Source organism: Barbus barbus (genome assembly GCF_936440315.1).
Source record: "Barbus barbus genome assembly, chromosome: 5".
Classification (NCBI taxonomy): Eukaryota; Metazoa; Chordata; class Actinopteri; order Cypriniformes; family Cyprinidae; genus Barbus; species Barbus barbus.
Genome location: NC_136733.1, coordinates 36572731 through 36716909, shown reverse-complemented (window position 1 = coordinate 36716909; position 144179 = coordinate 36572731). Strand labels below are relative to the sequence as shown.

General features: G+C 37.7%; 4 protein-coding genes across 7 annotated transcripts in view; 2 read left to right on the top strand and 2 right to left on the bottom strand.

Annotated features, from left to right (window-relative positions):
• LOC306869526 (carboxyl-terminal PDZ ligand of neuronal nitric oxide synthase protein-like) overlaps positions 1-31890 on the top strand; it is a gene marked incomplete at its 3' end in the record, with an annotated part of 33345 nt that extends 1455 nt beyond the window's left edge. Inside the window, exons 2-11 of the mRNA XM_079416282.1 lie at positions 1229-1300; positions 13402-13494; positions 13657-13715; positions 13811-13919; positions 14706-14859; positions 15044-15189; positions 18228-18383; positions 19657-19822; positions 20740-21031; positions 31347-31890. Of these exons, the coding sequence (XP_079272408.1) occupies positions 1229-1300; positions 13402-13494; positions 13657-13715; positions 13811-13919; positions 14706-14859; positions 15044-15189; positions 18228-18383; positions 19657-19822; positions 20740-21031; positions 31347-31890 (1791 nt within the window). The remainder of the gene's footprint in view (positions 1-1228; positions 1301-13401; positions 13495-13656; positions 13716-13810; positions 13920-14705; positions 14860-15043; positions 15190-18227; positions 18384-19656; positions 19823-20739; positions 21032-31346) is intronic.
• A 7221-nt stretch (positions 31891-39111) lies between these two features.
• Positions 39112-41117, bottom strand: LOC306869525 (membrane-spanning 4-domains subfamily A member 12-like; the record flags this gene model as incomplete). The annotated part of the gene is made up of 6 exons (XM_079416281.1): positions 39112-39120; positions 39290-39427; positions 39901-40038; positions 40547-40603; positions 40693-40812; positions 40950-41117. 6 exons carry the CDS (start codon positions 41115-41117, stop codon positions 39112-39114), a joined length of 630 nt encoding a protein of 209 aa, XP_079272407.1.
• Positions 41118-70173: 29056 nt separating this feature from the next.
• On the top strand, positions 70174-134867 carry LOC306869971 (GTPase-activating Rap/Ran-GAP domain-like protein 3; the record flags this gene model as incomplete). Of its 4 annotated transcripts, none has more annotated exons than XM_079416958.1 (31): positions 70174-70274; positions 86412-86481; positions 109523-109597; positions 111707-111806; positions 112943-113061; positions 113374-113438; positions 113554-113617; positions 113957-113983; positions 114123-114198; positions 114848-114946; positions 115048-115151; positions 117418-117526; positions 117696-117741; positions 118050-118156; positions 118582-118697; positions 119793-119897; positions 119995-120069; positions 120155-120269; positions 121206-121232; positions 121417-121521; positions 122180-122296; positions 123338-123513; positions 123657-123815; positions 124424-124490; positions 124566-124673; positions 124783-124901; positions 125720-125855; positions 126120-126179; positions 130041-130259; positions 130780-130897; positions 132673-134867. In XM_079416958.1, the coding sequence occupies 31 exons, from the start codon at positions 70174-70176 to the stop codon at positions 132821-132823; spliced, it is 3135 nt and encodes a 1044-aa protein (XP_079273084.1). In that variant the 3' UTR covers positions 132824-134867. The 4 variants fall into 4 exon arrangements, with proteins under 4 accessions (XP_079273084.1, XP_079273083.1, XP_079273086.1 ...); XM_079416957.1 differs by having other exon boundaries at positions 119775-119897; XM_079416960.1 differs by lacking the exon at positions 70174-70274 and adding an exon at positions 82038-82356.
• A 1881-nt stretch (positions 134868-136748) lies between these two features.
• LOC306869840 (prostaglandin E synthase-like) lies at positions 136749-141635 on the bottom strand. The gene is made up of 3 exons (XM_079416767.1): positions 141279-141635; positions 140936-141018; positions 136749-138417 (listed from the first exon to the last, which is right to left on the bottom strand). The coding sequence occupies exons 1-3, from the start codon at positions 141384-141386 to the stop codon at positions 138168-138170; spliced, it is 441 nt and encodes a 146-aa protein (XP_079272893.1). The 5' UTR covers positions 141387-141635; the 3' UTR covers positions 136749-138167.
• Positions 141636-144179: the final 2544 nt, after the last annotated feature.

The window sequence follows — 144179 nt, the reverse complement described above, 5'->3', positions numbered from 1 at the left end:
CTATGTTTACAAAACATAAACAAAATGTCCCAAATGGATCATTCTGTATCTATGACAATCACTGACAAAATATTACATATTTCTAAAAATGTGAATAGATCAGTGCCAGCTGCAAATAACATGCTTAATTAAGTATTAGGTTCAGTGTTTACAAACAACACAGTGTTCTTTCATGCTTGTAATGAACTGTTCTTAAACTATATGGAGATGTTGACCTTAAATACGTATCTCCAGCTTCCACAGTCTAAATCCAGCTGTAGAGGGACAGCACTACTGACAACAGTTCAGCAAAAATAGCAACTTATACAGCTGATTTAAGCTTTGAAAGACAAGACCGCAAGACTGCAGTCAGAATGTGTGACTGTGAATGTGAGTGGTTCTAGGTCTTGGCTTTCCAGCTTTGGCCAATACAATTCCTGGAAGATAATCCTGCATCACAAATTGGAGCTAAAATTACTCAGCGATAGGCTTCTGAGTGGTTCAGTATATACAAAGCTTTAGGTTTCCTGAGCTGTCTGCAAAATCTCTCTGGGAAAACACCAGTATTTATGACATACAGTATATGAGACAACAGACTGCAATATTTTTTAAATATGCAAGTGTCTGAGTATGTGGATGTGTTTAAGAAATTACTATGTTAAAAATAGACGGAGGGGACCTTAAAGGATGTCCTGGCTTTCATTAATGGGCACTAATTAAATTTTTATCAAGCGGTCATAACCAGGCAGTTTTATGCTGAACAGGACATTGATTGCTGTAGGCCTATTTAATCACAAGCAATATAGAAAACAGTAGAAAAGCATAAAAATGACTTTAGCTGGGTTTTCACAGCCAGGGTCACAAATGTAAGTTTGTCTTTTTATATTTGCATATTGTTGTTCTTGGCAATATTGATACATATTAATGTTTGATTTTAAGAACACTTATACCATTGTAAAATAAACAACTTTATATGGTCACCATTTGTCTGAATGTAGGCCTTGAAGCAAAACCAATTGAGAATCACAGATTTCGATGAACATTTAAGCATAAATAGAATTTGAGAAATGAGGCTGCCAGTGTCCTGCCAATGCAAAAGTAAGTTGGCACTCATTAACCTAGAAAGTGTGTTTGTGCAAATGAAGCTGCCTCATTAATTTTAGACTGGGTGATTCCTCTGTTGCAGTTAATAACAGAGTTTAAACAGAATGCTCTTCATCTAACACTGAAGCATGTGTTTCTTTTGCAGTATGTTGGCAGCTTGGATGTCCCAAGGCCCAACAGTCGAATGGAGATTGTCGCTGCTATGAGAAGAATCAGGGTAAGTTCTTCAGACACTTTCACTCACAGACACAGACTCTGAGTGCTGAGTAATCACTATTGATTGGCCCACAGCAGCTGTTTTTTCAGACTCGTCTTTTGCAGTGTAAGACTCATTAGCTGGGGGAAAAACAGCCTGTTCCTCTATATTTATCACATACATGCAGAGTCTACAAGTGTGTGCTTAGTTTGGGGTGTATCCTGATAGTATTTTTTCACCTGAGGTTTCATATTTCATGCTCTGCACATTGATAAAAGAGAGATCACACACACATACTCACAGACAGTGGGGCGCAGAAAGCCTTGTTGTGATCTCTGCGGGGTCTACAGCAAATGGAAATTGGAGATGACTGCCATTATTTTGGTTGATTGGTCAGTGTGTGTGTGTGTGTGTATCCTAGTTTTCTATATGTACTTGCCATGTACTCACACAGATCATCGTAGCTCAGACTGAAGGAAATTTCTAAGACAAATTAAGTTGGATTTGTTGCTTGATCACATGGAGCAGGAATTTGTATGTGTGTGTGCATGACTTGTTACCTTTAGAGTTTGTGACGGCCTGCCAGGAGATCAAAGTGCTTTAGCAGCAAGATTTTCATATGAGCTTTCTGTCCTGTATTAGTCTCTTCTCTTCTCTTCTCTTCTCTTCTCTTCTCTTCTCTTCTCTTCTCTTCTCTTCTCTTCTCTTCTCTTCTCTAAAAATATATTTCAAGGGTCTTAAAACTAATTTTATATATATAATGTTTTTTTTCTTTTTTTTTGATGAATTCCGCAATGCGAAAAATGTGGACAGATTTGTGGAATCCAGTCATAAAAATTGAATTTACAGTATAACACTGAATGTCACGGAACTTGCCAAATTTTGGATGATTAATTTGGATGATTAGCCGCAAAATACTATTTAATGATGAATCCTGCCATTCTCTCTCTGTGTGAATGAATGACGCAAATGCAGGGTTTCGTTTACTACACACATACTAAAGCATGTGTGACTCTCGCAGTGTTTTCAGCCTCTGCCGCCTCAATATATGAGTACATGAACACATGAACATAATCTCTAGAACTGCTCTGAGAGTCACTTCATGATCGTCGTATCATATAAACAGAGACACTTAAAGGTGCCATAGAATGCATTGATACAGTATTTTAAACTGTTCTCTGATATCTACATAGAAGGCACCCTGTAAAAAACATAAAAAAGTTGAGCCATCTTCAAATTTTAAGGCAACCAGCTTTTTGCAGATTTTTGAGTTCTCACAACTTATTTTTGTAGGAGATTCTCAACTTTTTGTTGTATAAACTTGAAAAAACTCAAAAATCTGCTGAAGCTGGTTGCCTTAAAATTTTAAGTTGGCTCAACTCTTTTTTTGTGGCTTAGGTAAGGGCAAATGGTGTTTGAGGCTCACGGTATGTCATCACGATATGTCACTCTTATTATTCAACTATGCCAAGGTAAATACAGTTTTCCATTCTATGGCACCTTTAAAGGGCTTCACAAGATCCCATCAAAATAAAAATTTGGTTTAATTTGAAGAAACTGTGACAGAAATATATTGCTTATTATGATATTACCACTGCTACTAATAAAATTATTATTTAAAAAAGTATTTTTTAAATTATATTTACCAGAATTCTTTACCATAAAAATGTGAATATACAACACAGTATTTCTAGAATTTTTTTTTTAATAAAATCAATTATTTAGAAATGCTTTTGATTATTACATTTTAATGAAATGATTCAAACTGAATCCAGAAAATGAATGGAAATTTTGTTTAAAAAAATTTTTAATAAATAATAAAACTGAATTTGAGCAACAAAAACAGTATTTCATAGGGCTTTCAAAAAATTAAATTTAAATTAATTAATAAAATTTAATTTTACCATTAAAAATGAGTCTAGAAAAATTAAAATGGAAAAAAACGGAACCCAGAAAAATTCAAACAGAAAAAAAAAATATTGTGCATTTCTTTCAATGTCTAGTGCATTATGGACTTGCTTGTGGGTCTAACATAGTGAGGAAAAAGTACATCTAAATAGGATCCACTGATAAAGTTGGTCTGGGCTTTCTAGGGGAATGTCAGTGTCAGTTTGTTTAATGTGTTTCACTGCTGATATTTTCTGGGTTAGCGGGTTCCCTCAGACACAAGTCTAGAATTCATGCCCTTGTTGTGTTAGATTCTGCTGAAAACAACAGTAAATAATTTGTACTGACCTTCTTTACAGCCTATTTCCTTTTCTCCTTTCTCTCTTTAGCATTTTCTCCACATGTTATTGAGAAACTGAGCTTTTATAACTGTCATCGGATGAAGTTTTGCATAGCAAGTCAGCTCTTTAAATCGAGCCCTGATGAGCAGCTTTTCTTTCGCACCTGCTGTGAATGTGTGAGTGTGTGTACATGAAACCACGAAGTAATACTTAAAAATAACTTAGTTTATGCAATGGAGAAGCGTTCCATGATGTGGCTTAATAGAAGCATGTCTGAATGAACAGTTGTTACAGCTCAAGGTTAAGTGTGAGTTAATGCATTTTACAGTATGACCAGAATCTTATATCATGATACACAAACACACATACACACACACATATATATATATGGTTATATTTATTTTGCACGAAATCAGAATTTTAGATTGATTTCTGAAGGATCATGACATCTTTCCTGCACGGAAGTTGTCCCTTGTCTTGACTTGTTTGGGACTCGTTCCGCTATATTTTTTTCACTTCTGTGTGTAAATGTTGGAAGGCAGTCCTGCCCAATTATAGGCATGCCACATGTGTTCTTGTGAGCAATATTCACACATTTCTACTGTTGTGCTGTGAACACATTCATACCATGGTGGTGATGGCGCAGTGGATAAGACACATGCCTTTGGTGTGAGAGACCCGGGTTCGAGTCCACTGTGACACCAATGTGTCCCTGAGCAAGACACTTAACCCCTAGTTGCTCCAGAGGCGTGCGACCTCTGACATATATAGCAATTGTAAGTCGCTTTGGATAAAAGCGTCAGCTAAATGAATAAATGTAAATGTAAATGTACCACCCAGACGTTGTGTAAGTGTGTGTGTGAGTATAAGAGGATATATTAATGCTGAAGATTGTGTCAATCTTTCACAGACACTTTCTGAGATCAGCCAGCATTGGGCAGCAGATACATAACTTGACAGCATTCTTTTTCTGTCAGTCCCTTTCTGTGATGATTGGGTTAAAGGTCAGCTCTCAGAATGTCTCTTAAGAATGCCAGTATCTGATTGACAGCTCCTTAGGTCTTGTGTTATCAGACCTAAAAATAACTGGAAAGTGGTCTGCTTCCAATGAAGGAAACAACACATAACCATGTCTGACTTTTGCAATTCATCTGAGGCCCTGTCCCTTTTTAACTTCTCTCTTTCCTTTGTTTACTCTTACATCCCATTACTATTTGGGAACACCATTTATTTCAGCCAAGGAATATTGTCATTAAAACTTTAACCCCCGGTTTCACAGACAAGGCTTAAGCTTAGTCCTAGACTAAAATGTAAGTCTGAGCTGTTTCAACTGAAATAAACTTGCACTGACTGATCTTAAAATATATCAGTGCCTTTGGTTTGTCTCAAGATGCACCCCAGTAATGTTTTTTTTCTAAGCATGTTTATAAAATTACTTAACTGTCGTAATCGAACTATGGCCTAATCCTGTGTCCATCTTTGTATCAAGAAACTGGAATATAAAGAATGACATTACCATTAGTTAAAAAAATAAATAAAATCACTTTAGTATAGGAACCAATTCTCAATAGCTTATTAGCATGCCTATTATTAACTTGTTTGCTATTTATTAATACTTATTGGGTACATATTCTGCATGACCACATTCTACATCCTAAACTTAACAACTACCTTACTAACTATTAATAAGCAGCAAATTAGGAGTTTACTGAGGCAAAAGGGATAGTTAATGGTTTGTTAATAGCGAGAATTGGACCTTAAAATAAAGTGTGACCAAAAATCATTTACACAATAATTTCAATAGCACACTGAGTTATGTTGTCCAGTTCAAGAGGTTATTAACTTGTGTCATACCTACTTTGATAACTTCATTTCTACATCTGCCGCTGTCAGTCTAGGATTTTATAGATGGATGGATGAGCAAATATAAGTATGACCGATTGGTTAAGTGGCAATGTTTTCATTTTGATTTCATTCGGTTCTAGTTTATCATCCCCCTTTTCTTATTTTAATATTACAGTGATGGTATTTTCCTTAAATCTGTTGAGCTATGATCCACCACACAAAAACTACACATCACTTCATGAAAAATCCTATCTTTTTTTGTTTGTTTGTTTGTTTGTTTTAAATAAATTTGCCATTAAAAATAATTTTAATGTCCCGGACAAAGTTGGTGTAAAATAATTTATAAATGTTTGTGTTCGACTGTGAAGCTGATGCTAATGGCAGTCTTACAAAACCATGAGAGAATGTGATAAAGAGGTCAGGAGGAGAGGAAAGGAAAGAGGAGGTGGTGAGGGTTAGGGAGTGGATGGTGTGTGTGTGTGTGTGTATGTGTGTGTGTGTCTAATGGGGAGGGGCTGATATGGGGCTACAGAGAGAATGAAAGGCTTCATTGTTGTGCCTTAGCCCAGGGACAGATGCAGTGTAATGGCCTACATGCACTAGCATCCATGAGCTCAACATCTCTCCCTCCAAACTGCAAGCTGTCAATATTTACATTTAAATCACATTAGATATGACATAAATGATTAACATCCTCGAGACAACCACATACATTTTAATGCATAGGGACACAGACTTTTCACTCCAAAGAATAAATGCACATAAACAGACTTAAAATGTTTGTAAGTCTTAATAAAAGGAAAGAACCCTTGAGTATATCCTCCGTCCCACTGCTCTCAGTCAGTGCACTCAGCAGGGTTCCTCCCTCTTTTGCTGCTTTTCTTCTATTCTCACACTCTCTTTCACTTCTTCGGACTATTTCTGTCAGTGTTAACCAGTTACGCAAGACCAGGACCCCCTTATCACCATGGCAACCCCCCAACTCTGCCGAAACATGTCCTGAAACTTTGAGGGTGTTTGAGCACCGAGCGCATTCGGCCAGACTCCTCCCACACAAACATGACACACTTTTAACATTCACCTGCACTCTCTGGCACTCTGTAACACACACACTCTATGTGAACTCCACTATCTGTTGGGTTTTAGTTTGTTTTGTGATTGGGAAAGCTGCCTCAGGGCTTGAGAAAAAGAAACTGACAGAGAGATGGTTGCTCTACTTTAGGGATATTGTATATCTCTCTCGCTTTTTAGGAGTGTCTCTCATTCCCTGTGTCTGTGCCTGTCATTTCTCGTCTTCTTGTGTTTCCCTCCATTCCTCCTTTATTCCCTGACCTACACTCTCTTTGCTTCTTCCTCTCATTTCTACTTTGTCACGGAAACCCATTTGGCCCAACCGAGGCCATTGTTTTTGTGAGTGTGTAAGAGAGAGCTGAAAGGAAATGTGTGTGAGCCTGGAATGGCCAATTAAGATGTCATTGCTGAGTATATTGAAAATGTCATCATAAATGTTTGTGAGAGTCATTTTAGGAAACAAAGGACTTTTTCACTTTAGAAAGGTGATTTTTAAAGCATATTTCTGTCAGATGTTAAATGACATTAGAAGAAATGAGTAAAAACGTCATATGAACGACTGAAGTGAAACATTTAAAACTAAAATAGCTCTGCTCCTCCAGTTGTCAAGGTTATCGGGTTAATATGAGTCATTTTATGAAAAGAATGACTTTCACTTTAGAAAGGTGATTTTTAAAGCTAATTTCTGTGAGATGTTAAATGACATTAGGATAAATGAGTATAAAAGTCATATGAACTTGACTGAAGCTAAACATTTACAACTTAAATGTGAACCCTGGACCACAAAACGAGTCTTACGTCGCTGGGGTATATTTGTAGCAATAGCCAAAAATACATTGTATGGGTCAAAATTATTGATTTTTCTTTTATGCCAAAAATCATTAGGATATTAAGTAAAGATCATGTTCCATGAAGATATTTTGTAAATTTCCTACTGTAAATATATCAAAACTTCATTTTTATTAGTAATATGCATGGCTAAGGACTTCATTTGGACAAATTTAAAGGCGATTTCCTCAATATTTTCAATTTTTTTGCACCCTCAGATTCCAGATTTTCACATAGCTGTATCTCGACCAAATATTGTCCTATCCTAACAAACCATTATATCAATGGAAAGCTTATTCATTCATTATTATTATTATTATTATTATATTTTATGTTTTAATATATATTTTAAAATATATTTTTTTGTGAAAATCATTATTTTAAAAAATCTGAAGTATTTAATGAATAGAAGAATCACATTTATTTGAAGTATGACTATTTTATTAAATGGCAAAAATGTATTTATGTCTTGTTTTGATCAATTCAAGTCACCCTTGCTGATTAAATGTATTCATTTCTTTCATAAAAACAAATCTTACTGACCCCAAACTTTTAAACCGTAGTTTATGACAGGTGTTATTCTTTAACAAAAATCTGCCCTTAATCTATAAAACTATAATCTTTTATATTTAATCTTCGCACAATGCATATGACTTGGACGCTTGAGTGTTGACATTGTTGTTCAAACACAAACGCAGACATGCACATGGGACAGATGGTGCTCTCATATGTGGCCCTGTTTTCTGAGTTGACCTTCTGTGTGGACACACGTCCAAACACTACATTAGACAGACAGAACGAGTCATTTTGAACTGTGCTCACACCTGTTACTGTGCTGTTTATACACATCAAGTCCAGGTCATTCACTGATGGGTCTGAAATTGTGACACTATGTTGATAAGGACTAAACGAATTGTTGGCTAATATGGATTTTTCAAAGCCCAGTTCTGACATCTACACAGGTGACAAAATCACAAAAGCATTTGTTTATCTATATAGAGGATTTTTTAAAGCACAAACCTCATTCAAGCACAAATTTAGTTAGTTTAGTAGTTTATAAATCTATACACGTCTTAATGTCGTATGCCGATATATATCTATAACTTTATCAAGACTCCAAAAGTTTGTGCAAACTTGAAACCTGACTGATGTTTTCCCAGCATGATTCGCACAGTATGACAGATGCGAGCATGTATCACATCTATAAAAGATGTCTTGTTGACAACAGCTTGTTGGAGAAAACCTGAATGCTCCATGTAACATTGCTCATGGTCTGTCTCTTTCACTGTTTCCCACACACACACACACACACACTGAAATATCAAGCCAATCTAGAGGGCCAGCAGCACAGTAAAGGTTATTAAATCCTACCCATGGGGTTCGTGACATCAACTCATTGGCCCTCGACCCACTCCCAGCAGGTAGCTCTGCCGACTCAGCTTCCAAGAAATGAGTTCGGAAGTCTGTTCAATGTTCCCTCTCTCCCTGTGTGTCGCTCAGTCTCTCTCGCTCACTTCCTCAAATACACGCTCTGTTAAAATGACACACACTCCCTATTGGTCTGAAGTCAAGCGGAAATCCCAATCAAGCAGAGAAACTAACTCGCTCTCAGCATCCCATGCAGGTCAAGGTCGTTTCCAATGGCAGCGTCTAATGGAAGTAATTCTTGCATCCCTAGTGCCAAAGGTGAAATTCCTAAGAGAAACAACAGACAACATTACAAATGCATCTCTTTTGTTGTGTGTGAAGGAAGCAGTTGCATAACAACAGACATTTTAAAAGTACTATATTTATTTAATAACCCATCTCACTTTTTTCCCTCTTTGTCTTGGGTTCTTCTGCCTTTCATTCAGTTGTTTCTCTCCGTTTACCAGCAAGTTACCATGTTGTCAATGAAAAGCTGCTGTTTGCAGATAAGTTATGTGATGTTGTATATTTGTTTTCTACATTCAGCTTACATTTTCATTTATCCTGAGTAGTGGTGTCATGATATTTGAATTTTATGATACCTTTTCAATACAATACCTTGAACAATATCCATATTCAGTACCATTAAAGTATTTGTGTATCGATACTTAGGATATTAAGTACTGAAACTTTACAAAATTCTCAAATATTTCACTATCTATTGAAAAATCTATATTTTCTATATTCTATATTAAATCTATATTTGTTCTATAAAATCTATATTTTTCTATAAATCTATAATTGCCGTCACATTTGGTCTTTAAATCAGATCAATTGCAAGTATGCTGTTATCAGATAGCTTCATATCAGGCTATTCAGTTATTTTGTTATTGTTTTAATTTATTTATGGTTTGGACAGTGACGTGATGATGTTGTCAAGATTGAACTGAATGACTGACAACTGAAACCTTGTTTGACATTACTCTGATGCACATTGAATTTGTAATGTCTTTGGGCGATCGTTGACAGGCAACCTCACAGGCCTACACCCTCCTTCCTGTCTTGCTCCTGCTGTTGTCTTAGTTTGTAGCACTAAAGGACTGTTGGGAAGATTTGGGTGAAAATAATCGACCCCCAAAGTAGTCAGTTTCCCCCAAAGTAGTCCCCAGTGTAGTCTTTTTTGACTATTCAGTTGCTGAGTAAATGCTTTTGATGGCTGTCTTAAAAAAACAAATGGAGATGTCACTTTTTGTAATTGTTTTCTCTTGTATGCTGGCATCTAAAATCACTTGCAAGCCGAGGGAGAGAGAGAGATCAGTAAGGAATGTCATTAAGTGCTGAGTGTGGCAGCTTTGTCAACTTTAAGCCCACAATGCAGATGCTTTTTAACAAAATGGAAATTAAACATAAAAGCAAAACATAATTATAGCAGATAATTATACCAAATTTGAAGTCTGACCCATTTGTTTTCTAGGGGATTTCTTCAGTTTTATTTTTATTATTATTATTATTATTATTATTATTATTATTTTATGACAACTGCAGCTTTCAAACTTTTCACTAAAATGTTTATGCACAGAGAACAATGGCTATGCAGTATGTCTTAAATATTTATATATGCACTTTGCACTTGAGCAATAAGAAAGTTCTTGCAGACTCCTTTTCTCCTTTAAAGAATGCTGACACAGAACGGTTTAGTTCGATTTTGACATCTTGCCTTTTTTGCACAAATGGAGCTAAAGTGGAGCAGGTTTAAGTGAATTGTTGTCATGGGGCAAGCAAAACCTCAAGGTGTTCAGTCATAAACTGTCACATGTGCTTAAGACATTAAGACGAGAATTACCACTTCCTCATAGGTGTTAGGCTATTAGTATTGATTTTTTAGGGTGATGAATGAACATAATCTCAAATATGATTTTTAATCTCTTTCTTTACTCATTGATTGGAATGCAAAATACTTGTATTTGCTGGATTAAAAATGCTAAATAAATGTATTAAAATAATCGTGTGCATGCTGTTTCACATGCTACTATTTTACAAATAGTGTGCCGTATGTAGTATACACTGGGGAGAATGAGCCTCACTACACTGTAAGAAAAAAAAAGTTGAGCCAACTTAAAATTTTAAGGCAACTTCAGCAGATTTTTGAGTTTTCTCAACTTGTTTTAAATTTATACAACAAAAAGTTGAGAGTCTCCTACAAAAATAAATTGAGATAACTCAAAAATCTGCTGAAGCTGGTTCCCTGAAAATTTTAAGTTGGCTCAACTTCTTTTTTGCAGTGTAGTATACTAGTATTAAATGTCACAATCAGAGACATTTATATGTATTTTGTAAAATCTAAAATCTAATTATGGGGGGATAATCCAGCATCACCTAGAGGTCTTGAGGCATGTGTATAAACATGCTGTACAGGAAAGGTGCATTAATATTTAGTGTGGCCTTTGGATGCTGACATCCACTGCTAATTATACTTAAGGTCGCATCATGCAGTCAGAAGCTGTTTAAAGACATGACAGGTTAAAGTGGTATCCAAGGAAAGTAGGTGAATGCAAGAAAGCAAGATACTGTATAGTAGAGAGTTACATTTATTTGCGTTCTGGTTTTATTAATTGATTTGTTATTATGGCGGGCCCTTACGTATTATTATCTTTCTCACTGTTTCATATGCACTATATGCCATGGAATAGATAGAGCTTATTTACGATGTCTTTTGTGTTTGGTGCAGTTTTGACTCTGGTCGTGTTAAGAGTAATATGAATGAGAAACCTTGAAGGCTGAATGGTCAATTGGTGTGGAGCATTTGACAAGTAGCCTTATTTTGTATTCACTCCCAGCCATGTCTTGTCCCTCGACTCCCAACTTCTTTCCTTTTGCTTTTATTTTGTTTGGTCTTGAGCTGTCCTTGGTCCTAAATGGCTGCATGCAATGCTAAGTAATGTGCATCTCCGGTCAGAGGCTATTCATTTCAGTGCTCTTGAAGGTCTGGTTGAAGTTAACTTTTTAGAAAGCTGTAGTGTAGTGTAAATATTGTCCCTCATGATTTTCCTAGTTAAATTATTAATATAAAATAAATAAGCAAAATATTAACCAGCAAAAGGGATGTGGCAGATTTAAGTTGAAATGTCTCTACTGTCTTTTTTTGGACATTTATTGTCTTTAGTTTGTGTTTAAACTTCTAATACAGAAGAAAAATCTGGAAAATAAAATAGAAAAAGGAATAATATTGTGCACTTCCTAAAGGAAATTCACAGTTTTTAACTATTTTAGTCAGTGGGACATTTCTAAACTTTTAACATCCGTTGTGCTCATTGAATTACTTCTAAATGCCTATATGTTGAAAATGAACATTTGTTCCTGTGAATATGAATTCTTTTCACTGTAATGCTTATCTTAAATTCTCCACCAACTGCAACTGTCACATAGCCCATTGGCAAGTTGAGCCATTACCATCGACTTAAATTGAATTTTCATTTTTGGGTGAACTATCCCTTTAAAAGATGCTATTGCCCAAAGCAAATTACAAATAGATGAGTAATTTAACACATGTGGTCTAAGTGAAAATAAGCATTTCTTCTCATTCTAATAGAGAGCCGTGATGGTGATTAACTCTGACAAGGTTGTTTAAAGTTTTAGCAACTTCAACACACTCAAGCTCTTCAGCAAGACTAAAAGTTTGTCATTTGCACACGTGGACAGACCTGTCATGTCCTTTTCCTGTAGTACATCTCATACAGTTTTTATATTTCCTCCATCGCTCCTTGTTTTCCTCTAGCCTACAAGAGATGGACAGATCAGCTTTCGGCGAATGAGTGTAACTCTTTCAGTTCAGGCCAGGACTTCAATAATGAATAGGAAGTCTTTCAGCAGAAATGATTCATATCCAACTCAACGAGTTTCAAAGAACACAAATACTCAAATAGTGCCAATCTGAATCATTCAGACTGAAGACATTTGGAAATAAATAATTCTTGGACACATTTCATGCAAAGTTGCAAGATTTTTTTTTTTTTTTTTTTTTTTTTACTTTATTCTGATCTTACAGAAGAACAGAGCTGATTCGAGTAGTTTGGTGCTCATAAATCAGCCTTATGCTCTAATAAGCACAACATGCAAAGCACATTCAAATATCTGCATCTCTCTGTCTGCTATCTTAAATATATATTTTTCAAGGAACTCCTTGCAGTGCATTCTAGGATTGTATTCTCAACACACAGTGCCTACGATACATAAACTGTAAACAATGCATAATACAATTTATGAGAGTGAGTCAGAGAGAGCGAGTCAAATGCTAGTATAGGCCAAGGTGGGAAACTTGAGATACAATTTTCAAATAAATAAGTGCTGTTATTTAACAAGGATGCATTAAATTGATCAAAAGTGACAGTAAAAACATTTATAATGCTCCAAAAGATTATGACACTAAAGCTGTAATGGCTGCTAAAAATTCAGTTTTGCCATCACAGGAATAAATTACATATAAGAAATCATAAAAGAAATCAGTCGCCAGTTTTTACATCAGTTTCAGCTCTTTAAGAAAGTTGCTGTTTATTGTAAATACTTCATTATATTATGTAATTTTAATTACACTCTCAGGGCAGGACTGATTGTTGATTCATCTATTTTCATAATTTAGCAGTTTAGGTGCTAATGAGTACTAACTGATTTAGAATCGGTCCCAGTACTTCAGTTTGATTGGTCATAGTCTCTCTATGCATTTAAATCACTGTTTTTTCCTTGCAGTATGAGTTCAAGGCAAAGAGCGTGAAGAAGAAGAAAGTGAGCATACAGGTTTCCGTAGATGGGGTCAAAGTGGTGATGCGCAAAAAACCCAAGGCATGTGTGATCTCATCAGCCCTACACCTCTGGCACGACACATACATATCATTATTCTGTATCAAAATTACAGTACTAGAATTTAGAAGTTAATATTTTTGTCTCATTCATTATGAGCATTTGCATTAGTGTCCCTGACATTTGCCTTGTTTTGACCTCAAGAGGAAAGAGTGGACATGGGATGAGATCAAGATGCTGGTTATGCACGACCCCATATACAGGTGAGATGCAGAAAATATAACAAAATAAATGGTATTTCGACCTGATGCATTAATGTTTAGCCTATGTTGACTTTTTCTTCTCCGTTTCCTCCAAGGATCTTCTATGTATCCCATGATTCTCAGGATCTGAAGATTTTCAGCTACATTGCTCGTGACGGATCCAGCAACTCGTTCAGATGCAATGTATTCAAGTCCAAAAAAAAGGTAGAGCAGTCTCTTTATTTACATAAAAGGAAAAAAACGGTCTCCTGTTACTCTCTTTCTCTCTGCCACATTGCCCCAGACCAAGGATAAATATCACGATGTATGCCATTTTTTCAGTCCATCTTATCCTTGAGCAACTTATGAAATGTGTAGAGGGTCTTAACCTTGATACTCTTCACATATTTGTCTCTGTTGTCTCTGCTCTTCTTGTCATTCTATGCCCTTTGCTTTCTTTCATGGAATTGTAGTAGCACAGCCCCCATAATGGAAAAATCTACATAAGAACAAAAAGCAGAAGAAAATGATGTTATATGATAAAATCAAGAAAATGTGTCAAAAAGCTATTTGGCAATACAGTTAAAAAAATATTTGGAAATAACCAATATAATATATATATAAATAATTTTTTTTTTTTTTTTTTTTTTTTTTTAGAAATATTTTGGTCAATGTATTGTAAAAAAAAAATATATATATATATACACACACACACACACATTAAATATATATATACATCATATAAATTCCACTATATATACACACGCATATGCCACAAATGTTATATATATATATATATATATATATATATATATAAGAACATTTATATTATGCGTGTATACACTATATTTCACTAACAGTTGTTATGCTAATAATATTATTTGTAATGAGTTTTGCACCCCACACATATTTTTAATTTTAGAATTATTAATCAAATGTAAAAATGAAGATTATTCATATAATGTATGCTATGTATATAAGATTCTAAATGTGATCTTTCTCCTCATTCAGAGTCAGGCCATGCGGATAGTGCGGACGGTCGGTCAGGCGTTTGAGGTGTGCCATAAGCTGAGTCTGCAGCACGCTGAGCAGAATGCAGATGAACAGCCAGACGGCCCTGCAGACGGCCAGAGCGATCAGTCTGGAGAAGAGCCCAGCCCTGATGGTGAGACCATGCCATCGCATCAGAGCATTAATGCCTATAAACACGTCATCATCGAGTAAATCAAATCTGTGGAGTACAGCATTTCTGTGGTCTATCTCGCGATGTTTGAACGTGTTGATCATTGTTGTATAACTGGTTTCTTGAAGTGTGCATCATATTCTTAAAATGCTGCTGTTGTTTACAGCTCGTCAGCTGACAGGGATGGAGCACGGTATGGATGATGTCCCTGGAACGGAGGCACATTCCACAAAGCTCAGTGAGCAGGCTATGGATGACATTCTTCAGAGTCTGTCAGAGCTCAACATGGCGAAACCTGGACAAACCCTTCAGGTGAGAGTGATCTGGAGTATGAGCATGACTGAGAAGCTCTTGCATCATTTCTCCCCACAGACGTCTGTCCAATATCGCTCGTCAGCTGGAAATAGGCTGTTTATAAATATAGAGGAAACCCCTTTCACCTCCTTTCTCTTCTGTTTTTCCCCCTTCAACTCAACCTTATTCCTCCTTCTGGGTATTCAGTGATACTGTTATGTTGCCCCAGGCCTGCAAACTATTTTCAAAATCTTTGCCTGACTTTAACCACTTAACTGTGTCTGAAGTGGAAATAATATCATACAGCCCCAGTCAGACAGGAATTTAATTTAGCCAGCAACACACAAAAATCTCTAGATTATTTAAGTTCCACTCACACAGCAGTTTCACAAACTTATACCAGCTAGAAATCATGCTGTTAGGTCAGGATAAGAAGATTTTATACCCCTTTTATTATTTTTTTTAGGATTATTTAATTTTAATTTCCCCTCAGATTTTCATTAGTGAAAAAAATAATAATCTTTATCATTATTCTCAGTGGTGATTATCATTTTTATACCTTATTTAAACCACTGTATTAGTGTAATAGAGCACATGTACTGTATTTTTACCTATCTTCTCAACAATGAGTGGGTCATTACTAGGTAGGCTGCTATACTACCGTTTAAAAGTTTGGGGTTGGTAAGATTTTTTAATATTTTTGAAAGATGTCTCTTATACTCACCAAGGCTACATTTATTTGATTAAATCTACAGTAAAACAGTAATATTGTCAAATATTATTTCAATGTAAAATATATTTTACTATATTTTGAAATGTAATTTATTCCTATGATGGAAAAGCTTATTTTTAGCAGTCATTACTCCAGTCTGTCACATGATCCTTCAGAAATCATTCAAATGGGATTTCTTATTATTATCAATGTTGAAAGCGGTAGTGCTTCTTAATATTTTTGTGGAAACCATGCTACTTTTTTCTGGATTCTTTGATGAATGCATTCTTGCTGAATAAAAGTATTAATTTCAAAACTAAATTTTACTGACCCAAAACTTTTGAACTATACTGTATTATTAAAGCAAATTAAAGCAAAAACATTCAAAAAAATGAAATGAAAGGCATTTAAACAAATGAATTCAACACATTTTGCCATATATAAATGCTTTTTATACCTTAAATAAGATATTATTATTATTATTATTATCCGTTAGTATTATTATGTGCATTACTACAGTAATGAGATTTAGGTGTGGTGGTTCTTACTTGTCATGAATTTAATAACATTTAAATGCAAACTGGCCAGTCAAGTTGATTTGGCTGCATGTCCGTGTTTTTACAAGTTCATATATCATATGAGAGTGCCATAAGGATTATTAAGTAAGTTCAAATTCAAAAATTGTTTGATGTTTGATATCTCTCCATCATTCATTACAGAAATTCCCAGTGCAGAAAGGCTGTCTAGCCTGAAAGCAGATAATGCATTCATTCATTTTTCATAATGCATTCCTGTGTTCCTTGTCTAGCAAACATGAAAGATCCAGTGGTGTTCCATTTGCTTTGTAGCTGATGTTCATGACAAATGTTGACAACATTCATTGTTGCAGCTTCCTTTTTTAAAAATGTAGTCATTAACAGTTATCTCTTTGCCATCCAACCTATGGAAGATATTTCAGTCTGCACAATGGAGATAATGGATAAGAAAAGATTGTTTTCATGAACGGTTTCATTTTGGCAGTCTTGCTTTTGCAGACGTGCCGCTACCTCCATCCTCTGTCTCTCCTCATTCTGATATAAACCTCCACCTCCTCCTGGTGGTTGATATCAGATATCACACAGAGAGAGGAATTATGTTGTTTTCTTTGCTGCTTTACAGTAATGATAATATCATGTTTGGTATCATGCATATTTTTACCCTAGGATCTTTCTGCTTCTTGATCCAAAACTTTGACACTACTTATGTTTTGAGACATATTTGTATTTATCTTATGGTTTGACGTGTTTGTCGCTTATGGTGGAGTGTTGTGATTTGTTTTGACAAACAGATACTTTACAGCACATGACATGTAAACTAAACTATAATGAGCAGTTTCTAAATTATAATGGACAAATTGATTGACTTGACTTGAAACTAGCACTGATTGATTTTTTTTTTTCATCCCCCATGACAATGGTCAAATTTATTTAGTTTAGCAACAGTCCAAAAATTATACACAAATAGTATAGCACAGTATGCCTTGATTAATAAAGAATATCCCAATTCATTTTGTTCAAAATTGCTTAATATTTCTGTAATATACAAAGTACCAATTCAAGGGAGCTGAATATGAAAATGATAGTTCACCCATCATCATTTACTACCCTCAGTTTGCTGAACACAGAGAAAACACATTTAGAAAACTGTGGTTAGCCAGTCAGTCTCTGGTCCCCATTGACTTATATAGTATTTTTTCCATACTCTGGAAATCAGTGGCTACCAGCAACTGTTTGGTTTATTATACAGCAAAGTAAATTACAGTAAATTGTGACAGAATTTTAATTTTGGGGCAAACTATTCTGAGAATAGTTAAAAACATAGTTATCTGTTTTCGCAAATGATGTCTTCAATTGTTAACATTAATTAAAATACAACTGATAACTGTTAGTAAATGTAGTACATCTGTATTGTAAAGTCCTACCCACAATATAATTAGGTGAGAAAGCAGAGAGTGTTTTGGTGTTCAAATCCCTAGAGCCATGTTTCTGTCTTAGTCCCTTTTATAACAGACTTAAAGCTACTTATAGAAAATTAGTTTCTCTCTCTCTGTGTGTGTGTGTGTGTGTGTGTGTGTGTTTTATATGTTCATCTAATGAAAGCACTTGAGGTGTCCTTTGTTCCTGTGGATCCTCATATTAAAGTGCTCTCCCAGTACAAACACACATGCCCACTAATTAACCCTATGCTTTCAAAGCCCATAGTCCTCATTTGTACACTGCATGATGTTTCAAATGAAAATGTTTCAGGGCCCAGTTTGTTAACGTTTGTTTTTTTCTTTCTCATATTCTCGTTCTTTATCTCTCAGTCTTTACAAGACCTGGAGGGTGTCTCTCGCTACACGTTATCTCCCAGCATCCCTTGCTCTCCTACTCTCACACCTTTGGCCACCCAATACCAACTGCAGTTACTCCAACAACAGCTGCTACAGCAGCAGCAACAAACACAGATCGCTGTTGCACAGGTAAGACATTGTTTGTACCCTTTTATAGCTCTAGGAGGCGCTGCAGCTTTATGAAATTTACAGCAGTTGATTCCGTATTTTCAAGTTGTTTCACAATCATCTGCTCTCCAGAGTACAGATCTATTCACCTACTCCAGCAATTTCAGAGCCACATTTCCTGCATATCCCTATTTATTTTTCTCTGTTGAAATGATTACTGATAGCCTTTGTCAAAAAAGCACTCACATACCCTGTAAGCCCAAATCATTCTCCATAACCATGATGAAGCAAAGATAAGTATAGGGGAGGCGGAACAAGATGCTGATAGAGGCAATCATCTCGCTGTTCATTTTTGTCATTCTGTCTGCGACTAATGATATTAGTTCTCATTTGGGAGATTGTATAGGGTTCAGATGCTGTTATGGTTATAATGTCCTGTCAGAGAGAGAGGAAGTTGATGTACTCTCAGCTCTGATTCAGCACAGTCATGCTACTGAATAGCAATAGCTTGGACAATGAGACTGACGTACAATCACCCCCCGCCCAGAGGAAAATTGTGTTATTCTTTCATATCTCAGGAGACTTAGTTCCTTTTGGGTGTCAGCCTTGTCTCAGATGTTTCTTAACAAATCAGACAAAATGAATTTGCATTGCAGAGTTTATATTTAAACTAAATTTGACATTTGAGTGTTTTGTTTTGTTTTGTTTTGTGTTTATTGGCAAATCTGAGCACGGTTTTTAATATTGTTGAGATCTTGTTTAAAAGTCTACAGCACTGGTTCTCTACCAGGGGGCCTCAGCACACTTGCAAGGGGGCTGCAAGACAACTTTAAATTATTTGAAATAAAACAAACATTTTAGAAACAGCTAAAAATTTAATCTAATATCATGTTTATTGTTTTAATTTGTTCCCTTAGCAAATGCCAGTTTTATTTTAGTATCAGGGTTGTCATGATTCTCAACCTGTATATACTGTACTGTAAGAGTGATGTGATGTCTAGACCTGGAAAAGTTAATAAACCACGAAGAACATTCAGTGAAGATAACAAAATAAAGCCATTGCAGGAAGCCACTTTAGAATCTTTGAAAATTACCAATTAATACAATAATATTTTAAAAGCTTAATATTTGTCATTACTACTGACATCCAAAGGAAGTTGGAGAATCAACTCTCTATACGACTCTGATTACCTGAACTAAGAGTGGTTTCACTCACTACAGTCTTCATCTCATAAGTTATGATAGCTTTCAGTAAGACTGGCATTACTCTTGATTGAGCGTATGTCTGCTATAGGTGCAGCTCCTGAAGGATCAGCTGGCCGCAGAGACGGCTGCCCGCATGGAGGCGCAGGCCAGAACTCACCAGCTGCTGCTGCAGAACCGAGACTTACTGCAGCATACAGCCCTGCTGGTGAAACACCTCAGCCAACTGGAGATCAGAGTCAGTGGAGCCACACAGAGTAAGACAGTCTCTCTACACTCGAAAACAAATTAAATATTTGAATATTTTGCAACAAACTTAAAACATATTTTATTTTAAATTAATAATCAATATGGTTCATAGTTTAATACTGTAGCATTGTTTATGATTTGGTTTACCAATATTGCTGTTGTTACTGTATTTTTGATAAAGTTTGGAATGGTAGTGTATATTAACAAGAATTTAAGCATGTCCTTTTTTAATAAAATGTACTTGCTTAATAAATGTATTAGGGATGTGGAACATTGTCATGCAGAATATGTGCTTTATAAGTACTAATAAACAGCCAATATGTTAATAATAAGCATGCTAATAAGCAACTAGTTAATAGTGAGAATTAGTATTTTTGTGATTTCTGAATATACCTTTTTACATCATACTGCTGTGATTCATCTCTTAGCTACTTGGTTTGGTTCATAGCTAAGAACGTTTTATAAAATATTTCTACAAAGAAAATGAATGGGAAATACTTCCAGAACCCAGGCTGCTGAAAAATTGGGTGGTCACTGTTAGGCTCTATTACAGTCATAGACACACATAATTTTTTGGCAGGCTGGGGTGTTATTGAGTTGGTTGGTGTACACTAATCTATTTCAGAGTTTAGTGCAGGAGTTTAATGGGTTTGATTCATCAGCACTGGGCTCCATGCCGACTTTCTCTTTCAGAGAGAGTGTGTGTATCTGTGTATGTGTGCATGCATATGCTTATGCCTGGTGGGATGATGGTGGTGTGCTTGCTGGATGGTATGACTGGTCATTTGGAGAGTTACTGAGAGTATACCACTATGCCCTTGAGTGTCTGTCACTGAAGGGCTACTGCACGGCCAGTCTCTCAACAGTAGATTTTTCAATTGTAAGCTTCATTTACATAAGCATTCATTTAATTTGTGTCTTCTAGAAGAAGAATCACCATGGAGTAGCGTGCCCCCTCGTTCTCTCTCTCTCAACATGAAGAACTTCTACACCCCTCACTCAGACCAGCCCGTCACCTCCACTCCAGCAGGACAGCCAGAAAACCCTCCTGTTTCCTCCCACGCTGAGTCCTACCTCAATCTGCTCAACCTTCGTGGTGCTTCCACCATTACAGCCAGTGGGAAGCCAGAGAGTGCGAGAAGTGAAGCGGGATTGGACACAGCAAGTAGGGAAGTTGCAAAGCTAGAAACACGGAATTCAACAGCACTTGATGAGAGGTAACGATGCAAGGCAATAGCACATAGACTTGTATACAAATAAATTAGTTTGAGTCTGGCAAAGATTTACAACTGAAATATATTTATATATATGACCCTGGACCACAAAACCAGTCTTTGGTTATACCATTGTATGGGTCAAAATAATTGATTTCTCTTTTATGCCAAGAAATCATTAGGTTATTAATTAAAGATCATGTTCCATGAAGATATTTTGTAAATTTCCTATCATTTTCCGACCCTCAGCTTGCAAATATTTCAATATATGTGTATATTATATATATCTGCAAGTTGAGGGTGGAAAATGATAGGAAATTTACAAATATATGTATATATACAGTCATGGCCAAAAATATCGGCACCCTTGGTAAATATGATCAAAGAAGGCTGTGAAAAATTAATCTGCATTGTTAATCCTTTTAATTTTTTATTTAAGAAATTCACAAAAATCTAACCTTTCATTGGATAATAAGAATTTAAAATGGGGGGAAATATCATTATGAAATTAATGTTTTTCTCAGATACACGTTGGACACAATTATTGGCATTCCTAGAAATTCTTATGAGTAAAATATCTCTGAAGTATATTGACATTCATATTCACAATTTTGATTATGAACATGACATTATCCAGCCATGGCTTCCTGTTTCCCAGAAATATAAATAGGAGGGAAAACAAAGCCCAAATTCCCTTAATCATCCATCGCAATGATAAAAACCAAATAATATATTTCTCATGTGCAGCAAAAGGTAATTGAGCTTCACAAATTAGTGAAGTGGCTTTAAGAAAAGAGCTAGACAAGTGAAAATACCCATTTCCACCATCAGGGTGGAATTAAGAATTTAATTAATCGATTAAATTAATCAATTAAGAATTTCCAATCAACATAAAATGTTACGAAACTGCCTGGAAGATGATGTGTGTCTATATCGTCCTAATGAGAAATAGAGTTTGAGTGGCTAAAGACTCTCCAAGGACCACAGCTGGAGAATTGCAGAAAATTGTTGAGTCTCTGGGTCAGAAAACCTTAAAACAAATTTGTCAAACAGCACCTACATCACCACATGTTGTTTGTGAGGGTTTCACAAAAAATTCTCCTAGCTCATCCAAAAACAAACTCCAGCATATTCAGTTATCAGACACAACTAGAACTTCAAATGGGACTGGCTTCTATGGTCAGATGAAACTAAAAAATGAGCTTTTTTGCAGCAAACACTCAAGATGGGTTTGATGAATGGGGATAAAAAGTACCCCATGTGTACAATGAAATATACTGCTGTTGTGGGCCTATATTTCTGCTGGAGGTCCTGGACATCTTGTTTAGACACATGGCATCATGGATTCTATCAAATACCAACAGATAAAAAATCAATAAGTGACTGACTCTGTTAGAAATCTTATAATGGGCCATGTTTGGATCTTCCAACCGGACAATAAGGGGGGGAAGTGGTGTGTGGCCAAGTATGGTGACCCATACTCAGAATTTGTGCTCTGCATTTAACCCATCCAAGTGTACAGTAGTGAACACACACCCAGTGCAGTGGGCAGCCAATGCTGCGGCGCCCGGGGAGCAGTTGAGGTTTCGGTGCCTTGCTCAAGGGTCGTGGTATTGAGGGTGGAGAGAGTGTTGGTCATTCACTCCCCCACCTACAATCCCTGCCGGACCTGAGACTCGAACCCACAACCTTCAGGTTACAAGTCCAACTCTCTATCCATTAGGCCTCGACACAAACCTCAAAGACAACTGGGCACAAAACCAAACTTCTGCTATGGCCATTCCAGTCCTCTGACCTGAACCCTATAGAAAATGAGTGGGGTGAACTGAAGAGAAGCACCACCAACATGGAGCTGTGAATCTAAAGGGTCTGGAGTGATTCTGGATGAAGGAATGGTCTCTGATCTCTTGTCAGGTGTTCTCTAACCTCATCAGGCATTATAGGAGAACATTTAGAGCTGTTAAACTGGCAAATGGAGGTTTCAAAAAGTATTGAATAAAAGGGTTCCGTTAATTGTGGCCAACATGTATTAGTGAGAAACATTTATTTCATAATGACATTTCCCCCCATTTTACATTCTTATTATCCAACGAAAGGTTAGATTTTTGTGAATTTTTTAAATAAAAGATTAAAAGGATTAAAGCTTACACTTTACTTGAAGGGGTGTGCATAAAACTGACACGACACCTTCATAATCATGACGTGTTTTTATGAAGGTTTTTTATGCATGTTTATGACAACTGTCATTAAGTGTCATTCGCTCAGTTATGTAATTTTTAATGCAAAGATGACATTGTTTGAGATGTCTTTGTTATGGGCTAGGGTTAGGGGTAATGGTAGGGGTAGGGGTAGGTCAAATAATGTCATCTTTGCATTAAAAATGACATCACTGAGCGAATGACACTTAATGACAGTTGTCATAAACATGCATAAAACCTCCTTCATATTCATGGCATGTGTCATGTCATGATTATGAAGGTGTCATGTCAGTGTTATGGACACCCCTTCAAGTAAAGTGTTACCAATTTTAACAATGCAGATTAATTTTCACAGCCTTCTTTGATCATATTTACGAAGGGTGCCGATATTTTTGGCCATGACTGTATATACGCACAAACTACTGTTCAAAACGTTTTATGAATACTTTATTCAGCTAGGATGCATTAATTGATCAAAAATCTAAAAAATCTATTGATATTTATATTCTTTACTGTCACAGTCGTTTTCAACAGTATTAATAATAACAATGTTTCTTGAGCACCAAAATTTGAATATTAGAATGATTTCTGAAGGATCATGTGACACTGAAGACTGGAGTAATTTTAAATTGTCATAATCTTTCACAATAATAATGTTTTTACTGCATTTTTGATTAAGTAAATATTTACCAATATAGCTGTTCTTACAGTATTTTGATACAAATTTGGAATGGTAGTGTATATTAACAAGAATTTAAGCATGTCTTTTTTTAAAGAAATGTATTTACTTAGTAAATGTATTAGGGATGTGGAATATGGCCATGCAGTAAATGCTGCCTTGGGGACCATTAGAGGCTTCTTTTAAAAACATAAAATATCTTACAAATCTCAAACTTTTCAACTGAAGTATAAAAGAAAAAGAATAAAAAGAACGTGACAGAAAGAGATAAGTGCAGAAAGGCAATGTTAGAGCATTTTTGATTGTGTTAAAAGTTTCCTATTTGGGTTGCTCCTTTCCGATCTGTAATTTAAATATACTGAAATCTGAGCTGCAACATCTGGACAGAATAATCTCAGCGTGTCAGTTTGGAACAGAGTACAGCAGCATCAAACAAACCAATAAATACAACAGAACTACAAAACCTTTCAGCCGTTATGGGTCTCAGACTCTCCAAAATGTTGAAAACACATTGAGCAGATGTTTATGTTTGTGAAGATTAGATTTTTTTACCACATTTGGCTGGTGTTTGGGGTTTCTAAAACTAGTTCACATAATCCCACCTCCTCTCTGACCCCCTCCTTTCCGCTCTCTTCCTTCTCCTCACTCCATACACAGGCAGCAGACCTGTCGGAATGGATATTGGTTGTGAGCAATGTAAACAAATCTAATGAAAGTGTATTAGAAGGCAGAGAGCAATCTTTCCACGCTGACTTTTGGCTGGCAAGTTTCCTTGAATAGTAATGGAAAATGTTGACCTTTGTTGGTTACTGCACATTCATCTCTCTCTCTCTGTGTATGGTTAGTGCTAGGTGTAAACAGTTGTTAAGCACACACCTACACCTACTTCTTCTGCTAGAGATGTTTTCTTGCTTTGATTGGTTAGTTATTTATCATAGATTGCTAAATTTTTATGTAACAAAAAGAGTGAAAGCATGCATGTGTTTTTGTGATTGTATGTGTATATGCTTGCTTTTCGATCTGCGTGTGTGTCTATAAATGTATTCAAGAGTATGTGTGTGTGTGTCTGGGAGAGTGATTTATTTGACAATTATCGTGTCCCTGTGGATAGCTGCAGTCTCTCACACACAGAAAACATTATTTTTCACACTTTATTAGAGCAATTTAGAGCTTGCAGAAAACCTCACACTTATGTACACACACACACACACACACACACACACAAGTAAAAACACTTACTGATTTATATACACTGACAACACACTCACAGGTCCAGGGAGAGACTCAAAAATATGCACACAGTCACTATAACACATACTCACATAATGAACAGTTTGTTGTGAAAATACATATATAATTATACAAATCATTTTTTTTAATTAGCATGTATTGTTTTTAGTATGCACTATAAGTGCATTATGGTTAAAAGGAAAGTTTAGTACTGAGCCCAATTGCATTATTTTTATTAAAGCAAAGAAAATGAAAACAAAACAAGATATAACAAGATCTCTGACTTATAATTCTTATAACACTTACCAAAATGAGCTCAGGTAAACAGCTACACTAGAAAAGGCCTGTAGGCTATATAAATAAATGGACTAGCAAGACACAGGTGGATATAATCAGGGCATGGACAGGAAATAGTTGTGGCTGTGCTCAGAATGAATGCTTATGCACTGCTTACATACTGTACAGTATAATAAAAATGATTATACTGTTAATGTGTTTACATGCCACTTTCATAATCAGAATATTAGTGCAGTGCAGTTCATTGGGGTCAGTATGATTTTTTTTTATTAAGAAATTAATACTTTTATTCAGCAAGGTCACATTAAATTGATCAAAAGTAACAGTAAAATAATTTCTAATGAAGAATTCTTATTTCAAATAAATGCTGCTTTTTACCTTCTATTAACTCAAGAATCTGGAAAAAAAATGTATCGGCAGTCGTTTTAACATTGATAGTAATAAGAAATATTTCTCGAGCAGCAAATCAATATATTAGAATGATTTCTGAAGGATTATGTAACACTAAAGACTGCTTAAAATTCAGCTTTGCCACAGGAATTAATTACATTATAGTATATAACATATTAACATAGAAAAAAGTTATTTTCAATTTTAATAATATTTAAACATTAACATCAAAACATGTTAAAAACATTTTTTTAAATGGCAGTACATTATTCTCTAGAGAGAGAGGTGAATTGACCCTTCTCAAAAACCCACCCTCCTTAGTTACTGTAGCTGTATTTAACTTAAAAACTCTCCTGTGTCACAGTCACAAAAAATGAGGAAGTAGAGCCACAAAGTAGAAACTGTCAGACAGGACTTGTGTCCTGTCGTGTGTGTCTGCTGGGGCTCAGTGTGTGTCCATCAGTGAGTCTTCACTGTGACTGTGGTTTTATGCACCTGCCCATCATTTGTTCATTTATTTGTCAGTCCTGGTGTTAATGTCAGCGTGAACTCTACATGAGATGGAATCTGTCCATCCCTCCTATGCCAGTCATAAGTGCCATTTTTTTCTTTATTGCTTTGAAACTCCTTGCATCTTGCTCCCCTCTGTTTGTGTCAGTGCTGTTCTTTTATCCCTTTCTACAAGCGCTGTTGCTGATTTATTATCTGCCTGTTCAGAAACTGTCTCCGCTGATCTCCGTGGGTCAGTGCGTACTAAGACAGCTTTCATGGCCTCAGAACTGCATGATATTGAGCTTGATTGTGTGTCTGTGTGTGTTTGAGTTGTTGTGAGAGGGTTGAATGCATGGATGTATTTAATGTCATGGATTAGTCTATTTGCTGTTGCACTGATCTTCCATAATCTCCACTCGCTGCTTGATTACTGCTACTTGGACTAATCACAAGTGTCTGTCTGTGTGTGTGTGTGTGTGTGTCTGTGAATGAGTTTATGTAAAGTTGGAATACAGTACATGACTTTTTCCCAGATTTGTGCCCCAATTATCAGTCTGGATACATCAACACTAGTTGCCAAAAATCAGTCTGCAGTCTGAGTTTACATGAAAATTGCATAGTGTATGATGATGGGCACAGATTCCAATTTATAAATTTTTTTAGACCGTGATTCCATCCAGTTAGAGCATATCAAAAATGTTTCATATTTTTTAAATTTTAGAACACTTTTCATTTGTAAATTGTCTCCTAGCAGTGAGGTGGATGTTTCTGTGTGAGTTTGGAACGATTTGGAAGTCTGGTAGTGTGTGATCCTTAATCGTTTAGCGTATTAGCACCGTTTTTTCCTCAGTTTCCATTTACACAGTTGGCAAATATATGATGCCCAAATTTGTTCATGTAGTGGTATTCCAGCCTGTAGGTCGAATTTATGGGAAAAATGTACACAAAAGTTAGCAAAAAAAATATTCCTAAATAAAGCAAATAATGTGCATTTGGCAGGATTGTACAAGGAAAATGATTGCAGTGTTGCAGTGTGAGTCAGATCAGATGATTTTCTAGATGGTTTTCTTAGGTGAAGAGGTTTGTGTGAGAGTTGAAGTTTGTTTTTCTCTGCTCAGGTGCACGTGTGAGGAGCCTCCCATTCTGATTATCCACTTCCTCCTGTAGCAGCCTTCTTCCTCCTCTCTAATCTTCTAACCCTCTCTGATGCTCTCTCTCCATCTCATGCCCTCACCTGACCTATCTTCCTTTGTCTGAAATTGCTGATTTTTGTTTCACTCCTCTCTTCTACACTTTACCAACCTCCTGTGAGTATAACAGTGATTGGATTGTACTTTATTTAATTACAATGGCATGCTAAATGAAGGATGATTACAGCTCTGTGTGTGTGTGTGCGTGCGTGCATGTGCACGCGCTCATATGTCCAGAATGATGAATTTACTCTGCGTGTTTGTGTGCCTCTGTGGTCAGGTTTTAACTACACTGTGCTAAAGCTGAAATCACCTTGTGAGGCCTCTAAAAGGAAACAATAAGGGATGCACTGAAATGCAAATATAATTGTATATATATATACAGTATATATATGTGTGTGTATGTGTGTGTGTCTATATAAAAACAATTATGTATGAAAACCATTGCATCTATGACACTTTGCTAATAGGTCTGTGTGTGTGTGTACTGTATGTTATGTCAGGGCTTGTATCATGTAATACACAGGCATACACTCTCATTAGCAAAGTAGATTTATGAATTAAAGTTAATAATATGTGTTTGTGCCCGCTTGCTGTCAAATGTCAACAGGGTTTAAATACTTTATTAGATACTTTATTATGCACATACGAGGACTTCAGACGCTAAATTTCCCTTCAAGAATAAAAATAGGATCTGTCTACACATACACACACATTACCATGATCAGGAGCAAGTCTAATGCTCTCCCTCAGGGAGCTTTTAATATATTTCATCTGATGAACACAATCTATCAGCAGCAGCCCCTATCCACAGCTCCTGTGCCTCCGCAACGGCTTAACAAGTGCAACATTGAATAATGAGATTTTGTATTATGTAAAGTAAATTAAGCTCATTCTTTATTGATGCTATGGCATTTTACACAAGACTTAAGGTTATATTATTAGACTTATTAAATGTCTGGTGTGACATTTCATCGCAAGAACTCCACTGCTATTCAACATATTCCATTATTTGCAAGCTTTATAAGGGCTCTTCACATTTACATACACACATATATAACAGCACATGTACTCTGAAAGTCATTGCAATACTAGGCAGGAGAGGTGTATATTAAGGGAAAAACTGAAAATGAAATTACTCAGACTTTTCGACACCCACAGGAAGATGAGTTAATATAAGATCCCCTGAGACGAGGAGATGGCAGGAGGCAGAGTGCTCTCTGGAAAGATGTGGAGGAGGATACGTGACCGCGTTTGGTCGGGGGGCCGGATAGAATTGCTGATGTGATCATATGCTAATTGGAGGAAAGAGAGAAAATGGAAAAGAAACTCCAGAAAGAAAATCTAATATCAAAAGGCTGTAGCTTTGTATGTGAAGTTATACTGAATGTGTTGGATTGTATGTGTATTTATTCATGTATCATTGAAGTATTAGGATTAGGGATTTGTCCAAACACCCAGCCTTGTTTGGCTGATTGAATAGAAAAGTGTATTTCTACTCACTCTAAGAGATCAGAATTTTGAAAAAGTAAAATAAAATTGCATAGAAAATGAAGGCAGCTCTTGAGCCATGTCTAGAGAACAGAACATCATATAAACTTAGGGGTAGGCTCTTTTAACTTGAAACAATAACCAATCACTGACCAGCCACCTAGCGACTGCATAGCAACACATGAAAAGGCACTTCATCCATCTTAGAAACTGCACTCCCACCCACGAGCATTGTGGCAACTTTTATGCAGGCAGAAATGTACGCATCTACCAGCCATGTGTTTAATGTATTTATTTACATTTTTGCACATCATGTAGCTTGCATGTGTTTGAATGTGTATGAGTGAAAGAAGAGATAGACAAGTCTTATGTTGTGCTTTCTCTGTCCCATGCTGAGTGACTGCATTGCAGTTATTTTTAGTAGAGCCATCAATACAAGAACCTGCAGCTCTGTTTCCCATTGTCATTCTCTCCCTCTCTTTTCTCTCTCCCCCTCTCTTTCTCTACTTAATTCACCCAGCAGGGGAACTGTGGGACAGAGATAAGTGCACACACGCACACACACAAGAACATGCAGAATAGAGGCTGTCTTAAAGAATTGTGTATGAGCTCTTTTTGATGATTCAGCAGCTGTTCACCACACAATCACATCTCCCTGCTGTGATTTCCCTACAGTTCTGACACAACGTCCTGACCTGACACACTATGATATGTGATAAAAGGCTTTCATCCATATATCAGCTGCGAATTATCTGAAATCATGACAAGCAATGGGATATTTGAACTGGGTTCTATTTCTACAGCGCTGTGCTGTGTAGCTCGGCCTACTGGAAATCTCATTGGTCTCAAATCCACATAACATGTTGCATAGCAGTAGTGGTGGGGAGTTTGATTCATTCATATTTTTTTGAATGGTTCACTAAAAACCATTTGATTCACTTATTTGTTTATTGAAATCTCTCGGCATGCCACTGAAAGATTAACTTTTATTAAGTTTATTAAGAAACACAGAGTCATATTATAGTTTATTAAAATTTGCATGCCTACAAAGAGACTCCACAATGCATAAATATAAGCATCATAAATGTTTTCCTCACAAATCAAATGACAAGCAGATCTGTTGTATTTATTTAATATATTGTCTTCTGCCTTCTGTTCATGACATTTATCAAGTTATTAAAAAGACAAGAAAATCCTAATATATAATATAATTAATTAAGTTAAATTTACCATGATCTTCAAATTCAAAAGTTTTCATGCCCCGGCTCTTAATGCATGGTTTTTCCTTCTGGAGCATCAGTGAGTGTTTGAACCTTCTGTAATAGAGTCCCTCGGTTGTCCTCAGTGTAGAAATATGAATCTCAAAACCATACAATCATTGCTGGAAAGGGTTCAAATACACAAAAATGCTGGAAAACCAAATAATTTGTGGGACCTGAAGGATTTTTCTGAAGAACAGCAGGCAGTTTAACTGTTCAGGACAAACAAGGGACTCATGAACAACTATCACTAAACAAAAAAAAAAAAAAAACACAGCTTTGGATCGTTCGGGTAACAACACAGTATTAAGGATCAAGGGGATGTAAACTTTTGAACGGGGTCATTTTTTATAAACTCAACTATTATTTTCTCTTGTGGACTATATGTAAAGATCTTTTATGTGAAATATCTTATTCAGGTCAGTACTAAATAAACAATAACATGCATTTTGTATGATCCCTCTTATTTTGGTAAAATAATTAACATTTTGCAGATTCTGAAAGGTGTATGTAAAGTTTTGACTTCAACTGTATGTATGCATGTGTATATATATATATATATATATATATATATTGTGTGTTTGTTTTGTTTTAATAGCAGCCTTAGATTTTAATCAGTGTTATTTTAGTACTATTGTAGTGTTTATTATTATTTTGAAATTGCTGTTAATTTTAGTGCATTTGTTATGTGCTTTTGTCATTTTCAAATTTTTATTTTAGCTTTAGTTTTAGTAATTTTACTTAAAATAAAATAAAAAATATTTGCAAAAACTATTTTTTTGAATTAAACAATTTAAGCAATTTTTTTATTTGTTTTTTTAAGCTGTTTTTAATAGTGTAGTTTTAGTTAACAATAACAACACCGCATTCATCATTTTTTTTTTGGTGTGAACAACACTGACTCACATGACACTAGCAATACGCCTCCGATGTTCAGTCAGGAAGCAGACTGAAAATGATTCTTTCATGTAAAATATTTTTCAGAAACACTGTTGCATTGTGGGATAAACGTACTGTAATTTTTATTCAATGATGTTACCCTGACAAGTCCATTGACTGACAAAATTTGCTTCTTTTTTTGTGTGTCTATAGGTATAAACAAACCATCCCTAAACTGGACCCTCCACCTCAGTCCCTGAACCGCAAGCGTTCAAACAGGACTCTCTCTCCGGGTGTCGAAGCGGAGTCAAGATCTTCAGCGGTAGCCACACCTGTAAATGGAAACATACTCACAAACGTGAACAGTAGCTCCTTGTTTCCTGACATCACGCTATGCTCCGTTTCACCTGGTGATTTCTATTCTCACACCAACGTTAACTGTGTGTCATGTTCAGCCAGCGAGGATTCTGGCGTGCGCTCGGATGACAAATCCCTTATATCCCCCCAATCCAGAGACGACCCCTCTGATGACCAGAGCTCTGCGTTCATCTCCACATCCAGTACCTGCAGCAGCTTACCTGAGGATCATCCAGTGGTGGATGGGGTGACTCCACCGCATTCTACCACACCGCTGGGATATGAGCAAACCATCCCGTTCTCTTCGCCTGTCAATGACACCTGCCTTCACATAAGCCTAAGCGAAGATGAGTTTCTAGAGGACGGCACATTTAATGTCGCCACCCCATGCAGGAGTTAGAATCCCAAGCAAAATAATAACAACAACTCCACAGTGTTGAACAAACATAATGAAGAAAGGAGGAATATTTGACAACTGAAGTTTGTGATATTAGCCACTAGCTCACACTGATGTTATGTTGCATATTATTTCACACACTTTTTTCGCTTCTTGTTTCGATCAATGACTCTCCATTTTTGTACCATGCCCTAAAATGATTTTATCTATAAAATTGCTGAAAGAATATTTTGTATGATACAGAGTAGACTACTATTGACAGATGGATAGAGTGTATTTTTTTAGATTGAAAATGAGTTATTTTTAGCAATGAACGAAGTGCATTGGCTCCCAGTAAGATGAATAGGAACTGATTCTGTTAGTGCTGCCGATGTGTTTTATAAGTTCAGTCTATTTTGTTTTTTATTATTATTAGCGCAAATTGATTTATATATAGTTTGAATGCTATTTGGATGCTAAAGAGCAGTTATGTAGCAAAGAAACGCAGAAGTATGTTAGCAAAAGAGACATGACTGGTGAGAAATAGATGAGAAACATGGAAATATAATATGAAGAAATTAAGGTGGAAAAAACTTCCTTGCAGGAATTCACAAACTGCGCACATTATATTTCATACAGTAAGCTGTGTGACTGAATAACTAAGTATGGCAGCTTGAATGGATTGATGACTGCAGACAAATAAGGGACTTGATTATGTCTAGACATCTTGAAGGGCTGAACCTCGCTGATTTTAATGCTTCACCAATCAAAGTAAAATTATCACCTTTTCTAGAGGGAAAGGCTGCAAAGAAAAAAAAGAAGGAAAGTAGAGGTGTTGCATTAACAATAAATGCAATAATTTTCACATCCTGTGAATGTGTACTCACTACACAGATCTCATTGCTTTTCTCAGTTAACTAGTGTCACCCTGTTGTCCTTATGATCCCTTCTTCAAATAAACCACCAGATTATCTACTTAATCTGGTGGTGGTCCTATTATGCCCCTTTTTACAAGATGTAAAATAAGTCTGATGTCCCCAGAGTGTATATGTGAAGTTTTAGCTCAATATACCCCACAGATAAATTTGTATAGCTTGTTAAAATTGCCACTTTTAGGGTGTGAGCCAAAACGCACTGTTTTGAGTGTGTTGCTTTAAATGCGAGTGAGCAGTTGCTCCCAGAGAAGAGGGCAGACCTTCAAGAGCATTAGCAGTGCTAGCCTTTGCAAATAAACATTCCACTATTAATACTAGTCTGTTATCTTTACAGAAAACGACTAGATTTCAAAGTCAGTCATCTGATTATACTGTGCATAATAAATTCAGTTTATGAATTACACAGACAGGAAGCACGGCGGGATAAAACATAGCTGGTCTCATGCTATCATAAACTTTATAAGTCCCACTTCTGATTATGAGCTCGACAACTTCAAGCGATCGACTCACATTGCTTTCATATGCAACTTTTAACTACCACATTCCTATTCCCAATCATTATGGTAGCATTTGAAGGCAGCATCAGTGAAAACAGACAGAGACAATGATAGCTTTAGCAATAAGCCTTACAGATTGACAAGAAGCTCTTTCAGAAAGGCAATTTGGAAAACAAACGCGTGATACTTGCTTTGTCTGGAGCTGGCGTTCGAGCACGAAGCGATGGTATTAATTCCTAAACATTTAGGGGACGTTACTGATTTTTTCCGGGATACTTCCTTCGAAAATTAAAATTAACCACAGTGTCCTCGGCTCAGATGGGAGGAGATTATGGTGACTCCTATGTTCATTAGTGCATCCCAAAACACAACACTTGTTTCACCTGGTGATTTCTATTCTCACACCAACGGTAACTGTGTCATGTTCAGCCAGCGAAGATTCTGGCGTGCGCTCGGATGACAAATCCCTTATATCCCCCCAAAAGGGGATATAAAAGCCTCTTTGGCACTGACATTGTATATATCTCCAGTAATGGCGGGCCGCAGCTTCTCACTCAGGGCTGTGTTTATGTTAATAGGGCAGAGTGCCTCACAAATGGGCAGGACTTTTTTCCCTCTGTGACGTGCACAGAGGGAGAATCTGTTTATGATTTATTGGTTTTATAAAAAAATGAGTTGGTGGATTTTTACCATTATAGGCTGGTTGTTTTCACACACTGCGGCCACACAACTGTGTTCAAACACCTTATAGAAGGGATTTTTGCATAATAGGTCCCCTTTAAAACAAAACTGAGCGTTCATAGTAAAGCAAGTCCAAGTGCTTCCGGTCATTCCCAGTTCTCAGAGTCAGTTCAACTCTCAGTGCTTTTTCTTAATATTTAAACAGTATCTCATCTAAATCAAACACACATGTATTAACTACAGATTATGGTCAGATTTATTTTAAACATACTGGAACACTCAGGACGTCTATGACCTAAAACTGTGAAATAAGCGTGCCAGTTATTGAAAAACAGTTGTTCATGTTTTCACATCGAGACAGAGCATTTCACAGAGCCGTGGATTTGTGTATCACACAAAAGCATAATGTATCAGCGTAAATAATGAAAAGAGGCGAATTAGAGGAGGGTTGCACAGAAGGAAGAACCGAAGGGATTCATGTCATTTTGAAAGCAATGGTGTGAGCTGGTGCTTTTAGCTGATACGGGTTAGCATGACAAGAAGGGAAGGAGAAAGGAAGAAGATGGAAGTAGAGGAAGGAGATGACAAAAGAAAAAATAAATGATGTTTTACATGTATTGTTCAAATTAAAATGAAGCAGTTGTGGCAATAAACAAAGTTGTGCAAAGTGGGTTATTCTTGCAGTTCAGTTCTTTTTTTCTCCAAAATATATTGTGTAAAATATTTTCCACAGACCAAGATAAATTAAATATTTAATATTACTAAATAATCCAATGCAAATTAAGCAGTGCAAAATAAAATAATCATAATTTTTTAATGGACAAAAGACTCACTGACAGCAGGTTTTCGTCTGATCAGTATTCATCTTTCTTCAACAATGTGATATTCTGGTCATTATATCTTCTTACATTCATGTTTGACATAATGGTTGGCCTTTTTCTTACTGTATCTGGCCCTCCTGACAAGTGGCTAATTTATGAGCTCAAGGGGGGAGAATTCAAGACGTCAAGTGATTTTTGACAGTCCATGATTTATCAAGTACCAGCTTCCACCATTTTACTCCTTTAGAGAAAAAAGCATGATCTTAGGCTGTATCCATGCTGTGGTGCCCAGAATGAAAATGACAGAATTAAATTAGTCTCCTGCTGTGGGACTCCCTGCTTCCCACTTCACTTACAACGGAAAGAAGGGAATCCCTTTTCTGCAGGATACTCATTTCACAAGAGACACAGGATATTCCTTTTACTTCATCCTCACCGAGAGAGGAAGAGGGCAGAGGGGGATGGTAATAAAGGATAAATGAAGGACATGGAGACTCTTTAGTCCAATCGATATTTAGGCTCATGTGAGCTGCAGTTCTGGGCCCTTGACTGCTACACTGAAGAAACTCTCCATACTCTCACAAAAAAAAAAGATGCACTGCTTCCTTATGATATTGTAATCTTCAAAATTCATTAATGTCTCTCTATATAGTATCATTTTTACAATACCTCAGAATATAAGCAAATATTAGATTGTTTTAAAGATTGCAAATGAGGTGTTATGTTTAGTATTTTTGTCACCTACTGAACATTCACACCTATATTTTATTTTCTCCAAACATATTAGGCTACTATGACTATATTTGATTATCATTCAACTCGTCCTACTGTCCACTTCATTTTCATTCATAACAGAATTATTGGATCTGTTGTGTCACAAAAATCTACTTGTCACACAGTTAAGGTTATTATGGAATGGCATGCAGAAAATCATATAATGACTTGATTTCATTGAAATAACTTTTCTGTCAATCACTGACTTAAGCCCTATTCAGACGGGAATAGTTTTCTAAACTAAATTTTTATCACCCGAGGTAGGCCTACTAGTATCTAAACAAATAAGTACTAGTACCTAATGAATTACTCAAATTCAAATTCAGATTCAAATCTGCGTTCGCTGGCTGGCGCTAAACAATAGACCTACCTGGTCTCAGAAGCGTTTTTAAAGCGCTGCCCATTATAACCAAAAACACAGCATTCTGTTGAGTTATGAATGCAATGACCAATCAGATGCGTTCAGATGAGTTATCGCTGAAACGCTGGTGTTTTGTTCACTCACTGGCTGACTGAATTCTGCTCTCCGGCAAGTTCTCGCATCAGAAACATTGTTGCAGATGTGTGTATGATGTAAGTAAGATATCCATTTCACAGTGTAAATAGCTTCAGAGGTTTTAAAGGGAGTTTTTGAGAGTGCTTAAACACTGGCTAGACTATAATCAGTGTAAATGTTCTTTGCTCTCTTTCTGTACTATGAAAGTATTATAATTAGTAGCGTACAATGTTTTTATTAAATTCACATTAAATACAAAGTCAGTTGTATTAAAAATTTCATGGCATGACACCCATAATAATAATAATAATTCATTACATTTATAGCGCTTTTCTAGGCACTCAAAGCGCTTTACATAGTAAGGGGGGTATCTCCTCGTCCACCACCAGTGTGCAGCACCCACCTGGATGATGCGACGGCAGCCATATTGCGCCAGAACGCCCACCACACACCAGCTTACTGGTGGAGAGGAGACAGAATGATGAAGCCAATCAGTAGATATGGGGATGGTTAGGAGGCCATGATGGTCAGAGGCCAATGGGCAAATTTGGCCAGGATACCGGGGTTACACCCCTACTCTTTTTCGAAGGACATTCTGGGATTTTTTATGACCACAGAGAGTCAGGACCTCGGTTTAACGTCTCATCCGAAGGACGGTGCTTTTTTACAGTATAGTGTCCCCATCACTATACTGGGGTGTTAGGACCCACACAGACTGCAGGGTGAGCACCCCCTGCTGGCCTCACTAACACCTCTTCCAGCAGCAACCTAGTTTTCCCAGGAGGTCTCCCATCCAGGTACTGACCAGGCTCAACCCTGCTTAGCTTCAGTAGGCAACCAGTCTTGGGCTACAGGGTGATATGGCTGCTGATGTATGGTGAAAAGACGGGTTTATACTGTATATGTAGTTAATAGATTACACTATTAGGCTACTTTGCCCATCACCCATTATAGATTAACATGATGTGTTTGGAAATATTTAGAATAAAAATGAAAAATAAATAAAACATAAGCCTATATCCATTATACAGTGCTATTGCGGCTGCTGTGTTACATGACATGGTTTATAGATTAAATGTTAAAATGGCTTGCCAAAGTAGCTACATTTCAGAGACGTCTATCTGATGTGCGTTTACATCGAAGACGTATTGGATGATTCCTCAGATGTTAAATTAACATTTTGAAAAAGTCTTTAATTTGTTCATTATTTAGAATGTTCATAAAACTGACATCTTAAAGACAGAGGGGAAGTCGTGGCGTTAGAGAGTCGGGCTCGTAATCCAAAGGTTGTGGGTTCGAGTCTCAGGCCGGCAGGGATTGTAGGTGGGGGGAGTGAATGTCCAGCGCTCTCTCCACCCTCAATACCACGACTGAGGTGCCCTTGAGCAAGGCACCGAACCCCCAACTGTTCACTGCTCTGTGTCTGTGTGTGTGTGTGTGTGTGTGTGTGCGCGCACGTTGGATGGGTTAAATGCAGAGCACGAATTCCGAGTATGGGTCACCATACTTGGCAGTATGTCACTTCACTTCACTTCAAATTTATCAGATGTTTGTGCACAGCAGATGCCTTCCAGATGATGTGATCTTTAAAAGACGTATAGGCTATGTGTGCATCTGGGTGTTTTCTAGAACTAATGATTGCGTGCATCACATATGACATGGACGTTTCTTAATGAAATATGTATTATTGTAATTTATTATTTAAAAAATATATATTTAAATAAATTTAACATGAGTTTATAATGGTTGCTAATAATAAACTCACCTAAGAGAGCAGATAAATCTAGTAGGCCTATCTTACCTGAGGCTGATGATGGTGCTTGGCCAGTGTTAGCAAGTTCCACGATTTGGCTGTCCTTTTCCATCCAAATAGTGCTTTTGGCATGGGGTTAAAATCGCAAGTATAGTATGTGACATAAATTTCTCTGACGTCCTCCTGGAAAACTTATCTTGTCCGTGTAGGGATTTAAATGTCCGATAATTTGGACATGTAGCACTTAACACATAATTACATTAAACTAAAACCAACATCAATGGTCACTACATAGTTCAAACAGCAATTATAATAACATGATTTTTAGCTAAATATGGCAGGGGTATTTTGGTACAAACATTAAAAAAGTACTGAAAACATTTGAAAGTGACGTATTAACCCGTGTTTCATATTAATATAACTGTTTTGCAGGACATGATACCAAATAGATTGTGAGTATTAATATAGGGATACTGCAATACTGATGTGCCCATCCCTAGTAAATTACTCCTGTAACTACACAAACTATGACATCGTTTATGCCGTATCAGTTCTGAGTCTGATAATACAGTCAAGAAAAACAAGCTGATCAACCCGAACCACCTTTGAAATTACATTTTTTTTTTTTTTTTTGACAAAGCAGTTGTCAGAAAAAATGTGAGAATGCAACAAAAGGTTTGTTGATGCACTGAGCAGCCATATTCAGTACTCCAACTTGAGGGGGTGTTCCAGTATAAAGTTTTTCTTGCAAACTCAACATTTCTGACTTACAAGCACAAGTGGAACGCACCATTATAACTACCTTTGTTTGAGGGCCAGCAGTAGCCGGCAGGTGGGTATTATGCAAATGTATAAAATGGTGATGTAGCTACTGAATGTCACATAAATAATGACAGACAGATTTTTGAAGTGGTCACCTTTATTTAAAACACTCATATCTCAATCTAATCATGTTTTGCTTTAAATATAATGTCAACGTGTGGTTGACAACATAGGGTTTCACAACTCTGGCCATCAAGGTCTATGGTCCTGTAAAGTTTAGCTCCACCCTGATCAACTCACCTGCCTGTCTTTATTTATTTTATTTTTTTAATCTTTAAGGCTAGCTTGATTGATTAGCTTGTACATATGTGTTTGATCAGGGTTTGAAGATCAATTTTCCAATAATTATAAAATGTGCCCATATATTCTCACTCATTAAAGATACACTAGAAAGACAGAAAAAAAGTCAGAAGCAACACAAATATTAATTCCTTGCAAGCTTTGGATGGTCTCTCCTTACTGTGACTCAGTATCCCTGGGAAGTAACAGACAAAATATGTTAGTGTGCAAGAGACAAATGAGATCCACACACAAGATTAAACCCCACTAGAAGTTATATTTAGAAGAATATATCTATTGTGTGTTGGGTTAAAACTAACTGGCACTATTCATAGCAATTGCATCATCACCACTAAATTATTTACCTGGTTTAGTGCTACATTGACCACTGTAGAGTCTAGGCTGCTGGTGGCTTTGCAGGCAAATGCTGAGATAAAGATGGAGATGAACAACTGGAGGATGGAGAACACCAGCAATATTCCAAGGATCCCTAAACCAAACACCTAAAAAACACACATTCAACATGCCCATATTTGAAAGTAGTTCCACAAATAACATCCCAGCAATTATTTTGAGTTTATTCTGATGATAAGAGTGTATCTCAAAAATCAGGATATAAAAGTTCACAAATCTTCTGTCATCATGTACTCACCCTCTTGTCATTTTATGTTTTTTTTCTTCTAAAGAAAGTATTTTAAAGACCGCTTTAACACAATTACAATGAATGAAGACTGAGCTTTCATGCTTCAAAAAATACAAGAAAGCACCATATAAGCTAAAACTGTTCATACAGCTTGTGTGCTATATTTCAAATCTTTTCAAATAACCCAATAGCTGTATGTAAGGAACAACCTGAGGTTTACATTAAGAGTTTCAATGATTTATGACATATAAGTAAATGATAACAGAATTTTTGGGGGGTGAACTTTTACATGAATAAATCCACAATTAAAATAAAATAATGTACTTTTAGTACCTGAGAAATGTCACAGTTATATCTATCATAGCAATATGAATGACCCAGTTGGGTGATTGCTATGTCGACACCCAACAGAATAATGGATATCCCTGCAGTTATGGCACTGATCACATTCATTCCAAGAGAGGCTTTCACCTTCAGGGGAAAAAAAGCTTTTATGTGATAGGAATTGTAATGGCACACACTTGTAAAACATCCTGAGCTCTGTAATTAATAATGAGTCAGATATTTTGATCTGTTAGTCGTAAAATAATGAACATCTTGTTGTGCTAAAAAAGCTGAGTTTAATGTCTGAAAGAACGCAACAGCTACACAGTTTATTACTGGCTGTACTAACAGGATATATATATTTACATTACTCAGTTAATTGTAGTGCAAGTATAGACTAATGAATATGATAAGTTATGCAAGGTCAGTTGTGCACCTGACACAAATCTTGATCAAAGAACATTTTACCACCTTTCTAAAGCTGCAATGAGAGCTTTACTGCTAACAGATTACGAGGACTGCTGATCAATTGTTGACAGCTTGTTGAATTGCACAACAATTACTTGAACAATGTAAATAATGATGTACAGATAAGTAACAATATGACAAAAGAAGAGTTCTCACTCTCAGATTTTAGCATATTGAATGTACGTACCACACACGGATTAAGTTTATTCTGCGCCGCAACAGACAGAGAGCCAGCACTGATGTACTGAGAAAAAAAACACAGGACATGTTAAAGTTCATTCAAGACATTACAATTAACAGGGAAATAAAGCTAAACTATTAAATGAAACTTACAAGGAAGGATCCCCAGAAGTTGATGCCACTAATGACCGAGATCTTAGGAAATCTTGGGAAATTTGTGATGAGTACAATACCAAGTAAGAAGACCATCACTCCAATCATTATCTGTACAGTCTAGAGAGCAAATATAGGTTAGGTGTTTTATTCATGATGGCATAACATTTATGTCTGGAGACACAAAAATAGAAGCTATTTGTTAAGTACACTAGGGGACAAGAGACTACTTGATTATAATTCATCAAATGCATTACCCCCAGTGCTTTTGGTTGTGCTTTGAAAAATCCTTTAAGCCCTGAGCTGTGAGATACTCCTCTGACCTCCTGTCCATCAACAACAACAGCACCATCTTTTGCCTCCTGTGGATTTATTTGAATGACAACTGTCGCTTTGTCAGTTGAGATGACCTTACAGCTTTCCATTCTAAGATATGTTTTGGATTTGACCTGTAATTACACATTCAATTGTATTTAATAACAACAGTTATGATGAAAAGATTATTAATAAAAATCTCGTTTTTTCATGTGCATCTGTTTATATTTAAAGCAGCTATAAATGTTGTCACTCTAGTTTGTATTTATATACTTTATTTTGACAAGGATGCCTTTACTGTCTTCTGAAGGATAGGAATGTAAAATTTATATTGTTCACAAATAGATTGTATGTTTCATTTAATTGTGACATTTTGATTTATTTGTTTGTTTGTTTTTAATAACCCTTAAATACCAAAGCATAAAAAATAAGCATCACGGGATTGTTATTTTTAACTGATGTATGTCGAACTGTGTATATAGCCATAGGCCTTCTCATTAAAATCATCATAGATGTTAAAACTAAATATTTTACCTGAAATGAAATGAGTTGTGTTGATGTGGATGTCTGATTGCTCTTCTGCTGTATCTTTGTGTGTGTGGACTGTGAAGAGCAGCTAAGGAGGAGCTTGTGTCATATGAGCGTGCATTATGCTTTTAAGGATTATGTTGATGCTTTACATACAGATTTTAAAAAATACAAAGCCCCATAAACTATAGATATTGATTAAGGATGAAAATATCTGTGATTGAAAGCACCATCACATGTCTGTGTTCAAAACAAATATAATAATTTTGAATAAAGTTTGGCACTTTTTTGCAGTTTTTGTGTCTTTGTCAAGTAAAGTGCTTTAAACCATTGTTTCAAAGCTTCATATTAAACAGGAAAATAACATAATAAATGAGACAAATCTAAATTCTGCTCTAAAGCAGCTCTAAAAAGACACTAGTGTCATTATTCAGCTCAAGACCGTTTAGTGTTGACAGTCAGCTCAGTTCCAGTTCATAGTTGAAATATTTCAAATCAAATGAAACATTCAATTTCATTTCATCAATAATCAGCTGAACTAACAGCTGACAGTAGTCTTCAAATCTGAAATATTACCATGAAAAAGTATAACATTAATGAGATGCACATTGGAGCACTACTGTTGCATTACAAATTAAATAAATAAATAAACACAATTTCAAAAAGTATAGTTTCATTTGTTTCCCTGAAAAGTTTTTCCACATTGGGTTAGGCTTAATTGATCAAATGTACCTGTGTGATAATGCAACAAGTATTACATTGAATGCAATGTGAGTTGTTCTGGAAAATAATAATAATAATAATGTAGATCTAATAATTTCATGTAATAATAAATAAAGTTTTGTTATTTAGAAAGAGGTCATACAACTACAGCAGAATGCCCCATAGTTTAAGACCAAACTGGTGCCAGGCCTGTGCTGTGTTTGTGGTTGTTTGATATCTTCCTTTACATTTTTCTAGTTGTACCTTTGCTGTATTCAAACATGTGGAGAGATTGCTGACATGAGCCGACTATAGCACTGTAGCCTACAGTACTTGTGCACTCCAGATTTTTAGGTTGCTATGAACATACAGTACTGTAGATAACTACAGCATATAGAAATAGCATAATCCGACTAGTTATAGTTGTCACAACAACACTACCAAAACCATTTCATTTGTTTAGTGGAACACTCGTCACTAGAGGCAGGTGGCAGACCACAAATGCTGACCACTAATGTGTTTTCTTGTCATGCACAGGAGAAGCTTCTTGAAACCTGGTTTTAACAGACAGTAACATTTACTTTCTGACTCCATACATTCCTAATATGCTGGATCCCCAATTGCATGTTAAAAATGTACTGATCCCAAAGTGTAAAACTAAGACTAAACACATAAACCCAGTGTCTGGTTGCATAAAATACTTAGACTAGTCTTACAAGTCATTTAATTTTTTTCTTTAACACAACTTTGTCAAGTCAGTTACATAAAAATATAGACTGGTCTAATTTGAATCCAAAAAGTAAGATTGCTAACCCTTTGAATTACTGCCAGTCGGTCAGACTAGTTCAAGAAAAAGTCTTAACATAATGACAAAAGTACAACTGGCCCCAAGATCTACTCATTTAGAACCTTGGTTAACAAATGCAATCTTTTGTCCATGCCAGACATGAAATAGAACTATGGTCATTCCAAATAATTACGTATATAATATACATAAATATTCTTGTTTTATTCTGTTCAGTTCCTGTAACACATCATACATACAAAGGAAAAAAAAAACTTTTCTCAACTCTCTAAGGAAGCTGATACCACGGTGGTATGAGAGTTTACAATGGAAAGTACTGTGGTTGACTTTTATTCTATTTAAATGAATCAGTGGCGCACAGTGTATGTAAATGTCTCATTAAGAGTGTGAACCCCTTTTATAAAGTCTGTATACAAATACGGTTGATTCAGGCCTGAGGGGCATTGCACAAAAGCAAGATAAGGAATTAAGATGGGATTTTCCAGTTATCCTGGTTGAATGTAGTCCTGACTCAGTTGCATGAAAGCAGGCTAAATTAAGATAAGTTACTATGGAGATTTATTCTTTGCAGCTAGTTTGCTCCAGAGCAGGCTATCAACCAGGCTAAACTGAGCTTCTCTAACTCAGACCAATAGGAACGCATCCATATTACCGCTGACTCTCTCACATACAATTAGTTGACTTTATTATTAGTACAAAAATAAAAGTATACAGAAAATACACCTTAAATAATAAATAAAAATAGGCTGCAACCAACTGTATTTAATGTATTGCGCCCAAAATGTAGGCTAATGACATTTTTTTAAGATATATGAAAACATTTTATGACAGCTGTACCTTTTATGGTTATTAGAACATTAAAACATTACAATCTAAATTTGCTCTTTAAAGTATTAAAGCATTAAAAACACAAAATCAAAGTTAAAATCACTGAATTAAAAATTAAAATAAAAAATAGAAATCAGACTACATTTTAACTGATAAGAGGAACACACATTTAACTCATTTGAGCTAGTATGGCCTTTGCTGTATTCAATCATGTGGAGAGATTGCTGACAGGAGCAGACTATAGCACTGTAGCCTACAGTACTTGTGCATTCCAGATTTTTAGGTTGCTATGAACATACAGTACTGTAGATAACTACAGCATATAGAAATAGCATAATCCGACTAGTTATAGTTGTCACAACAACACTACCAAAACCACTTCATTTGTTTAGTGGAACACTCGTCACTAGAGGCAGGTGGCTTTGAAGATACTGGCAGAGACCACAAATGCTGACCACTGATGTGTTTTCTTGTCATGCACAGGAGAAGCTTCTTGAAACCTGGTTTTAACAGACAGTAACATTTACTTTCTGACTCCATACATTCCTAATATGCTGGATCCCCAATTACATGTTAAAAATGTACTGATCCCAAAGTGTAAAACTAAGACTAAACACATAAACCCAGTGTCTGGTTGCATAAAATACTTAGACTAGTCTTACAATTAAGTCATTTAATTTTTTTCTTTAACACAACTTTGTCAAGTCAGTTACATAAAAATATAGACTGGTCTAATTTGAATCCAAAAAGTAAGATTGCTAACCCTTTGAATTACTGCCAGTCGGTCAGACTAGTTCAAGAAAAAGTCTTAACATAATGACAAAAGTACAACTGGCCCCAAGATCTACTCATTTAGAACCTTGGTTAACAAATGCAATCTTTTGTCCATGCCAGACAAGAAATAGAACTATGGTCATTCCAAATAATTACGTATATAATATACATAAATATTCTTGTTTTATTCTGTTCAGTTCCTGTAACACATCATACATACAAAGGAAAAAAAAAACTTTTCTCAACTCTCTAAGGAAGCTGATACCACGGTGGTATGAGAGTTTACAATGGAAAGTACTATGGTTGACTTTTATTCTATTTAAATGAATCAGTGGCGCACAGTGTATGTAAATGTCTCATTAAGAGTGTGAACCCCTTTTATAAAGTCTGTATACAAATACGGTTGATTCAGGCCTGAGGGGCATTGCACAAAAGCAAGATAAGGAATTAAGCTGGGATTTTCCAGTTATCCTGGTTGAATGTAGCCCTGACTCAGTTGCATGAAAGCAGGCTAAATTAAGATAAGTTACTATGGAGATTTATTCTTTGCAGCTAGCTTGCTCCAGAGCAGGCTATCAACCAGGCTAAACTGAGCTTCTCTAACTCAGACCAATAGGAACGCATCCATATTACCGCTGACTCTCTCACATACAATTAGTTGACTTTATTATTAGTACAAAAATAAAAGTATGCAGAAAATACACCTTAAACAATAAATTCTACGTGTCACATTTAATGTCCAACAACAAATATTTTAGCAGAATGTATTTTATTCAGAATTCTTGCCTATTATTCTATTCTGCTCTGTCTGTGTAGCATGCATGCGCTCAGCAGCGCCTGTTCGCTCGCGTAATTAAGCCTCGCCCACTCCTGACAACAAAATGTATATATTTACATGACTTTCTAACATTTACAGATGAAAAATATACCGGTGACGTGTCAGAGGAAAACACAATGTCATAATGCATTAAACAGCACAAATATTTGCTGTTTGTCAAGGGGGGCGGACAAGATGGCGTCGTAGCAAGACAGGTTTGCAGGAGCTCTTGAAAACTTTGCTCAGATCCCAGGGTTTTTTTTTGGAGCAGTTCATGTTCAGAACTAACTGGAAAGATGCAGTTTGTATTGTGAGTTGTTACGTGTACTGAACAGGACACAGAGGTAAGTATTAAACAAAGAGTGGTTTATTGAACGGGGGAGCTCAGGAATGAAGACGGGGAACTTTGGGTGAGTAATCCAACACAGAGTTGTCCAAGGAGGTGAATACTGGGAGTAAAAGGAACTATTTGCCTTACAGGAACTTGTGGAGACGGGGACCAGGAGAACAGGAGGACTGGAGAACTGGAAGCACACACCTCGGCGTGGGGGTTGGAACTGCAGATGGAATGCACAACTGGAGGAAGAGAATTCAGGTAAGTACCAGAGGTAAGTCACTTCGATTGTACAAGGTGATAGAACCAACAGTAGAGTCCACTTCGTATTAACGAGATCGGACCAAGACTGCTGCTGAGGTGTTTGTTTTTTTGTGGCGTGGCTGATGAGTGGAACTGATGACGTGCAGGTGTGCTCAATGATTGGCTACGTGGAACCAGGTGCGTGAGTGGTTCAAGACAATCTCGTATTGATTATTGGCTCATATCAAAATGTATGTCAAATTTTGATCTCAATGTCGGCATTCAATGTACCCCATTGACCGACCACAAAACTATCTTTATTTTCAGATCATGTAACAGGCCAATGCAGAGCTTCTTTGTGGAAACTTAACAGTTCACTGTTAGAATTACCAGATGTAAAGGATAAAATTAAATAATTAATTGCTAGCTATTGGAAAGCAGCCACAATTCAAAATTCTTTTGGTACCAATTGGGAGTTTTTTAAGTTTGAGACAGGTGTTTATTTAAGAAAAGTTGGAACACTTTTAGCCAAAAAAAGAAGGGTTCCCTATCTGTTGTTCACTACGAGTTATGCCGTGACGACATTAGGGGATTCACTTGGGAGCCCCAATCACCTCTGATATTAAGAGAAAACGCCAATGAATATCGGCTAGTGGATTTTGCATACCTGAGCCACTCCCCGTGCATACGGGTATAAATAGGCGACAGGTGCATCCACTCATCAGATTTTTGCTTCGGAGCAGAGTTGCTGATCTCCACAAAGCTTTTCCACCTCTTTATTTTGTTCCCGGTTGGCGTTACGGTGCAGTCAGCGGTGTTCCTCCAGCAGCGATTCCCCTGGGCACTTCAACTGAAAGAGCAAATTCTAAAAGAGCAAATCGCAGACGGTTTGCGTCTTTTTAAAAATGCCACTCCGTCCGTGTTCTCTTGGTTGCGGTCACTACCTGTCCACGGATGACGGACATGATCGTTGTCTTCAGTGTCTGGGCATCCAACACGCTGAAGATGGGTAATTTTAGGCTGGATAATTGGTTTATCGGGGCGGGACGTGGCTCACAACCACGCTCTGCCCCGGTGCCTTTCTTCCCGAAGGTGCATGAGGAGCTGATAAAGTCATGGACGGCCCCTTTCATGGCCAGAAGCCGCTCGTCTCCCTCCTCCGTCCTCACTACCCTCGATGTCCGGGTGGCTAGGGTGTACGTGGACATTCCCCAGGTGGAGAGAGCGGTTGCGGTGCACTTGGAGGAATCGTCCGCGTCTCCCATCTAAAGCCTGTAAGCTGACGGCCGCTCTTGCGGCCAAGGCTTACAGTGCTGCAGGCCAGGCCGCCTCTGCCTTGCATGCCATGGCTATCCTGCAGGTTCACCAAGCCAAGGCATGAGGGTAGTACCGACCCGGGGTTGATGCAGGAGCTGCGCATGGCGACTGACTTTGCCCTCCGGGCGACAGAAGTCATGGCGCGGTCCCTTGGGAAGGCGATGTCCACTCTTGTGGCCCAAGAGCACCATCTCTGGCTCTATCTAGCAGAGATGAAGGACGTCGACAAAGTACGCTTTCTCGACGCTCCCATCTTCCAGGCCGGGCTCCCTGGCTCATTCGGACAGTTCGACTCGGCTATGCGATTCAGTTCGCCAGGCGACCTCCCAAGTTCAGTGGCATTCTCGAGACTTCGGTGGCAGTCCGAGACGCACCTGTCTTGCGCGAGGAGATTGCTGTCCTCCTGGCAAAGGATGCAATTGAGCCGGTCCCTCCAGCCGAGATGAGGCAGGGGTTTTACAGCCCTTATTTCATCGTGCCCAAGAAAGACGGTGGCCTTCGACCAATCCTGGATCTGCGAGTGTTGAATCGGGCCCTGCACAAGCTCCCGTTCAAGATGTTGATGCAGAAACGCATTATCAAGTGCATCCAGTCCCGGGATTGGTTTGCAGCGATCGACCTGAAGGACACTTACTTTCATGTCTCGATCCTTCCTCGACACAGACCGTTCCTACGGTTCGTGTTTGAGGGGCGGGCATGGCAGTACAGGGTCCTCCCCTTCGGGCTCTCCCTGTCCCGTGTCTTCACAAAGGTTGCGGAGGGCACCCTCGCCCTTGCCAACTACCCTCTCATTTTGTTCAGAGGGTAGTTGCACTTTATGTGCTATTGAAACACTGGACGCGTGTATTTCAGCCGAGAATGTAGTTGTTTAAAACTCAAATCTGCTGTTTATTTATAAAAACAGCGCCTATTTGAAAATGTGCTTCACCGATTTCGGAGCCGTGAGCTCCAGGCAATCACCGGGCGCTTGTGCTCATTTATCCCGAAGAGAGGAGCATAACCTAGGCTAGTCCTTCTGACATTTGCCACTGGCTCTGATGTCTCTGTAGTTTAATCACACTTGTAATCACGTCACTACTAGAGCAAGCTCCTGATTGGTTAGCGTGGCGCAAATATCCGCCAAAGTTCTGATTTTTCACAAATCACGATTCGTGCGAATCACGCGTTACACGCGTCAAACGCCCGAAACGCTCAATTCGGGCCGCCTCATTCACGCGAATCGTGTTATTCGCACCGCCTCATTCGCGTGAATCGCGACGCAGGATGTCTATTCGCGTCTTTGCATTGACTTATCATGTAAATCACTCGCGCTTAACGCTTCATTCGCATCTGGTGTGAACGCACGATCATTCAAACGCTGCAGAGCGGGAGTTACCATGGAAACGGGGTGGCAACTCTCCAACTGACAGCTGCAACGCTCCATCTCTCCCTACTGTTTTCACCTTTTCAGGTGAGTTTAGTCCCTAAAATCAAATAAATATTACATACAACTGTTACTGACACTTTTCTTACTTGTAATTGACACACTTCTGTTGAATATTTACTTCATAAAAATGGTTTAGTGTCTTCGAAAAACACAAGGAGCTTTTATCGTGTACGAAAATATGTTGTTCATAAGGGAGGAAAAGTCAAGAAATTGACTGAAAAACGCAGGAAAAAGTGGCTTGTAAACCTGCGTCTGCGGTCGGGAGGAACCGATCGGATAATGCTCGTGTGTGCAAATGGTTAATATAAGATATAATAATATATTATGATATTAATAAAGACATATATAAATAGATATGTGATATCTGTTGGTAACTCTCGTTAGCTGTTTAGGCTTACTAGATTAAGAGTCCAAAGATATTAATAAAGACACGACACACAAGAACTGTTCACACCTACTGTGTTTCTTATTCTGATCATGTTCTGTCCTCTGACTCCCAGGATACTTGAATACAGCGCACCACCTAGTGGTAAGAACCAGCATACATCACAGAACAACATTTATACACTACAATAAATTCTTTCAAACCTTTGGTTTTGCAACTTACTTTAAATTTTGAACTCAATGTCACCAAACCAAATGACAGGTGTTAAACTCTCAAAAATTACTACAGTCCTTAGAACTTTAGCATGAATAACGTTTTGGTGGCCTAACCATTTTGCCAGGACGTGTCACTTTTACAGTCTCTTCTGCAACAACTTCAGTCTCACCTTTTCTGCTTCCTTCAGAGCAGGTAGGTCTCTTGATCCTTGATCTCTCGATCATAGTAGAGCTTTTGCTTTAGCTGCCTGTCTTTTAGGCTTTTCTGAACCCCTTTATGCAGCTGTGGTTGTAACAACTTACTTGCTGTTGGCAATTTAGCTTTCAGTCTGCGGCCCATGAGCAGTTGTGCTGGAGACAACTTCACTTCTCCAAGTGGCATATTCCTGTACTCAAGAAGAGCAATATACGGGTCTCCGTGACTTTCTTGTGCTTTCTTGAGCAGATATTTAATGGTCTGTATAGCTCTTTCACTTTGACCGTTCGACTGAGGATATCTGGGGATTGAAGGTGAGTGTCTGAACTCCCATTTATCCTTGAAGTTTCTAAATTGTGCACTCACAAGCTGTGGTCCGTTATCTGAGACAACTTCGTCCGGAATTCCATGTCTTGTGAAAATCGATTTCAGTGCCGTTATCACATGTTGGCTTGTTGTCTGTGTTAATTTAGCAATTTCAGGAAATTTAAATTGCTTAGTTGAAGTGAAAGAGGTCAACTCCTACAGGTGCCATGGCTGGATCAATCTTGATGTGATGTACACTTGGTATGCACCCCAATCCGTTGAACACATCATTAAACTCCACATCATTCCCTATAATCAATTCAATTTAAACTTAGGATAACTATATAAAAGTGTATTAACATTGAACTAATTTTTAAATCATTCAAAGCACACTTTTAATAAATACACTAATAAAAGTCCTCTGTATATTTATGTGGTTGTATACTTTATTTCAATGCACTAAAAATCTGTTTAAATTTCAGTGGAATTTGCTGCTATTAGTGGTAAGTACTACTGAAATATAAATATACTTTTAATGAGTGTATTTATAGTGTATAACTTTTACAATCTTATTTAACACAAAAAATAAGAATGCACTACAAATGTACTTGCTCGTATTTAAGTATTTTTAGAGCATTCGAGTACACTTTCTTTTTGGGAAATCATTTACCTAGTTTAGGTGCACATTGACCACTGTAGATTTTTTTGTTGCAGGTGGCTTTGCAGGCAACTGCTGAGATACAGATGGAGATGATGAACCGAGGAATGGTGAACACCAGCAATATTCCAACAACCCGCAGAGTAAAATACCACAAAAATTGAATAAAAAGTATATTCAGGAATCATTTTGAGCTAATTATGAGAGTCGAGAGTATTTCAGCAATCAGAATACATATACTGATATGCATGTTTTTATTTACTTAAAAATCTGCTTCTGAACCTTTTCCTGCAATGGGATCAGATCTTGAAATTGAGAAACAGGATAAGTCAGATTCATGGACAAAGCTGAATGGTTTTGTGAACTGAAAATATTAATAATAATAATTTTCAGTGAATAATGACTTAGCCTGTTTCTCACACAAAGCTATCTTATGGCCTGGAATATAGTGCACAGATCATATGGACTGCTTTTGTGATAACTTCAAATGTCTTTCCCCAAGTCAATGTGATTGCATGTTACAGAGTGACCAATACAGTCTTCTCTATTTCTCTATTTGTGTTCTACGCATGCAGGTTTGAAGTCATATACGAGTGAGTAAATAATGACAGATTAAATAAATGACTGTATCAAAAATTGTATATACAGTAAACACACAATATAAAAAAGAACACTGATGTCAATTTATAAAATATCTTACCTGAAAGTTGATATCTGGTAACTCTTTTTGTATCTTTGTGTGTGCTGACTCTGTAAAGAACTGTTAAGGAGGAGCTTGCTTTAAGTATAAACTTTCTGTTAATGGCCACCTTCGTCTTTAACACAAAGCACTTTGGTGTAAAATAATGTTCAAGGCGGAATAACTGGCAACTGATGACAGATAATATTTGTTTCTTCGGCTAAATAGAATGCATTATTAAGATATATGCACATGCATTTTAAACAGGCCAATAATAATAATAATAATAATAATAATAATGACTGGTTTGCTTTCTAAAACTAGTAAGAATAATCAGAACTCTTCTAAGAGTACTAGGATATGCGTTTAAAATATATACAGTAAATTATTTATAAATTAAATCCATTTAAATAATTATTTCATCAGTTCAAAGTTCAGTCCTAGTTACAATATATAACATTCTTTGCTCTGTTACTGTTTAGATTTTTGGCACAAAGAGTTACTTCAACAACAGCCACAGGCCATATACAGTCTATTTTAATAAACCATATTACAGCATAAATGAAAAAAGCTCAAAGAAAATGTCCTGCAGCTCAAACAATAGAATATGGCACTATCATGGTAATGTCATGGGTTCAGTTCCCTGGGAATTCAGGGACTGATTATATGTATATATTTTACAACTCTGACAACTGCTCTGGTGTCACACCAATCAAGTTGAAGGTGGTTTACCTTGGAACATTTGTGATTGCCTTATTTAATTTCCTTTTGCTAGCCATCCATTTCTTGCCTTGTGTAATGTAAGCTGTTCAACCATAAAGCCTTAACTTGAGCAGACTTGTTAACTTTGCAACATCTGTAAAATGTTTCTTTCCTGTTTTTAGCATTGACGAGCTGGAATCAAATGAAAGACATTTTAGAATTAGCAAAAGAACATGTGAGAAACATACACATGATGCCATATTTTAGGCTATACTTTAAAGGTATTACTTTTAAAGGCAATACTTTGTTTACTTGCACTGCTCAGAAACATTGAGAATGGATGCAGAAGAAGATGAACTGATCTACAAACCTGTCACGAATCTGGTCTGGTGGATTTCCGTTTACTCACCACCAGAGGTCACTCCTCCATTACATTGACTTTTGCACCACACTACTGTTGCACTTCACCCACGAACTACAATTCCCATCATCCATTGCACTGACAACACACAGCTGTCACCAATCTGACATTGCTCTGATCACACAGCTGATTGGACTGATTACACACGCTTTATAAGCCTTGAACTTCCTCTCTGTCTTTGCCGAGTATTGTTCTGTGTGTAACACTCTCCTAGTGTTAGCTGCCTTACCGAGCCATTCTGTGTGTATGCCTAGCTCTGAGTCTGGTTCTGCGTGTAACACTCTCTTAGGCCCCGTCCACACGAAGACGGGTTTCTCTGTATAAACATGCATTTTTTACCGTATAGGCATTTCGTCCACACAAAACCGGCGTTTTCGAAGAGTGAAACCGATCAGTGAAACCGACCATTTTTGAAACCAGGTCACAGGGTGGATAAATGTGAAAACGCCGGTTTCATGTTTTCGTGTGGACGGCAAATCCGTATATTTTCTGAAACGATGACGTCATCAGCCCACGTCTCGCCCCTAATCAGACACCGCTACGTCATATAACAGCGACAACAACAACAATGTCAGACTACGTGCCTGTGTTCGTGCTGCAGAACCTACTGAGCTCATTAGTTTTATTAAAGCAAAATCTTCTGCTTTGTGTGTTAGTTTATATTCAGCGCGCAAGGTTTACGCACATGGTCCAAGTCTTCTTCTCTGTTTTTTTGTGTATCTCTGTGGCAGAATTACAGCGCCACATATTGGTCTGGCATGTGTACTACATCGTTTTCAGTCGTTTCAGTGATTCCGTGTGGACGCAGATATTTCCTGAGACGACTCCGTGTTTACGGAATTTCAGGCAAAAAAAAAGATTGGATATGGAGAAACCCGTCTTCGTGTGGACGTAGCCTTAGTGTTAGCTGCCTTACCGAGCCTTCTGTGTGTATGTCTAGCTCTGAGTCTGGTTCTGTGTATAATACTCTCCTGGTGTTAGCTGCCTTACCGAGCCATTCTGTGTTTTCTAAGTTTAGTTTGTTTTGTTTATAGTCCTGTTTCCCGCCCTTGTATAACTCGTTTGAATTATTGCTCAGGTTATCGGACTACCCCTCTTCTCAAGCCTTCTGGATATTGTTCGCCGATCGAGGACCCACGCATGCCCTTGGATTACTCTTGTGTCTTGCCCGTGCCATACCCGTTTGCTGGTGTTTTGACCCTGCCTGTTATTTTTCTATGTTTATGAATAAAAGCTTGCAAATGCATCCCCACGTCTCACGTCTCATTCACCCCGTTACAAAACCACAAACACTTTCAAATTACGTTTTCTTGTCATGCACCGGGACAGCTTCTTGTTCATTAAACAGAATTCTGGTTTTAACCGACATTAAACACACAAATCTGATTCCTGCTCTCAAACGTGCCTAGTCTTCAAGTGAACAATATAAATGTATCTGACACCAAGATCAACTGTAAACAATTAAATTTACAAATTTTTCAACTTTTTAATTGTTACAAAAAAAGTCAACGATTAAGTAATTTGATGTACTTTTAATTTAAACATTAAATTACATCAATAAGGGGGTCTCGTGACACAGAAGCATGTTTGTGTGTGTGTGTGTGTGTGTGTGTGTGAAATATTAAAGCTAACTTTTAGAGCTACTGCCAACTGATGGCACATTTAGATAATACAACTCTTTGCCTTGTTTACTGAGGGGAAAAAACATCTTGCTCCTGTTCTCATTTTTATAGGACATGGATATTCCTGATGAAAGTGGGAGATCGTATCATATGTGGCATTCAGTTTTATCTTCATAAATGTTCCTGAAACAAATGACTCAGTGTATGTAATAGTTTATTATTGTTGTTCATTACTGTCCACACAAGCCTTCTCCCTTTGTGCAGCACAAATCAATCTAAATGAGGACAGAGAGTCTGGCTTTCTTAATAAGCTCTACTGACCTGCAGAGTCTCATCAATGATCAAGTCAATTGTAAACGCACACACACACACACAACTGACTGCATTAGCAGTATATATAAAACAGGAAAGCATTATTCAGAAAGCTGTACTACCAAAGAGAAGCACACACTGAATTGTATTAACAGTGGTATAAATTTTTAAACATCTTCTCCAAAAATCATTGTGCCCAGTAAAGCAGTGTGCAGTGAGAAAGGTCAAGGACAGACTAATATTGATTTTTCTAATGCATTTTTGTCTGTTTTAAAAATATCTAATCATTATATGTACACTAGTCAACATTTGAAGGGGATCAAAACCTTTCATCAAAGTTGTCCTAAAACCTAAAACCAAAATGTGTTCTTCTCTTAGGACAACTTTTATTAACTTTTTTGATTCACTTCAAATGTTAACTACTACACTGAACAAAATTATAAACGCAACACTTTTGTTTTTGCTCCCATTTTTCATGAGCTGAACTCAAAGATCTAAGACTTTTTATATGTACACACACACACACACACACATGGACACTGGCAAGGGATAGAAGTATCGCTTTTTATTTTAGTTTATTAATTTATATATTTATTATTGAAATGTTGTTATATGCATGTGTCAATTTTATTTAATTTCTTTATTCTCTTAAATATGTGGGTATATAGTATTTATAGAGTTGTAACTTTTAGTTTTAGTTACTTTTTCTTATTTTTTAAGTCGCTTTGGACAAAAGCGTCTGCTAAATGACAAAAGTAAGTAAGTAAAAGTAAGTACACAAAAGGCCTATTTCTCTCAAATATTGTTATATCTAAATCTGTGTTAGTGAGCACTTCTCCTTTGCTGAGCTAATCCATCCACCTCACAGGTGTGGCATATCAAGATGCTGATTAGACAGCATGATTATTGCAAAGCTGTGCCTTAGGCTGGCCACAATAAAAGGCCACTCTAAAATGTGCAGTTTTACTGTATTTAGGGGGTCCGGGGGGGTCCGAAAACCGGTCAGTATCTGGTGTGACCACTATTTGCCTCATGCAGTGCAACACATCTGATCAGGTTGTTGATTGTGTCCTGTGGAATGTTGGTCCACTCCTCTTCAATGGCTGTGCGAAGTTGCTGGATATTGGCAGGAACTGGAACACGCTGTCGTATACGCCGATCCAGAGCATCCCAAACATGCTCGATGGGTGACATGTCCGGTGAGTATGCTGGCCAGGCAAGAACTAGGATGTTTTCAGCTTCCAGGAATTGTGTACAGATAATAATAATAATAATAATAATAATAATAATAATATATTTTATTTGTAAAGCACTTTTCATAGTTTAAAAACAATCCCAAAGTGCTACAGAGTATAAACAAAGTTAAAAACTGGAAAAAAGTCAGCAAAAAGTAAAAAATGCTTGCTAAAGAGTCTATGGCTTGAGGAGCCCTTAGGTTGAATTATTGCAACACGGGGCCGTGCATTATCATGCTGCAACATGAGGTGATGGTCGTGGATGAATGGCACAACAATGGGCCTCAGGATCTCGTCACGGTATCTCTGTGCATTCAAAATGCCATCAATAAAATGCACCTGTGTTCGTTGACCATAACATACGCATGCCCATATCATAACCCCACCGCCACCATGGGCCACTCGATCCACGACGTTGACATCAGAAAACCACTCACCCACACGACGCCATACACGCTGTCTGCCATCTGCCCTGTACAGTGAAAGCTGGGTTCATCTGTGAAGAGAACACCTCTCCAAAGTGCCAAACACTATTGAATGTGAGCATTTGCCCACTCAAGTCGGTTACGATGACGAACTGCAGTCAGGTCGAGACCCCGATGAGGCCGACGAGCATGCAGATGAGCTTCCCTGAGACAGATGCCGGTCTCAGATGATCTTGGAGGTGAAGATGCTGGATGTGGAGGTCCTGGGCTGGTGTGGTTACACGTGGTCTGCGGTTGTGAGGCCGGTTGAATGTACTGCCAAATTCTCTGAAACGCCTTTGGAGATGGCTTATGGTAGAGAAATGAACATTCAATTCACGGGCAACAGCTCTGGTGGACATTCCTGCAGTCAGCATGCCAATTGCACACTCCCTCAAAACTTGCGACATCTGTGGCATTGTGCTGTGTAATAAAACTGCACATATTAGAGTGGCCTTTTATTGTGGCCAGCCTAAGGCACACCTGTGCAATAATCATGGTCTAATCAGCATCTTGATATGCCACACCTGTGAGGTGGATGGATTATCTCGGCAAAGAAGAAGTGCTCACTAACACAGATTTAGACAGATTTATGAACAACATTTGAGCGAAATAGGCCTTTTGTGTACATAGAAAAAGTCTTAGATCTTTGAGTTCAGCTCATGAAAAATATAATCAGTGTATATAATCAGTTCCTTTTCATGTCTCACATTGTTTTCTTTTCTCCTAACATGAATTAGTATGTGTAACTGCTAATGTTTGTTAGTCATTTTTAATATATAAAAAAAAAATGTGTGCACAAAAACACAGGTTGTTTCACGTTTCAATTTTGTCCACCTATAAAAAAGCACAGACATTTTTTTCTTCCCTTTTCCCCCCTTAAATATCTCACATAGTCCTGTAAAAATCAAATGGGCGTCTTTTATATTAGGACCTAATGACCTCTCTCCAATGATAGATTGGAGCATTGATCTGGATGAGGGTGTCAGCTGTGCTGTGTCTCCCTTTCAATCTTTGCTTCTCCAAGGCTTTGCAGTCTTGTATTAATAATAGCCAAGCATTGACCACTCAAAATATAGTTATGGGGCAAAAAATGCAAGAACCAGTGTCTGGACCAAAAGCTGCACTTGTTTTTGTTAAGAAGTTGAGCAGATCGATACCACCCATGAAGAGGCTCTGTGAGGACCACAATCGATTCTCTGCTGACTTCCACAGAAGACGTGATGGATTTGTGCTAGTATTTAAACCACATTTTTAGTTAGAAAGTAAAGTCATTTTATAAATATATATATATCTGTGGTGGCTCTAGACCACTTTCAACTTGCTTTATGCACCTAAATTCAACATGAATTGTCCTAAATGGATCACTGTAATATAAATAATAAAAAATACATATACAAGATTAAGTGAAATCTAATGTTGAATTATTGTCATATTTCTAAAGCTGTTAAAACACAGCAGTAATTAAGCTATACTATAATAACTATAGTTTAAAATTATATAAAACAGTGTAGATTATTTTGAGATGTAATATTTCTTTCATAGAACATTCTGAAGGCATGTACACAGTTCATACACTTTCAAAAATCAAGCAGACAAAGTTGTTCATTGGATGCAACAATGCAGTTTGATTTTGGCAAGCCGAGAGACTCAAATATTCAAATATGTACAAATAATGTAACATTTGAATATTATATTCAAACACTCTCACACAGAGTCTTCAGATTTGTTTGTTAAACTTAGTCTTTAAATATCCTGGCACCCCCCTGTGGTGTGTTTTTGAGCAGCACAGGAAATGAGGCAGATGAACAGGGTTTTTAGCAGCACTATAGCAGCATGAAGACAATTTATGGCTTATTATGATTATATATATATATATATATAAATAATTACCACATTGTCAATTTCCAAGCACCCTGTGTAGAAAAAGAAAGAGACTGTCTGTATCCACAAATGATCCATCTTTTCTGCAACAGTCAAAACAATGACAACAAGGAGGCACAGAGAAGAGTTTATTTTAAGCATTACATGTGCTCTCTCTCTCTCTCTCTCTCTCTCTCTCTCTCTCTCTCTCTCTCTTACCATCAATGAACTATTCACCAGCTAAAATAAGCGAGGTTCTTCACTAGAGTGCTTTGTGTAATAGAACCTTTCAACCCAGAGGGAGATCAAGTTGTTGTCTGTTGTGCTGGTTGACTGTATAGTTGAAATTACATGCAAATTACACCTCATTAGATGTAAACCTTGTCCATTACAGGTTAACGAATGAAAGAAAGAACTGAGATTCCCTTTACACTGAGTTGCTGTACCACACACACAGCCTAATACTCTATGTATGCTTTAAAGGGCTATTTTTAACAATTTGAGGAGAGTGGCTCTCTTGTTCACCATAAAACTATGGCCTCACTTAATAGCATGTTATTTAGTGCTCTGTGTGTGTTTGAGTGTGTGTATGTGTGTTTGCAAATAAATACAGACCGCTGTGAAAACGCAGATGCAGCGATTCTTATAGGGATTCTTATACTTTGAGTGTACTGTGTCAGGGTGTTGGACATGCACACGCACCATAAACAAAGGGTGAGAGGGAGAAAGGGAGAAAAAAAGGATTCAAACCTACATAAGAGGATAAGTGACTGATAAAACATTATCCTCAGCATATTACCTTTTGTAGGTTTAAAGTGTTAGTGCTTTTATTGATAACAATGCAAACAGTTCCTCTGTTTATGACTGAGGGGAGGGCAAAGGTCAGCATTCACTTTCCAGTACACAAGCTGCACATTTCAGCATCACCAGACTTCAATGAAGAAGGATGGCAACCTTTCAAAATTACATTTGTTAATAGCGGACACCATAAATGCTGCACTACATGCACAGTATCCTGAACAGTTATTATATAAAATACCAGCATTTTTATCAGAGTCAACTGAGTGCAAAAATTTCTGCCCATCATTTTTGAGGGTCATTTTTAACTCTTGGTTGATGTTGCACTCAGAAAACACTGTCTATGGCATACTGTACAGTCCAGTGTATTTATGTGTGTGCAAAAGAGAGAGACTGAAGCTGCCATATGAGTTATTATTAATATAACCCAGTTCTGAAAGAGCCAATCTCATGTTCATTTTCTCCGTCAAGTTTTAGTTAGTAATTAGAAACACAATTATCTATCATTCCCAATTATGCATGTTTTTCATTTATTGTCTTATGTATTATATCATCTATTTTAGTCACCAGCTATTATATTTTTCTTAAAACATTTATTTAAACAAAAAATAAATATATTCACATTTTCACAACATAAAACAGTCTAAAACATGTCACAATACAAAATATTTTTGTGACATTTACAATTATGAAACACACATAAAACAAAAAAGATAGCAGTAGACCTATATTCTCTCAGGCCATTGCATGTTGTGTTTAGATTATTATTGTTTTGTTTTGTTTATTGATTTTCAAAAACAAGCAGTCTCCAAATTCATGAGGACGTACTATGACAGTGAAAATCTGAATCACATACTGAATCTTCCTTCTTTAACCAGCAGATGAAGAGCACCCAACATACATTGTTTTCATAATTGTGCATTGTACATTAGGTTTCTTTACAACAGTTCTGGATCGCACTGACTGGTGTTCATGTTACATGCAATATAAGCCCTTTGTTAAAAGTCAAAGTCGCACACATTTCACTAGTTCATATTGCCATGGTGATCTTCCCATGGGAAAAATAACAGTCCATTATAAGACTAAATGCACACAGAACAATAGTTCAACCTCCATCATACTGCGCAGAGACACAATGCACAAGATGTGTAAATGAACAGCACGTATGCATGTGAGTGTGTGTATTATCAGAGACAGACTGCTACGACCTTAGTTTAACCTCATGGCACGGCTGTCTGAATGTAGCAGATGGCACAGAATTGAATGAGTCATGATCTATTATTTACTATCCCCCCTTCTCTTCTTTAATTTTCTATACCCCTCACTTCACGCAGTCACATGATTAAATGTCACCACCAACTCTTTTAGTCTTGATTTAAAAACATTTTCTCTGAAAGTTAGAATCATTTGCAAGGGTACAACACAATTAGACTGTAAAAGCAGACAAGTGAGTAGATGAGTTTACCTGTTTGGCATGATGTACTTGAGTTTGTGTTGACCACAGACCTCATTAATTTTGACTTCAGGACTAAAATTCTAACTTGTTTCTGTCTTTTTGCTTTTGTATAACAGTAGATCATCCCTGCACTAGTAAACAACATAACATAAGCTGATAACAACAACAACAAAAAAATGGCCGAATCTACACAGTTTGAACTATAAATCGCCACAATAGTAACACACATAATAACATGCAATATTACAGCACAATATAAATATTCAGTCAACTATGAATACTTCCTAAAACTGTTTTCCACACTTTTATGGTCTTTGCACGTAACCAGCTCAAACTCGCTCAGATTTGACCCTATAGTGTTTAAAGCATGCTGGGTAACCAGCAGTGCCACAATATTATATCATTTCAGACATAAGCCTGACACATTTGACTCAATTTTGTTTCACACGCTTTTTAAAACCTTTTAATCAAAAAGTTTATGCTTAGATTCTTGAAATGATGAACAAAATGTAATTATAAATCTTTGTATTCTGCTTTTTATTCCTTCATGAGTGGATAGTGGATGAAAAGCACTCAAAAATGTCCATTGTAAATGAGAACTCTTTAATTACTATTTTAAAAGCATCCCATGATACACCAGAGAATGTGCAGTAAAGAGAAGCTAAAATATGAACTTTTTGATTTGTTTCACATTATTTGTAATTTCATAATTCCCTTAAATTTTTGTTATTTCATTGTTTTCATCATTTTGATGTCTTTATTGTTATAATAAAATGTGGAATAGTAATATTAAAGAATGAGTAAGTGTAGCCAAACCACTAATTGGTGCTTTATAAATGGAGAAAAGCATGATTAATATAATCTTTCCTGTCACTGCTAAAAACAATTTAAACAACTATTCACCTCATGCCAGCATTAATATTTCCTGGCATCAATCAACCTCCCTATCTCCTCCATTCATCTATCACAAGAAGACTTCATGCTTGCGCCTGTCCATTACGGACAGCAATGGTGACATTCCAAAAATATGTCACAGATGATTTAGCGTGACCGTCGGGATTGGATGACCACACTTGGTGATCAGTTCTGGATAATTGTTTGTGCTCTGCCAACAGATAAGGATGCTGCTATCTGTTATGATCATGTTCCCAAACAGAAAGACACATAACAATATCTGCTTCATGTCTGTATTAGAGCCAGCTGCGTTATAATGTACAGAATGTGTGTTTTTTTTTTTTTTTGCATGGTAGAAGATGCAAATGAGATTGATTTATCAGCACTTTGGCCATGTTTGGCTTTGCTCAGTGTGGGTGTATGTGTGTGAGAAAGAGAGAGGGGGTACACTTTTTTTTGGAGGGGGGGGGGGGTCAGTCAAATTATGAAGAAATACACCACTGGAATGATATGTGAAATATGTATGTGAAAGAAAGTGCACATATCTTCGGTTTCGGAGGTAAGAAACGAGTGATATATAATTATTATACATTTATTAGTTTAAGTAAATAACAAGGCTGAGGGATACACTTACAGTCCTGTAGCTCACAACAGACTCTATGTATGCTGACTGTAACATATTTCCGCTAAAATCTTCCAGTGGAGTATATCCTTATAGCAAACTCTTTCTGTCAAATAAGTGCACCTCACATAAGTGCAAATCACAACTAATTATATTAAATTATATATTTTATACTAGAATGTAGTATATCCTTTAATATCAACTATAGTAAAAATAACAATTTAGTATATTTTATTAAACACAATGTGTTAGTAATAAGTCCCAGAAGCTATAAAAATTGTTAATGTAAAGGTGGATCGAACCAATGTTGCGGTGGCCACTGAGGCTAAACGAAGAAGCAATCGTCCATCGAGTCCATTGGCATCCATCCCTTGTTTTCATTCCTGTCAAATATGAAATATGACTCTACCATAAGGTCTAATGCTATTTGTAAGCATTATCCTGGTACTCTAGAGCACTCAGTTTTGATTGGTCAGTCGCACCATCCAGCAGTCTGATATTTCCTAATATTTACTGTCATCCAATAGCAATGGCATATATCAGATCACTCATGACAGTAACTGAAACACCGAGCTACCAGAACATGCCTCATATCACACCGCAGACTCGTGCTAAAGTCCCTATCAAATAAATAAAATATATATATATATATACACACACACACACACACACACAGAGCATCTCTACTCAGAAGGTGCCTGTTATAATGTTATGTTCGAGGCTCTGGACTCTGAGCATAACTTGTTTTTCTATAACAATCTATAAAATATTTTCTATAAAAACTTTAATGCCCTGGCAGAGGCAAATCGATTTGGTTTTATATTTAATTTGATTACATTAATGTTATATGTTGAGATTTACACAAAATATTTGAACTGCTACCATGTAAAGCATTGGTCTCAAACTCAATACCTGGAGGGCCACGGCTCTGCACAGTTTAGCTCAATCAAGGTCTTCAGGATTACTAGAAACTTCCAAGCAGGTGTGATTTTGGAGCTGGTTGGAGCTAAACTCTGCAGAGCTGTATAGCCCTCCAGGAATTGAGTTGGAGACCACTGATGTAAAAGGAATACTGCTGTAAAAAAGCACCTTATTTGTTTAAAGTGTTTGCAAACCAAATGTTATTGCACTTTTGTTCATATAGCAGTACTTTTAAATGAAAAAAGTGACTCAACTATTTTCTGCAATTCTCCAGCTGTGGTCGTTGGAGAGTCTTTAGCCACTCAAACTCTTCTACTCACCGTGCATTAGGACGATTTCACGAGTTCACACTTATATTTAGCACGAGTAAGGTAATGCATATTTGGCGAGTATAGTAATGCGTAGTTGGCGTGCTGTCCTGGGGAAGGGCTCCGGGCTCAGGAATGGCCTGAACCCAGAGTACCCCCCATAGTGTGGTGAGAACTCTAGTGATACCTCTTGGGTGAAGAAGGTGTTGTGGAGGGTTGCTGATTATCCATCAAATGAATAGCGGTATGTCAGCTGTATTTATAGCCGTGCATTAATTAACTTGAGTGCGAACCTCCTGTGTTAATTAGGCTAAGTATCTGACACGCTCCTCCCGAACTTTGTTAATAAAACATCATAAAGACACACGTCCTCTTCCAGGCAGTTTTGTAACATTTTTTGTTGATTGGAAATTCTTAATTATTGCCCTGATTGTGGAGATGGGAATTTTCACTGCTCTAGCTCTTTTCTTAAAGCCACTTCACTAATTTGTGAAGCTCAATTATCTTTGCTGCACATCAGAAATCTATTCTTTGGTTTTTCACATTGTGAAGGATGATTAAGGGAATTCGGACTTTGTTTTCCCTCCTATTTATATTTCTGTGAAACAAGAAGCCATGGCTGGATAATTTCATATTCATAATCACCCTGGAGTGCTCAAAATTGTGAATATGAATGGGAATATACTTCAGAGGTATTTTACACATAAGAATTTCTAGGGGTGCCAATAATTGTGTCCAACGTGTATTTGAGAAAAACATTTATTTCATAATGATATTTAAATAAAAGATTAATAGGATTAACAATGCAGATTAATTTTCACAGCCGCCTTTGATCATATTTACCAAGGGTGCCGATTTTTTGGCCACGACTTTGTTGATTCATACAAACACAACTCTCACCGTCTTGCATATCAATTTTTGACTGTAGCAAAATGACTTCAGAACACTTCAGATTTAAATTGGCTGTAATATTGATGCAGTGTTTATTTGTTGCTAGGCTAATTGTTTTGTACAGTGTAATGGACAATTTTTTTCTTTGCAGAAGCTTTAAGATAATATACAAGAAAATAAATCTATATTACAGTATCCATACCAATTGGTGTTGTGGTCCCGATAACTGTGATGGGGTTTATTTAACAATTGCTGTCCAGATATCATGAATAACTGGAAAACCCATGGAAATTAAATATAATCTACTTATTTGTGCCATTTACTTCTAGATAAATGTACCTCTGCTTGTTGTCCTGTTCCCATATTAACTGACATAAAAGATGTGTTAAATGTATAATGTTTTCCCACATTCAATTTGTTATTGTTTGTATCATGTCAAGGCTCATTGCCCCCATTTATTCATGAAAGTGTCTCCTTCAGCTCTAATGCATGAATTCATTAGATTTATCCTTGCTCAATCAAAATCAATGACTGTTTCATTCACATTCATGTATTCTCATTCAGTAATAATCTCCTAATGAAGTACTCCGTAAAACCAGCTCTAGTTTATAGGGCCTCTGCAGGGCTGAACCAGCTGGACGGGTCAAGTGCACCAAATGTGCTTACGGTTGCTATGGAAGTATTCTAAAAGAGGTCACCTTAGAGATGGAAGGAAGGAATGGAGACGTGATAAAAATGAAAGTTCTGGTTAGATGAAACTCATGCAAATGGTACTGCCAGGAGTAGGGAAGGAGGTGAAGAGGAGAGTGGGAGAGAGAAAAAGAGGGAACGAGAGTGTATGTGAATCTCAATGACTTATTGAAGTGAGTCTAATTAATCTCTTAGTAGCTCTCATCTTTCCACCAGATGCCCCAGGGACACAATGTACCCTGTGTGTGTATGCATATGTGTGTATGTGAACGCATGTGTTTTTGGTTCAAGGATTAACCTTAAGACTGTCAGAGCAGAAATGCACCCTGGGTGGAACATCAAAACACAAGCACCCCATGTCAGCTGAAAAAATTAACTTTGGACAGTGTGTGTGTGTTTGTGTTTGTGTTTGATCTGTAAGAAAATGTATATGTGCCATGCCACTGAGAGTTTATGGAAGTGTAGGGGAACACAGAGACTATTTCTTGAATTTCTGCATACAGGGAGCTTAACACTCTAATTCCACATTCCAGCTGGACCTACATGACTCATTTAGCAATGAGTCAACAAGTACACTAAACTTTACAATAAAGAAATTATTATTATGGTGTTTATCCAAGGTCAAATTGGTATTATGGTCTATAATAGCATACCTGGAGAAAGATCTGCTAGCATTCCCATTTACCTCAGTGGCTGTCAAAGGGTGCTGGAAGTGTGTGATTTGACATCCATCTTTGCTCATGGGACCACAGAACTTGTCGACCAAAATGTCAATCAAACTGCCCTGACAAATTGGGCACTGGTGAAAAATCTATGGCCTACCTTAAAGAAAATATTAAATGTACAAACAATTTGTTTTTTGTTTTTGAAAGAAGTCTCTTATGCTTTTTAAGACTGCAATTATTTGATTAAAAATACAGTAAAACCAGCAATATTGTAAAATATTACCATTTAAAATAGCTATTTTAAGTGTTCTATTTTAACGCATTTTAAAACCACCTTGTGATGGCAAAGCTGAATTTTCAGCAGCTATTTATCCAGTCTTCAGTGTCACACAATCCTTCAGCAATCATTCTAATATGATAATTTGGCTCAAGAAAATGAAAAGATTAAAAAAATGATTTTCAGTTAAAGGCATTTCATTATTGAATTCAGTGATGTCATCATCCCGCTCTGTTCAGTTTAAATAGTGTCTTTGCAATCAGGTCGACGATATCACTGGAAATGAAGTGTCCCCAACTAAGCAAGCCAGAGGCGACAGCGGCAAGGATCCAAAACTCCATCGGTGACAGAATGGAGAAAAAAACCTTTGAAGAAACCAGGCTCAGTCGGGGGGCCAGTTCTCCTCTGGCCAAACGAACCAGCAGTTCAATTCCAACTGCAGCAAAGTCAGATTGTAAGGGCTCAACTGGTTCCAGTGGTCTTTCCCGGTGGCTGTCTAAGTGGCGGGGTCCTCACTGGGGATCTGTCTCTGGCGCTCATCTCGGTGTCCTGGTCTCCGCTGACATTCAGGGCTGTAGAGGTCGTCTCTGGGTGCTGATCCACCATCTGATCTGGATACGGACTGGATCTGGTGACTGCAGTGATATATATACAGTATCTCACAGAAGTGAGTACACCCCTCACATTTTTGTAAATATTTTATTATATCTTTTCATGTGACAACACTGAAGAAATGACACTTTACTACAATGTAAAGTAGTGAGTGTACAGCTTGTATAACAGTGTAAATTTGCTGTCCCCTCAAAATAACTCAACACACAGTCATTTATGTCTAAACCACTGGCCACAAAAGTGATTACACCCCTAAGTGAAAATGTCCAAATTGGGCCCAATTAGCCATTTTCTCTCCCCGGTGTCATGTGACCCGTTAGTGTTACAAGGTCTCAGGTGTGAATGGGGAGCAGGTATGTTAAATTTTGTGTTATCGGTCTCACTCTCTCATACTGGTCACTGGAAGTTCAACATGGCACCTCATGGCAAGGAACTCTCTGAGGATCTGAAAAAAAGAATTGTTCCTATACATAAAGATGGCGTAGGCTATAAGAAGATTGCCAAGACCCTGAAACTGATCTGCAGCACGGTGGCCAAGACCATACAGCGGTTTAACAGGACAGGTTCCACTCAGAACAAGCCTCGCCATGGTAGACCAAAGAAGTTGAGTGCACGTGCTCAGCATCATATCCAGAGGTTGTGTTTGGGAAATAGACGTATGAGTGCTGCCAGCATTGCTGCAGGGGTTGAAGGGGTGGGGGGTCAGCCTGTCAGTGCTCAGACCATACGCCACAAACTGCATCAAATTGGTCTGCATGGCTGTCGTCCCAGAAGGAAGCCTCTTCTAAAGATGATGCACAAGAAAGCCTGCAAACAGTTTGCTGAAGACAAGCAGACTAAGGACATGGATTACTGAAACAATGTCCTGTGGTCTGATGAGACCAAGATAAATTTATTTGGTTCAGATGGTGTCAAGCGTGTGTGGCGGCAACCAGGTGAGGAGTACAAAGACAAGTGAGTCTTGCCTACAGTCAAGCATGGTGGTGGGAGTGTCATGGTCTGGGGCTGCATGAGTGCTGCCGGCACTGGGGAGCTACAGTTCATTGAGGGAACCATGAATGCCAACATGTACTGTGACAAACTGAAGCAGAGACTGGGCCGCAGGGCAGTATTCCAACATGATAACAACCCCAAACACACCTCCAAGACGACCACTGTCTTGCTAAAGAAGCTGAGGGTAAAGGTGATGGACTGGCCAAGCATGACTCCAGACCAAAACCCTATTGAGCATCTGTGGAGCATCCTCAAACGGAAGGTTGAGGAGCGCAAGGTTTCTAACATCCACCAGCTCCGTGATGTCATTATGGAGGAGTGGAAGAAGACTACAGTGGCAACCTGTGAAGCTCTGGTGAACTCCATGCCCAAGAGGGTTAAGGCAGTGCTAGAGAATAATGGTGGCCACACAAAATATTGAAACTTTGGCCAAATTTGGACATTTTCCCTTAGGGGTGTACTCACTTTTGTGGCCAGCGGTTTAGACATTAATGGCTGTGTGTTGTATTATTCTGAGGGGACAGCAAATTTACACTGTAATACAAGCTGAACACTCACTACTTTAAATTGTAACAAAGTGGCATTTCTTTAGTGTTGCCTCATGAAAATATATAATAAAATATTTACAAAAATGTGAGGGATGTACTCACTTCTGTGAGATATTGTATATATATAATACATATCAAATAATTTTAAATGGCTTTTTAGAAACAGATGGTGTAGTTACAACATATACCAGCAGGGGTTAACAGGGTCATACTAACCAGTCAAACCGTGACCCCTTGTATTCTGGAGAAAATCAGCCAGGTCATCATTCATGAAACCTGAGCAGAATGAGTCTTTATGTAAATAGTTTATAATGCTTGTGTAACTCTCTCATTCAATTCCAGTCCACAATTCATGTAAAAACGGCTTTACGAACAATTTACACAGAAATTCCCTTAATGTTTAAATCTTGACTCTATGGTCTCTATTCTTCCTGTCAACACATTGTTAATGGCCTTGTTACCCATTCCAGTTAATTATGATCTCAAAATCTCAATGTTTCAATGGTTTCCATTTATCAGAGTCACACGTTATCAGCTGATCAGAGCTTCCCCAATTATCCATTGGCGTATCCAGGGTAACCCTCTGTCATATTAATGGAGGATGTTTTTTTTTATATACCAGCATCCCCCATCCCTTTGGCAGGCATTATAAAAGAGCACCACTGATTGTGGACAGAAAAACAGCATATAAGCTTGATCAAGATACACTAATATCATTGTGATACAACTAAGAAACCAGATTGAATACAAATGATGCAATCAGTTGTGCAATAACAACAATATTACTTTGCACACTTCATATCACAATCATCTGCCTCACTGATTAAGCACACACATACCTTGTGTCTACTCGCAGTGTTGCTGACAATAACCAAGATCTTATTTTCTTTCTCTTATTTCATCTTATCCTGCTATGTCAGAAAATCAACACGCTGCCTCCCAGCCAAGTTCTACACACACACACACCACACGTTCTCCTTCAGTGAGAGAAATGTACACAGTATTACCATCTGGACAACAAAGAATCCTTATACAAGGCCAGGCTGGACACCATCTCTCTCTTACAAAATATGCATAGCACAAATAGGCATGTCATTGACTTTTGTCACTTTTTAGAATTCACTTGTTTGCCTGAGCTGTTGTCAAGTAAAAAAAAATAATAATCTGACAGAACAAATGGATTTGCCATTACTCTACTGACTAAGACGTCTATGCCAAATAAATCAAGGGCAGCTGCTTTGCTTAAAATCTCTCTCGCTCACTGTCTCTGCGTTTTTGTTTATCTCTGCCTTCTTCTCTCTCTCCAAATGAGTCAAAACCAACAAAGCTTTATTGACATGACTTTAATCATTACAGTATTGCTAAGGCATTCAAGTACTTGCACAGTAGAGGAGTATAAAATAAAATGGATTAAAGTACATCACTATAAACAAATGAATGTGCTCATGATGCATACTGTATGTTGAGAAGTCGTATATGTACTAAAACACACTCAGATGGAGAAAAACACACAATGAAAATGACCTCAAGACAAACATGAGTCATGCTCAGTTAGTTCTTCCAGTAACCCTTCAATAATTACTGTAACACACAAACGCAGATGGCAATGTAAAAATTAAGTTAACGGTAGTTGATGTCAACAACAAAAGATACAGAAAGTGCCCCCCCCCCCCCCCCCCCCCCCCTTAGATGTTGATAATCTTATTCATTTTGCCATGTTACTGAAAGATTATGTGCTTGGTTGCACAGTATTTGCATTTAGCATCCCTTTTTTCCTGCAATCTGTGACCCAATCAGAACAAACATGCCAGCCATTTTTGGGTTATGATCCATTAGAGAACATCTGCTCTATTTGGCTATTAGTCTTTTGTGAATCCCTATAAGTCTTGTGCTTGGGCATGTGTGTGTTATTGTGTTGTTAGTTATTGTAATGCACACACACATTTGTTTCACACTTAGTGTAGGTATCAGTGTCTGCCTGCTGTTAAACTTCTGTGTGTGATGGCTTGAGGTATTCCCTGAGTACATTCTTTAGAATAGAGTGTAGTCGATGACACATTAGCTATAGATAAAGAAATTATTTCATTAAAAAAAACAGTGTCTTGACAATAATTAGGATATATTGTTCTCACCGGGGAAAATGTTCACTACCAGTAAAATGACAGTTCATTTGCTCGTTCATTTGAGAGAGTCGCCGCCCCACAAAACAAATCATGTGTTTTCTTCCATTCTTCTGGGTAGACATTAGGACCGCGCAGACTCAACGGCTGGAGCGATATATTACTCCAGTATACGCGCCCTAAACAACGGGGAACGGGGGATCGACCCGGAGATTATCCAGCCGACGACTTTTTGCACTTCTGATCCAAAGGAACCGGTGTGAATGGAGTTTACGAATCCCTTCTTCAACACTAAGCACATTTTATCCACTTAAATCATACCTTATCTGGCGCAGAAAGTGTGTGGCTCACTTTTTTGCTTTTCCTGTGGAGGAGGACCCACTGTTCATCTTATATACCACTCTCTCTTTGTGCGCCCTCCCGGTTCTCCATTCGACAGACGCGGAGCAGAGCCGCATCACCATCATTATCAGCGCTCGCGCTGCCTCTGTGTCTCTGCGCCTGCAGTCAGGACCCGTGTGCCCTGCTATCCCACCACCATGAATTCGGATATTAACATGTACTTGGGGCGAGAGAAATCGGGGATCATGCGAAAGAGAGCGCTGTTACTCAGGAAAGGCTGCAGTTTCGAAATAACGAGGTGAGTTGATATAAGGGCAAGGGGTTTCTTGTGGGGAGTGGGCATTTTCAGAACACCGCATCATCCGGTTACCGGATGGTTGGGTTGTAAATTATCACAGCAGTGTGTAGGGCATCTGAGATAGACATGTTTTACTCAAGTGTGTGGGTTTGGACGAGCTTTCAGGGGGATTTGGCATGGACCAGAAGCATATTAAAGGGTCTTAAGGCTGTCGCTAGGGATCTCAGAGTCAACATAGCTTTATTGGCATGATTGTCAGCATATATTACCAGAGCATATACAGCACTCAAAGTATTGAAATAGGCAGAAAATAGAATGGAATAGAAAATGCACAATACAGATAATACAGAAAATAAACTATATTTACAGTCTTAATAGGGAATCTAAAGTGAGTCCTGGTCCATTAAGCACTGAGACATCAGCCTCCAACAGCAATAACTCATTTTTTCCATCGGGATTCCCTGTGAACAGTTGAGAGGGGATCCGGGGTTTTCTGCAAAACAGGAGGTGTACTCAGACAGCTATGTATTATTATTGAGAATGGTTCCTTCCTATAAATGCGTACCTCAAGTATCGACCCGCTGTTCTCATATTTGCAAGAAGATTGTGTTTTCAGTGTCCCATTTCTCTCAGTGAAAGTGAAAGAATATAATGATAGCAATGTTAAAGCTCATGCTCAGTAATGGTAGTTCATCAGTGTCAGACACACCAACACAAACACCGGTGGTTTTGTACATGAACTGTAGTGTGTCAGAAATAGAGAGATACATAGAAAGAGAGGGAGCAAGATAGAGGTCACACCCCATTTTGGCTTATCGCCTGTGTTGGGACCATCATGGTGTATACTGCAGTGTTATGCTGAGACAATACTTTATGTATAATACAGTATGTAAGCATATTTCCACTGAACCTTAGGTAATTTTGAAATGAGAGGCCCTGTATGTATAGTAGCCTAATGCAAGACTGTCAATCTGTGCTGTAGTGGTGGAGATTTTTCAGAAAACCTTTCTGCAGATTACTTAACTATACCAGTAGATGGCAACAAGCGCATGAATTTACGAGTAAATCGTTGAATCACTCAATCCAAACGGATAACTTCACGTCAATGATTCATTCAGGAACAAAATAAGTGACTGCCTTTTGAATCTACACGTTCTCACTCCCAACTCGTCACATATTGAAGCTTGGTCAGGACCACTTGCCGTCGCTTTTTCAATTTGCAGGGTCCTCCGTTGTTTTCAGTTGTTTGTCTTAGTTTAATGGTTTGCATTAATTTAGAAATAATTTTATATAAATTTATACTTTCATTAGAGCACCTAATACCCCACCCCTACCCTAAACCTACCCATTTCTGAACAAAATAAAACATGTAACAGGCAAATATAAGTGCAGTCTTATCTCATTTATTGCAAAAACTGACCATAAACAAGCAGTATAAAAGCATTACAAACATGTCGTGTTGCATTCCAAGTCTTCTGAAGCCATACGAAGTCTTTATGCGAGCTTCAATATGTGATGAGTTGGGAGTGAGAACGTATTGTTTGAATAAGTCATTGAATCGTTTACTCAACTGAGTTGTTTAACAACACTGATTCATTCATAAACTAAACAAGTGACTAGCTGCATCTGAATATGCATACTTTACTGCTATATTGATGACCTACTACGTCCATTCTGAATTACGCCACGAGAGAGGATTTGTATGTATATATGGTTGATGCCAAGAGGTTACATGACAATGACAACATGACGAATGTAGTACATCCAGATTGCATTTATACTAAACACATTCATACCATTTAGAAAACACTTTTTTTAACAAAGTACTTATTCAAACTTAATTACTCAGAGGGTATGTGATTTCAGACACAGCCACTAAAATGATCTCATTATTAACTTGAACCATTACTGCATAAAAGCAGTATCACACAAGCAAGAGTGCTGTTGGTCTGAATATCACCACAGCTGTGATTATTTGAAGCACTCACCGGTAATTATACAGAAACATGAAGTCTGTGTGAGCAAAAATGTCTTAATATCTTTGATTTGCTCCATGGAATGTACCTTATTTCAATATAAATTCCACAAATCCCTTCCCATATAAACCACAAATTACACACTTACTAAACAAGCAACAAATTACTCCTGCGGACAGACTTATTGTGCTCAGACAAGGACATTGATGAGGAGGAGAATGCATTAGCCTCTAACGATCTGTAGGAGAGAGACCCACAGCTTTCATTTCATTCCTCCGTAATGTTTTATCATGAAGACATTTTTCTCAAGTGGCAGAGGATAACTTGATCATTGAGTTGTTTTGAAGGCCACACACAAACACATGCACAGTATTGTACCTCAATTTACATAGAAGGTCTGGTGAAATTGTCTATATGCTGTCCATTATAGAGTTCTAGTTGCGTGTCTGTAACAGCTGTTCTATTTTGCTTCCTTTTTTCCTTCTGCAATGAACTCTCTTCTTTAATTACAAAGTCCTCCTTTCTCTCTCTCTTACTTCCAAGGTCCTCTCTGTGCTCTTTCATGCACCATTTATTTTGCTCTCTCTTATCTACTTTCTTTTGCAGCCTCTCTGTCAGGAATCAGTTGTAAACACCTCTAAAGGTTACTTTAGTTTCCTTCACATTATAAATCATTCAACACACAAAGATACCTGTTGTTTATTCTTGTCTTTTTCAGTCCTTCAAAAAAAATACAAAATATAATATAAAAAAAAATAAGTGTTAGAAAATCAATGATGTTATCAATGCCAGACTCATCACTTACTATTACTAAATAATAATGAAATATATTTAATAACAACAGATAATCAAATATATTTCAAAGCAGACACACTGTAAAATATACAATAATACTAGTATTATAGATCCTAATAATGCGATCATACAGAGAGTTTTATATCCATTTTCATACCTGCTTCCTTTGTATCGTCGCCATGAAAAGGCAGCAATAATAGTGGACTGCCCACATTCTCCACATGAAAATACTACAAAGGATCACTGTTAAAATAGTTAAACACAAACCTCCACAAGCACAAATACACCTTGTACGTAACTTTAACAAAAATAAATAATATTATACAATTAATAACGTATTAAATTATATTAATGGTAACATTAAACAATTTATAAGATGAATAATAATTTTAATATTGATTAATAATAATTTCTTTATAAATAAATTTTCTTTAAATTTTAATTTAGAAAGACAGTGCATTTATGAATAAAAATGTGTTTGTGCGTATGGAGGTTTCTGTTTAACTTTTGTGTTGGTGTATAACTTATAAAATTCTGAATGTCATAAAATATGAAAAAAATACAAAGAATAATCATATAATAAATTCATTGCTAATTCTGAATCTAAAGTTTTTTCTAAACAAGTAATCAAACACAAGCCTGCCTCACCCCTGCATACTGTAGTTATTTCTCTGATAGCGAGAATGATGAACTTAGATATGAGAGTGAGAAAGTTCATGGCACCATTTAGAGTGTTAGGGTGGAGATGACACTCCGTGACTCATACGGAGTTCATAAGTGTATTCACGAGTGTGAATGTTTTTATACTGAGCAACTGAACACAGACTCATCCAGTAACTTACGCCTGTACCTATACTGTAGTATCTCACAAATCTCATTTGACTCATTTGAGACTATTAGAGAGAAGAATGAACCGTTTTTGCTATTTTCAGCCATCTTTCTCTTTCTCTCTTTGGCTTGTGTGCAGTTAGCCCTGCAGTTTGTACCAATCTGATAATACTAGCACTACAGCTAACACTAATCACTCTCAGCTGTGCGGTCTCTGCATGTGCGCGAGCACAACCTCTTCATTTGCAGAGAAAATAGACGGAAATCAAGCGGAGGAATAAAAGAAAGTGTCCCGCTCTGATTACAGCCCTATGTAAACTTTCATTCCGCTCCCACATATGCTTCCATTTAAGGTTTAAAGACGCATACCTACACATTAGTGTTTTTCACTCCAGGAAGCCTCACTAGGAAAGTCTCTCATCCCGTTATAGCAACCCTGGAACGCGCCCAGCGTAAGATGGATGGAGCTTTTTGGAGTTTAGCCTTTGGCCAGACCACTGTTTAAAATACTAGTGGTTGCTCCCCACCACAAGGCCATTCATTGGGTGTGTGTAGCATAAATTTGGTGGTGTGGGTTGCTTAGATTTGTGTTAGGATATTGTGAGGGATCTTTGAATTGGTTAACACTGGTTTGGTTTTTATATCAAAACAAAAGAGTAAAAGGTATAAAAATTGTAGTTACTGGATGACTGGGACAGATGTAAATGAAATATTTTTTCACACATGTAAAGAGAATGTCCCTTTCTGTTATTATATTAATATGTTAATTAACAAAAAACTGATGTTTGTGTATGTGTTTACTGTAATGTAATTGCTGCATTGCTGTTTTCTAATTTAAAAAATCTGAATATTACAATGCTAATATCTTATAGAGAGGCAAGGGGTGCTTAGTCCTGCTTCTAAAGATCTACTGATCTGTAGAGTTTGCGTCCAACCCTGGTCAAACACACCTGACCCAGATTATCAAGGTTATGGGGTACATTAAAAATACAGACAGGTGTGTTACAGCAGGACTGGAACTGAACTCTGCTTGAGCTTTTCTGAGCTAGGCTTTATTATGTTGTTCCAGCTTGCACCACCTGGTGTTTAGTGACCACCAGTTGTTTATAAGTAATATAGCAAGGTTTTGATATTATATCTACAAATAATTCATATAGTCACATGATCTTTTAAAAATATTCAGATATTTTAAAGCTCTGCTAATTTGAGTAATTCAGTATTTGCAGTTTTAGACACGGAATTTTATTTTTATTGGAAAAACTTGATTTATTGTACATAATTATTTAACCATTAAGCATAACGTGATGGGCTTTATAGCATTATCAGTGTAGCTGCTTTAATTATTTTAAAATATGTTCTGTAATTCATGCCCTAGTAAAAAAATAAAATAAATGCCATAATTATTTTAAAATACATTTATTACATACTAAGTATACTTCAAATCCATTAATATATTTATTGGCATATAACGTAAGACCTACTGATATAGAAATATAATTGAACTTTATTTGGAATATTTCATCATTGCACAATGCACATTTCTCAATATTATGTCATTAAATTAAATATATTTAAAGTGAACCTAAAGTATACTTGCAATAGTTCCACTTCAGCGCAATCAAATATACTTTAGTATATCTTTAGTTGGACCTCGGCACTACTTCCACATAATTAAAGTGAATTAAGCACAAAATGAGTTGTTCCAATTTAGCAGACTGTAAGTATTCTAGTTTACTATACCAAAGGCACAATTGCAGGGCATTTTTATTTAGCACATAAATATGTAAATGTCCTTGTAGTATACTTAGCACAAAATAGATGTATTTCAAATAGATTTTTGTATTTTTGTTTCACTAGGGTGTACAAGATTATTCCTGTTTCATTTATTGTATGGTCACTCCTAATACATCTGAGCTTGCTGCTGTTTGATCAGTTATTTCCTTGACTGCTTTTTTAATGCAACTGATTATAGGACATTTGTAAGCTCAAGATGAACTACCAACTATATCTGGTTCTACAGTAGACAAAAGTAACCACTAGATGACACTGTGGTTAAATAATTGAAACACATTGGACTAAGATGAAGGAACCAGGAAACAAATTTTAGCCATACTCTCCAAGTCAGTTGGTATTTTTGGATAGACTTGTTGTCTCTGCAAGCTGTTTATACAAAGCATTTCTTTTGGTTTACCCAAAGGGTTATAAAGAAAAGTAAATGATGTGATGTTTAGCTGCTATGGGTGTCGCAGTACCACATATGACACCCACTGAGGCACAATACAAATGGTAGGAATTGTAGTATTCACCAAATGGCATGAAGCATAGGTTTAATGTGGTTAGCATTACATTTTGCTCATCAAACTGCATTCTTATTCTTACATTCTACATGTATAAATAAACAGTTGAAGATAAAATGAGAGACTTGGTAATCACAGATAATCACACTGATCATCAGAATGCATTAGTAACGTGTATGTATGAATTTGTTTACGAATGTTTTGGTGCAATCTTCTTTCCTTAGAGAGAGTTTAGCCCTAATCTCTGCCCTTAGTCTGATCTGCTTTAAAATGCCAGCAGTTCAAAGACTGGACACTGAAAATGTCACCCCGTCTAACACACACCATGAGGAATGACCCCACTCTTTATCATAATCAAAGGACTTAATCTTTGTGCCACAGCTGGCCAGAGTCAGATGTGTGTATTTAGATGCGTGTGCAAGTTTGTGTCAGAATCGTGATTTGTCAGACCGTATTCATCCAAGTTTATTCATAAGTCATAAGTCTTTGCATTTGCATTGTTTTCTTCTGCCAAATAAATGCATTGATGATGCTTTGATTGTTTTTGTGCAAATAGAAAATGTCAACGCAAGTAATGATACATTATTATAAAAATCAGCCTATAAGCAAATCCATTTTAAGCTGAATAGTCAGTATTTTTGTTGTTACCGATGCCATTATTCCTGCTTTTTTTCACCCCAAAATAAAAAATATTTAACCAGTTTCTATTCAAGCCAGAATCTAGCAAATGTTTGGAATACTCAATACGGAATGGAGCGAAAGTGTTTTTGTTGATGGTGCAAAATGCTGCTCTTGAATAGCATGATGTCAGTGATGAAGGCTGATCTATGTGGGAAAAGATCATGCTGCGCTTAAGTCTGTACTTGGCAAGCAAACACACAATATGTTCATGTGATTTTGAGCCCACTCGATCTTTGCTCTCCAAGGTATGTGTGAGTGAGAGCAGAGGATATGTGGTGTGGTGTGGCATTACAGGATTTCCTATCAACACATTTCTAGTTCTCAGGTACACAGACAACAACAAATACTCCAATAAACAGCACAGCTCGCGGAGCAATATTCTGCCAGACAGTTATTCTATCAGCTTACACTTATTTATGAAGAAAATCTTCTGATGGTCCACAATATGCATGATGGGAATGGTGAAAGGGTTTCAGTCGACTCAAGAGGATCCTGTTGATGAGCAATGAGGATTTTTTTTATTTTTCTATCTCTCTCTCTCTGTGGTAATGAGGACTGACATCTTTACCTTTGCAAGGATTTCAACTTTGCCATTTTGAGTTTTTTTCTGCAACCCTCAGAAGTCGTCAGGGACTCACCCATGATCTGCTTAAAGTATAAGAACACTGATAGGTAAGGTTTTATTGGGGGGGGGGGTGATAATATCTGCCTACAGTTTGTATGAACATTATTTAAATTGCTAACAGCCAAGCACACACAAAAAAATCATTTAATTTGCTGATTATGTTCATTTTAAAATTGGATGATCCTATTCAATGTTTTTTATTCTTTTACTTTGGCTAAACAGACGTGTGTAGGTCTAATGTTTGCAGGTTACCAGATGCATAAACTAGCTGAAGCCAAGCAAGTCTTATGTGTGTGTGAAACAACAACAACACACAAATATAAATTCTATTTGTAAATATATAGAAATTCAGTTTCAGACAGTTTATTTGTAAGGCCTGTTCTTGGATCAGCTCTTTGTCTGAATGTTACAGAGCGAGACAGAATCAGGGATCAGAATCTAACGGTGCTCTTCCATTCATCTGATATTTTTGGAAAGATCTGCTGTTAGTAACGGGCTTGTCAAACCAGGCTTTTGCATATTGTTGATACAAAACATTTGAACTGAGTCTAAATATCTTTTGGTTTATCAAAAGGGCCTTATTTTACACAAAAAGGAATTGCCATAGGTCTTGCAGTAGCACATAAGATACCTGATGAGGCACAGTAAAAAATATTGGCTAGAAGTTTTGCTGTTGAGCTAACATTGCTTCAAGCAGCGAGAGGAATTTTCTGTCCTGTTATTGTGCGATCACATCTGGGCTGATATTCCACACTCATTCTTATGTACTATAAACTGTTATTGTAATTGAATGTCATTTCATACTTTTTTAAATGTTACTAAAGTATGCTAACAACACTTAGACTTTGGTAATGAGCAATTTTTACCTTCTCCTTAATGCAAACTGAATTGCATGTTACTAAATATAGTAAATGTAACATTTTAGTATATTAATTAGTATATTTCATAATGAGTTACAGAAGCTATAAAAAACTTGGTCATGCTTGATTTTAAGGTACGGTTCTCACTATTAACAAACCATTAACTATGACGTTTGCCTTAATAAACTCCTAATTTGCTGCTTATTAATAGTTATTAAGGTAGTTGTTAAGTTTAGGTATTAGGTCGGGATGTAGAATATTGTCATGCAGAATATGTGCTTTATTAGTGCTATAACCAATATGATAATAACAGGCATGCTAATAAGCAAATAGTGAAAATTGGTTCCTATACTAAAGTGTTACCAAAGACTTTAATGTAAAGTTGAATTGTATCAACATTTCTTTGTCCTGTTAAGATTTTGCACTTCATTTTCTCACAATTTCCATACACTGCGCATTTGTTCAATTCAGACATCATAGTTGTGGAACTAAGAGTCATTTTTCCCGTTTTCTATCAATAAATTAACATTTAAATTCTAAAAGGATGGTTTTGTTCTGCTTCAGTATTCCATCGCTTCACTCTTCCTGACCAAGTATGCAAAGCGTAGCTCCAGCGACACAATTACAAACACACAGTCTTGTCTAATGTGCTATTCAGCTGCTGCTTCTTCTAGCTGTTTCTGATGTGACTACCTTGCACCTGTCTGTTTCTATAGTCATTAGCATCTGTGTTCTGTCTGCTACTTTAGTCAAAAAATTAAATGTCATTAAATTAAAAATGTCTTTATGGTTTTAACTGTTGTGTTATATTCCTGTATTTGTATCTGTATTGTGGTGAAGTGTGTGTGTGTGTGTGTGTGTGTGTGTGTGTGTGGACCTGTATGTGATTACAGCACCTGTAATTTGAACTCTAATGTTGACAATGAGGTGCTCATTTCATTTGGTGCTATAATACCTGATGGAGTCTATTACTGCACGCCTCAGTTTGTCTGATAACATGCTGTCCTGCTAGTAATAGTGATGAAGAGCAGTCTGCAATTAAGTCTCTGCCAACTTCCTACTACATATGCCTGAATTCTTGTATTACTTAATATACTCAAGACTCTCATAATGTCACTTTCTCTCTGTCTCACCAACTGTCTAGTATTTAAAGAGCTACATGTTCTGCAGGTGCAGGTGTGTGATGAACAAAGCAGGCATGGAGATGTGTCTGAATGTGTGACATCAGTGAGGGTGAGTCGAGAGAGAGAGAGATTAAATGAGAAGAAAAGTTATTGTCTGAACAATGCCCTCATTGCACCCTTCACTTCTGTGCTAGACAGAAGGAATATGGGTAGGCTTGCGGCAGCGGGAAGAAAAATGAAGGTTATGAGATCATAACGGCAAAAAGAAAAAAAACACTGTCTAGAAACGCATACAGGAGGGATGCTTGTCATTTGTGGATGTGTGAATGCTAAGTGCACAGCGTCCTTGAAGACAGATGCCAAAACATGCACACAGTCACATTTCACACTCATGCAAACACATGGTTAATGCTCTGCCTTTTTCAGTGGGAGTTAGGTTATCCTTATTTGCATGGACTCACCTTATAAAGTAATGTGTTTGCATACAGAACTGGTGAAGACTGTTATTCCTTTGCCATGATGAAGCAGCTGTAAGTCGCAGTCACCAGTTGTGACATTATTAAAAATCATGCAAGCCTGAATTTTTCTAATGTAAACGAGTGTCTTAATGAGAAGCTGTTTGGCTCTACAGCATGATGATCTTGGGTAGCGTTACACGCTGTTCAACGCACCATAGGCAGTGACTGTAAATGCCTAGATAAAGGATGTTGACAGCAAAATTAACAGACATGGAAGGAAATTGTTGTAATAAAAAGATGCTCAGTATTTCAGTGAATCCACTCAATTAATAATAATCTTTCACCCTTTAAATCACTTTGCCACAAAGGCAATTAAATATTCCAATTAAAATATTTCACCAAGTGCTTTTGTTTGTGTAAGACAGACAGAGAGCGAGAGAGAAAGAAAGAAACATGTCTTGTCTATTTGTACACTGCAAGCATTGTACACTATATATGTACAGTGGAGAAAATAAAATTGGATCTCCTGCTGATTTTGTATGTTTGCCCACTGTCAAAGAAATTATCAGTCTATCATTTTAATGGTAGGTTTATTTGAACAGTGAGAGACAGAATAGCAACAAAAAACACATTTCAAAAAAAGTTATAAATTGATTTGCATTTTAATGAGTCAAATAAGTATTTGATCCCCTATCAATCAGCAAGACACTCCCAGGTGTCTTTTAAACAGGTAACGAGCTGACATAAGGAGCACTTTCTTAAAGGGAGTGGTCCTAATCTCAGTTTGTTATCTGAATTTTATACACCTGTCCACAGAAGCAATCAATCAATCAGATTCCAAACTCTCCACCATGGTCAAGTTTAAAGAGCTGTCCAAGGATGTCAGGGACAAGATTGTAGACCTACACAAGGCTGGAATGGGCTACAAGACCATCACCAAGCAGCTTGGTGAGAAGGTGACAACAGTTGGTGCAATTATTCGCAAATGGAAGAAACACAAAATAACTGTCAATATCCCTCGGTCTGAAAGCACATGTACAGCCCGTCTGAAGTTTGCCAATGACTCAGAGGAGAACTGGGTGAAAGTCTTGTGGTCAGATGAGACCAAAATCCAGCTCTTTGGCATCAGCTCAACTCACCGTGTTTGAAGGAGGCGGAATGCTGCCTATGACCCCAAGAACACCATCCCCACCGTCAAACATGGAGGTGGAAACATTATGCTTTGGGGGTGTTTTTCTGCTAAGGGGACAGGACAACTGCACCGCATCAAAGGGACGATGGACGGGCAATGTACCATCAGGGCCATGGCATTGAAGCCTGCCAGGGAATTGAAAATGGGTCGTGGATGGGTATTCCAGCATGACAATGACCCAAAACACATAGCCAAGGCAACAAAAAAGTGGCTCAAGAAGAAGCACATTAAGGACTTGGAGTAACCTAGCCAGCCTCCAGACCTTAATCCCATAGAAAATCTGTGGAGGGAGCTGAAGGTTCGAGTTGCCAAACGTCAGTCTGAAAACCTTAATGACTTGGAAAGGACCTGCAAAGAGGAGTGGGACAAAATCCCTCCTGAGATGTGTGCAAACCTGGTGGCCAACTACAAGAAACGTCTGACCTCTGTGATTGCCAACAAGGGTTTTGTGAAGGGGTCAAATACTTATTTGACTCATTAAAATGCATACCAATTTATAACTTTTTTGAAATGTGCTTTTCTGGATTTTTTGTAGTTATTTTGTCTCTCACTGTTTAAATAAACCTAACATTAAAATTATTGACTGATCATTTCTTTGTCAGTGGGCAAACGTACAAAATCAGCAGGGGATCAAATATTTATATTAACTCAAGTTTCATATAAATTAAAGTATGAGTCATCTTATAGAATTGGCTTTGGGGTGTTATGTTGCATTTTATGTTATTTGGCTGTATAGCTTTGTGTCATTCATTCTTTAATATTTTCTGGTCTTTTATCAGTTTGCTACGGGTCTATTGGTTGGCAACGCAACAATGACACACACACACACACAGAGAGAGAGAGAGAGAGAGAGAGAATTTGCAGTTAACAAGCTCACCACCTGACTCTCTCGGTCACGAGCATAGCGCGCGACTGTAAGGGGACTCCAGTCTACGAGAATCTGCTTCTTGACTGTTCAGTTACGCGCGAGGTGTGTCCTGTGTGTCCATATGAAACTCACCACTGCGACCATCAGGTGCATTAAGAGGACCGGCAGTAGCCTACTAAAAGGCAACACAATGAAGGGATACAGCAGCAGGAGCAGCTGTAGGGAAGATGATGCTTACTGATCTGTCTCTTTGAAAGAGAAGACTAAGAAAAAAAGGCGAGGGACAGAAGAACTTGGACTGCAGAAGAGAATAACATCGCATGGGGCCATGAGTGGTGTAGACCCCGCAGCGAACAAACTGTTGAGTTTCAACCAACGGTAAAGCATTCAGTTCCTGTATATTTTTTTATAAATATATTTATATTTACATTGAGATAATATATTCAGATGTTTGTTTTATGGAGGTTATTCTGACACAGGCATATCAGGGGTTATATACTCTTGCATCTTATTAGAACGTGCAACAAGCTGCACCCTCCCCGGAGTGATCAATCAACATACTGGATGCTGATATTGGAAATAAGCACTTCCAACATAAATCTTTCATCTGTATTTTATTACAAACTGGCATCCCAAGCTTACATTTTAATTCTCCTAAATGTTTGTGTGTGTGTGTGTGTGTGTGTGTGTGTGTGTGTGTGTGTGTGTGTGTGTGTGTGTGTGTGTGTGTGTGTGTGTGTTTTAATAGGTCTAGTAATTTTAAAGGAACACTTAACCCAAAAAGTGAAAATTATTATTACAAATCCCGTATGAGTTTCTTTATGTCTGTCAGTAGATGTAAAGCAGAATGTCTCATTTATCACTTTGCAATAAAAGTCAGTTGTGGCTGAGCTTCTCGGTTTGTCTAACCTCTCTTTTTGTGTTCTGGAGTCTAAAACAACACGGGAGTGTTTAAATGACAGAATATTCATTTTTGGCTGAACTGTCTCTTTAAGAAGCTGCGCTCTTATTTCCCTTCAGCACCGCAGCAATATTTATACAGACAGAGTCCACAAGTCTTTGCATCTGAAGTAGTCTAGATTAAATTTAGGTGGGAAAGAGAACACTTCCGCTGCTTTGTCTTACGTATAGCCTATAGGATACAATCCTGCTTAGACAAATGTTTTAGACTTTCCCCGTGTGTAGTAGTGGGATATACTAGGCTACGGAAAATCGGTAAATTATTTATGCCTCTCGGTAGAGTGGACATCCATGCGCCACTGTACAACGACTGGTGTCACAGTAAACATGATTAAAATATGAAAGAAAGGTGGTTTTGGTGTTCGTTTTAAGACGGTTTGTGATCACGGTTAGATGTTGTGACAGTGAGGCATCCACAATCATAAGAGGTTTTGCTCAGCACCTCAGCGAATCTGCGGTAATTTGAGGTTTGCTTGATGGCACTCAGCAATTATTTACATGACAGCATAATGCAGCCGTCCATCCAATGAGAGCAGGACAAAAATCCACCTGTTGACGTGTCCCAACAGAAGCGGATCACACATTTTGTACAGTAGCCTAATAGTATTTTTTTTTTTTACGAAACAAAGCCACACACATGACGGATAATGTGTCACCACAACAATGCAACACATAAGCCATTTCGAACTCTTGACCTGTGGCATATATAGCTTACCAATGCCATCCATACAATTCATATACTCATACTCATATTCTGGGTAGCCTGCTGTTGAATTATTGCCACAAACCCCAGAAAAAAAAAGAAAAAAAAGTTTATCTACAGTGACTTAATTTTTCAAGTAAAATAAATGATTTCCAATGTACTTCTTTCTCTCCTATACTATCTTTGTATGTGTTTTTCATCCATTTTTATCTCACATATTCTCAAAGACAAGGTGGCTTAATTATATTAATCTGTTTTAACTAGTGCTGTGTTTTTTTACAGCAGAGTTGGCACATAATGAGAAGGTTGGTGCTCAAAGGGCAATTTTGTTCTTAATGATTGCGGTGTTAGACGTCTGTGGCAGCTTTTTCTTCGGTCATGTGGCAAGACATCCGAGATGTGTGGTCAAGGCATTGAGCTCTGCATCATTGGAAACATGATATCATGCCAGATCATTATCACAAAATTATTATCACAGATGCATAACAGGAGTGATTACTGTGAACAAACTTGACCGTAGTTCGTTTCACAGTATTACCAGAGGGTAATGGCACGCTAATTATGCAATGCTGTTGCTGTCATCATTATCATATTCGCAAACAGTCATCTACCGGCGCACTACTACTATCATCATCATCATAGGATTTCTTTTCATAAAAATGATCTCATTTTTGTGAAATTATTCGTTATATCAATGGAGCCATTCAATCATGAGCAACAATCAAAGGTTTGTTTGAAGATAAGAGTGAAACAATAAGCCGTTCTGCATCTTAAGATGTCTTTATGTCCTTAGCTGTTAATTGTTTGCTCCTCCAGGGGTAGTGTTTCTGAATTTGAAGCAGGTTTCTTTCAGCCATGTGCCACAGTAAATGCTCGAATGATGAGCCACTCCTTTACATCCTTGTCTTGTTCACCAATCACTTGTGCATTTTGTCTTTAAATGCTCTTAGTCAAATGAGATATGGTTCAAGTAACTGACTGTAATCACCAGTAGGTCATTCTGACAGGATTATGTGGCCATTTCTGAAGTCGACCTTTTATCTCATTTCATTTTTCCAATCTTTCAATTAACCATCTCCCTTCCCCCATTTGAGAGCATTACATGATGCATAGCAGGAGTGCATAGGAAAGGAGGCATATTTAAACTTCTAAAGCTACACAAACCAAGAATGCATGCACACTCTTGTAAATCAAAAACATATTGTGTATAAGCATTCCCACACGGGGTCTGCACATGCAGAACTTAGTATTTAATTTATTAAACATTTTGCCTTATTTTGTTCTCTGGACAAAATGACTCTGCACACTCTTCCTGCTTATAAATTAGCACCCGATATATACATGCATGATGTGCAGTATCTCTTCTATTGTCAGTAAAGACATTCTTAGCTGCATTCTGCACTAATGGAAACATAATAATAGTCCTCACACAGAGGAAATGTTTTTGCTCACATGCACGATTTACATTGCACTTGAAGTGAAATGGCTATAATAAATGTAAGTGTTCATGTGCATATAGCATATAAATAGTTTAAGCCTCAGTCAGAAGGGAAGTTGTTTTCAATAAAGCAAATATTATGAATCACAAGTACAGTAGTTGACCAAAACATCAGCATTATTAAACTGATGTTTTTTATTTTTATTAATGTTGAAATACTTTTTTCATATCCCAGTTTAATATACAGAGACAACTATAAGCAAGCCATTCGTAGGTTGATGCCCCTGAAAAGTAAACACTGTTGGCAGCATCAAAATTCTATTTTTAATTTTTTTTGCATTGAGCGTCTCATCCTAACATAGCAACACTGGCTCGACCAATGGTGTCAGATTGAGGGTGGGACTATGTGTTTGCCCGGCCAATGGCAAACAGGAAAGGGCTCAAGTAGTTAGAATTAAAAAAAAATAAAAAAATAATAGTTTATGCTACGAATAAATCAAATTCTTCAAATCAACTTCAAAAGTCACTTAATGAAATAGATGCTCACACTTTATGTAAAACAAGGTTATGTAAACATTTGTGTTGCTTTGAACATGTCACCTTCATTGGCTTGATGGGGAAAGTTAGTTGGTCATACATCCTTATTGTTGAGCTCTGGTGGGAATATTTGGGAAACCTGTTTGAAATATTTTATTTGAAATATTTTATTGGGCGATGCTAATGGCACAGAAATTGCACACCTTTAGTGCCATTTTTATGAGAGAGCTACTCTTTGAGGTTTTGGGAAGATGAGTGATGTCTAGTTGTCAGCTGAGTCACTGAGCATGTGGTTCTCGTGCTAATAATCTAATATAAGTGTCAGGCTGTGACATGACAGGGATTTGAGTGGGCGGGGCTTCTTTTTTGGAATACAGGTTTCTGGTATTGAAACTAAAATGACGTTTTTTTTCAAGGTGTTGCTCGGGTGTGTTGACATGTCAGAGAATTTCTCAATAAGAAATCACATTATCAATATGAATGTTTTAAAATCATAAAATATACAAATAATCCAAGACAATAAAAAAAGATGTTAATGTTAATGAAAATACAGTTAGTCATTGTTTATTCATGTTAGTTCACAGTGCAATAACTAATGTTAACAAACACAACTTGTGATTTTAGTAATGCACTAGTAAATGCTGAAATTAACATTAAGATTAATACATGCTGTAGAAGTATTGTTCATTCTTAGTTCATGTTTACTAATGTTAACTAATGAACCTTATTGTAAAGTGTTACCAAGATTTGCATTGCAATTAAATGGTTTAAATGGTTATATGCTCCGTTTTGCAGCTCAGCGTCAGAGGATCTTGGGTGCCGGAGAGGAGAGTTCAGCCGGAAACACTATGGATCAGTTGAACTGGTGAGGACTGGCATATTTAAGCTTTTCTATGTATTTATATATTTGCATTTCGTTCTTTCTATTTTTCTCCGCATGTGCACTTCAGTAGCTATGTGTTTCTGTTAGATTTGTTATATATGTTTGCGGTTCTGTCTGTTTTATCAGATGAGATTTGTATGTCTTTGTAATTAAATTGCTCAGTTAAACATCATCTCACAGTAGCAGGATTTTTGCAGTAGGTTAAATAGGCACACAAATAGTAGCATTTAAATGATTGAGAGTGTTTTGCCTGTTGTATTGAGTGGGTGAGGGTGTGTTTCATTCAGCGGTGTCTGTCTCTCCCAGATAGTTGTTGCACGGAGGAAGTGGTTTAATTCCACACTAGATGCTACTTCCTATGTGAAACGGGCAGGAGGTTTGTGGGTAGAAAGAAATGAGAAACCTTGTGTCAGATAGTACCATGTCACAAAACCACATGCATTATCATACACGACAGATGGAGAATATAAGTGTGTGTATATGACTGCGTGTGTAGGGCATTTGTTACTCCATGTGCCACTGTTCTTAGGTATCTAAAGCTACCGTGGCGTCCAAAAGTCTGAGACCAATAATGAATATGAATTTATTTTGATTACAAATGATATTATCAGCATAATAATGTAATTGTTTTGAAAGTTAAAAAAATGTACATGAATTGCATAAAAATCAATGTAATCTTGTAATTGCCTGTTGCATAAGAGTACCTACATGGTGCTCTGGGATGCTTGATTCTGATTGGTCAATCGTGGCATTCAGCAGTCTGATATTTCTGAATAACGGCTGTTGTTCAGGGAAACGCAGTATAACTGACCTTCGCTGTGACTGTTTTGTTTCTCTACAGTTTCTATGTAAAGCATCTCAAATCAATATTTCAAATCAGTTTCATGTCCATGTATTTATTTATTTTTTAAGCATCCGTATACAGAATAATTTACATAATTAATCATAAAGTCTTTACCACAAAAAATAAGCATGGAACGGTCAATCCTGGACACTCCACATTCTCTTCTCACGTAATAAAATAATTTCAACTCAAATCAATATTTCATGTCCATTTAGTTAGTAAGTAGCTGTGTAATATATTTCACATCGGTGTCCTCTTCTCTCTGTCAGGGTTTATTTTGCGGTAATGTGCCATGTGATTGCTTGCCCCTCTCTTATATCCGTTGTAAATTTAAAACAAGAAATATCTAGTTCCGTTTTTTTTTTTTAAAGTAGCATGCAAGCCACATATACATTTGTTATGTTGCCTGTCTTTATTTTTCCATATGTTAGTTTTGTTTTTAATCTGCATTGCTCTTTTAAACCAGGCTGAGGTTACTATGAAATATTCTTGTACCGTTTCTCTCTTTTTTCCTCTGAGGATTGCTGTACTTAATTATAGTCATTATTCCAGAATGTGTCTCTTATTATGGATTTCTGTATGTATCTGTCTGGCAGTGTTTTTCTGTTATATCAATTATTATATTATACTACTAATTGATTCTGTTATGGTTTTCATGCCAGCCAGTGGTTGCATAATTTTACATTTACACTCATGTATGCGTTTTGCATTTAATAGTGTAATCATCATGAGAGGAAAATAGCAGTATTGACCACATTCATTACATTATTATACAATTACACTGAACATACACAAGGTAGACAGTCATCCAGATTACACAAAGACTCCGAAATAATAGTGCATGGTTATAGGGACATATTTTTCATAGGCTGAAACCTGAGGATCAAATCAATAAGAAAGGGGTATGCTCTTGAGTTTTCATATGTAATTTCTACATGTATGGCTGACTAGCTGTATGGTTCAGTCGGTTTATATAAGTGCATTAGCTCCAGGGATCCTCATATAGGTGATTTTATGACCTCTAAGTGCAAAGTGTGTATCTTAAGTGCTGAAGAATGTAATGCATGTGTGTCTAAGTGAGGTTTTTGAGTTAAAAGCTTCCCAAGTGCTCCATCCTCTCATTACTGCATGATGACCTAATGTAAACATGACTGTTGTTTAGAAGTTATTATATGCTGAACCATTTGTAGAAGTGGCTAGACATCATCTAGAAACTGATTTCATAGCCTATAATCATAGAAAACATTAGACCTGATCACATATCAACAGACAATGCAGTATCTTTGTTGGAAAGCAGAATGTGCCGCATTTGATGACTGATGTATTTAATCCAGATGGCATTTATTCTACACACATGCATACTTTACATTCTTTATTGACAATAGAGAAGTCATGTTGAAATCGGACATACTACTGATTTACTGCTGCTGTTTTTCACATACTTTTATAGATAATTTGGATGCAGGGACTTTAATGTCAAAGTTTGACTACTTACTTAGCATATTTAATGAGATACCAAAAATATATGATTCCAACCAAGGCTGTAACCATATCCCAAATCTTGATTTTATTTTTATTTATTCTTTTTTTTTTTGGTTGGTTGGTTAGGTGGTGTTACAAATGTAATGGACATTTTTATTTATAAATAATATTTTTATTTTAAAATATGCTCGCATTCACTTTTGATCATATGTATAATGTGCCAAAAATGTTTCTGTTAATGTTTCTTGTCTTTCACATTCAATTACAAATGTAACACTTTAGTATAGGAACCAATTCTCAAATATTTAGTTGCTTATTAGCATTCCTATTATTAACATGGCTGTTTATTAGTACTTAAGCACATATTCTGCATGACCATATTCTACATCCCCAATCCTCCCAATACCTAAACTCAACAACTACCTTACTATTAATAAGCAGCAAATTAGGAGTTTATTGAGGCATAGTTAAATGGTTTGTTAATAACGAGAATTGGACTTTAAAATAAAGTGCATTATGACCATTACAAATTATATTACATGAATTACATAAATGATATAGCCTAATTCCAAACAAAAATAGTAATATATCCCCCCCCCCCCCCATAAAACATGTCAAATATGAAATGTTAAGCTACTTCACACTTTTTTATTGTTAAAACTGAAGCGTTGTGCTGGAATCTGCACTTAGCTTGTGTGAACAGAAAAGCCAGTTTTTGATGTAATTTGCCATTTCAATCAATTTGACATTTACAAGTGCTTTCAGAACACTGGCACATCACCTAAATATTGTTTCCTCTATATATGGTGGTTACGGCCCTGATTCCAGCAATAAGCAGTTTTTCTTTTCATCAATAGTGAAAATGCTGTACAATGCAGCAAAATTGCATCCAATCAGAAGAGTATGTGAATTTGTTCTCTTAAATAGTTGGTTCTGTCACACTCACAACATACTGCATAGCTGAAGAGCATAAAAATAAAGGCACATACCTTGTTTTCATGATTTCAGTTATGCTTCACCAGACAGCGTGCTTTTTTTATAGTTTTTTTTATTTATTTAATAAAATAAATAAATTAATAAATTCTACAAATCAATCTCTCTTATGTTTGTTTCATTATTTACTGTACATCAAAGAGCAAGGTTTTGGTTTAGTGAAATTCTGCGTGGAGATACCTGTTGGGACACAGCAGGAATAAAATAATTGGTTGATAAAATATAGTGCTGCTAATCACTTATCACTATCAAGGCTTGTTAGGATACAAATGGGATTAACATAGAAGAGGTACCTTTTATCGCTTGTTGCATCGAGCCTGGTCAGGAATCAGTATATAAAGGAGCATGAGATGGAGTGTTTCAAAGAGAGCAGATGAAAATGCTTTGTCATCATCAGAGCAGCATCACTAAAGTCTATGACAGGACTCATCTGTACTTACTCAGTTGCAGTATGTGAAAGCCGATAACACCAAAGATTGAGAGAACACAGCTGACCCACTGTGCCCACCAACAGGATGAACAAGTGTTGGAGAACATTTATAATCCCACCAGAAATCTTGAGGAATAGAAATCTGATATGGAGTGAGTGACACAGAACACTGCTTAATTGTCCTCCTTTCATTTAATCACTTTTTCTCCAACCAGATAAATTTTTGCATGTGCTCTTCAACGCCTCAAATGTCCTCAATATTCCTCATTCAAATTCTCTGTCTCTCTCACAATTATATTTTTGACGTCAACTAAACCTGGCTGCACACCAAAAGTGCTAATATAAAAGCACCCTTACTTTTGTATGGATGTAAAGAAAAGGTTACATGAGGATTTTCCCCTTCTTGGGCTCTGGTTGATTGTTAGTCATTCGTACAGCTCTTTAAATGGACATGTATAAATACTTTCAGAATGTTTTTTTTTGTTGTTGTTAATGGCACCTGATGGAGCAATTAAAAGGAGTAAATTAATTACGATTCTATTTCTATCGAAAGTATACAGTAGGCACTGTGGTCATCAAGTAGTTACATGTAGTCTACTTGAATTAGCTCTAGAATCATTTCACATGAGTTTATAGTGGCTTGGAATCCAGTCTGAAACCAATTAGTACCTTCATATGCTGCATCATGGCTATGTAGTGACTGACACCTAGGCATTGGCCCAACTCATTCGAAGTTACAGATCCAATAAGTAGTGATAAAAGTGTGTTTTTTCTGAAAACAGATATACATGAATCTGGTAACATTTTATTATGTCTGTTGTTGCGAGCGGTGCTGAGGTTAATCACATTTGAAAATAATGTACCACCAACACTAAACCATGTCCAAATCCCAACCAATGGTGTTAAAAAAGCAAGTGTGAGATAAAAACTCACTTGTTACCCATCTCGGTAGCACACAAGGGAATGAAGAGACGAGGATAAACTTAACATAAACAGTATTTTAATAATCCAAACTCAAAAAGAAACACACAGGAAAACGACATCGACGTTAATACCAGAATCAGAATCAGAATGAGCTTTATTGGCCAAGTATGTTTACACATACAAGGAATTTTTTGTAGTGACAGAAGCTCCACAGTGCAACAGAAAGACAGCAACAGGACAGGACACAGATAATAAAAGAATAACAACAATTAACCAAAAGGCAATGTACAAAGCAGCAAAAACACAATATATAATATAAACAACTATGTATGTACAGGTCAAGTATGTGCAAATTAGAAATGAGAAAATAAAGATAAAATTAGTGAGTGTGGTGAATGGATAGTGTATTATAATTGTGTGTTCCACATTTATTGTTGAGTGTTCATGAGATGGATAGCCTGAGGGAAGAAACTGTTCCTGTGTCTGGTCGTTCTGGTGCACAGAGCTCTGTAGCGTCGACCAGACGGTGACACCTCAAAGAGGGCGTGTGCTGGGTGTGAGGGGTTCATAGTGATTTTACCAGCCCTTTTGCTCACTCTGGATAAGTACAGTTCTTGGAGAGTGGGGAGGGTTGTACCAATGATTCGCTCAGCAGTCCGGACTATCCTCCGCAGTCTTCTGAGGTCAGATTTGGTAGCTGAGCTGAACCAGACAGTTATTGAAGTGCAGAGGATGGATTCAATGATGGTAGAGTAGAACTGTCTCAGCAGCTCCTGTGGCAGGTTGACCTTCCTCAGCTGGTGAAGAAAGTACAACCTCTGCTGGGCCTTCCTGACAATGGAGTCTATGTGAATCTCCCACTTCAGGTCCTGGGAGATGGTGGTGCCCAGGAATCTGAATGACTCCACTGCAGTCACAGGGCTGTTCATGATGGTGAGTGGGGGGAGAGCAGGGGGGTTTCTCCTGAAGTCCACTATCATCTCCACAGTTTTGAGCGTGTTAATCTCCAGGTTGTTAAGACTGCACCAGACAGCCAGCTCCTTAACCTCCTGTCTGTAAGCAGACTCGTCACCGTCCTGGATGAGGCCGATCAGTGTGGTGTCGTCTGCAAACTTCAGGAGCTTGACAGAGGGGTCTTTAGATGTGCACTCGTTGGTGTAGAGGGAGAAGAGCAGTGGGGAGAGTACGCAGCCCTGAGGAGCTCCAGTGCTGATGGTTCGAGTGCTGGATGTGAATTTACCAAGCTTTACTAACTGCTGTCTGTCTGTCAGGAAGCTGTTGATCCACTGCAAGACGGAGGTGGGGACGGAGAGCTGGGTTAGTTTATTCTGAAGGGTTTCCGTGGTGATGGTGTTAAAAGCAGAGCTGAAGTCCAATCAGGATCCTCACATAAGTCCCTGGTCTGTCCAGATGCTGCAGGGTGAAGTGCAGTCCCATGTTGACTGCATCATCCACAGACCTGTTTGCTCTGTAGGCAAACTGCAGGGGGTCCAGTAAGGGTCCAGTGAAGTCCTTCAGATAAGCCAAAACCAGTCTTTCAAATGATTTCATGGCTACAGACGTTAGGGCCACAGGTCTGTAGTCATTAAGTCCAGTGATTTGGGGCTTTTTGGGGACGGGAATGATGGTGGAGCGTTTGAAGCAGCAGGGAACTTCATACAGCTCCAGAGATCTGTTGAAGATCTGTGTGAAGATGGGGGCCAATTGGTCAGCACAGACTTTTAGACAGGCAGGTGAAATACCGTCTGGTCCTGAAGCTTTCCTAGATTTCTGTTTTCTGAAGACCCGGTTCACATCCTCTACACAGACTTTAAACGCAGGTAGAATGCTGGGGGAGGGAGTAAGGGGGGTTGCATGGGGGGGGGGAGTTGAATGTGTGAAGTGCCGATCAGAGCGGGTGCTGGGTGTCAGTCTGGCCTTTTCAAATCGACAGTAAAACATATTGAGATCGTCAGCCAGTTGTTGATTCTCCACAGAGTGTGGAGGTGGTGACTTGTACATGGTGATGTTCCTCAGACCAGTCCATACTGATGCTGGATCGTTTTTTGCTGAAAGTTCTTTTTTCAACTTCTCAGAGTAGTTCTTTTTAGCCACTCTGATCTCCTTTGTTAGTCTGTTCCTGGCCTGGTTATACAAGATGTTATCCCCACTTCTGTAAGCGTCCTCTTTGGCCTGACGAAGCTGTTTGAGTTTCCCAGTAAACCACGGTTTATCATTATTGAATGATAAGAATGTCCTGGTGGGGATGGATATATCCTCACAGAAACTGATATATGATGTTACAGTCTCTGTGAGCTCGTCCAGATCGATGGCAGCAGCTTCAAAAACACTCCAATCAGTGAGGTCAAAACAAGCTTTTAAATCTTGCTCTGCTTCATTAGTCCATCTTTTAACAGTTCTTAATACAGGTTTAGAAGATTTAAGTTTTTGCCTATAGGTTGGTATGAGATGAACCAAACAGTGATCAGAGAGCCCCAGAGCTGCCCGTGGGACAGAGTGATATGCATCTTTAATTATTGTGTAACAATGATCCAATATATTATGGTCTCTGGTGGGACATGTAACGTGGTGTCTGTATTTTGGCAGTTCGCGGGAGAGATTTGCTTTATTAAAATCTCCAAGAATGATTAAAAGAGAGTCCGGGTACCTTTGCTCTGTTTCAGATATTTGTTCGGCCAGCTGTTGCATCGCGGCGCTCACGCACGCGTCCGGAGACACATACACATTCACGAGAATGAAGGAGGAAAACTCTCGGGGGAATAGAACGGTTTACAGTTTATGAAGAAGGCCTCCAAATTAGGAGAACACATCTTCTTCAGAGTCGTTACATCTGAACACCAACCTTCATTTATGTAGAAACATAGTCCACCACCTCTCGTTTTCCCCGTTAGCTCCGTGATGCGATCTGATCTGAACAGCTGATATCCCGGCAAATGAAGCATGTTATCCGGGATGGATTCACTCAGCCAGGTTTCAGTGAAGCACAATGCAGCAGAGTTTGAAAAGTCCTTATTTGTGCGGGTGAGGAGAAGTAGTTCATCCATTTTGTTAGGAAGGGATCGGAGATTCACTAGACGAATGCTTGGGAGCGCAGTTCGGAAGCCGCGTTCGCGGAGCTTAACCAGCGCGCGTTTGACTAGGACCGCTGCCCCTCCGACCAAAACATCCAATAAAGCGTTTGAATAATCAAAAACCGGAAAGAAATTTTCTGTAGTGTGTTGCCTTATGTCCAGTAGTTCATCTCTGGTAAAACTGACAGTAAGAGAATGACTAAACACAGAACAAACAAACTAAAACATTAAAAGAACGGGAGCGTTCCACACCACAGCAGCCAGTCTTACTTTGGCTTACTTTGAAACCAATATAATGACACAGTTGACTGGAGAATTAAACGTGTTTATTGTCATGAGGGCCTCCCTCTGGCTATATTAAAATTTCTAATAATGCTACATGATGACACATACACATCTGCATCTTCTGGCTCTGACTTATTACTCTTATTATAATTATTTGATTTTAACCAGGTCCAAACGCCTTCGAACCCCACACACATATGCTGAGCAGAGGGAGGGTTGGCTGCAGAGTGACTGCGGTGTGTAAAATTAGCATGTTGGGCTCAGTGGAACATGTTGCCTGCAGCTCTATCTTATGAAGCATCAAGAGTGACTCACACTCACTGCGTCCAATTCTGTGGGTGGGTCACTTTCACAAGACTGTTCAAAAGATGGGACATGGGATGGGATGCAATTAAGCAACGTTGGAAGACATATATGTATTTGCTTACAGATTGTCTGAAAGTTAGCTGAGAATTCAGACCACTTGTCAAAGACTTTCTGTGTAGTTCTGATGAGAAATGCCTTGCGTGGGAAAGAACAGTGCACTTATATAAATCAAGTCAGTATGATTTGTTCATCTACAGTATGTGTGGGTGTGTGTTATTGAGGGAAATCCTCTGTTTTGTTAAATATAACCAAACCCAGTTATATAATTTCTCCTTCTCCATCTTCTCTGCAAGTAATATAATTTGTTACATTTACATAGCACTTTTCTAGGCACTCAAAGCGCTTTACATAGTAAGGGGGTATCTCCTCGTCCACCACCAGTGTAAAGTAAATGTTCATTCAGATTTAGTGGACAAGTTCATGTGTGTGTATTATAAAAACACTGTTGGCTACTTTGAAAATAGCTTGTCAAGTTAGAAGCTAATTATTCTACCCTAGTAAAAAAAGTAATATATTTCAAATATATTTTTCATACTAAGTATAGTTAAAATCTTTTACATATTTACTGACATATCGCTCAAGACTTGCTAATATAAAAATTATTTTTAAACTTTATTTGGAGTAGTACTTATGTAACACATAGGTTATTACATGCAAAACTATACATTCCGTTAGTTTTGCAAATTGGTAAGTTTCATTAGGACGCAAAGAAATATAGAGCTGGGTATCATCAGAATAATAGTGAAAGCTAACACCATGTTTCCTAATGATATCTCCCAAAGGTAACATGTAAAGCGTGAAAAGTAAGGGGCCAAGTACTCAGCCTTGATCTACTCCATACTGCACTTGTGATTGGTATGATACCTCTTCATTTACTGCCACAAATTGATGGCAGTCAGATAAGTACGATTTGAACCATGCCAGTGCACTTCCTCTAACGCCAACATAATTTTCTAGTCTATTTAAAAGAATGTTGTGGTTGTGTGTCAAACGCGGCACTAAGATCCAGTAGCACTAATAGAGAGATAAAACCACGATCAGATGATAAAAGCAGGTAATTTGTAACTCTAATGAGAGCAGTCTCAGTACTATGATATGGTCTAAAACCTGACTGGAAATCCTCACATATATAAATTTTTCTCTAAGAAGGAACATAGTTGTGATGATACTACCTTTTCTAATATCTTTGACAGAAAAGGGAGATTTGAGATCTGTCTGTAATTAATTATTTGGGGTCAAGTTGTGTTTTTTTAATGAGAGGCTTAATAACAGCCAGTTTGAAGGTTTTTGGGACATATCCTAATGACAATGATGAGTTAATAATATTCAGAAGAGGATCTATTACTTCTGGAGGCACCTCTTTTAGGAGCATAAAATCATTACTACTGTGCTGCTGGGTAATGTCTGCACCTGCTGATGTTATATTTTTTGTTAATTTAGCCACTGTATTAAATAAATACTTGGGGTTGTGTTTGTTTTCTTCTAAAAGAGACGTAAAGTAAGCAGATCTAGCAGTTTTTAATGCTTTTCCGAAAGAAAGGGCCTGATCTTCTTGATGTTGAATAAAGCAAATCTGCAGAACTGGGTAGTTTTAGCAATGTGGTATAAAAAGTCAGCTGATCAATCAATCATAATTCCAAGGTTTCTGGCTGTTTTTGAAGGAGTTATGGTTGATGTGCCTAACTGGTTGGTGAAATTGTGATGAAACAATGGGTTTGATGGAACCACAAGCAGTTATGTCTTGGCAAGTTTGAGTTGAAGGTGATGGTCCTTCATCCATCAAGAGATGTCTGATCATCAGGATGGAATGAGAAGTAGAGTTGAGTGTCATCAACAAAGCAGTGATATGAAAAGCCATGTTTCTGAATGACAGAACCTAGTGATGCCATGTAAACAGAGAAGAGAAGTGGTCCAAGAACTGAGCCCTGAGGCACCCCAGTAGTTAGATGAAGTAAGACTCAAACTATTGGAGTGCGGTTCCTGAGATGCCCTTTGTCAATAGGTGGTTAACCATGTCAAAAGCAGCAGACAGATCCAGCAAGATAAGTATAGAAGATTTGGAATTTACTATTTACTAATTTAATTAATTGAATTTACTATGAACAAACTTAATTAGGGTGACAGCATCAAATCTTAACAGATACATTTATTCTAAATAAATCAAAAACACCCTAATTTATATAACCAAGTCAAAACAGTACATTGGTTCATTTATATGAACCATCGCCCGATGCATTTTAGTTAGTTACTCCCCTAAATCCTTACTCCCCTATATTCTGTTTGTGTGTGTTTTATACAGTTTTAGAGAAAGACGTGAGAGTGAGATCTACCATCATATATGTCTTTCTGTTTCTCACAAATACACACACACAGAGAGAGAGAGAGAACACACACACACAGAAGATACAATCGCACAAAATGTCGCTTGTTTGATATCACTGCTATAACCTGTGCCCCTTAAACTTCAAAATTAAAGGTCCTCCACTCACCAAAAGGGCACATGAAGCAGCTCCTCTGGCATTTATCCATGGCTGCATATCTGTCTTTTAATATAATACTTCATAAAAGTATTCCTCAACACAGACTCATTGCAAAAATGTGCCTGGTAAATATTAAATTGCTTATTAAACATTTCATGACACTTTCAAAGTGAAATTAAACAATGCTTTTTATGTTGCTTGTAAGTTGTAATGCATATTGTGGCAATTCAGAAATTAAATGTCAGTTGATACATTTCAGCTGGAAACTGCAGTTAATATGTTCGGTTTTGGTGTTATCGAAAAATGTGTGTAAAGGCATGTTTTTCCAATGAGCCTAGATTATTATTCCAACTCAGGTTAGGCAAACTGGGTTTATACTTTTCATTTTAATCTGTTTCCAATTAAATTAAGTTGCAAAACAAAAGTTTAAGTAGCACAAAACTTGCAGTGATTAATTTCTTGCACCTTCCAAAAACTGAAAAGACTCTTGTGATAAATTTATGGTAATTGCAGGCCTTTGTTTGATGGTCTCATTGTATAAACCTGTTTTGTGTTTCACAGTTCATCCAAAGCTCCATTCCACAGTGTGGACTGATTTAGATTATGGAAATGTTTTCTTTTGTTTTTCTCTCAGATTCAAATGCTTTGCTTTTTCCATTTGTGTCTCTCGCCATATTCTTTCCTCATCTCATCTGTCTCTCTCGCTCTATTCTGTGAAGCCCGAGAACACGTATATAAGCTCTCTAAAAAGATCAATGTTACATCCCTGTCACAATAGCATTGATTATCTTGTGCTCTCTCTTTCTTGTACTCTCTCTCATGCTTCTCTGATATTCATGTGTGTGTGTGTGTGTGTGTGTGTGTGTGTGTTGAACTTTTGCTTGAGTTTGGTAGACTGTCCTGTTATTATCCTGCTATCATTAACCTCATGGCATTTATCAAAACACCTTAATAGCACCACAAAATGTCACTGGGCAAAAGAAAAAAATCTTATGAGACACGTAATTGTGTCTCTGTGTGCTTAAAGTAGATTCCTAGTGTGTTTAAGTCTATTAGAGGGGATGTTGTGTATCACAGGCATGTGTAATGAGCAAATATCAAGTTGTCTCAAGGGTTTTCATCCCCTGCATCCATTTTCGAACATGAAGAAATTTATCCACAAAACCTTTTTAACGATTTACCTACCACTGTTTTGCAGTCAGCGTACACTTAATATAAATGAACACAGGCTTTAATTTTCCACTGAGCTCAAATACTGCAGAAATATTTTGAATAATATATTTTAGTGTCAATAAAAATATTGAAATAAAATTATTGTTGATTAATAAAATAATACAAATACTATTAAATATTTGAAATACATTTTGACAGTGTAAAGTGTTACATATATATTAATACCTATACAATCTCAGTGTACATCACACCAAATACAAACACCTACACCAATCAAATACATACACACACACATACATACATAAGCCACTTTATTAGGTACACGTGTTCAATTGTTTGGTAACACAAATTGCTAATCTGCCAATCACATGGCAGCAACTCAATGCATTTAGGCATCTAGATGTGGTGAAGACGACTTGCTGAAGTTCAAACCGAGCATCAAAATGGGGAAGAAAGGGGATTTAAGTGACTATGAACATGGAATGGTCGAAAATGCCGAATGGGCAGACTGGTTAGAGATGATAGAAAGGCAACAGTAACTCAAATAACCACTCGTTACAACCAAGGTATGCAGAATACCATCTCTGAATGCACAACACGTCGAACCCTGAAGCAGATGAGCTACAGCAGCAGCAGACCACACCGGGTGCCGCTCCTGTCAGCTAAGAACAGGAAACAGAGGCTACAATTCGCACAGGCTCACCAAAACTGGACAATAGAACATTGGAAAAACATTGCCTGGTCTGATGGGTCTCAATTTCTGCTGTGACATGCAGATGGTAGGGTCAGAATTTGGCGTAAAGAGCATGAAAGCATGGATCCATCCTGCCTTGTCTCAACAGTTCAAGCTGGTGGTGGTGGTGTACTGGTGTGGGGGATATTTTCTTGACACACTTTGGGCCCCTTAGTACCAATTGAGAATAGTTTAAACGCCACAGCCTACCTGAGTATTGCTGCTGATCATGTCCATCCCTTTATGACTACAGTATACCCATCTTCTGATGGCTACTTCCAGCAGGATAATGCACCATGTCACAAAGCTCAAATCATCTCAGACTGGTTTCTTGAAGATGACAATGAGTTCACTTTACTCAAATGGCCTCAATAGTCACCAGATCTCAATCCAATAGAGCACCTTTGGGATGTGGTGGAACGGGAGATTCGCATCCTTGATGTGCAGCCGACAAATCTGCAGCAACTGTGTGATGCTACCATGTCAATATGGATCAAAATCTCTGAGGAATGTTTCCAACACCTTGTTGAATCTATGCCACGAAGAATTAAGGCAGAATGAAGAAATTGGGTAGGAAAAGGTGCACAAGCAACAGGGATGACCGAAAGCTTGAGAATATTGTCAAGCAAAGCTGATTCAAACACTTGGGAGAGTTTCACAAGGAGTGGATTGCAGCTGGAGTCATTGTATCAAGAGTCACCAAGCTCAGATGTCTTCAGGAAAAGGGCTACCAAGCCACTTCTGAAACAGACACAACATCAGAAGCATCTTACTTGGGCTAAGGAGAAAGAGAACTGGACTGTTGCTCAGTGATCCTCTTTTCAGATAAATTTAAATTTTGCATTTCATTTGGAAATCGATGTCTGGAGTCTGGAGGAAGACTGGAGAGGCACAGAACCCAAGCTGCTTGAAGTCCAGTTTGAAGTTTCCACAGTCAGTGATGATTTGGGGTGCCATGACGTCTGCTGGTGTTGGTCCATTGTGTTTTATCAAGTCCAGTGTCAATGCAGCCATCTACCAGGAGATTTGGGAGCACTTTATGCTTCTGTCTGCTGACAAGCTTTATGGTGTAACATCTGCTTATGATCCTTGATGGTCATTGGGACTTCATGTCCTAAGAGACCCTTTTAGCCTTTTGACATTTGCATATAATTCACAGCCTGGCCCCACACTCTACCTTTATATGGGTGCTAAATTGTCAGTGGTTGTCCCCCCCACTGTCAAAAAGATGCTAAACAGAATTGACTATCTGTTCTCTCCATCGGACTTCAAACATATTCCAGAGAACTAAATGACCCTCGGTACCAGGCCTGGCTGACCAGTGGACTACCCCCCCACGATTACAAGATACATAACACACACATAGAGACATTGTCTTTATTTAGACTATAATTAATCCATTACAAATGTATCTGGTATATGCATGTGTTGTTTGTATGTTTCCTTATTATATTAGCCTAGGTACCACTCGTTATTTGTATTAGTAAGCTGTAAACACTAATTTTCAAGTGTATGAATGGATCTCCGGTTTAATATATGTTAGATGTCTCTTTCTTGATATCAAAATTATCTGCTCTTTATTTCTCAAACAATGATGTATACTATCTGAACGTGAAACACATCATACAATTGTTACTGTACTGCGGGAAGAATTACACCGATTGAGCAGAACAGTCATAAAACATGCAAATGTGGTGTCAAGTGAGGCAAAGAAACACTTTGCCGCTGAAACTATGTGTCTTGTTTTGGTCAAACTAACCAAAAATGGGTGTTACAGGATCCAGATAAAACTTCTCCCACACCCAAAAGGCAAGTTCTTCTCTTTACCTTTGATGCCCTAGAGACACACATCACCGTGGAAACCTCGCAACTCCCCTTTCGGGGGGAGTCTGAGCTTCTGGCAGTTTTGAGTTCAGTAACTTTGGCGATTTAACTTCGGACCAATCAACCCGTGGCTGGGATTGCGAAACTTTCACTCCTAAAGGAATTCATCAAGAATCTACGCATTATACATGCACCAGGACACTTTTCTCAGCATCAACAAACCAGTGCAAGTAACCGCTTGTTAACTATTTAGATGCGCTTCTAGGCTTCGATCCCTTTTGATTAAGGTGATGTGATTCTCTCATGGTTCTAGCAGGTTGTGTTTAGCTGATGTGCAAATCCTGCCATTATGCTCTCTCTTGCGCGTGAGCGCTCTCTCTCTCTCTCTCTCTCTCTCTCTCTCCATGCCTTCCTTCCATTCGCATCTATGTTTAATGTATGTATGTTTGTGTCTAGTTCAATATTACATGTTCTTGAACTTTTCTGCTTTGCAAATCCTTTTTTTGATTGATCTTAGGAAATATTCTAATGTTTTGAGATAATGGATTTTGACTTTCATGAGCTGTAAGCTCTAATCGTCAAAATTAAAACAAAAACTTTTGAAATGTCTTACTTTACATGTAATGAATCTAAAATATATATGAAAGTTGAACTTTTTGAAAGAAGTTACAAAAAAAAATCCTTTTTTCACGATATTCTAATTTTTTTAGATGTACCTGCGTGTGTGTGTGTGTGTGTGTGTGTGTGTGTGTGTGTGTGTGTGTGTGTGTGTGTGAGTGATATATACACTGAATATCATATTCAGGTATTCAAAGAAATAAGTTTTCATCACTACCTTTACATACACTTAAAGTACAACTTTTTCTTTTTTCCACTTTGGTCTTGATTTATCTCAACTAGGACACCAAATGAGTACTTATTAAGTGATTAGTGTGAACACAAGAGTCTATCTAGGATGTTCTGCCTGGACTTTTGGCATTCTGAGGCCAAGGCACACCATCTGCCACACACACACACTCACACACACTCTCAAATACATACAACAACAATCTCACACTCTTACAGCCAGTCCCTCTCTAGATGCAGTGCAGCTGCAGTCTGTTTTTAGGTCTGCCAGATACAGAGAAGAGGGAAGAGAAAGAGAGGGAGGCAGGCCAACAGGTGGAGAAGAAAGATGGGAGAAATGTGAGGAGGAAAACAAGGTGACTGAAGAAAAAGGAAATGGGAGAGGTTCTGTGTTCTGTTGCCTAGCAACCGGCATTGTTCCATCTGGGGGGGGAGGGGGCTGTTGCAATTTTACTGCAAAGACCAGATTACATCGTGGCAGGTGCAAGTGATTGTCCCACATACACACACTATCTGTGCAGATAGACTTTCACTGAGATAATTCTCTTACAAATATGTGCTAAAAACATAGACGTGTGGGTGTGTGCCTGTGTGTGTGTGCACGGATGAAGTGATCAATGCTGCACACAGATCAGACACACAGGGATCATTTGGCTGTTAATAAGCCTCTGACTGTGTTTGCAGCTGCATTTGCATTCATATCTAAGGGTTTTCATGTAAGCAAAGTCATCTGTGTGTACCTGTGTTGATTGTATATCACAGCAGACTAGCTATATGCTACCTTGTCTCTCTTGTGTCTTTTCATGAGCATCTCTGCAGCACTCTCAGACCTCTTAGATTGTGGCTTAACCATTTGTTTATAAAAAAAAAAGAAAGAACTGAAAACAGTTTAATAAAGAGATTCATACAAAGAGGATGAAAAAGAGAAAGAGAGAGAAAGGCAGTCGGGCCCAAAACTTCACCAAAAAAAAAAAGTAATTAAAAATCGATTTTTAAAATCTTAAGAGTATGTGCACAATAAATGCAGTTATCAGTGTCAAAATGTCTGAGATGGCGAATTTAAAAAAAAAAAAAAAAAAAAAGTAGGGAATGTCATTTAATTGAAGCGAAAAGGGAATAAGTGGATTATTCCAGCACTACACATCAGCCAGTGGTTTAAGTGAGTGAAGTGACATACGGCCAAGTATGGTGACCCATACTCGGAATTCGTGCTCTGCATTTAACCCATCCAAAGTGCACACATACAGCAGTGAACACACACCCGGAGCAGTGGGCAGCCATTTATGTTGCGGCGCCCGGGGAGCAGTTGGGGGTTCGGTGCCTTGCTCAAGGACCTCGGTCGTGGTATTGAGGGTGGAGAGAGCGCTGTACATTCACTCCCCCCACCTACAATCCCTGCCGGCTAAAGACTCGAACCTGCAACCTTTGGATTATGAGTCCGACTCTATGTTATATGCTATATGTTATGTTGGTTTATGATAAAATAAAACATCATGGGCCAGATTTTCAAACCATTTTCATCATTAAAAGAATAAAAAAACAGTGAAACATTAATAATGAAAGGTGAGGACAGTTATTTGATGATTTGAGCTTTGTGACGGTGCATTATCCTGCTGGAAGTAGCCATCAGAAGATGGGTACACTGTAGTCATAAAGAGATGGACATGGTCAGCAACAAAACTCAGGTAGGCTGTGGACGTTTAAACGATGCTCAATTGCTACTAAGGGGCCCAAAGTGTGCCAAGTAAATATCCCCCACACATTACACCACCACAACCAGCCTGAACCGTTGAGACAAGGCAGGATGGATCCATGCTTGCATGTTCTTTACGCCAAATTCTGACCCTACCATCTGAATGTCACAGCAGAAATCGAGACTCATCAGACCAGGCAACGTTTTTCCAATCTTCTATTGTCAAATTTTGGTGAGCCTGTGCGAATTGTAGCCTCCGTTTCCTGTTCTTAGCTGACAGGAGCGGCACCCGGTGTGGTCTTCTGCTGCTGTATCCCATCTGCTTCAGGGTTCGACGTGTTGTGCATTCAGAGATGGTATTCTGCATACCTTGCTTGTAACGAGTGGTTATTTGGGTTACTGTTGCCTTTCTATCATCTCTAACCAGTCTGCCCATTCTCCTCTGACATCAACAAGGCATTTTCGTCCACTGGATATTTTCTCTTTTTTGGACCATTCTCTGTAAACCCTAGAGATGGTTGTGCGTGAAAATGCCAGTAGATGCCTTTCTTCCCCATTCTGATGCTCAGTTTGAACTTCAGCAAGTCGTCTTCACCACATCTAGATGCCTAAATGCATTGAGTTGCTGCCATGTGATTGGCTGATTAGTAATTAGTGTTACCAAACAATTGAACAGGTATACCTAATAAAGTGGCCGGTGAGTGTGTATGTGTATGTGTGTGTGTATATATATATATATATATAGTATCTCACAGAAGTGAGTACACCCCTCACATTTTTGTAAATATTTTATTATATCTTTTCATGTGACAACAATGAAGAAATTACACTTTGCTACAATGTAAAGTAGTGAGTGTACAGCTTGTATTACAGTGTAAATTTGCTGTCCCCTCAAAATAGCTCAAAACACAGCCATTAATGTCTAAACCGCTCGCCACAAAAGTGAGTACACCCTTAAGTGAAAATGTCCAAATTGGGCCCAATTAGCCATTTTCTATCCCCAGTGTCATGTGACTCGTTAGTGTTACAAAGTCTCAGGTGTGAATGGGGAGCAGGTATGTTAAATTTGGTGTTATCGCTCTCCCTCTCTTATACTGGTCACTGGAAGTTCAACATGGCACCTCATGGCAAAAATCTCTCTGAGGATCTGAAAAAAAGAATTGTTGCTATACATAAAGATGGCGTAGGCTATAAGAAGATTGCCAAGACCCTGAAACTGAGCTGCAGCACAGTGGCCAAGACCATACAGTGGTTTAAGAGGACAGGTTCCACTCAGAATAGGCCTCGCCGTGGTCGACCAAAGAAGTCGAGTGCACATGCTCAGCGTCATATCCAGAGGTTGTGTTTGGGAAATAGACGTATGAGTGCTGCCAGCATTGCTGCAGAGGTTGAAGGGGTGGGGGGGTCAGCCCTTTCAGTGCTCAGACCATATGCCGCACACTGCATCAAATTGGTCTGCATGGCTGTCGTCCCAGAAGGAAGCCTCTTCTAAAGATGATGCACAAGAAAGCCCGCAAACAGTTTGCTGAAGACAAGCAGATTCCTGGAAGAATGTCCTGTGGTCTGATGAGACCAAGATAAACTTATTAGGTTCAGATGGTGTAAAGCGTGTGGGGGCAACCAGGTGAGGAGTACAAAGACCAGTGTGTCTTGCCTACAGTCAAGCATGGTGGTGGGAGTATCATGGTCTGGGGCTGCATGAGTGCTGCCAGCACTGGGGAGCTACAGTTCATTGAGGGAACCATGAATGCCAACATGTACTGTGACATACTGAAGCAGAGACTGGGCCGCAGGGCAGTATTCCAACATGATAACGACCCCAAACACACCTCCAAGACGACCACTGCCTTGCTGAAGAAGCTGAGGGTAAAGGTGATGGACTGGCCAAGCATGTCTCCAGACCTAAACCCTATTGAGCATCTATGGGGCATCCTCAAACGGAAGGTTGAGGAGCACAAGGTCTCTAATATCCACCAGCTCAGTGATGTCGTCATAGCGGAGTGGAAGAGGACTCCAGTGGCAACCTGTGAAGCTCTGGTGAACTCCATCCCCAAGAGGGTTAATGCCAGTGTTGTGCAAGTTACTTCCAAACTGTAATACATTGTAGATGTCACGAATCTGGTCCATGCTCTCCCGGTTAACCACCACCAGAGGTCACCCGCTCACCACATTGACTTTCACTCACAACACACTGGACTCCATTTCCCACAATGCATTGCACAGATCACAGCTGTCACCATTCACACATCACACACCTGATGCTCATTTCACAATCACCACCACACACCATATAAGCCTGTTTCTGACCATGTTTCTTAATAAAGCTTTGCACATGGATCCGCACGTCTCACGTCTCGTCAGCCCCGTAACAGAATACTCGGCCACACAAGGATCCAGCGGCTTTTCAAGAGGACATTGGCCAGGTATGGACTGTGCACGACTGTTATTAACCCTCGAGCAGGGCTCGCGACCGCTCGAGGATTATATTCAGGAGTACTTAGACCTCGCCTATTTTTCTGATCTGCCGGACTACGCACTTATTGACTTTTTTTGTGAAGGCATTAATCAGCCGCTCCGGTCAAGGTTAATCCGCGAGGGTCCCCGTTCATCTCTCAGTCAATTTATGGACTATGCTTTACTGTGTGTGGGCTCCTCTTTTACTGTGGGTGTCGCGGAGGAACGCGACACCTCACTCACTCACAAAATGGCGGCAGCAACAGCACCCCTTCACGTCGCTGCCAAGCCAGAGTCTGCTCACGTCGTCGCTGCCAAGCCAGAGTCTGCTCACGTCTCCGCTGTCAAGCCAGAGTCTGCTCACGTCTCCGCTGTCAAGCCAGAGTCTGCTCACGTCTCCGCTGTCAAGCCAGAGTCTGCTCACGTCGTCGCTGTCAAGCCAGAGTCTGCTCACGTCGTCGCTGTCAAGCCAGAGTCTGCTCACGTCGTCGCTGTCAAGCCAGAGTCTGCTCACGTCGTCGCTGTCAAGCCAGAGTCTGCTCACGTCGTCGCTGTCAAGCCAGAGTCTCTTCAAGCCTCCGCCGAACTGCCAGAGGCTGTTACCACAGATTCAAGGTCAGTCCTTCGAGTTCTGATATCCAGTGTGATGGACCCACCACTGATGTCAGTGCGAGTAGCTGGCATTACCAGGGCCTCAACCCTGGCTGTTACAGAGACTGTTCCCCTGACCTCAGTGCTTCCCGTTATGGCGGTTGCCATTTTGAGTGTGTGGGCTGCACACTGTGCTCCTGAGGCCTCTCCTGTCCACGAGTCTGCTCCAGTGCCTCCAGAGGTGGTGGCTTTCGCTGCAGAACCTCCCGAAGTGGTGGCACCCGTCCCTGAACTCGCTGTCTGCCCTGTCATGGCCACGGAGGCCGTTCCTGACCTCATGGTCTGCCCTGTCACGGCCATGGAGGCCGTTCCTGACGTCACTGTCTACCCTGTCACGGCCACGGAGGCTGTTCCTGAACTCACTGTCTGCCTTGTCACGGCCACGGAAGCCGTTCCTGACCTCATGGTCTGCCCTGTCATGGCCATGGAGGCCGTTCCTGAACTAACGGTCTGCCCTGTCACGGCCACGGAGGCCGTTCTTGAACTCACTGTCTGCCCCGTCACGGCCATGGAGGCCGTTCCTGAACTCACTGTCTGCCCCGTCACGGCCATGGAGGCCGTTCCTGAACTCACTGTCTGCCCTGTCACGGCCATGGAGACCGCCCCTGAACTCACTGTCTGTCCTGTCACGGCCAAAGAGGCCGTCTGTGAGCTCACGCCCTGTCCTGTCACGGCTAAAAAGGCTGTCTGTGAGCTCTCGCCCTGTCCTGTCACGGCTAAAGAGGCCGTCTGTGAGCTCTCGCCCTGTCCTGTCACGGCTAAAAACACCGTCTATGAATCCTCGTCCTGCCCTGCCACGCCCCCTGAGATCATGAATGCTCTCCCTGTATTGTCTGTCTCTGCTCTCCCTGTGTTGTCTGTCTCTGTTTCCCCCAGATCTCAGACTCTGCCATGGTTTCCTGCCCAGTCTGCTTCCTGGCGAGGGTCTTCTGCTCAGGTCTGGTGGTCCTCTGCCCCGCCATGGGGGTCTTCTGCTCGGGTCTGGTGGTCGTCTGCTCCGCCGTGGTGGTCTTCTACTCTGGTCTGGTGGGCTCCTGGTCCGTCTACTCCGCCCTGGTGGGCTCTTGCTCGGGTCAGGTGGTCGTCTGCCCCACCATGGTGGTCTTCTGCTCGGGTCTGGTGGTCGTCTGCTCCGCCGTGGGGGTCTTCTGCTCGGGTCTGGTGGTCGTCTGCTCCGCCGTGGTGGTCTTCTACTCCGGTCTGGTGGTCATCTACTCCGCCCTGGTGGGCTCCTGGTCCGTCTGCTCCGCCCTGGTGGGCTCTTGCTCTGTCCTGGTCTCCGGTTCCGCCTGGGTGTCCTGCTCTGCCGGTTCTGCCTCAGTCCCCGGTCTTCCCACTTCCTCACGGACCTGGCCCTCCGTCCCTCCCCCTGTTCCGCCTCCACTCCACCGCCCTCCTGGAGTATTTAGGAGCGTCTGGAAGCCGCTCCTTGGGGGGGGGCTATGTCACGAATCTGGTCCATGCTCTCCCGGTTAACCACCACCAGAGGTCACCCGCTCACCACATTGACTTTCACTCACAACACACTGGACTCCATTTCCCACAATGCATTGCACAGATCACAGCTGTCACCATTCACACATCACACACCTGATGCTCATTTCACAATCACCACCACACACCATATAAGCCTGTTTCTGACCATGTTTCTTAATAAAGCTTTGCACATGGATCCGCACGTCTCACGTCTCGTCAGCCCCGTAACAGTAGATTACTTGTTACTGTTATTTAAAAGTAATTCCTTACCTTACAATATTACGGTCTCAGAATTGTAATGCGTTACATGACTCCTGTATTACTTTTGAGTTACTTTCACCAAAAGTACAGAAGTAGAACTTAACATTCTAAAATGACAAAATGTACTAGAGTACTTTTTTTTTCAATGGAAACAACTTACGCCATAATTTTTACTCATAAGAGTAATACATCATTCGGAACTATAAAGGGTCTACTTTTGTTTGTGTGCACTCACAATATCAACAAAACGTCGTGCTTTTATCTTGAACAGGAGCGCTTCACAAAAATTAACCGAAAGTCATCAAATACATGCCTCACAGACATGATAAATACATCTATAGAAAGCTTTAAATTACTATTTAATGAAATAAAAACAAAAACTATTTACTATAATCGTTATTCGTGAAGATGCACTTCTCTCTAAAGGCGCGTCAAACGAGGAGATGACGAATTCTTACATGGTAATTACTTTTGCTGGGGCTTTTGCTTTATTGTGTGTATTTGAACGCAGAACTCTTCATCTGTGCTGACAGCTCGCTGCTGCTGCGGACACTAAACACTGTCGAGCCGCTCTTGACAGTCGCAGTAGCACGGACTCAGTGTGATATACTGATAAACATTTCCTATTATTATCAGTATAGAAAAGAGTTATGCTGCTTAATATTTTTGTGAAAGCAATCACTGATACAAAAGAACAGCATTTATTTGCCATAGAAATCTTTTGTAACAGATGTAAAAGTATTTACTGTAATTTTTGATCAATGTAAGGCATCCTTGCTAAAAAAAAAAAAAAAAAAAAAAACGTACTGACCCCGAACTTATGAACAGTAGGAAGCATATTAGAATTATATATTTAAAAAAGTACAATTCCAGTACAGGTTCTCAAATTTTTATGCTGATAATGTAATTAGCAATAATATTTTAGAGAAATGCATTTTAGTAGACTTTTGGACCCTATTGTATAGCTGTACTCTTTAATGTCTTCCACATGACACAGGTGGTCTCACATTCATGGCATATCTTGTTTTTCTCCTCAGCTCATCTCCAGTGATGCAGACGGGGCCATACAGAGAGCTGGGCGATTCAGAGTGGAGAACGGTTCAATAGATGAGGTAACGTGTGTGTGAGATACTTGTGTAAGTGTGTGCGCGTGCGTGTGCATGCGTGTGTGTGCGTGCACTGTATATAATGGATTGCAATAGACTCTAAAGTGGCTAGAGGTTAAACAGCTCTACAATTATTGAAGTTCTTTTGACCATGGAGAGATTCATCTGGCAGTGAGCAACAAATCAAAACTGCCAGCTTTTGTGTTTTGTGAGCGTGTCTGTAGGTGTTTCAGTGAAACACACATGCATCAGCAAAAACAACAATCAAAGCCAAGTTATTCAATCAGTCCCCAATGTTCTTGCTCTCCTTTTCTCCCTCCATCCACTTGTCCTTTTCATTTCAAGCACCAGACTGTAGCTATGACAACCTCCAATGCTTTATCCCAGCAAAACAGACCTCTGATTGGTTGTTAATGATTTAGGGTGGACTGTCACCATAGTGATTAGGGTTCTTTTGAGTATATAGGGAGGCTGTTGTTTGTGTTGAGTTGTTTAGAATTTGTCAGCATGAAAATATCAATTGGAATTTGTGCTGGAACATGATGGCATTGATTACTGGATAAACAGAGGTATAGACATGTTTGTGTTCGCATGCATGTGTGTGCTTTACGACAAAGCAATAAAAAAATATTAAGAGTTTCAGGCTAGTTGACAAAACAGTCACTTGCCCTTTTGAGCCAGTGTTGCTTTGTGGCTGAAATTTTACACTTCATCCATTTTTGGATACAAAGGTTTGTATTTTATGACCTATACTATATTTAGGGTGACTATAAAACCTATTTTTCTGTACATGACAGGGATTTCTAAATAACCTAAAATGTCTGGGTTTTGGCTTTGTTTTCCTTTTGTTTTCATAGTTGCTGAAGTTAATGAGTGAAAAGTAGTTTGACCAATAGAGTGCAGGCATTAGCTTGTATAGATTTGCACAAAACGTTTGCAATATTTGCTATATAAATGTCAAAAAACTATTGAGAAATGGTGTTTCCAATAACCGATGTTATGCGACTAAAACGTAATTTGTTCCTCTCACGTGAAGTCATGACAACGGATATTGGTAGGTTTACATATATCAAAGCTACCACACTAGTCATTAATTTTAATCGAAGGCGACACACAGTAGGTGTGTCTCTTTAGCGAAGCAGCACAAAGAGTCGCTTCTGGAACGTGCCGGAGTGGCTGGTATAAACACAAGCATTAACTAGAGTGGCCGCAATCAAATCCGGTGGCCGTGTCGGCGCTGTAATGTGCCGCAGACTTGTGCAGTGTAAATAAGGGTTTATCCAAGCAGTAATGACTAGGAAAGCCCCTTATACTTGAGAGGGGTTTCCTGGAGGTTATAGTACATTAAAAGAATGATCATGTGGGTTTTACTTAAACGCCAGGTAACCTGTAAATGCAAAAAAAGTAAATGTTTTATCATTACAGTTTTGTGAAATATTCCTTTTTTTCGAATTGCCTGAAAAACCGCCTCATGAGAGCGTAAATATATTATGCAATATATGGGAGTTTTTGAGAAACTGATGTTTCCACTGGGCATGTTTTCAATTCGCAATTTTAGTTTGCAAAACTGACAAATCATGGCATGCGAGACCTACAGAGTATGATCAAACAATGCACAAATACGCCTACATATAATGTATGGGAACCCTACAGAGGATGTCAATAACAGGATAAAGTCAAAACCCAGACATTTTAGGCAACACAGAAATCCTGGCCAGAACATGTCCAGAACAAAGATGATGCATTCTCGCCCAATTGTTTGTTGCAATTTTTATTGGTTTGTCTAGATAATAGATCATATTATCTAGCTGGCTAACATAGAGATTTTCTTGAATTTGCAAGAATAATTTGTGATAGTCTTGAGCATGCAAGTAAAAAAAAAACATTTTAAAAATTAATCAGTAATGTTTTACATTTTATACCATCACTTTCCAGTCAAAATGCGACTATGAAGTAAAATTACAGCTGTATCATTTAATGATCATTTAATTTTTGTGAGTAAACAAAAATTGTAAAGAAAACATTATATATGAAATATAAAGTTATTTATATATTTCTATATACGTATATAAAAAATCTGATCTTGGTTAAATTCTTGGGGGACTTTTTTTGTAGGCCTCTGACTACACGCCTGGAACATGGAGGCGAACTGATGTCCATTTGGAGAACCCAGAGTATCACACCAGATGGTACTTCAAGTACTTTCTGGGAAAAGGTGGGATTCCACTGCCAAGTATAGAATATGCACACATACACGCGCGCGCTCGCACACACACACAAACTTGCAAATTCTCTTGTATACACATACTTTGCATGCACACATGTCCATGCTGGGATTTGATTTCTTTTTACTCGGTAGAGCATAATGAAGAGAATTACACCGTTTTCAGTCTATGGAAAAGAAAAACGTTCATTACATAGCGAATAACTGAACAGTTTGAGAATAGTCAAAGTAGGGTTAGGATTTGAGTTCTTATTAAGAACCAATTCCATTTTACCATACCATTTACAAGCTATACGCTTCATCACTCTTTTTTTCTTGTCTTTCTTTTTCTCCCTTCCTCACACAAAAACGAACACTGTTGTTCCCACGTCTCTTTAATTGATTTAAATCACTGCAAATACCTTTCATTCAATGAGAGGGTGATTGAATGAGAGAGGGGGAGAGAGATCAAATATGCTCCAGAAGAAGGGTGGAGGTGCAGAGACAGACCAGATCTTGTCTTCTAATTGGATTTCAGCCTCTTTTCATTTGTCTTCTGCCTATAAACCTGGTCTGTCTCAGTCCAAAATATTCTCCTCAAACAGCAGGCTTCCATCCCTTCCTTCCTCTTTCCCTCTTATTCTGATGCGCCAGGAATAGATCTAAATAAACAGGCATCTTCACAGTCACGTCTCTGAGGACAGTTCAGATGGTCACAGCACTTTGGTGTGGCATCTATCAGCAATATTGCACAGGCAGCACATCAAGAAGGCAGAAAAGAAAATGGCTCCAAAAATGTTATATGCGTCGACCAATTTTTTTGTGTACACTACCATTGAAATGTTTAGGGTCAGTAATTGACGGCACACTATATTAATGTAAAATGACAGCAAAGACATGTATAACGTTACAAAAGATTTCCTTTTATTTTATAATGCTGGTTTGTTGAAGTTTCTATTCCTCAAAGAATCATTAAGTTTCCACTTCTTTCAAAAAATCTTACTGAACTTTATGATCGGTAGTGTATATCTTGCCTCTGTAAATTAATTGAGACATTCAAGTACATCACATTTAAACCAAATAGCAATGTGCATTTAATAACTAATGAAATAAAAAGCAGAGAAAGTGACTCTCCTTTCATTCTGTAGTTCATCAAAACTACGTGGGGACGGATGCAGAGAAGAATCCCTTCTTCCTGTCTGTGGTTCTGTCAGACCAGAACAACCAGAGGGTCCCACAGTATCGAGCCATCCTGTGGCGCAAGACGGTGAGTCAACCAGTGACAGGTGTGCATGTGTGTGCGTCACTTTTGCTCTGTGCAGTGACTCACATAACAGATTGACCTCTTCATGAAGCGACTCTACATTGTTTGGCTCTGTTGTCTCAAAGGCCAGCATGTGAAGACTAAATGCCTAAAAAAACCTGAATAGCACAGTGACACGGTATTAAATGTCACTTTCCTATGAGCAACAAAACCCTGTGTCGTAGCCTCCAGCAATACTGGCTTGCTGTCATGTTATGCCATGTCATATTTCGCTTCATATTCGTATAATTTGCAAAATGTGTCCTTCTCCTTTAGGGTACTTTAAAAATCAGCCTTCCATACAGTCCGACAAAAACACTATCAGTCAAATCTATATTAAGGTAAGTCTGTTTATAATGCATCCTGCTTGCCAGTAAACAAATGCACATGCGAACATTTAATATGAGCGAAATAGATTAAAATGCATTGCATTCATATGACCCTTTTGCCCTCCAGTGCCATGAACGTGGATCGTTTTGAAAAGGGCCCGAGGGAGATCCTTAACCCAGAGATTCAGAAGGTGCCCACCCACACCTGTCAATCAACATCACATGTTGTCTGCTCTGTTAATTATGCTCTGGTTTGTTGTTCTGCTTAATAATCATCCAAACGCAGGCGCTGTGTGAGCTGCTGTTGCTCCAGAGAGCTTTGCCTTTGTGGAAATGTGTGCCGCTAATCAAAGGCCATTGTCAGCAGCATTCAGATATTTGAATGCATGAACACGCTCTCTGTAATGTTTGTGTAACCCACACTATCAGTGCTCCTAACTGGTGTTTAGAAATTGAACCTCCTTGGAAAGTGAGATATATTTCATGTTTTGAACTTTTTTTTTATTTTTTATTATTATTGTTGTTGGCAGGACTTACTGGTGCTGGAGGAGCAAGAGGTGTGTACTGTCAAAAGTGTGTGTATGTGTTTGATTTATGTATGCAATGCAAATAAATGACCTTCTTAATGATTTCTGTATCAGTTTGTTGATGAATTCCCAATGTATGCTCCTCACATATGTTTGTATGTTCTCACAGGGCAGTGTAAACTTTAAATTTGGTGTTCTTTATGCCAAAGATGGACAGTTGACAGATGATGAAATGTTCAGCAATGGTGAGCACAGAACCACTCCTAATATGCTTGTAATACTAAATATTTTGTTTGTTCCCTTTCTACTGACAATATTAGTGCTGTGCACACTGTTAAACAATAATTACCAATAGCCAAATAGATGCAGATTTTTATTTTATTTTATTTGAATGTTGTTGCAATCAGAAATATACCATATTAATAATGACAAGTGAAGTGAAGATGAAGTGAAGTGACATGCAGCCAAGTATGGTGACCCATACTCGGAATTCGTGCTCTAAATTTAACCCATCCAAAGTGCACACACACAGCAGTGAACACACACACACCGTGAACACACACCCGGAGCAGTGGGCAGCCATTTATGCTGGGGGGCCTGGGGAGTAGTTGTGGGTTCGGTGCCTTGCTCAAGGGCACCTCAGTCGTGGTATTGAGGGTGGAGAGAGTGCTGTACATTCACTCCCCCCACCTACAATTCCTGCTGGCCCAAGACTCGACCTTTGGATTACGAGTCCGCCTCTCTAACCATTAGGCCACGACTTCCCAAATGCAATTAATTATAATTCACCTTCATTTTAGAATCTGCATGTGAACAGCATAAGGTGGCTCCCTTGATGTTTGATAAATTTATTAATGCTCTGTGTTCATTATGGTTTTGTACCCCCCCCCCCAGAATCAGGAAGTGAGAATTTTGATAAATTTCTGAATCTCCTTGGTGACACGATCTGTCTGCATGGCTGGGCAGGGTATCGAGGAGGACTGGACACTAAGAGTAGGACAAAAAAAAAAAACATCTTTACAGATTAACAGAAGAATATTTTTTTTCCTTTCAAGTGAATTCTGCTTATTCATGCGCTCTCTTTATCCATTTAGACGACACTACAGGAATAAATTCAATCTACACAGTCTATCAGGGTCATGAGCTCATGTTCCATGTTTCCACCATGTTACCTTATTCTAAAGAGAACAAGCAACAGGTAAGATAAACAACACATAAGCTACAAGATGCACAGTATATATGTACCATATTGTTTTTTGACCAATATTTTTTCATTTTTATTTACACTACCATTCAAAAGTTTGGGGTATTTTATTGTACATCATAATGTTGTGCCTAAATTCACTTTCATTGAAAATTACTAATTTTACTTTTTAATGTTTTGATTTTAATTTACTTTAATTTTAATGTCATTTATCAACCATGACACTATTTATCAGGTTTTCGTATTATCAGTATCATTATCAGCCCATTCCCAATATGAGTACTATCCATACGAGATTTTCCAAAACCAGTTGTGTCCGAATTAGACTAGACACACATCCACACATTCTGGTTCCAATAACCACCAAAAGAAAAGAAAATAAAAAAAAAACATCCATGTAAAACTATAAACAGAATGAGTGAAAGATAAGTGGAGAGCAGAGGATACAGACTGAAAAGAAGGAATGAAAGAAATTGGAATGAGAGAGAGAGAGAGAAGGGAGCTGCGTGTGTTTGTTGAGGCAGAAAGGAGGCAGTCTGTAGCTCAGTAGGTGGTGAGGGGAAAACAGGCTATATTTAACATCCAAAAGCACTGGACATCACAGCGGTCAGTCTCTCCCTCTCTTTTCTCTGCTGCCTTTCCCTCTTCCCCCTCAGCTCCATATCCTGATTACATCAAGCGTCAGTCACTTCACTCTCTCTCACTTCATATCCCTCTCTTCTCTTGATTACATCACACACAGCAATCCTTCTTTCTTTATCTCTCTCTCTCTCCCCTTCCGTTTCTCACTTTTTCTATCAGATCATATGTCTGATTGAGTACAAGTAGTGCTCTTGTGCACTGGAGTACTTGTGGAAACATTCACAATAGCAGGATTTTCAAAGTATGTGTGTCAGTTCAAGATCTTGGCACTCTACAGCCGAGAGCCTCTTTAGCACTTCGTGTCAATAACCACCTTTACCAATGCTGAACCACTCATGAAAAGAGCAGGAAAGCTGATGCGCTCCAAAAGTCTCTTGCCGACCCCTAAAAGCATGCAGACAAACCAAACAGTCGGAAGACTCAGAAATCAAGTAGAGTTCACAAGGGTTAAAGAGTCTTTCCTTGAAAGAAGTATCTTTTTAAAGTGAGAGTTCACACAACACACACACAAAAAAGGAAATTCTGTTATAATTTTCCTCACCCCCAAATGACTTTCAAATGAGTGGAACACAAAAGAAGAACCTTTACAGTTATTTTCCATCAAGGACAGTTCATAGTAACTACATCTGTCAAGTTCCAAACAGAAAAAAAACAGCATGTCATACAAGCACCATAAAAGTGACTTGAGCGGTATTTCAATAATGAACAAAAATCTCAAAAAACTATTTGCACATGAAGCAATGTTTCCATCCCATGTGTTCAAGGGAACATAATCGTCACTCAATAACCTATTGCTATGAAATTTACTTATTTAGTTGAGGCAAAGCCAAATAATTGTTTTTAAGTCATTTTAATCACAATTTTGGAAATTTTATACAGGTTACTGACAAAAATTTCACTGTGGAATGAATAACATATGGGTTTGGAAAAACATGAGGTGGTTTTGGAGTTAACTGACTGATCCTATGGCTCCACCTTGCTTGTCAGATGCTAGAAACATGTAGGTATTGTTCAAGTGTTACACGGCATGTCACTGGAAGTATGCTCTTGTGTAAGGACTGGGAAGTGGCAGAGAATCATAATTGAGCTCTCAGTAGAAATGAATCTGTCGCTGCAATAAGTAAATACTCATTCTGGTCACAGCTCACAGTCATGCGCATGTATCTGTGTCTGGATGCGTGTGTATGTGTGTGTGAGAGAAAGAGAATGAGAGAGATACTAGCCAGTGGAGAGGGGAGGGTGAAAAGCAGCCATGTAGTAATTGAGTTTTAAGGGGATGTGTCTGTGTGTGTGTGTTCTTGAGATAAAAGATAAAAGCTCCTTTCCAACCGTAATGGTTCAGACTCATTAACAAGCTCAATTATGCTTTCTGGCTAACAGGCTTGAGGTGTCGGGAGGTCATACAGCAGCTTTTGAATATCCACACATGCACACAGACCAAACACACCAACAAACCCACACACATAGGCATGTGCTCTTTTCAAAATGAAACTTTTGGCCATCATTTGTTTATACTGGAGAGAAAAAAGTTGGTGTAATAGTTTCAGGTAACAAAAGCAGCCTTTTGAAATGTTTCATGAATGCATGATTATAGCTTACATTATTTCTATCTGTGCAGGTAGAGAGGAAGAGACACATTGGGAACGACATTGTGACCATTGTGTTTCAGGAGGGAGATGACGCCTCTCCGTCCTTCAAACCCTCTATGATTCGCTCCCATTTCACACGTATCCTTCATCCTCAAGCTGAGTGGAAATGATGAAATTAGTCACTCAATGACAGCGATTAAGCTATTTATGGGTGATTTTTTTTTTTATCAAAGACAATTAAAAATACATGCAAATAAATGTTTGCAGTTATCAAGCAATTGAATCATTTCCTTTACATAAACCACAGATATTTTTGCCTTAGTTCGATATAATAGCCAGAATGATAGTTACAGGTATGTGTGTATATTTGAGGTTTTACTTATGCATGTTAAATATTGTTTTAATAATATATTTTGAGTGTTACAAAAAATTCCATTTCAAATCATTACTGTTGTTTTGACCATTCTCTTCATCAAAGAATCCTTAAAAATATCTATATGAAGGGCCATGTGACACTGAAGTAGTAATAGCTGCTGAAAATTCAGCTTTGTCTTCAAAGGAAAAAATTACATTTTAAATGATATTTAAAATATTTTACATTATAATCATATTTTATTATTACAAATATTATTTGTATCTTAATCATTTTGTTTTGTTGCAGGTTGAAGATTTTCTCAGAGGAGAGTGTGCCGCTGTTTGGTCCACCGCTCCCTTCCCCTCCAGTGTTCACAGACCACCAGGAGTTCAGGGACTTTTTACTAGTTAAATGTTAGTAAATTCACCAGTACATAAAGCTATTTTGTAGACAGCGTGTAATCAGTTGTGTTCATAATCTTAAACCAACATATAACAACTTTTCCCTGAAACATCACTTTTCTGCTGATGTAACCAAGCCTGTGAATACCAGCCTATTAATAATAATTCAAGCCATAAAATCTAAGACTACTAATATTTCATGTCCCAGTCAAAATTGATTACGTAATTTTAAATGCATTCCAAATGTCATTTCATGTTGTCATCTTGTTAGAATATACACCCGTGTTTTTCGGTTGCCAGCTTTAATGGTTTGTTTTGGCTCACGAACTCCATAAAGCAGATGCTTTCATTAAACAGACCTTGTAAAATGGGTCATGCTGTTTCCTAAGGGTAATTGTTATATAATACTGCTACCTTTATCCTTCTGTGTCCTATAGTAATAAATGGAGAAAAAGCCACTCTTGAGACCCCCACTTTTGCTCAGAAACGTCAGCGTACGCTGGATATGCTGATCAGATCCTTGTACCAGGATCTCATGCCTGACATGCCCAAGGTATGGACACAGTGTTTCTCAATCAGGGGGCCAGAGCCCACTAGGGGACCTCAGCAAACTGCCAAGGGAGCCTCAGAATTAAAATACGCCAAAAGAACTAAAAAAAATAAGATATTTCTTACTTTAATTCAACTCTAAACAACTTTTTTTCTTCTTTTGAAGAATCAGTGTTCCCATTGTCTTGAGAAAAAAAAAATGATATGAGGAAGCCAAATTTTAAGATTCCTAGACCTAAAAATGCAATCTTTTAATTACATTAACCCTTTTTTTTATTATGAATGCACATTTTTCTAGTTATGCCAAGCTCTAAAATATTTTTTCTGCTAGAAATTTTGAGTAAGTGATATATTTTAAAAAACAAATCCCTATCCAGTAAATTACAAACAACTGAAAGAGTCATGGAGCCTTGTGGACAAGGAAGGGCCTTGGAGTCAAAAAAGGTTGAGAAGCACTTTTTCTGTATTTATTTTCAAACTTACCTTTCCTTTTCTGCCATGTATTTTCAGATGTTTTGCACTGTTTCTTTGCACAGTTCTTTTCTAGTCTTACATACACCACTCTTCCAAACCACTGAGCTTTCAAATGCACTTTCATTCTGTTGCGGCCCCCTGTCAACTGCCACTAGAGATGGACACTGTCTTTTTATTGTTTTCTGTTACTATTTCTATTCTAGGATTCTTCTATTCTTCATTTACTAGGGTTGAGAATCAAGAACCAGTTCCATTTATTATACTGAAAGAGAAATATTTTTAATAAATAATACAAAGTCAGTAGACTGACAGTAAACCTTTCTGTTGTGTTGCTCTCATATGCAACAAGAAAACTTATTTTTAAGTTTGAATGACTTATTTTTAACAAATGAATCTTAAGAATCAGTTCTTTATCAAAAAAGAATCATAAATGAGTGTTCTACTGTAGAATCAGAATTTGAACCATCATCATTTGATTCCTACTCTCTCTATGATGGCTGGTAAGATACAGTGGTGAAATAATTTGTTAGTTTCTGCTTCGCTCTGTCTTTCTGTCTGTTTCTGGGTCAGTCTCTCAGACCCATCTTTATCTGTACTGCTCCTGTAGGTTCCCTTCTCTCCGCAGAACATGCTGAACCGACGCTCATTCAGCGATGTACTGCCAGAGTCGCCCAAATCCGCCCGTAAAAAAGAAGAGGCACGCCAGGCTGAGTTTGTTCGAGTGGGACAGGTAGGATGTATATATAAAAATAAAATATGAAGATATGGCATGAAAGACAATGTCACAATATGAGTAATGTCATTAATAGATATAATATTGCGTCCAGGCCTTGAAGCTGAAAACTATAGTTCGAGGGGATGCACCCACCAGTCTCGTCACCACTGGCCTTTGCAGGAAAGAGGTGAGAGGGCAAGAGGAAAGTGAGGTGGATGCTGTTATTTTGCTTATGGTTCATCTCTAACTGTGTGTTGCCATGTTCTCTGCAGCCATGGGAGTCACAGTCGTTCTGCAGTAGCTTCCCATATGATATAGTCTGTGGAGATTCGTGGGGACAGTCATTACTGGTCGCCACAGATTCAGCAGGGGTCATGCTGCTGGAGGGTGAGACTGCTTTTTCATGAGAAACAATGCAACTGGACACAGGAGCAGTTTTCTTACAAATGACATGTAAAGACAGACTGAATGTAACTTTGACCAGCTTTTTTTGATGGATCGTATTAATGGACATAAACACTGAACTTGAGTTCATTTCAATAATAATTCCATTGAAAAAGATCAAAAAGGGAGAAAAAAAAGTGGAACAAAAAGAAATTTTGATGCTGCTTTTTTCCATACAATAAAAAGGAACAATGAGAAGGGGCTGTCAAACTTACAAACTGACAAAATGAACAAAAATACTAGTGCCGATAATTTGTGCACCAGGTTTCTATGTGAGCATCCTGCTTAACTTTTTTTTTTTTGTTGTCGTCTGTGGAAAGAAGAAAATCACACAGGGGTTGGAACGTGAGGATGAAAAAAATAAATAAACCCTACCATTCAAAAGAGTCTGTTTTTGACAGAACACTCGGGCTGTATTTATTTGATCAAAAATCCAGTAAAAACAGGATTATGAAACGTTATTTCAAAATGTAATTTATTCCTGTGATAGCAAATCTGAACAGTCTTCAGATACCTTTCTAATATGCTGATTTGCTGCAGTTGTGCTGCTTAATATTTTTATAGAGACAATGCTTTAGGATTTTTTTTTTTTCTTTTTGACGAGTAGCCTTCAATTAATAATCCATTTTTCAGGATTCTTCCAAAAAAAACTGCCTTTATTTCAATTTTGTAACAGTATAAGTCACTTTAATTGCACTCTTGATCAATTTAATGTGTCCTTCCTGAATAAGGAAGTATTAAATTCTAAAAAAAAAAATAATAATACTGACCCGAGATTTTTGAATGGTATAGTGTATATGGCACTTGTTTTTTTGTTTTTTAAATAAAAAAAATAAATAAAATAAACTGAAATCTGATTACCTCTATCTTTCCTTTTAGCCTCAGATCCTTTGTTCTCCAATGCAGGTATGTAAAGCAAAACCACTACACTACAGTAGAAACAAATGCATGTTACAAAGAATTTAACACAGTACCTTTTTTTACATTTATAGTTATCAAATGTGTCTGTTAATCAAAGCAAGCAAATCTCAGTGGGGGATTGAGTTACCATGCAGACCACAAACTAATCTTGCTTTGCATGCTGATCTAGATTCACCAACCCTGCCTCCGGTGCAGGTATTTGACAAAACCTTGACTGTCAAACAAATGCACGTGCTTGAACCTCAGGACCTCCTCATTGCAAGAGCAGATAAGGGTAAGATATGTGTTGTTTTTATATTAATGAGCATATGAATATGAGACAGTTCGTATGTGGGTAGAAGAAAGGGTGTGAAATGATCTGCCAGAAGAGAGGGAGCATGAGAAAGAAAGAGACCAAAGCAAAGCGGCAAAGGAAACTCCAGGTCTTTGCCCTAATGAGCATCTTTAGCCAACAGGGAATATCACTAAATAGTATCTCAAACACACACATACAGGCAGCATCTCTGGTTCGCATTGTCTAGACTTATAGCTCATTATAAAGAGAAGCCCAGAATAGAGATCCACATAATTTAGAGTCTACTGCCATTCTGATCATTAGTTCAAGACGGTGTACAGCAAACTCACTCTTATTGGAAATCACAGCTTCTCCAGAGGGAAAGTAATGAATTGGTACTCAACTCGGACACCAAGCAACTTTCATTCACTATCAAACGTGTTGCATTAGCTCAGATGTCATTCAGTTTGATGAGACGGGTCTCTCATTTGTTGCCAGCCAGTTATCATATAGTTACGGTTCTGAAAGCTGAATTCACTAAACAGCTAAAGTAATCACACTCATTTGAATATTCAAACTGAACCAGAGTGCTCGAGTCTTTACATCAAATTAACCTTTAGTTCCAATTGCTTTATTTCCAATTTCAACTGTGTTGCAGGGAAAGATGCTCGACTGTATGTTTACAGACTGAGCACTCTCAAACGGGGGATAGAAGAGCGGCAGCTTGTCCGCACCAAGTGTGACAGTCGAGAGAACAAGCTTGAGAAAACCAAAGGTATGAAAGAAAGACTTAAGCCATCACCCACACAAATATTTGAAATTATTTAAAATGAGACAATATTATTTAAACTCTAAATACGAGTGTTGGTGAAGCAACATTTTGAAATTAAAATTTTCTAATTCAAAAGTAGTTAAAAGGATATTTTCACACAAAAAAATGCAACTTCTGTCATTAATTTCTCACTCTCTTGTGGTTTCAAGACTTTGTTCATCTTCGGAACACAAATTCAAATGTTTTTGACAAAATCCGAGAGCTTTCTGACCCTGCATAGACAGCAACACAACTGAAACGGTCAAGGGCCAGAAAGGTATAAAGACATTGTTAAAATAGTTCATGTGACATCAGTGGTTCAACCTTAATTTTAAGAAGCTACGAGAATACTTTTTTGTACGCAAAGAAAACTAAAATAATGACGTTATTATTAAAATTACGGTTGGACCACTGATGTCACATGAACTATTTTAATGATGTCCTTACTACCTTTCTGGGCCTTGAACGTGGTAGTTCTGCTGCTGTCTCTGGAGGGTCAGAAAGATCCAGCCCCATCTCAGGCAATTTGTACATATTTTACAAGGTGGCTAATTCGTATGACCTCACTCGTACAAATTCATACGATTTTTGTTAAATCGTACGTATTTTACGAGTTGCACAATCCGCATGAATTTGTTCAAATGACCTACACCTAACCCTGCCCCATCACTGGGGTCTAGACACATCATACAAAATCGTACGAGTAAGGTCGTACGAAATAGCCACCTCGTAAAATACGTACGAATTTGTTGAGAGATAGCATTGGAAAGATCTCTGATTATATAAAAAAAAAAATCTTAATTGGTGTTCCGAAGATGATCGAAGGTCTTGCGGGATTGGAACGACATTAGGGTGAGTAATTAAATGACAGAACTTTGGGTGAACTTTCCCTATAAGCTAGTTAAAGCTATGCTGTCTAGTTGACAAATTTGAAGTTTCTTGAAGAATTTAATAATTAGGTAATAAATTAGATGACAATCAGCAAACAGAAATGTGGTTCCTTAGGCTGCCATCTCTACTCCATAAACACGCATCATGGGGTGGAGCTCAGAATCGTTGCGGCGATAAGAAACAAGCTCCTCCTGATCACCAGGAAACAGTCACGCCTCGATTGCCTCAGCTCTATCGCTACAGTCACAGGGACTACTGACTCACCTGTGGAAGAGTTTCAGTACATACGGGTATGAGAGATTCAGCACTCTTACATGTCATGCATTGAAGTTAGCTACATTTTAATATCACTTGTAGTTTATAGGAAAGGTTCACACAGACAATTTTTTCAAAAGCTCTCAACAGTTCGAATGTTTGCTGTCTCCTTTCTTAGGAGATCTGCTTATGTGACTCACCGGTGGTCATGGCCCTGGTTGATGGCCCAACAGGAGAGAATGATCACATGATCTGTGTGGCCTACAGACATCAGTTTGACTTGATCAATGAGAGTACAGGAGACGCTTACAGACTACACCATGTAGACTCCAACCGGGTGAGAAACAGCCACTTGAATGCAAACATACGCTACCATTTGTGGTCAGTAAGATTTTTTATTTTTTTTATATAAAATATATTTATATTTAGGATGCACTTAATTGATCAAAAGTGACAGTAAAGATATTTATGTTACAAAAGATTTATCTGTTCATTTGAACTATTCATTAAAGAATCCAGACAAAAATGTATCAGTTTTCACAAAAATATTAAGCAGCTCAACTGTTTTTAACATTGATATTAGCAAAACATGTTTCTTGAGCAACAAATCAGCATATAAAATTATTTCTGAAGGTTCATGTGACACTAACAACTGCCTGCTGAAAATTCAGCTTTGCTATCAGGAATAAATTACATTTTAATAAATAACATTCAATTGTAATGCTTCACAATATTACTGTTACTGTATTTTGATAAAAATGAATGCAGCTTTGGGGAGCATAAGAAACTTTTTGTTTTAAATGACCCAAACTTTTTAACAGCAGTGTACACATTTATTTACACAATATAACACAATCCAGATATCCTCCCTTTCCCTTTATCAGTTATATACGCCAAACTGTCACTTTTTGATTTGTAACATGAGTATCTATCACTTTTCTCCAGGTGAACTTTGTTGCTGCCATAGATGTGTATGAAGATGGAGAGGCTGGACTTCTTCTTTGCTATAACAGTTAGTTTTTATTACAATGTCACTGATTGCATCTGCGTAGTCAGATTCTCTAAAGCTGGACTTTTCTTTTAACAGATATCTGCGTCTATAAGAAGGTGTGTCCGTTTAACGGAGCAACACCCATGATTCAGCCCAATACTTCAGACTTCCATTTCAGCTGGAACCAAATGCCCAACGCTATCGGTAAGTACCTTTAGGATCTTCAATATTCTTTTTTTTACAGTTCAACAATCATTTGCATTTGCGGAAATAATTGAGATGTCTCTCTATTCTGTCACTTCCTGTGTCACAGTGTGTGCGTTCCCGTATATCCTTGCATTCACCACCGACTCCATAGAGATTCGACTAGTCGTTAATGGCAACCTAGTATATACAGCTGTCGTTCCAGAATTGCAACTGACCGCGTCCAGAGTAAGTGTTCTACCTATGAAGACCATTATATGGCTGTGTATCTATCTGGTGTAAATGATATTTTTATTGTACAGTCTGAAACCATATTTTAAATCATTTATAATACTACTACACTCTTTTTAGATAGCTTTTTTTAATGTTTGGGATCCATAAGACTGAATTTATTTGATCAAAAATACACTAAAAACTGTAATATTATTATAATTTACAATAACAGTTCATATTTTAATATATTTTAAAACGTAATTGATTGTCGGCGCCAATAGCCTTGTGAGCATGCGCCGTTGCGATACGGGCGTTCCAAGTTTGAATCCCAATTCAAGCGCAAAAAAATAAAGGCAAAAATGCCAAAAAATAAATCTTAAAAAATAATACATTTGCCATTACAAGAATCAATTATATCAATTTTGAAAAACGTAATATTTTTGGTGGAAACCATGAACGATTTTTCAAGATTCTTTGATGAATATTAAGTTCAAAAGGACAGGATTTATTTGAAATATATTGTTGCAAAAAAGTCTTTACTGTCACTTTTTATCAATTTAATGCATCTTTTCTGAATAAAAATGTTAATTTTTTTTTTTTTTTTTAAATCTTACAAACCACAGACTTTTGAATGGTAGTGTACACTCCAATAAAAAAAGAATTTTGCGCAAGATTTAACACATGGAAAATTTAACAGCAGAAAACGTATTGATGCATCTCTTTTATAAGATGCATTCTTCTGTATGACAATAAATTATACAAATCCTTTCCATATCAGTCATTTCACCTTTCTTACAGTTTTTATCTTATTTCTTCCTCTCTTTTTTCTGTAGTCTGATATCTATTTCATCTCGTCAGCACCTATAAACTCTGCCTCCAACTGTAGCTCCAGAGACACTAGTTCCCAGAGTTCCCCTCAGACTCCAACTGGCTACGAGATGCCTGTCTTCCCTTCACCGCTTGGAGATGGTAGGCTTCATCATCATTAAACTGAATTCCCATGCTATTGAACTTAATATAGAGGTTAAACATGGGTATTTGCGTTCAGGATTTGACAGTGTGTAATATTGGGCAAATTTGCCTATTACCCCCAAGTATATGTTGCATTTCTTCTGGTAGCAAGTTTGTATGAGAGTCGTCAGTCTGTGTTTGTGTATTGTCTTACGATGCATTTGTCTTTTAATCTGTGCGTGGGTTGGGTTGATATATCGCTCTTTTCCATCCCTGGTCCAGATTGTATTCGGATCCCCTACGGCACCAAGCTATCCCTCTACATGTCTAAAGACACTGAAGGTACTGCAGGCACTTCTGTTGCCTACATTTCCCATGCTGCCTCACTAATGCACGCTATGGAGACTCACCCTGTCTATTATTCAATTAACAGACGCATGCGGACAGTGTTGAGTGAAATATGCAGCTAACATAATGTGTCCCTTCCTTCTTGCAGTCTCATAGAATGAATGACAGAGAAAAACGGTGGCTTGAGGAGTCTTTAGGAAAAAAGAATGAATGAGAGAGAAGTGGGAGAGGAAATCAATAGACAGAGAGAGACAGATACATAGAGATAGACAGAGACGGCTGAACAGACGCTTTAGGGAAATGGGACACAGTTGCTGCAGCATGAGTTTCAGATCACTGTGTCACCATGGATACTTTTGTCAGAGCCCCTCTTCATACACACACGCGGTCTGGACGGCACTCCAGAGCTTAGCACTTTTGTCTACACACAAGGCCTGAAGAGGGCCGTCAAGGGGCTATGACAAAACCACATCCTGGTGTTTTTAAAAATCCAGCCAACTGTCTGTGGCTGCCATTTTTGCACCATGGGAAACATATGGATAACATACCATTACTCATCTCAACATAACGTTCACTATACAGCAAGTTTGTGTTGTACACAGATTTGTACCACTTCACGATAAGGTTCAATGTGTTAACATTAGTTAATGCATTTGGTATCATGAACCAAAAATGAACAGTACTTTTACAGCATTTATTAATCTGTTCTTTCTACAAATGCATTTCTAAAATTTCAAGCAGTATAAACTAACATTAGTGTTTTTTCACTTTATCAGTTTTATATTTATAAATTAACATTAACCTTGATTAATAAATGCTGTAAATGCATGCTGCATTAGCTAAATTAGGCTAATTTCACCTTATTGTCAAGTCTTACCATTTCTTGTTGTATGTTTTTATTTTCTTTCAATCTGTATAAAACAAATTTAATTATTATTATTTTACATATGCTACCGTTTGGGGTTTTGTAAGATTATTTTATGTTTTTGAAAGAAGTCATGCTTACCAATGCTTACCAATGATGCATTTATTTGATCAAAAATTCAATGAAAAATAATGTTGTGAAATGTTATTCATTTTTAAATAACTTTCAAAATAAATATATATATATTTTTTTAATTAGTTAAGATTTAAAATGTTACAAGATATTTCTAAATAATTGCTAAGCCTTTACTTTCACTTTTGATCAATTGAATGCGTCTTTGCTGAATACAAGTATTAAAGGTACACTATGTAACTTCTGGTTCTCTGATGGTTAACAAACAAAAGTGCACATGTTATGCAGCAGAACACTGTGACCGGAGCTACTTCACTTTGTCTATGTACGTGACAAGTCACGCAGGTACTGGGCTACTCCTCAGCAGTTGCCATCCTGTTCTGTCTAAAATAGTCTGAATATAAACACTTATTATAGCCATACCATAATGATTAAGGAGAAGACAAAAACACACTTTGGAAGACAGATTCATAAAATAATTACAGTTTGTAAATTCTGAACCAAAAAAAAAAAAAAAGTTACATAGTGTGCCTTTAATTTCTTACTGGCCCAAATTTAAATGGTAGTGTGTGTGTGTGTGTCTGTGTATGTGTGTGTGCACGCGTAGATATATATACACGCACACACACACACACACACACACACAATACGTGTGTATGTATATATTTCTTTCCCAAGTTGCTGTCCCATGGTACAAAGATGACTCTGGAATGCTTTTATACACGCATGGATTTATAACAAAACAGACCGTGTTTGATTATGACTCTCTAATTATTCTAAATTAACTTAAAGGGGAAGCATGCTTCCTTGCCTGGAAATCTGTGTATGCTGTTGGACACTGTCATGTCTCTAACCAGATCCTTGCTCTTTTATCTATGACTACATTTTTCAAGATTCTTGTTTGTTGCTACTAAAATGCGTGAATTATTTGCTCTGAATCACCATGCCTGTGTAGTTTATTAACCACAGTGTTCAAGAAACTGTAGCAATCATACCATCACTAGTACTAGTATCACTACCTCATATGCATATCCAATAACTTAACATGCACATATTAAACCCTCTCACCCAGGTAAAAGGTGGTATTGATGGTATTTCTTAAGGTTTGTGTCAAGTATTTTTTATTATTATTGTGTTGGTTCTTTATTAAAGCTTCATCTGGCAGCATATATATTTTTATTGTTTGTTTTTTCTTATTGAGACACCGGTGGGGTGACACTTTATGTTGATATATAACCCCATTTTGGTCCAGTGTCCTAGCAGTTTCCATGATTTCCTGCTCTCACTCTGCCCAAAATGTCCAAAAAGTGATTAATGGAATACTTCATTAACATAGGCAGATTAAGTGGCTTCCCCTCTGCCCTTCCCGTGTGGTTGCCCTAGTTTCTGAGGAACAGGTATTAGAGACTATCTATTCAAAATTCTTTTAGCGATCTACATGATGTCAAGTCATTTTTTTACAAGACTGAGTCAAGTTAAGTCAAGCAGATAGAAAATATGAGAGTTAACCGTGATAAATTTGTGGTGCTGCACATTTACCGTATAGGCTTGTACTGTAAAAACATCATTTTCATGCACTAAGCAAAGCGTCTAAGTTATTTTCTGTGGACACCACTAAAACAAAAATCAATAAAGTTGTGGACCATCAAATTTCCCAAAAATCCCATTCCTGTTCCAATTTAGTGGGCTTTATTTGGGTTGAACTTACTGTTTTACCTAATTTGGCTCCGAATGTTTCCGACAGTTGACAAATGTAAACACGTGAGATTAGGCTCAGTGCACCCAAAAAGCAACTATGTCAGTTTGTGAACTGGAGTCATGTCAAGTCTAAGTTGAGTCACAAATAATGGCAATGAAGTCTAAAAACAGACTCCAGTCTGACTCAAGTCCAAGTCATGAGTCTGAAGCCCATATTTTGGAGAGGGAAAAGTATGCTATAAAAACTCAAGTTAACATGGCCGAGGTGGGTACCAATGTTGCAATACTTATGGGTCTTGTGTATATGAAAAAGTAGAGTAGGGCATTAGATAACTATTTAACACTACCAATCAATGGTTTGGGATCAGAATTTGTTTTTTTGTTTTTTTTAAGAAATTATTTGTTGCATTCAGCAAGGATGCATTTAACTGATCAAAAGTGAAAGTAAAAACATTTATAATTTGCTATTTTAAATTGTATTTTGAATAAGATTTTCATTTCAAATGAATGCTGTTCCTTTCAGCTGTATCCTTTAAGAATACTGAAGGGAAAAAAAGTATCAGTTTCAACAAAAATATTAAGCAGCACAACTATTTTCGACATGATAAAAAGAGAAGTAGTAAAATAAATGTTTCTTGAGCACCAAATCAGTATATTAGAATGATTCCTAAGGGGTCAAGCAACACTGAAGAGTAATGGCTGCTTGAAATTTAGCTTTATCACAGGAATAAACTAAATTTTTAAATATATTCAAATGGAACAGTTTTAAATACAGCCTTGGTCAGTTTACCAACTCAAAAACATTAAAAAAAAAGAGACTGTTGCATCTGAATTACATTAAACTGTGTTTTAGTTATTCCACAAATGCACACTTAATGTAGGCTTACCTGTGGGTAGGTACAACACAGTTGTTTTCATTTAAGCTACTTAGTCTAATTAGAGTATCATGAATCCAGCAGTGACTCTGTGTGTGAGTGCATTTCTGTATGTGTTTTAACCTCATTCTGTGCAGATTAGATATTGATGTGCCTAGCAGCAGTTCTGCACCTAGACAGACTATTAACTCTGTAGCAGTTACACCATTTATTCTAACATCTCATTCGTTAGTTTTCTCTCTCTTCTTTTTTGCCCCTCTCCAACCACCCCTTTCTTTCTTCAAGGTGAAGCTCCCTCAAAACACATCTATAAGATCCCATTGAGCAACCTAGTTGGACGGAGCATAGAGAGGCCCCTCAAGTCTCCGTTGGTCAATAAAGTGCTCACGGCACCTGCCCCCAGTGTGATCGGCTCCGCTCCCATGATCGCAAGCACAACCTCCCTCTCACTGTCTCGCATGGAGATCAAAGAGATTGCCAGTCGAACACGGAAAGAGCTGCTGGGTGAGTGTCTCTGTGTTTGCGCGCTCTTGAACCGAAAGCTATCATTACGTTTGTGCGGCACAGCGGGAAGCTGGCAAGAAATGTCCAAAAGAAATCAGCTGCCGCAAAAGTGCTGCTGGAGACGTGTTTTTAGGGTTGGACATTAGTGCTCCAAGTGGTGCAGCTCAGTACTATTTATTATTAACCTTTCAATTGTGAGTGATAAAAAAATTAAAAATATGCATGCTTGATCTGTTGTAATGCTTGTTCTGCAGTCAAACGGAGATGAGACAGACATTTTTTGTAATAGAAGTGTTAGAGTGAGACATCTTGATCACACATTAGATAAGCTGCTTGAATTACTAGACTGCCACACTTCACACCCTACATACACAGACACACGTACACACAAGAATGGCTGAGTGGACTATTGGAAGCACTGTGCAATTTAATGCCATTTTATCATTTCGGCTTACTATGTTCAGTATTATATGAATTTGTGTGTGTCTGAGTTTGTCTCTGTCCACTGTACCTGTTGTAGGTTTGACTGAGGAACCCAGCAGTAAGGCTGATGGTAACTCAGTGAAACAGAGAAGAATGAGCAAGAAGACCAAGGAGGAAGAACAGAGGAGAACAGCAGAGATAAGCACCACTGAGCAGTAAGCGTGTCTTTGTCTGTGTGTGTGAGAGAGTGTGTGTGTGTGTTTTGGTTGGGTGGTAGGGCTGGGCTATAAATATTGAATATTCATGATAAATTCACAAAGAGTTGGTAAGTTTGATTCATTTTCATAAATCAGTCATATTCATAAACCGTTTCAATTAATTGGTTCAAAACGCAATTGTCAAGTTTTTTAATGAACATTACATTACTAATAAACAGTCATATTTTTACAAGTTTTTAAAAACAAATAATTTCAAGATGTTTACAGCTTTTTACAGTTACTGAAAGAAAAAAAAAACTACTGTATACAAAAGGTTTAGGGTCATTATCTGATACAAATACAGTAAGATAATATCATTACAAAGTAAAATATATTTTAAAATGTACTTTATTCCTGTGATGGCAAAGCTACATTTTCAGCATCATTACTGTCACATTATCCTTCAGAAGAAACATTTTTTCAGTATTCTTTGATAATAGAATAGCTTTTATTTAAAAATACATGTATTATAAATTGATAGTAAATTGTATTATTTAATCTTTACTGTTCTGTTTGATAAATGTGTTTGATCAATGTGCCCTTCTGTTTGATAAAAGCTGCAGTCCGTAACTTTTTTGGGTTAAAAATGATCCAAATTCAACATTTGAGCAAGTACATAACCAGGCAGTGTTCAAAACTATCGCCTTACTTTAGCCCGATTCACAACAGTTAGCTTATATTAATGTTTTCTAATTTGAGTGGTACGGGTAGGTTTACACGGGAAATTCGAGCATGGCACTGCGTCGTTACGTCACGTCGGTAAACATAAAGTTGTACCGGCTACTAGGCTATCGCACGTGAGGATCCTGCAGGTGCCAGATCGTTTATAGCCTTTTCTCACAGCTGCTAGAATATTTAAATGTCAAAAAAATATTTTGATGGTGGATTGTAATCCAGAAAGGAATATATGAATGAAGTTAAATTATATTCCAGTTTTAAATGTGCTTCTGATTACAGATAGCCTGGGATTACACAAGATGTGTATTTTAAAGACCATAGTTTGGTTAAAAGAATTTATTAACATGAAATTCGAATGGTATGACAATTAGATTAGACTGTACAGAAATTGAAATCTACACGCTAATACACACTATACTAGTCATGCAATGCTGATATTGTGAACATTAATAATTTGAGAATAAAGTATAATAATAATAATTCGCACGGTTGTGATATGAGCTAACCGATCGTTAGATTTAATGACCATTGGTAGCGTGAAATTGTAATGCGTTTTCCCTCAGTTGGTCAAAACAAGCGTGTTAGACTTGTTACTTACTTGTTCAGATGGCAATATACGGTGAAAATTGTTATTTGGGTCATATATTCCAAGACGTAGGCTAGAATCTGTGATTACTAAATACCGGTGCGCTGACTGACAGCTACACATACTCCTCAAAACATTAGATGCATCCGCGTTGGAGCCGTGCCAGAGTACAACCCACGTAATAAAGATAAAAGAATAATGTTTTCAACCAGAGATGGCGACAAAGAGGCTAAACTTACGGACTGCAGCTTTAATGCATCCTTTCTCACAAAAAAGCTATTTCTTAAAAACAAACACACACACACCAACCCAAGCTTTTGAACAGCAGTGTGTAATGTAGACTAAAAATATCAAGCTATAATTTTTAAAGCTATATGTCGCCCAGTCCTAGCAAGCGAAAGGTTCTTTCTGCATGTTAGACGCCAAGTATACCAATGATGTATACTGACTATAAGATATCTCCAATCAGAGTGGGAATGGAGTCTGTAGATGGAGAAACTGATGTCCATCAGCTTTGCTCATCTGGCTCTGAGGTGGAGCCACGAGAAGATAGCCCACCCACGGCCAGCCCTTTTACCTTCGCCACATCTTTTGAGGAGGATATTCTGGACCTTAAGTGATGACAATCACAGTCTGTGGATCAAAGTGCACCTCTCACATCCTACTACCTTTTACTTTATATCATTCTTATTTACCATGTTATGTTGAATTTTGTGTTTTCCTCAGTCTGCCCACTCATCTGTGTGCGCAAATGAATCCCCAGAGCTTTAAACTTGGAGTTTACAGTGTGGTGATGTCCAAATTTACTCCTGGTGGATGTATGCATGTGTGTGTATGATCCTGTTTACTCTATAAGAAAGATAGAAATACAACTAGAAAATTCAGATTCTCAGCTATTATTTCAGAATTATGTTTAATGAAAAACTGACCAAAAATGTTAAAACCCCCCTAGAATCTGAGTTAGTCGAGGTTTGATTTAGTTTCTATGATTGATGACACACATTCTTCGTCAGCTTTTGGACAAATTTGTAGCTTTGTAGCAAACTTGTAGCCATATGAACAGAAATAAGAAATCAAAAAAAAAAAAAATTAAACCACAATTTCAGGTCAAGGCAAATATTACTTTTCACTCCGAGACCTGAATGCAAGATTGACACTCCTAAAAACAAACGTTTTTTTAACTACTTATTTTGTGTTTTTAAATGTTTTCTATGTTTGTGATTTGTACATTGTGTGATTATTTCAAAGTTGTAAAAAAAAAAACTCTATATGCATCTTGGACCAGATGCACATGAACATACAAATGTAAACATACATATAAATATATATACATCTTTCTAGTTCTATTGTATTATGGAGAAATAAAACTCACTTCTTGTGCATTTCAATGTTATGGTCTAACCTGCTTTCACCCTCACTATGCTTTTAAACCCTGACATGCAAACCCTCTGCAGAAAGGGCAGGAGTCTCCCACAAGTGCCATTTTCAACTGCAGCTGTCATACACTAGCGCCCTCTGTCAGACTGACCATGGATTGCTTATGTCAAGTGGCAGAAGCAAACAAAAACCATTATAGAACTCAGTCTGGTCACTACATCTGGTAAATGTGCAGTTGTTTACCGTGCTAACAGTATGAGCTTTGATCCATGAACATCCGCATTTACAGGCGCACAAAGTGCTGTTGCTTCTTGAAAAGGGCTCTGGATCACCTGCATGCCTCCCTTCAAACCCACTATAAAATACAAGGGATTTGATGTACTAATAGTTTAGAATTAGGATGTATTATCTTTACTCTTCTCATGGATTTGGTACACATAAAAAAACTAGGAATTAAAGCCAGGATTACTTTATATCTCTGACTCTGGGTTATACAGTCAATACAAACAAAAACTTCAATATCTTTGTCTTGTTTTCTAGTAGAATCTAAACATCTTAAAACAAGACAAATTTATGTGAGAAGACAAGCGATATTAAGACCTTTTCTTTCTTTTTTGGCCCATTTTTTCTTGATTCAGGCACAAGGCCTCATATTTCACACATGCACACACACATACATATATATATATATCTTCTTTTTTTTTTTACTAATATATATTCTTAACAGGATTATTTAAAGATGTTTAGATATTTTAACTGAAAAACACCACAAAAATACTGAATTAAGATTTTTGCTGTGTAATAAGAGAACGGGAATATTGATTCTGCTGTTTACAGTTCAAAATCAGAGATGTTTAAAGAATGTCATCAAAGTGACACCAGAACACAAGAGCCTCAGGAACAGCACAAGAGGAGGTGCAAGTATTAAACTGCTTAGCTGAATGCATGACCCCCCCCCCCCCCCCCCCCCAACCCCCAACCTTTCTCCATCTGAATGTGAACCATTTAACACTAGTAGCAGACCGGACAACAAAAAAAAAAGGGAAAACTTGGGAATATTTTTGTAAATGGAGAGTTTTGCATATTATTAATTTGCTATTTTTTGTCTTTGAAGGGAATGGGAGAACCAGAGACTGATGGAATGTGTTGTTGTTTTTTCCTTTGGCATATTGTCCGTTGTCTTCCCCGTCCTTCTGTTCACTCCCCAAACTGTTTTCACAGTGGTTTTGTATCTATATCGATATTAACTGTTTAGACTGTTTCAGAAACTCTGTGATATCAGAAATTAAACAAAAATGAATAAAAAAAAAACACCAAGTGTCTTAAAATATTGTATTGCCATTGTTTTTAATGCCAAGTACTACTTGTAAATGTTAGTATTTCAGATGTGGCCTCAAAAATATTACTATTATTATAGCATTTATTTGAAGAAGTGCTGTAGCCCACTGCTGTAGTTATTGTTCATTGATATGAAATAAATATTTATGAAATTTGACCACGTAGTTTGTGTTTTAACGAGCGTAAGTAGACTACTCACATGCCTGAACATTTATAACATATATTGACATCTATGATTGTTAGCTAGTGTTGTGTGGTCTCCAAATGTTGAAGGGTTTTCGAGACGGCAACATAGACTGCAAAGAGTCAGCAAACTGCTGTCAACATGAAAGGACAGGGATGTTTTATAATGACCTATAGGTGGTAGTGTTGTTGAATCAAACTGTTCAGCTCATAGACTAAAAAAAAGATGTTACAAAATATTTATATTTCATATAAATGCTGTTCTTCTGAAAAATATTATACTCAGCTGTTTTCAACATCATAATAATAAAAAATGTTTTTGAGCAGCAAATCAGAAGGATTTCTGAAGGATCATGTGACTGGTGTAATGATGCTAAAAATTTAGCTTTGAAATCACAATAAATGACATTTTAAAATATATTAAAATAGAAAACTTATTTAAATAGTAAAAATGTTTCAAAATTTTACTGTTTTGCTGTATTTGGGATCAAATAAATGCAGGCTTGATGAACAGAAGAGACTTCTTTAAAAAAAACATTAACAATCTTACTGTTCAAAACCTTTTGATTGGTAGGCCTAGTGCAGTGGTTCACAACCACGTTCCTGGAGGCACATTATGCATCTCTCCTTTATCTGACACTCATTTCAGGTCTTGGAGTCTCTAATGAGCTGATGATCTGAATCAGGTGTGTTTGATTAGTGAGACATGAAAAACATGCAGTGTTGATGGCCTCCAGAAACGTGGGTGAGAACAACTTTACTTTTTCTCTTATTTCTAGCTTTCAATTGGCTTAGAAATCAGATACACTGCTGGACAATAACCAATAGGGATGTAACAATTAACCGCGAACTGGTTGAAAATCGATTCAAATCGGTTGAGATGCTAAACAAATCACGATTCAATTAGGGGTAGGAGTTTATGTGAATGTATGTCTGAGGGGAACTTACTGTCTTTAGAAAAGTTTAGATGGTATTTTTTATTTTCATCTTGCCTCTGTATAATGCATAATAAAGTTGATAAGTGCAGCGCTGCTTTGTTTACAGGGGAAATCAAGGAAACGCTTAAAGGGCCACCTGCTGGCAGAGACTGAATCTGCGTCTCATTCAGCTCATTTGCTGTTTCTATTTCATGCAGATATTTTTATGTATAGTTTCATCAGGCCATTCTGTTTTTGCTTCAAATTTCGAAATCATACAATCTAATTTAGATTAAAAACTGCTCATGTTGCAAAATTGTTATTTTTGTTTTCTTTGCGCAAAAAAAAAGTATTCTCGTAGCATCGCAAAACTGAAGTTGAGCCACTGATGTCACATGGACTGTTTTACCGATGTATTTACTACGTTTCTGGTCCTGGGAACATTTCGGTTGCGTTGCTGTCTATGGAGGGTCAGATAGCTCTCCGATTTCATCAAAAATATCTTCATTTGTGTTCTGAAGATGAATGAAGGTCTTACGGGTTTGGACATGAGGGTTAGTAATTAATGACATAATTTTCATTTTTGGTTGAACTAACCCTTTAACGCAGCTGTAAAGGTATTAATATGCAACTTTTAGGGGATATAAGGTTAAAAGTTTACCCTTTAAGGGTACTGCCTCTGACAAGCTGTGTTATTTTTGCATTTTTATAACAGGATATGACACCTTTTATCACAGTATTTTTGCTTTTATTTTATTGAAGGCTTTCTTATGAACATTTCTGTAGATTTAATCTCTGAGCACACAGGTAGCCTGTGTATGCAGACATTTATGCAGGGAAAATGACAAGCAAGGGCATGTTTCAGATAATGACATATAGGTTCCAAGTAAATCCAAACACCCACTTTCCTTCATGTTCTCCAACAAGATAATTATTTGGTGCCCTTTCACATATTTATCCTGATTTACTTCCACCATTGGTGGAAGTGGTGTTTTCATCAAACCAATTAAAGATTGAGTCAGGACGTTTGTGGTATCGACGATAGTTCTGGAGGTCTGCTTTATTTTAATTTCTAAGTTTAAGCAAGAACATGCCTTTCCCACAAAGGTTTTGAACCCATCTGTCTTTTCCTGTCAGTAATTTTCCTTTCCTTTTTGTACCAAGTAACAATTGGGTCTGCCATGTTATAATGTCCTTTGATTTCTCTTTTTGTCCCTTTCTCTCTTAGCTCATTTTTAACGTATGCAGTTCACTGTCTCTCATTTCTTCATCTTAGTCAATAAAGTATCACAATTACCCATGAAAACACAAAACCTTTCATTATTATAATCCTTTAATATAAAAAACTATTATTTTCTCATTATCTCTTTAGAAACTTTAACATCACTTCACAAATGATATAATATAAAAATTAAAATAAGTTACACTTTGAAAGCAGAAAATATTTAAAATGTATATAACAAAAGCGCTGTGTGGTGAATTACCACAACCTTAACATTATACCAAAACCAGCATTCTTGAGGATAAAAACCAAAGTGAAAGCACCTGGTTGTTCTCCAAAGCCTGGTGGACAAAGAGGAAGGACAGTGTTTGCGCAACGGCGTATATTTAACGCTACAATAAATTTGAAAAGCCTGGGCTCTGCAGGGCTTATGGTCTAATAACAGAGGAATTTTTACAAGTATGGAAAGTTATTGTGGAACGGTCACATGGACTCTGAACTGACCTCAGCAGTTATTGCTTATGTACGCTTTGCAGTATGAAAGTGAAAAGCTGGTGGTCACTGAACCAAAAGTCTTGTAAGTAACAGACTCAATGTCCATTCAAGGAATTGTTGTATCAAATATATAAATATGCTGAGTATATGCAAACCTGATTGTGAAAATAAAATCACATTAAATAACCTTCATTCGAATGCTAAAATGACACATAGCAAAACACAATACAAACTGTAGTGTTCAGTCCTAAAATGAATGTTAGGATTTAAGAACAGAGCTATTAATTGTCGGTCATAAATCATCAAGTCTAATGTTAAAGTGAAATATTGATTTTGTAACTGTTGAGATGCTGTAAGTCCATAAAGCAGCATTCTGCATCACAGCTGCAAACATAAGTCTTGACCAATCACAGAAGTCCATTATTGAGATGGTCATGCAAATGAGGCTACTTCCATGAGTATCTGTATTGCCATTGAAACGCAAGGCACCTGAGCGATGACATAGGCGAATGAACGTTTCGGTGCTTTGAGTGCCAACAGGTATGCGATGCTGTGGAGAACTCGACCCAGGAAAAAGACCAGAAAATGAAGTCGTGCAACTGCATACGAGGGGCCTGTCATGGAGTAGACGGCTCCGAGAAATAAAAAGGGGAAAATATTTTCCATGTCATTGACGTGTGCTCTGGAAGAAAGAAAACAACACACACAGTGCAAAAATTAATGCAGGTAAACCACAATTAAAAATGTTTGTGATAGTGTAGAGGAAAGAGAAGGAAAACATAAATAGGAGATGTGTATTTGGCAATTTTGTTGCCATTTATGAATGATGTGGCATAGCATGATCATGCTTGTTTAGTCATAGCTCATGGTGAATAAGTTCTTTTCCAGTTTTGACCACATCCCTCACCTATTCCCACATTGTTCTTTGAGCCTTTCTTTTGACTACTTCTAGGTAATGTAATACCCTAAACACTGTATTTGATTCAATAGCCATTTGAGTTATTTTGAATGTTCCAGTCTGTGGAAATACATATGGAAAACTGCTTTTCTCAGAACCAAGGAGCTGAGGAATGTACTCTTAACATCTGGCTTTGATCAGGACTTCAGCTATAAACTGTCTGGCTCTGTCTAATGGCAGCATGCCTGGACAGTAAATCATCACACGATCTTGCAATGTAAATTTCCTTTCACTCTGAATCACTCTCACAGTGCGTCATGTGCCGTTCCATGAACAAATCACAGCAATAGGAAGTTGTACTTCCTGTACCCACTTAAAATAAATTAATCATACTATGTTGACATTCATATCACAACATTATGGTCAACTTTCCCTATATTAACTTAGCTACGTAGCCATGGTTGTGAAATCCTGCGTTACACAAATTCTTCCTCATCTCTTTATCGCAACAAGGACTTTCCATTACAAGCCCTTTCAATTTTAAAAGAAGAAATAACTTTCACTTAGGCCTATGTGTTAATTAATCTTTCATTAGATAATGTTCTAGCTTTAGATCCTGATATAAAATCTGACTGTATGCAACAGGCTTAAAGAGAGCATAAACTAGATGATATGCACCACATCTTTTCAAATATGAATCTGTTGCTTGGCTGCTAAATAATATTAATAATTATTTTAATAAAACATAATAATAATAAAGATAATGGTGATTTATTACAATATTAATATAAGACAATAATCTTTGAAATGTCTGTTTGTCATTGAAACCATTTTTGTTGACATGTCAATGTAAAGTTGTTGATCCAAACAAGAACTTTTAACCATTAGCTCTATTTAACGCTGTCTTCCTGTTTCTGTTCACATATTTGTTAGCCACAGGGTTGTAGTGAAATACCTTTGTGAATGCATTGCAATTAAGGTCAAATAACGGTCCTGTCAGGACTCGCTCCTGCTAGCCTACCGTATTTTACCAATCTGACAACCACAAGCTACCCCTCTCTGGTCCTGAAGATCACATCAGTGAATACCTTTGAATTATTTACAGGAAACATGAATTTCCAATGTGACTAAATTCAGTCATTTCAGAGCACTCAAACATCTTCATTGTTTTCACATTGGGCAGATGTTGAGTGGATTGGGCCGTGACTGGGCAGAGCAGGCAAGTTTCCTAAAGATAAGTTAGAAACCGCCAAACAAAAACATGCAGCACCCTGCATTTTAAAGTAATGAATGTTTCCCAGGCAGCCAAGTCTATGGTTTTAAAGTGTCTCATAACACATCGTCTCTCTTTCTCTCATGCTCTCACATACACAAATACAGGTACTGAAAAAAGTCTACTTCGAGCTAACTGCATGGAGGCTGCATATCTGTTTTACTTTTGACTAAAAATAATAAAAATGGGAAAATAAAGATATCTTAGCTAGTCTGTTGTGGATTAATCATGCTCCCAACTTTCACACACGTGTCATACCAATATTATTTTTCAGAAAAGGTTGATAGTGCTAAAAATATAATATAAATAAATAACTAAAGGAACCCCGCCAGACATCCTGCACAGGTTTTTTTTTTTCAACTAAATGGGTCCACTGGGAATGAGACTGAAGCTTAACTTTCCCAATAATATACACGCAACGTTTTTACAGACACTAATTTTAAAATATTCCCCAGTCAGAAAATGAAAACCATGTGAACAGAAAAATGAAAACTAATTTTTGAAGATACATGGAAAACATCTAAATGGGAATAATGGAAAATATACAATATTCAAAGTAAAAAAATAAAATAAAAATCTGATTTTACTTATTTTATAAAATGCCAGAAATTCACTGTACAAAATTACAGTGACAGCATACCAAAACTAACACATTAAAATGCAACAACAACAACAACAACAACTCCTAATCAATATTTCTCACAGGAACTTGTGGGAACACCCTTTTTCAATGTATCATCTTGTCTTGATAAAATTGATATTTGTATAGTGTTGAATGGTTACATTTAATGTATTCAATTTAATATTGTTTTATGCTATTGTGTTACTGTTATTGTTCGTAAAGCTGTTTCGTTTGTACTGCTGATGTCAATTTATTAATAGTGGCATAGCCTACGTGTAACATGGCAAAAAAAAACAACAACATATTTTTCAGCCTATATAAATGTTTTTGGAGCCGTTTATACCAATGTTTTGCTCAAATTAGTTGCATTACAGAATAAAATCACAAGTGTGTAGTATTGTGCATACCTCCTACAGCGCTCCACATATGGATCAGTTCGGCAGAACTGCACACCTCCGTGTCTATCGGCGTCCTCTGGATTAGCAAACGCCTGTCAAGTACATGCATCTGTTTTTACCGCATATACATCTAGGATGTCACGTCATTCTATAAAAACACATCTCTGACCAACATTTATTTCTGAAGTTAATCCAGACAGCTGCAGTATGCAGAGTTCTATTCAAAACAAAACACTCCACGCGCTCGACGCGACGAGAAACTTCCATTATAGAACAAGGCACGCGGATGCAGTAGCATGAAAACTATTTTAATAAGTAGCCTATGAATAAAAAGTTCCACAACTTAGCCTACCTTTTTCCGAAGTCTCACTTGGCCCGTGATGATGCCAATGATGTACATCTTTAAGATTAAAAGCGTGCCGTAGAAGATGAAGCACAACAGTACATCGCTCCCGAGCATCTTGACTTCGACAGACTGAGTGTGTGTGTGTGTGTGTGTGTGTGAGTGTGTGTATACGCTATGATGAAGTCGTGTTTGGAGTAGGTTTATATGAGAACCCCAGACAGTTTAACCCAACCTCACTACCTGTTAAGAAACTTTCACTGAGAGCAGACTTCCGTTTTTCCCTGCCCGTGACACACTGTCCCATATGAGGATAGGGTGAGACAACTGGAAAACTCCAGTCTTGCCTACATTCACTTTAACAGCAGAACTTCCTCTAAATTTAAATTGGAATAAGATTTTGAATTCCGGAGTCTTACTGATTATGCTGGAAAATGGTATTAGTCATTTTTAATAGATATTGGTAATTTTGAAAAACACATTATAGAATAATTATCAAAGAAATCATAAACAACTAATGTTTATTCATTTTTATCCTATATCTGAGGTCTTAGACTCCAATTAAAAGTAGGCTAATGTAACTTGTTTTATTTTTTAAGACAGGACAGAACCATTCAATCAAAGGCTTCTTTCAATCTCTTTCTTACCTTTTTATAATCTGAAGAACCTTCTTTCGCCACAAAGAACCTTTTGTGAAACAGAAAGGTTCTTCAGATGTTAAAGGTTCTTCTATGGCATCGTGAAGCACATTTATTTTAAAGAGTGTAAGCCACAAAATACCAGTCTCTTACTTCATTGTTAAGGATATCATTGGGAAATTAGGTAGTAGAATACAAAAACGTGCATGTTCTGTGAGTTCTATCATCCCCCTTTCAGAATTAAAATGTTAATTATTTTACCAAAATAAGAGGGATCATACAATATGCATGTTATTGTTTATTTAGTACTGACCTGAATAAGATATTTCACATAAAAGATGTTTACATATGAAAACTTTTGAACAGAATGGAGATTTTTCTTATTTTGCCTAAATATCTTTTATTTTTTTCATTTAGTACTGCCCTTCAGAGGCTACAGAAGATGGTTCTTTCCCAAAAGACAAAACAAGTCAAATTTACCCTGATCTTAAAATTCAAAAAGTTTTCACCCCCTGGCTCTTAATGCATGGATTTTCCTTCTGGAGCATCAGTGAGTGTTTGAACCTTCTGTAATAGAGTCCCTCAGTTGTCCTCAGTGTGAAAAGATGGATCTCAAAACCATACAATCATTGCTGGAAAGGGTTCAAATACACAGAATTGCTAGAAAACCAAAGAATTTGTGGGACCTGAAGGATTTTTCTGAAGAACAGCGGGCTTAACTGTTCAGGACAAACAAGGGACTCGTGAACAACTATCACTAAACAAAAAATCATTCAGGTAACAATATTAAGGATCAAGGGGATGTAAACTTTTGACTGGGTCATTTTTGTAAATCCAACTATTATTTTCTCTTGTGGACTATATGCAAACATATTTTATGTGAATGATCTTTATTCAGGTCAATACTAAATAAACAATAACTTGCATTTTGTATGATCCGTCTTATTTTGGTAAAATAATTAACATTTTACAGATTCGGAAAAGGGGGTGTAAACTTTTGACCTCAACAGTATATGCTTTTTTTTTTCTCTCCATACAATTGCAAGTCTATGGCCAACAACAAGGGATTGATTGGTTACCAACATTGGTAACACTTAAAGCATTTACGTATAATATATTATAAAATAAGTTTTAATTATACCTTAATGCACCTTATAATGCATTGTGCAATCTTATGAATAAGTTTAACCACAGTTAATACATTATAACACATCAATTCATTATTACACTATGCATTTTAAATTTGGTTATAATTATTAATGACAAGATAAAATATATTACAACGCACATTATGAATAATTATACATAAAGGCTTTAAATAAAGTGTTACCCCAATATTTTGTAGAATATCATATGTTATGTTCTGCAGAAGAAGGAGAAAGCCATAAAGGTTTGGAACATGACGATGAGTAAATTATAAGAGTTATTTCATTTTTGGGTGAATTATCACTTTAAATGCAGCAACACAGCAAACAATTAATTACTATTAAAGCTTTTTGATAAGACTCTATAATGGATTTAGCAATATGCATAATCAGATCTTTAAAACATTGTCTTGGAGGATAAATAAATCAATAGGAAAAACGCTGACAAGCCACGTATATAAATATATTATATCATTATATCACTCGTCAGTCTTGGTCATTAGACAGAGGCGATTGACTAATATTCTAGACAGCCATACTTTGCTCATTCCAGAATACTTTTATAAGTTCCCATTGATCCGTAGTACATACTTAATTAAATGAAGACTATATCTAACCAGAGGTCATGAAAATTACTATAGAACCAAGCTGACCAACTTAACTTCTTCTAATGCAACTTTATATAATCATGCCGGGATTTCTCACCTACACTTAGTTAGAATAATTTTACAATAATCAGAGATTGAGGCTGACCCAAATTTTTAGGTTGGTCAACAACTCACTGTTGTCCTAAATGGAAAAACCCATTAGCCTCTACGGTCTAAGTATACATTACTAATGCCAATGTGTTAGTCAGAGCTCTAAAACATTTTCATCCTGAGCACAGATTTGCGGTGTTATAGACGTATTAGCCTATAATATACTAGAGTTAACAACACAAAGACTACTTAGAATAAATCAAGTACACTGTTAAAAAATAAAAAATAAATAAAAAGTTGAGCAAACTTAATTTAAGGTAACTAGCTTCAGCAGATTTTTTAGTTCTCTCAACTTATTTTTAGGAGATTTTTGAGTTCTCTCAACTTTTTGTTGTATAAACTTAAAACAACAAGTTGAGAAAACTCAAA

Bases quoted from the DNA above. Each gene is read 5' to 3' on its own strand.
- LOC306869840 (XM_079416767.1), bottom strand. From the start codon at position 141,386: ATGCTCGGGAGCGATGTACTGTTGTGCTTCATCTTCTACGGCACGCTT. The intron at 141,019-141,278 runs GTAGGCTAAGTT...TGTACTTGACAG, and splicing joins AAGTGAGACTTCGGAAAAAG to GCGTTTGCTAATCCAGAGGA. The intron at 138,418-140,935 runs GTATGCACAATA...TCTTTCTTCCAG, and splicing joins TATGTGGAGCGCTGTAGGAG to AGCACACGTCAATGACATGG.